Consider the following 115,000-nt stretch of genomic DNA (forward strand, 5'->3'; position numbering starts at 1 on the left):
TGTATGGAACTGCAATATTAAGATTCATTGGAATAAGTAATTGAATGGCTTTCATTTATTTTACTGGTGAACTCAACAATCGAGGAAATATCGAAATCAATACAATATATAGTAGTAGTTTATATAAGGAGGAATGAAGTGTTGTAAGGTCTGTAGTTATGATAACTTTTGATAAAGTAGCTTTGATAATCTGTACAGCCCCAGTGATAGACAGTACTGTATCTGTTGACATGCATGTGATGCTCTGCTCCAGCAACGATACTGTATTGTCAGCTTTTCTGATCTTTACATTTATCCCTTATAAGTGTCGTACTTGTTTCAAACGTGTTTGTTGTGCACCATTATGTAGGGCACAAAACCAAATAGGTGCTCAAACAAACCATCAGCAGCAGGCTGTTCAGGACATGATCAGAAAGGGTCACTTCCAGGAGTGTATGCATTTGTGTTAATATTAATAATTCTTACTCACCCTTCATTGTAACTCCATCAGCTTCTCTTGATACAAGTCTGGGAAATATGAATATGCAGGCAGCCTTTAAATACCCTTGATGAATAGTACTTCCATGCATGTTTTGTGTATACAAGCTTGTCACGTCATTTCATACAAAAAAAACAAACATTAAAAAAATTGCCTGTATCTGGGTGTAACTATTCTTTAATTTACTAGGGGCAGTACAGATTAATGTTTATGAGTAGCTATTTGGTCATTCATAATCTCTGTTCCTAAATTCTGATAAATTGTGAATGAACTAGTTCCATTGGTAAGGTTTCAAGTGCATATTTTAGCTATCAATAAAACCTAGTCAACAATTTGATTCTGTTATGAAGCCTCGTTACTTTACATGTTGAGTGTCTGTGTGTGTTAATCTCTTACATTTTGTTCAGCTTTGATATCCAGCACCTTTCTCTCATAAATGCAGGAGATTAGAAGCTAAAGAGAAGACTTGTAATGGGATGGATGGAGGACATGAAGATACCATTAGGTTTATGAATGGATCCCTTAATCTCATGTCACCAAGTTGAAGAAAAGGAGAAAGATGTCAAAGATGAACTTATCTCCAGCACTGACTTGTCTGTGTATTATGACCAGATTAGCAGAGCAATAAAGTATGTACTCCTTACTACATCCCTTACATATTTGGCATTGTCCAAAGGAGTAATGGGATTGCTTCAAAGGAGAAAATTAAAAATTAAGCAAGTGACCATATTATAATTATATCAATATTTTTTTTTGATAGCACTCTCTTATTGAATGTGTGTGTGTGTGTGTGTGTTTACCTAGTTGTATTGTACAGGGTTTGAGAGGGGCTCATAGTGTCCTGTCTTCATATCTCCATTTATCCAGTTTTCTTTAAAGTTACGCACACTATGTGCTGTAACAATTCCATTATCCAATGTATTCCATTTTACCACCGTTCTGTGTGGAAAACTGTATTTTCCAATATCCTTCACATACTGCCTCATCCTGATCTTCCTTTCATGTCCTTTTGTCCTTCCATCTTCTTTGATCAACAGCACCAGGTCTTCTTTGTCTATCATTTCAATATCATTTATTATCTTATAGTACATTGTTATTAGGTCCCCACATTCTCTTCTATCTTGTAAGGTTGGCAGTCCCATTTCCTTCAGTCGTTCTTCATATGTGAGGTCCTTTAATTCTGGCACCATCTTTGTAGCAATATTCTGTATCCTTTCCAATTTTTTTACATCCTTTTTAGAGCTCGGAGACCATATCACTGCTGCATATTCCAGCCTTGGGGGTATCATGCTTGTGATGATTTTTTTCATCATATCTTTATCCATGTAATGAAATGCCACTCTTATTGTTACCGCCCATCAGGTGGTTGCAGGACAGTGAGACCCTCATGTTGATGCGATAATATACAGAACACCATGATAAAAACAATACAATAAGTGCGTTTCCCTTTGGCAAGGATGCAGGTGAAATAATTAGGACCCCTCGATGGGTCAAATCCTTATAATTACACCCACATTCCCACTAAATGAGAACAGCTGTGATATAGGTACATATATGCTACATTATGCGAGACTAAATACATTATGAGACACTAAATACGACAAATAGCATGCAAGATAAAAACGTATACGTCTAAAGGATGATGAACTTACGTGTTCGGTCTATAGCACGTTACAAGGAGATGACGATGTTAATGTGTACTCTGTGATAGCTTGCTATGGACTGCGCTTTGGTGTGGCACGGTGTGGCACGGCATGAGGGAATGACATCACCTGCTGACCTCACCGCTGACCCAGGAGTTCCCTATTTATGGGACAGGACTCGGCACTTTCTACCTTGTAAACAATTTACAATCTCTCTCTCTCTCTCTCTCCACCAGGCAGGCGATAACACTCCCCCTGTCGAGGCACTTGGACCTCAAAACCATGTTCATGGGGTGTCACTAGTAGATTGGTTTGGTGGCATGATAGCCCGTAGCAGTGTCTGTCTTAACCTCTTATTAAGGGATGGTGAGGTGTCTCCAAGAGTTCTTTTTAGTCCTTGAGGAGCATTTGAGAGCCTCATTGATCTGATTTAGATATGTCTATTTAATGTATTTCCTGTGAAATGTAATAGGTGGGAATGAAATTCTAGGCAGCCATCAATACCACACAGCTCCTTTCGGGGACATGTTGTGATCCAGTGATTCTGATCAAAGCATGACAAACACCGTCACTCTTGTCGCATTAGTGAGAGGCGATCATTTGTGTTCATCTCAATGAAGCACCTACAAGTCTCCATGGGATGGTGTTCCTGACACAACAAGCACTGCGTATGACTTTTGTTCGTCACCTTTGACGTTGCAGTCATCAATACCATAGTCTTCTTACTTGGTAGGGGCTTGTATGGGGGGTTAGCATGTTGTCCACTTGTATCTTCTATCTGTTCTCCATCCTTCTCTGCCTTTCTGAGCATGTTTTTTTTGTGAATGATAACAACCACTCGGCATCACATGAGGTGCCACTGTTCAGTTCCTCTTGTCTATATGATTCATCCACATAGTCATTTCTCAGTTTTCCTTTAAACCTCCCTATTATGATGCGCATGGATTCATATGTTTCAATTTGTTTTAGTTCTCCCATAATCTTCAAGCTCCTCACGCAGGTGCTCAAGGCATCCGCGAAAAGGTGCAGGCCTTTGATATCATTCATTCTCATGCTTGGTCCCCCACAGACTCCTTAGATCAAGTGCTGAATGTATGTACGTTTGTTACCATGTCTGACTTCCTTATATCCTTCCTTGGGATCCTCTAGTTCCTGACAGCCACACGACTCTTGCTTTGCTGGGCCAGAATAGGCTGCGATCAGATATCCCAACTTCTGATGTTCCAATATCCCATCCTCTCGAACGTGACTTTAGAATGCACGTTTGAATGCCCAATAATCTGCACACGGGCCCTCATTGAATGTGGGCAGGGGCTTCTGAGAGAGTTTGAAGGTGGTTAGTAACTCCTTCACCCATTCCTCATTCTTGGATGTGACAGTTAGTTCCTGATTTCCAGATGGTTTTGACAACCTGGTCAAGTTATTATTGCCCCCAGCCTGTCTGCTTGCTGAGAGTGTAGTCAGGTTTCTCCTTTCCTTAATGATTCTTGTAAGACTCCTTATTGTGTCATCTATCATGTCTCTATATTCTTGGTTAGTCCATGAGTTTGTTTTTGGTGGCACATATGTTACAATGATTGTTAACTCCTTTTTGTTAATATGCATCTTAACATACAGTATTTCTGATTTTCCTTCCCCAAACTCCACTTGATTTACCACTATCTCCTTCATTAACATCATCATGACTCCTCCTCCTTTACCCACTCTGTCTCTCCTCCATATATTATACCTTTTATCTATGTCTATTTTTATTGCCTCATTTAACTTTGTTTCCACCAGGCATACAATATCTGGTTCTTCTTTCTTTATGTAATCTCTTAATTCTAATTTACTAGATAAAATCCCATCTATGTTTGTATACATCATTTTTAATCTCTTGTTCTTATCATTTTAGTTAAACTTGCTCCATTTTTTTTCTTCTTTCTCTTTTATATACCATTTCCTTATCCTGTCTCCTATAATTCTCCAAAAAATGCCTTCTTCTCCTCCTCTGACCTTTCATTATTTTTTCTCTTGCTTCTGCCACCAGTTCATTGTGTCTCTTCCTTTCCTCCTCGTTTCTATTTTTCTTTATATATATATATATATATATATATATATATATATATATATATATATATATATATATATATATATATCTTTGCAACCTTCTGTTTCTCTGAGTTTTGTTTTTCTATATAGTACTTCTTCTGCTGCTGCTTGTGATTTTAGTAATATCTTAATTGGTCTCACTGTTCCTTCTTGATATGGTCCCATTCTATGGATTTCTTCTACTTCCTCTTCTAAGTTCTGTCTATCCTCGTCATTCAGATGTTTTAGTAGGTCTTTTACTGATTTCATTTCGTCTTTTTCCCTTCTTGGTCTATATTTAACATTTTTTCTTTCAGTCCAAAAATAATTACTCTTCTTTTTTCCGCAATTTCTCTTACTAAATTTTCTTTTTCTTGAGGACTCCTATCATTTTGCTTGTCATATTTTCATCTCTTTCTTTTAACTGTTCTTGAAATACTTCTTGAAATGATTCCTTGTCTTTCTTATCTTGGATTCTCCATGCTTGTACTTCTTTTTAATCACGTCTTGTACTCTTTCTTCTTCTTTGTTAACTAGATCTTTTAGCTTTCTTTTTCTTTCTCGGCTTTACTGAGTCCTTCTTCCATCAATTTCTTGTAGTTCGCTATTTGGACTTTTAATTCTTCATTTTCGGTTCTTAGCCTAGTTTCGTTTTCTTCCACTCTTTTATCCTTTCTTTCAATTTCTGGAGCTCTTTATCCTGTTCTTCATTCTCTTTCATTCCCATACTCTCCTTTATCAATTTATCTAATTTACGTTCGATAGTCAAGACTCTATCAAATAGTGAAGTTTGCGCCGTATCAAAGCCTTCAAATTCTCTTTCTCCCTCACCAACATTGTCATCATCAGCTTTCATTCTTTTCCTTGTCACATACCTGCATTTAGATGGAATATCTTTCTCACTCATTATTATTTAACACTGTATTCATGAAAAAAAAAAAAATGAGTCCACACTTTTCGCCCAGGCCACTGTAAACCCAAACAAAGGTAGTGAAGATCAGCTGATTCTCGGGAGCGACGGTATTGCGTGCTTCCTCTACCGCGTCTCGTGTGTGTGTGTGTGTGTGTGTGTGTGTGTGTGTGTGTGTGTATTTACCTAGTTGTATTGTACAAGGTTCGAGTGGGGCTCATAGTGTCCTGTTTCCATATCTCCATTTATCTAATTTTTCTTTAAAGCAATGTACATTATGTGCTGTGACAACTTCATCACACAATACATTCCATTTTTCCACCGTTCTGTGTGGAATACTGTATTTTCCAATATCCTTCACACACTGCTTCATCCTGATCTTCTTTGCATGTCCTCTTGTCCTTCCAGCTTCATCTGTCACCAGCACCAGGTCTTGCTTGTCTATCTTTTCAATGCCCTTAGCTATTTTATACATTGTAATAAGGTCCCCTCCTTCTCTTCTATCTTGTAAGGTTGGCAGTCCCATTTCTTTCTTCCTGCACCATCTTTGTAGCTATCCTCTGGATCCATTCTAATTTTCTTATATCCTTTTTCAAGCTAGGTGACCACACCACTGCTCTATATTCCAACTGTGGACATATCATACTCGTAATAATTTTTTTCATCATATCCTTGTCCAGGTAGCAAAATGCCACCCTAATATTACTTAACATTTTATATGTTGTTCCAAATATTTTACTTACATGTTTTCAGGGCTCAGCATTTTCTTGTATAACCACTCCCAGATCTTTTTCTTCTTCAGTCTTCATTATTCATTCCTCTCCCATCAAATAGTTCCATACTGGTCTTCTCTTACTCTCTCCTAATTCCATGACATGGCATTTCTTAGCATTGAATTCTAACTTCCACTTCTTATTCCACTCAAAGATTTTGTATGTATCTTCCTGCAGTAGCAAATAGTCTTCTCAGGTCTGAATTATTTTTAACAATTTTGCATCATCAGCAAATAAATTGATATAGCTGGTCGTTTACATATACCTGGAACATACCTGACCCCTGTGGCACTCCATTTAATACTTTGCTCTAGGATGAGTATGTATCCCTGGTCAAAGTTCTCATCTCTGTCTGTCAAGTAATCCCTTATCCAATCTAATATTATTCCTCTCAGTCCTCCTATGTTCTCCAATTTCCAAAGTAGTCTGTTATGAGGGATCCTATCAAAAGCCTTTTTTATGTCCAGGTACACAGTGTCCCCCCTTCCATCTCTGCTCTCCAGTCCTTCTACTCGTGTTACCCTTGAGTAGAAACTTAATAAATTCGACACACATGACCTTTCTGTCCTGAACCCAAATTGTCTGTTCAATATAACTTGTTTTTTCTTCCAGATATTTAAGCCATCTTTCTTTAAAAACAATTTCACATATTTTGCCCGCAACACTTGTAAGTGACACTGGTCTGTAATTTGATGGCTCAGTTGACTTTCCTCCTTTGAATATTGGGATTATGTTAGCTCTCTTACATTCCAGTGGTACTCTCCGTTCTTTTAATGAGCTTATAACCATTTTCCAAACTGGTTCTAATGACTGATCTTTACATTCCTTTATTGCCCAGCCCGACACACCATCCAGTCTCATTGTTTTTCTGACATCCAAGTTTCCTAAAAGTCTTCCAATTTCTTTTTTGTGCACTATGATTTCTTGCAAGCCTTGACAGTGCAATGCCCTATTTGGTTCTGTAAAATCTTCTTCAGTGAACACAATTTTGAAGCTCTTATTTATTATTTCACTCATTTCTTCTGCTGTTTGGTATGTCTTTCCTCCTTTAACTACTTTTTCTATTGCTTCCTTATTTTTCATCTTACCATTTATATACTTGTAAAAAACCTTGGATTCATTATTGCTTTTTCTCACTACATCTTTCTTAAAGTTATTTTCTTCCTCTCTTCTTACTCTAATATCTTCATTTCTAGCATCATTATACGTACTGCTGTCTGTTGTTTTCATTTCTCTGCTTTTTGAGTTTCTTCCAACTTTATCTTTTCCCTTTTAGCTGCTACACATCTGCCATTGTACAAAGCTTGTATACTTTTCTTGACTCTATAGATAGGTATGTATTTCATCACTCCTTCATTATATTTCTCTAGGAATACTTCATATTTCCCCTGTACTGTCCTTCTGTTCATAATGTTCCTCCAATCTATTTCACCAAAAAAAATTTCTTAACCTTTCAAAACTCACTTTTGCATAATTTAATCTCTCTTTTTTGTATTCCTCTCTATATCTTATCACATCTTCCTGCATTTCTAATCCTAGTACGTATTACATAGTCACTTCTCATTGGACTAAGGTACTGTATGCTTCTTTGAGAATACTAGATCAAGGTTCTTCCTCTCTGAAATGTGTTGATTCTTCCACCCACTGATCCAGTGTATTCACCATAGTTAACTGTAACAACTTGCTCCACAATCCAGCATTACCTATTACTTCCATCTCTCTCTCCGGTTTACTCTTTTACAGTTAAAGTCTCTTACTAACAGTATTTTTCCATCTCCTCTTATCATATTATCCAAGCACTAATCACCTCTCCTTGCATTTTCTTATGTTCTGCTCTCCATGTATTTGTCTTCGGTGGCACATACGTGACAATGATTCTCTGTTTTTTCCGTTCTTCTGTCTTGATTGTTACTCCCATAATTTCCACTATTCCATCCCTATAGTGCACTTCTCCACATAGTATATCATCTTGAACCATTATTACCACTCCTCCTCCCCCTTTTTCCTTTCTGTCTCTTCTCCAACTTTTATATCCCTCTTCCTTCAAGTTAACATGGACTTCTTCCTTTAATTTTGTTTCTACTGTGCACATCTCATCTGGTCTTTTTACCTTCAAGTAGTCTCTAACATCTAATACACTGGACAGCAACCCATCTATATTTGTATAAGTCACTCTTAAACTCATGCCTCTTCCAATATCTCTTCTTCCCAAACATACCACTTCTTCAGTCTCATATCTAGAACTCTCCAGTAGAATGTCTTCTTAAACCCCGTCCTTTTCTTTTTTTTTTTCCTTAGCTTAATTTCTTAGCACACTCTCCTTTTCTCTCTCTTCCAGGTTCATATCTCTCTTTATCCATATATCTTTAAATTCAGTATCTTCAACTAATTTCCCTGTTCTTGCCATTATCTCCTCTGCTGCCACTTGAGATCTCATTTGCACTTTCACTGGTCTCTTTTCCCCTTCACTAAACTTTCCCAATCTGGTCACTTCCTCTACCTCTTGTCTTAACCCCTGTGTGCTGCCTTGAAAAAAATTTATAACACTCTTAGCCAGCTCTCTCTCTTCTCTCTTATGAACTTGTTTGGGATTTTTGTTTCTTTCAGGTCAAAAGCTGTGTCCCTCACCAAATCTTCTTTCTCTTTAATCACTTGTATTACTGCATCTTTTGTCTTTTCTTGAATCTGTCTCTTGACTACCTCTGAAAAATATGACTTTCTTTTTCCTGATCTTTCCTCTGGGCATTCCTTAATTCCTCCAATTTTATCTCACCTATTCCACTTTCTACTTTGCCTGGCCCATCCTGAATTTTCTCTTGTAGGTTTTTTAAATGATTCCTCTTATTTGCTGCATGAAGCTATTAATAAACCACTTTGTTTCTTTAACTCCTCTATCTCTTCTTTCATCACTTGGTTTACCTCCTGTACTTTCTCACATTCTTCAATTCTCTCCTTTAGCTCAGTGTTTTCTTTTATTAATCTGCCCTGTTTTTCTAGGATACTTGATTGTACTTCTTTCATATATCTTATCTCCCTCTTCACACTCACCAACCTTCTCATGTTATCCTTTTCTTTCCTAAAACCTGAAAACTCCTTGTCAGTACATTCCTCACCCTACTTCCTCAGGCTTACTGGAGTTTCAATAACTCTTGGGGCCTCCAGGCATGAAGAATGTTTTGAAATCACATGTCTGGCAGCACCATCTATATCCACCTCTCTCTCCATTTTTTACCCCTAACTTTATATATATATATATATATATATATATATATATATATATATATATATATATATATATATATATATATATATATATAGAAAAGAGGGTCAGCTACAGGAAAGAAAAAAAAGAAAAAAAAAGAAAAAAAAAAAAGGTTCACTTGAGTGCTGGTTCTCTACAAAGAAGAAAAGCGTCAGCCAAAATTAGGGAGCAAATACTTCGATACCTCCCTCTTAAAAGAAGACAAGTCGTAGGAAGATGGAAATACAGAAGCAGGCAGGGAGTTCCAGAGTTTATAAGTGAAAGGTATGAATGATTGAGAGCACTGGTTAACTCTTGCGTTAGATACTTGAACAGAGTAGGGATGAGAGGAAAAAGAAAGCCTTGTACAGTGAGGCTGCAAGACAAAGGGATTCGTGCAGTTAGCAAGATCAGTAGAACAGTTAGTATGAAAATAGAGATAAAAATAGAAAGAGATGCAACATTTCGGCAGTGAGAAAGAGGCTGAAGACAGTCAGTCAGAGGAGGGGAGTTGATGAGATGAAAAGCTTTTGATTCCACCCTATCTTATATTAAAACTGTGTGAGTAGATCCCTCCAAAACATATGATTGGGTAATAGATTGTGAAGTGCCAGATGTTTGAAAATCTTCCTATTCAGGAGAGATTAAAAACTTTAGACAAGTAAGAGATTTAAGCTATAGGACAGTAGTTTGAGGGATTAGAACGGTCACCCTCTTTTAGGAACAGGCTGAATGTAGGCAAACTTCTAGCAAGAAGGAAAGGTAGAAATCTACAAAGTTGAAAGAGGTGCAAGGTGCAAGCACAGAAGCACAGTTTTTGAGAACAACAGGAGGGACCCCATCAGGACTATAAGCCTTCCGAGGGTTTAGGCCAGCGAGGCCATGGAAAACATCATTACAAAGAATTTCAATTGTAGACATGAAATAGTCAGAGGGAGGAGGAGAAGGAGGGACAAGCCTAGAATCATCCAAGGTGGAATTGTGAGCAAAGGTTTGAGAGAAGACTTAAGCTTTAGAGACAGAAGAGATGGCAGTGATGCCATCAGGATGAAATAAAGGAGGGAAAGATGATGAAGTGAAGTTACTGGAGATGTTTTTGGCTAGATGCCAGAAGTCTCGAGGGGAGTTTGAATTTGAAAGATCTTGACATTTTCTATTTATGAAGGAGTGTTTGGCAAGTTGAAGAACAGACTTGGCATGATTCTGGGCAGAGATATAAAGTGCATGAGATTCAGGAGATGGAAGGCTCAAGTACCTTTTGTGGGCAATCTCTCTATTATGTATGGCACGAGAACAGGCTGTGTTAAACCAAGGTTTACAAGATTTAGGTTGAGAAAAAGAATGAGGAATGTTCACCTCCATGCTGGACACTAACATCTCTGTTATGCATTCAGCACATAGAGATAGATTTTTAACACAGAAATAATCATTCCAGGGAAAATCAGCATAATACCTGCTGAGGTACCCCCAACTAGCAGAGAGAAAATTCCAGAGGCACCTCTGCTTTGAGGAATCCTGAGGAGGGATTGGAGAAATAGGACAAGATACAGAAATGATATTGTGATTGGAAAAGCTCAATGGAGAAGATAGGTAACAGCAGAAGCAGAAGAATTAGAAGTAAGGAAAAGATCAAGAATGTTGGGCGTATCTCCTAGACGGTCAGGAATACGAGTAGGGTGTTGCACCAGTTGCTCTAGGTCATGGAGGATAGCAAAGTTGAAGGCTAGTTCACCAGGATAGTCAGTGAAGGGAGAGGAAAGCCAAAGCTGGTGGCGAACATTGGAATCTCCAAGAATGGAAATCTCCACAAAAGGATAGAGGGACAGAATGTGCTCCACTTTAGAAGTTAGTCAAAGAATTTGCTATAATCAGAAGAGTTAGAGGAGAGATAGATAGCACAGATGAATTTAGTAAGAGAGTGACTGTTGAGTTGAAGCCAGATGGTGGAAAACTCGGAGATTCAAGAGCGTGGGCATGAGAGCAAGTTAAGTCGTGTACATAGATGCAACATCCAGCTCTGGAACAAAAATGAGAATAGAGAAAGTAGGAGTGAACAGAGAGGGGGCTACTGTCAATTGCCTTAGACAGCTGTGCTTCGGTGAGGAAAAGAAGATGAGGTTTATTGGAGGTGGTGGTGTTCCACAGATTGAAAATTAGATCTAAAACTGCAAATGTTGCAGTAGTTAATATAGAAAAAGTTGAGGGAGGTGTCAAGGCATTTAGGTTTATTATTGAGAGAGGAGTCTGACCTGGGTACATTTTTGGTCCCCTCCCCAGAAGGGGACTCCGAGGCATGATTTGGAGTCGCCATTTTTCTTTTAAATTTGATTTTCAAGTGAAGGGTTTGTGTGTGGTAAGTGCATGTAGTTTTGTGTGAAGAAGGAGAGTTGTCTTTACAGGGCAAGCTGTGACTGCCCCCTTGAGTTGTGAGACACAAAAGGGAAATGTTCAGCGAGATCACAACTAGCTTTAATGGAAGGTTCACAGCACCCCTTCAGGTAATGCCATTAGACCTTACTGGGAGTAAACTATTGTTTCGGTAGGTGTCTACTACCTCCTCATCTTAACTGCACACAAATCTTGCTATTTTGGAGACAAGAAAGCTCTATGACCCCATGCCACCCCCTGGGAGGTGGTGGCGTAGCAGATAAGGTGGTGAGCATGGGATCAGGCAGACGTCTACTTATAGGTTCAAATTCCACCACATATTGCTTAGAACTATGCCATTTGTCGAGTGATTTAAAGTTACCTACATGTCACCATGATACCGACGTTCTAGGTGGTTACACCAAAGATGCGCTTGGGTGGTAATATGGACCCTAATATGGGTACCGCTATAAATAAAATTGCCTGTGCCACTAATGGGCAGAAACTGAAGTGCTTCCCATATATACTCTACAAGTATGCCTATAGGTGCTGTAGGCCATAAAGAAAAAAAAAAAAAAAAAAAAAAAAAAAAAATTAGTTTAGATCAGTAGGTTTGCTCCACATGCCTGTTGTTGAGAGTACTTTGAAACCAACTGCTCTCAACAATCCCCTAGTCACTAGTGTGTGTGTGTATGTGTGTGTGTGTATATATGTAAGGAATTTATTATCACTTGTGTATCTATATGCAAAGGCTCCACATTGTGTTAGCTAGCTGATAACAGTTGCATAAAGTATCAGGTTCACAGCAAAGTCTGAACTTCCAGTCAACCTTTTATTGTTATCATAGTCTGACCCTTACAGAGCCACAGTGATCTTCATAACTTCCACATCATACACAGTAAGGCCTCTCAGACATTTCTTAACAATGTGATAACCAATTCAATAAAGAATACAACTTTCAGAACTGGAAGAAAATTTGTAAATGCAAGAAAATTAAATATATTTTATCATCATGGAGGTCTCAGCTCAATACTTTTCTTTAACAAGAGAGTGTTGGGAGGTGGTGTGGCTCTGTGAGGGTCGGCTGTGAGGGCCGGGGTTGTTGTGGTGGTGGTGGTAGCTGGTGCTAATGGTGGTGAGCTTGGCACCAGGACACCACACAAGCAACACCACCAACTTTCATGATGCATTTCATTGCAGGTGGGATGGTGATGTTTCCATTTCTTTTGATAATACTACGATTCCTTAAAATGGAATAATATTCTCTTAAATAAACTACAAAGATATTGCAGTAGGTGCATAAATGTTGCCAGCTATAAGGAACATTCCTTTGATAATATTTTCATCAGGCCCAAAGAATAATACATTCCATTCATGCAGCCACATAAAATTCACAACCTTTGCTTAACATCAGTTAATATATATAAGAACACATACATATGTGAACAAAATATGCTCTGAGGACACAATATACATATATCAGATCATTAACACAACAACTATGCAGATTTTTGGGTTTCTCATAGAAGAGAGCAACAAGGTAAATTGTGCAAACTGAACATTCAGCAGTATGCATCTTACTATACTCAGGCTCATGGATTCCAACATGGTAATCTTGCCACCTAACAACTTGCAAAAGCAGTACCACTAATATCTTCCAAAAATCTTTATTTTATTCATAAGACATTGGATTGTTTGCATTTGTATGATCTGGTATCTTACAAAATTAATGTTTTTTTTTTGGTTAGAATACTGCTGTGACAGCTGATCCAAAAGAGGCAAAATGACTTTGTCAGAATCTGTGTGGCTGAGTACAGTGGCCTTCACTGACCTTCCACAGTGGAATTCATTCCAAGGCATGACACATAAAATATAAACCCTGCCCACTGACACGATGCAAGTCACGATACTTAATAGCAATCAGATCTCTAATATTAACTGATCTTGAATTAACTGGCATCTATCTGGCTTTTTAAACAGAATGTTAAGGAGAGCCGGAGCTAATCACAGTGAGTGCCAGGCAACTCAAACTTTGCACAGCCTGTGTTCCAGTGCTGGCTCCAAGCATTGTAAAGTGCTGGCCTTCCTGGTGCTAACAGACCCATACATTATGACTACTGCACCTTAGCAGCTTGCAGTCTTCAGTCACTGATGTGCACCTCCTTAGTGCATCAAGTGTTCATTAAATGAACATTCAATTTATAGTGAGCATTTATCTCCCCTTCACATACAAGATTATGCATTAAGTTTACAATTTCCAATTGTAATATTAGTTTTATAATTACATTTTCATTAAAGTAATTCCACAAAATGGAAGACACATCCCACCCCACACTGCCTGTTACCACCACCACACCCACAGGGCCTGACATCATCTAGATGAATAGACATGAAGACAACAGCAAAGTCAAAAATACTCAAGCATCTAAACAGGCTAATTCTAATCTACAAGCAGAGACAGTGCTGTGCCAATGGAACAATGATGCACAGATCACAAAAGGAAAGCAAAATATGTTAATGCACGATCACTAAATAGTAATATCTAACTGTAATAAAGAAGAAAATTACATTTCTTAAAGAATGACCCATCAACCAGTGATCAAAAATAGGAAAATGACACCTATCCATTTTTGCTCACAGCTTGTGGTGCAGCTACAGCGTCTCCCTCCAGTGTGACAAGTGGAGGCACAGCCCTTGTAGCTGCACCACAAACACCTTTAACTTGCAGCTTACCATTCTCTTCTGCCTGAATTCAGTAAGATTCACTTTCCAAAGTAAAAAAAAAATGGGATAGAGAACCTTACGGGGCACCTTGGCAGCATTAAACACAAAAGGGTCATCAATTGATGTATCTTTGCTTGGCAAGCCACTGTCCTGATAATATGATGGAGTCAAGCAGAAACAGCTTCCCCCACTGCTTATATAGTAGTTCATTACCAAATCATTCAATTTTCCTTGCTACTGAATCCGACAGTTTGCTTCTTTCGCCTTAGAGGCACATGGTGATGCACTGCGAAACTGTTGGTTCTGGCATTTCTCTCCTGAGATCAAAACCAAAGGCAGAGTTAACAATATCAGAGGGGGAAGCTGGTGCTTTTCACTATATCACACCATCAGCTAGTTACTGTACTTGAACCATGCTGGGCCCTGTCTTCCGTTGTCTTCACATGTGTTCATAATGTTTGCGTCACAGATGTGAAATCGCAAGAGCATGACAGTGTTATTCACCAAGCATTTTTAACCTTTTGTCACCACAGACAAAAATTCACACCCAGAGTGTAGACTCCTATTCTTGCATGAGACAAATGGCTGCACAGGTTTTGCCCTTAGGAGTGCATTACAAGAATCAGTGAAGTAACACTATCATGCCTTAAGTCTTTTAAAATATCTGGTTCATCTGGTTCTGTTGGAGACAGACCTTAGAGTGGTACTGCTCAGGCAATAGATTTTTTAAGCACCACTTGCTGGTATATGGAGTTCCATTGAGCTCTGAACAAAGTTGGCTGGTCTACCAACATATACTATTTTACTCAAACTGTTTTAAGTGATAGTTCAAAAATCTAGCCAAGAATAGCTTCATACATTGAAGGGCAGCACTTATAATAACCCCACTTAGATTATTAAAAGCTAAAGTTTCATCTTTTGAGATGCATTACAAAAAAAAAAAAATAATTAATGTCTCTAGGGGACTTTGTTTCTTTGGATTTTTAGTTCCACCAAATGTAATATTCCATTACAATACAATCTCATTTATATCTTTATAGTAATACTCTTAGAACAAATGTAATGGAGAAACACGGCCAGGTTTGCACGAAATTCGGACAAACTTTGTCTGTTACAAAAGTGAAGGAGAAAGGAATGCTAACATATTTGCTAAAGTTGCCGCAGGCTGAGCCTTTCTACAAGCCGCACTCCTGCCGCCGCTGCCTCCTTTACTGGTGGGGCTGCTTGCTGCTGCACTAGTGGTGTTCCTGCCACTGTTACAAACTTTTATATTTATTTTCAATCACTTTATGAATTAGTCCTGCCTTAATGCCTTGCCGATTCTCAAAAGTATCAGTTGGAAAAGAAAAATATCAAAGTATTAACTTCAGCAAACTGCATAAACAAACACACATTACGTACATAAAGCTGTCAGGACAACTGTCAACACGGGTCCCTGAAAACGTGGCTTGTGTTGACAGTCACAAGGATGAGTTTACATATATAATATCAATTTACTTTCACAATTTTTCAACAGGATTAATACTGATTTTATTTTTCCTACTGATGTTTTTGAGAATGAATTGAAGGCAAGGCTAATTAATAAGATGATAGTAAATCACTCACATATAAAAATGGTGGTAAGTGACTAGAACATTGTGAGTACCCCAATGAGCTGCCCCACCAAGACAGGGAAGCAGGAAGCAAGGGGTGTGGCTCCTGGAGCAGCTTAGCCTGTGGCAACTATAGTTCCCCTGCCTTTAGTCACCTGCCTCAGCCAACACTTGCAACACTGTACAACTTGTGTGTGGTCAACTGTGCTCCATTAAGTTCCATGCTCAGCCACACCTTGCTATAACTATTCATAAGAAAATCCATCCATTTCTATCTTATCTTTCCCAGTTTCACTGGAACTGAAATATGGAGACAAACAAAACTATATAGTTTATCAAAGTAAAGTATAGGTATACAATAAATAAAACAGAGATACAAAAGAAGGGTGTGAGATGGCCACAAGTACTAGTGATGGAGCACAGGACCCACTCAGCTGCTGTACAGTATGGGAGAGCCACAGTTCCAGCCCAGTGGCCAAGGGTATACATGCCCCACACATGGGTCAATCAAAGGGCATCCAGCTCCAGCCCTTGTGTAGACCATAAGACAGAACCCTTGGGGACCAGCAGGAGTGGCTACAAGCTGCCCACTGTGACCTCCACTGACCCATATATTTAGCCACCCATCACTAGTGTGAGATAAAACATACAGATGCTCCAGAGGGATTTGTGATCTTAATGGTAAACACATACTCAAATTTAGCACCACATGTCAATAGTTCTTACCAGTTTAATCCATGAAGCAGATTCCCGGTGACTTGGCACCAGTGGAATTATGTAAACCTTTTAACTCACTAAATAACCTAGTTGTGACACAGAATAAGTTGTACTGATATACTGAAAACACTACAGATTATAAAGGTCTTAGACTTAGGACTAAATAAATATCAATTATTGCATAAATAATATAATAATCTATCCCTCTACTTGTTTCAGGGCATTATTTAGCACCTAGGAGCATCAGCATCTATTGTGTGCAACTCAGTGTGTGACTAAATATTGGGCAAGTGTGGAAGGCGGGTCTTGTACACTACCAAGCTAAGACTACGGGAGTGTGTGAGGGAGGGGTGGGCCAGGTAGTCTCCTCCCTCCCTCCCTCCAGCACTCCTCTCCAACATGAGACCAGATAGCCAGCACCAGCACACTAAAGCCTGTAGGAGAACCACCACACATCTTGTGTTGGATCCCTTGGCTTATTGGGGGAAAATGAGCTTTAGTTCATGAACATCTAAAGCTCAATATCACTCTACATCCTGTTTGCCATACCGTTTCACTCAAATTATAAAATACGTTGCTCTTATATTTCGTCCACAAGAAGAGTCGATTCTCACGAGACACGAGAGGAAGTAATAGAAAACAAGAAGAGATCTATTGAGAAGGTAAAATAGGAAGACAGGAAGAATATACGGCAAGATCGGCAGGTGTGGTTACTTTTCAGGGAAGGAAGAAGGCTCAGAATACTGATCAAGCCGCATAAACACATCGGGATGTGTTACTATGCACCCACCATGCCATACCTGCAAGTGTATTGTGAAGGACTAGGAAAACCACACCAATACAAAGGTCTTGAAGGTTGAGTTTACAGAGCAAAGCTGAACTCAACCTTGATATAAACTAATAGAATAACATGAGTGAAAATTAATAAAAAAAACTGCAAAGCAAATGAAGAGGGTCTTAAGAACTCTTGATATTTTGACAATAACTTGTGTATATCCTTTGTGCAGCTTCAAGAATAATCATTACAGTCTTCATTTGTGCAAATTTATGATACTTGAATTTTTTAATGAGTTGGAGGGTTGTGCTGAGTAATAATTATAATAATTATAAAGCAGTACAGGTTGGTGTGGTTCTCCTGTCAAAATAGTCACCACCACCTCATTCCTGCTTAGTTGCTGTTACAGTATCCAGGCCCATCTGTGCCAGGGCTCGTAGGGCAGTGAGGCAGGCCTGAAACACACACCAACAGTAAAGGTGGACTGTTACATGTGTAGTGTAGACATTCAGATCATCATCTTCACAGTCTTATGATTAAAAGTTGAGTCAAATAAGATATTGATATTTGTACAAGACAAAAAGACATATTCACCTGATCATGGGAGTCATCAATGGTGGGCCCAGCACCGTGAGAGACATGGGGAGGGTTGGTGGAGAGAGACACCAGGCTCAGGTACTCACTCTTATTTCCCTGATAACAAAAACCAATACAACATTACTTTGGGAATCTAACTCTGAAGACTCCTGATCTTGGGTCTCTGTTTTACAGACACATCACTCTGGTAAAAATCTTAAGACAACCTGTGTTCTGTATTAGTTAGGAATTTGAAAGCTTAGATGCTTTATATGTATAAACCAATAAGAACAGCTGAAGCCTGAAAATGTAGACTCTTGTTACTAGTATATATATTTACATCACATAATTTTCATGAACTTCATCACCTTGGGAAAATCAGTAAACTGAACTTGCAGCCCCAGGATCTGGGCCAGGTACATCAGCTGGTCCTTGGGTCGCACTGCCTGTGTGGTGGATACAGGATTCTGAAAATATCATAGTATCACTTAAATAACACACACTTAAGCATCAGCCCATGACATCAGTGGGCAGCAGCTGGCCAACTGGTACAGGCATGGATCAGGATAGCAGCAAATGGTTCTGCTCATTCATAGTCTTTTTGTGCAGGCAAATGGATGCTTCTAACAAGTGGGAGTCAATAGCAATGGGTCAGGGGTTCCTGTGATGTGTCCTAAAAGTCAACTATCACTCTCAACAGGGTAAAGGAATAGCACAACATGAATCACTATTGGTAAACGGCATTTTGTATTCCTCAACGTTTTAGTTTTACCCTGAAAGAGTGGATGGTTAGAGGTAGGTGTCTGTCAGACGAGTTTTCCTCTGACTGAACATGACCAAGACATGAGATTTATTGGTTACACAGGAAGGACATCTCTGTGCCAGTGTATAACTCACCTGATTAACCATAGCTTGATGCTGCTGTTGCTGCTGTTGTTGCTGCTGTTGCTGGGTTGGTACATGAGGCTGCTGCTGTTGTGGTGGCTGTTGCTGTTGCTGTTGCTGTTGCTGCTGCTGCTGTGGCTGTGGCTGCTGTTGCTGTTGGGGTATTTGTGGCTGAGGTGGTGGTTGCTGTGGCTGCTGAATTTGTGGTGGGGGTGGCTGGGGCTGCTGTGGGGGCTGCTGAGTGGGAGGCTGAGGTTGCTGCTGCTGCTGTTGCTGTTGTTGCTGTGGTGGGCCAGTCATGGAGGGTGGTTGCTGGGGTGGAGGTGGAAGGGCCTGCTGGTTGGATGGTGGAGGGCCCTGGTGGCATGTTAAGTGCATCACACACAATGAACCTTTACAATACAGGCAACCCCCGCTTAACGAAGGGGTTACGTTCCTAAAAAACACTTCGTTAAGCGAACCGATTATAACAAGTTTAACCCCTGACTTGAACTTCCATTGAGAGTAAACAAAGCGAGAGTGCATCATAGTACAGTGAAAGGTTTAATGAAAGTCCATTCACAACACAAACACCTCTCAAGTTATGCATCTTTTTGGCTTCAATTTAAAACTCCATTTTGTCATGGCAATATGTAAGAAGAGGATTTCAATTCCTAAAGACAATCTCATTCAAACATTTACTAATTGAAGCAAATACTGAGTCTCTTGCAAAATACTACTGTAAGAGTATTGATACAAATCTCTCAAGCCATAGGCACTCATTGTTAGAAAAACAAGGATTATGTGCAGGTCACAGACTGTGGGAGACTTACCTGGAGGGAGCCCTGAGGTGCAGGTGGAAGACTCTGTTTCACCATTGCCTCTGCTGTAGGGGAGTTTCCAGACTTCAGTAACTCCTTGGCTATAGTTGCAGTAGCCTGCATATTGACCATTGGACCAACACTCACCACCCCCATGCCTGCACCAACCCAAACAACCAACACATTAACACATACTCATTCCCAATCTTTGATACATTATTTTGTTAAATACTGGGAAACATATTTGCTTCTGAGTGACAAGTAAGAAGATAATCCAATTAAGATATCTTTCATTAAAAGAATTTGTGATGCCAGCAATATCTACATATAACAAAAGGGAAAAGTATGACCTGTAGTTCAACTCTCATCACCCACACAAGACACATTATGGTATGTGGGGTCAGATGCTCACCTTGAGGTTGAACCTGCTGGAAGCCATGGAGAGCTGAGCCATCTGGCATCATGATGAGTCCTGGCACTAACTGCCTACCTCCTCCAACAGCAGGGCCTCCTATCTGACCCAAGGTGTTCACACTGCCCACCACAGCTGCCTCCGACCCTCGCTGGTCTCCTCCATCCTCCAAGAAAGTCACCTGCAATTCACAATGTCTCTCCTAATAATGACAAGAGCAAAGTAAATTGTAAATACTAATGATGAACTTCATAAATTGAAACAAGAGTACTGGTGAAGGTGAAAAGAATTGGAATGGTTGAAAAAGCAAGGTATGTCTATACTGATATCATTGGTTTGTAAATATTCCAATAGATCAATTAACTAATCACTTCACTGTGATGCATCATGTCCAACGATACCTACAGGCTGCAGTCTCCAAGCTGAAGCATTATCAGAAGATACTACTTGGACAAAGTGAATTTCCAGATGCAAACCATACATAACTTTCATACAAATCTAATTTGAAACCTTTCATAAGCTCAGACAGATATCACAACCGTGATGTATTTGATCATGTCAAGCAGAGACCAAAACAAACATTTGACTAGGGTCTTACCTTTCTGGTTTTGTCAGGATCTGAGTTAGCACCATCAGTCTTGATTGCAGACTTCCCTGGCTGAGGCTGGGGACGAGAGTAACCCAATAGCTGCAACATGTTCTCAGCAGCTGCTCTCTTAGCAAGTTTTTTGTTTGGTCCACTTCCTTGGGCATTCTGGGTTCCCACAGTGACCTGAAACATGAAAAAAAAAAAAAAAAAATCTAGATGTTGTATGCATGACAGGGAAAACTCTCCATCATACCACTTTCTATCCTAAGGTAATGATGCAATGCTGATAAATCAACAGCTGTGAGAGCCAACCAAAGCAGTAAATATCAGTGTTTTTCTGAAAAGGTGCAGGGGATTACAGTTGATGGTTGTCCCAACCTGCATGATGAACTCCCTGCGGCGTGGCACCCCTCGCTCTGCCAGGAGAGTGTACACAGGCTCCTTCTCCTTCTTGGCCTGCTGGATCTGGATGAGGCGTGAAATGGGGTTGATGCCCTGGCCGTACTCTGGGGCTGCCTTCTGTTCCTGCTCGACATTCAAAAAGAATATTTTAGTCTTAAATATAGGGTTAAGAATTTCTCTAATGTAGAAATTCATACAGTATAAGCATGTGTACATAGATCTTGCAAACCAACAAAATCAGTACAATCTATCATGCAGTCAGAGCCAAACAACCTGTATGAAGCACAATGGTCTCTATCTTGTGTGCTTCTTAATTCCTTGCTAGTGTAGAATCCAAGCTCACTGGCTCTTGTGGTTCAGTATTCTCAAGCAAGTGATAAGAACAGAAGTGGTGGAAAATCAAGACAACTACTCAGCAAAGTGTTTCAACTTAATGATGGTCAGCATGCCATAGCTAGTAGTTACCACACATGCAAGCAAGCTGAGAATCCATTGTTAGCACTAATTGCCATTGCATTTCATGTAAACTGGAACTAAAGTCAAGGAAAGTTGTGACTTCTTAGCAATGCTTCTAGTTAGTCACATATGTTTCCAGTCACGAGGAAATATGTAAATGCATGACATGAACTTTAAAGTGGAGAACAAAGGTAATAAAGGTACCAAACAAGACAAAAGGGCGCGGTGGTATACTTGCCTCTTGACCCACCTTGATGAGGTTTCGGCTCTTCTTCTTCGTTGTGGGTTTGCGCTTGATGCGAACCATTGTGGTCGGTGGCAGAGCGGGAAGCTTGCGTAATTCCTCCAGCATCAACTCTGCTGCCCTCTTCTTGCTCACCTGAGCAGCGGCAAAATGTCACGAGAGCAAAAGAACAATAAAATGTTTACAAACTATACTGCAATACCTTCTGAATTAATTTGAGGCTAAATAATGTTTCTTACAAATGAATGTCCTCTACACTGAAAAAGGAATGCAGCCAAACCTTCTTGCCAGTGCCTTCTCCCTCGGTGCGGTATTCCCCAACCATGCACACTGTGACAAAAGTGCGGACGTGTGGCGGCCCAGACTCTCTCACCACTTCAAATGTGACCATCAAGTTCCGCTTCAGTGCAATCTCATGAACCAGAGAGATGGGGGACTTCAGGTCTGCATTGGGATCCAGGTCAGAGAGATCTGCAATGATGACAGTGAAGTGTTATATGGTAGAGGATCAAAACACATTCCTTTCCACACATGCATCACTGAACTAAGATCCTTTACCTAAAAGCTAAGTATAACATTATGTGGTATTGGTATAAGCAAAGTACAAGCCATTTGAAAATACTGGAGTACTGGTAGTATCATGTGTTGGAACAATAGGATAATAAAACACACAGTACATGAATCAATAGTGACAAGTCAAGAAAGTGTATAAGAAGAAAGAATTGAGTTTGTAAGTAAAAACAGAATGAACCATTTCTGACAAAAGGAATGAATTGGAGTACTTGAATTTTAAAATAACAATTCCACATTGTATAATAATGATGACAAGAAATTACAAATATCAACTGATGAGCATAATATAGTACTACTTTTTTATTTCTTACCTTAATTACTAATATTTCTCTTCCACAATATGTCAAACTAAATATTGCATGGTGAGGACAAAGAGGCCTGACTCAAAACAATATAAAGTGGTATAGCATCAGTGAGCTCACATGGTATTAAAAATTCAGTGAGATTGGCAGTGGGTTGGCCCTCACCTCCCTGGGTGCAGGTGGCAGCATTCTCTGGCATGGGCAGCGTCTTCATCAGCTTGAGGGCCTTGGAGGCAGCGTTGTGCTTGGCTTGCTGCGCTGTTGTTCCCTCTCCTATGAACTCTCGTGATCCCACCCGCAGTGTCACAAAGAAGATGGGGTAGAGTGGAGGTCGACCGTAATATTTCTGTTATAAATGAATAAACAAAAAGATTGATTATAAAAGAAAAAAAAAAAAAAAAAAAGTATGGTTGTGAAGTGTTGTAGTCTGAAAAATCAAAATATAAAATATGTTAACCATCAAAGCACACAAAGTAAAATGTCCCCCCCACAGGGCACAGAATTGATAAATGACTTGAACTTATGAGTGAAATCTCAAACTTTTAAAAGAACAACCATGAGAATCAGATTAGATCAATATGAACAAGGAGCACCTTACCAGTCAACACCCCAGAAAGGTACACTTGTTGCCAGTTCCTTTCTATGCAATCTACTTTGCCTCACACAATAGCACAACATCCAACAAAATATCTAGATTCCACCTCACTAGTTATGAAGCTGTTACTAAGTATACCTACACTCCACCTCTCTCATGTGTCATCCATCACATTAGGGAGGTAGCCACTTATATATATATATATATATATATATATATATATATATATATATATATATATATATATATATATATATATATATATATATATATAAAAGGAGACTCACCTGGTTGTACATGGCCCTGATGTTTGGAGGCATGTTAAAGTATGGGTTGGGAGGTCGTGGTGTCTCCATGAAGGTGTAGATGGCAGCCTCCCCTCGCTTCATGGCCAAGGCATTCAGCTCCACAGTGGGCGTCAATTTGGCTGTACGGTAACAAAATGATGCTGATAACTGACACACACACACACACACACACACACACACACACACACACACACACACACACACACACACACATATATATATATATATATATATATATATATATATATATATATATATATATATATATATATATATATATATATATATTTATCGTTACTGAATGAATCTCTGACCGTTGAGCCAATTTCCTCACTTTCTCCAATTGTTCAGTACAGTGGACTGTTCTGTGTGGCATGTGACACTTACTTTGTTTATTTTGCCTCTGTGTTTTGGGTGGAGGGTGTTTGAACTGTGTCTTCTCCAGGGCAATGGCTGCAGCTGAGTGCTGGGCCTTCTTGATGCTGGGGCCGGACGCGGTGTAGTCTTCACTCTCACCAAGACGCAGTGTTACAGTGAAGGTCTTCTTGTGAGCAGGACCCTTCTCATCCGTTAGACAATACTGGTGTTGGATCTGCCAAACATCATCAATTAGTACTTGCTTCAGCAATGGCAATAACAAAACAGATAAACATAACACTGCAGTTTTAGCAGATCTTTTAGGAGCATGACAAAGTACCTAAAAATTAGCTAACACAAAAATACTTTTCTTTCCAGTCAAATAATAACAAAATAAGAGAGCAAGAACTTCCCATAACAAAAATTAACACTAGTATCACAACATGTAATACTCTGGATACCTCTACACACCTTATTGTACCTGGCCAATTCATTAATGAGACACATGGGAGTCTTTTCTTTGCTGGAGGCTGAAGGGTCTGTGCCCATCGGTCCCACACCGGTAAGCGGGGAATTGGCAGAGGAGGCACTGCTGACACTGACCCCATTGGCTGACGGACTGAGACCCACCACACTGTTGCCACCGACCATGTCCTGCTGGGGCTGTGCCGGCTGCTGCTGCTGCTGTGGTGGCTGTGGTGGTTGTAGAGGAGGCTGTGTTTGTTGCTGGGGATGCTGCATTGTTTGTGTCATTGGTTGCTGATGGACCTAGAACATGAAAAAAAAATATATATATCTAAAAACAGTCTGCTAAAACCATTGGCAAAACAATAGATCTGTTTCTGTGAGAAGACCTAAATTTCTAGATGCTTCTGGAATTGTTCCCTTTTCATTTCCCTCTGTCTTCTTTTCTCTTGAGACTTGAGAAAGATAGAGAAAAAGATCATTTGTTTCTACAGAATGAAAGATGCTATAAAGTTCTGTCTGTTCTATAAGTGGTCTCTTTGAATTTCCTTCATTGTCAGGTTATCTCTCTTTTGATCCCCCACATACAGACCTCCTCCATCCACCTACATAGATCTCCTCACCTGTGCATGGTGTGGAGGAGGTTGTTGCTGCTGCTGCTGTTGTGTTGGCTGCTGATGCTGATGCTGATGCTGATGCTGATGCTGTTGCTGATGCTGAGGTTGCTGTGGTTGTTGCTGTTGCTGGTGACTATTGCTAGGTGAAGTGCCCATCCCTCCTGGCCCACTGCTGCCCATCCCACCAATCTGTGTGCAACAAATACAGCAATATAAACAATCGCCTCAATGGCATTCTTAACTCTTTCACAGAGATAGAACAACTATCATTCATCAGCACACTAGACACATGCCAAGGCTGCAGTTATCTGTTATTATGCATTTGCATTTGTTGCAGCAATGGCTAGCAAGTGTATAGTATTGAATTGCTTAGTGAGTGACTGGGCAAAGCAGACTCACCTGGTGTGGGGCTGAGTGATGCATGACAGAGTGTGGGGGGTGGGTCATGTGGGGTGGCCCAGTCACGCCAGCTGTGGCCTGAAGATGGGCCGGCCCTCCGTGGTGACCCCCATGCGGCCCACCGTGGGGACCACCGTGTGGCCCACTACTGCTGCTACCACTGTGGAGTCCCATGTGTGGCCCCGAGTGAGGGCCGCCATGGCTGTGAGGGCCACCATGAGGGCCTCCATGGGGTCCAGCAGGTGGCCCCCCATGTGGCCCTGAGTGTGGGCCAGAGTGGGGGCCAGAGTGAGGGCCGGAGTGTGGGCCAGTGTGAGGACCAGAGTGAGGGCCCGAGTGTGGCCCCGAGTGAGGGCCAGAGTGAGGGCCGGAATGGGGGCCAGTGTGGGGTGCACTGTGGGGGGCAGTGTGGGGGTTGGAGTGAGGAGCGGAGTGGTGGGGCCCGTGGTGTGGGCCATGGGATGGGTGTGGGCCATGGTGGGGTGTTTGTGCTGGGTGGTGAGCTGGGTGGTATTGGGAGTGCGGGGGACCTGTGTGTGGAGGAGGCCCTGTTGGGGGCGGCTGAGGGGGACCACTGGGATGATGTGGTGGAGGACCAGGGTGGTGGGGACCTGGTGGGCCATGGTGGTGGTGTGGGTGGTGATGGTGGTATTGCGTGCTGAGGGTGTGGTGGTCAGGACCAACACCTGACTCGGGGTGACTCATGGCCTGAGTCATGACAGCCATCCCACCAGTGGGAGCCATCATGGGCGCCATGCTCACCAGACCTGCAACACATAATGCTTACCACTCCGCTACAACACACACACACACACACACACACACACACACACACACACACACACACACACATACACACACACACACAGACAGACCAGTGTCACTTACAAGTGTTGTGGGGAAGTTATGTGAAATAGATATCAAAGAAAAATGGGTTAAACATTTGGAAGAAGAACAAGTTATATCGAAAAGACAATTTGGGTTCAGGACAGGATGGTCATGTGTGTCAAACTTATTAAGTTTCTATTCAAGAGTAATAGAAGGACTGGAAAGCAGAGATGGATGGGTGGACACAGTATACCAGGACATAAAAAAGGCTTTTGATAAAGTTCCTCACGGCAGACTACTTTGGAAACTAGAGAGCATAGAAGGACTGCGAGGAACTTTGTTAGACTGGATAAGGAATTGTTTGAAGAACAGGGAAATGAGAACTGTGATCAGAAATACATACTCATCTTAGGGTAAAGTAACAGGTGAAGTTCCACAAGAGTCAGTGTTAGCCCCCATTATGTTCCAGACATATGTAAATGAAATCACAATGGGAAAAAGTTATATTAATTTGTTTGCTGATGATGTAAAATTGCTAAGAGTAATCAAAACCTGAGAGGACTGTTTGCTGTTGTAGGAAAATGTAAACAAAATCTACGAATGGACAAGTGGAAACTGGAGTTTAACACCATGATATGTCACATAATGGAACTAGGAAAGAATAAGAGAAGAGTGGTATGGAGCTATCTGATGGGAGAGGAACAAATAATGAAAATTAAAGAGGAAAAAGATTTGGGAGTGATTGTACAGGAAAATTTGAACCATGCAAAACACATGAGATACATACTTGGATTAGCATATAAAATGTTGACTAATATAAGAGTGGCATTTCAATTCATGGACAAAGATATGATGAAAAAAATTATAAGCATGATACGTCCTAAGCTGTAAAATGCAGCAGCGGTGTGGTTATCGAGCTCTAAAAATAGATATAAAAAGATTAGAACAGATTCAGAAGATAGCTACAGAGATGGAGCCGGAACTAAAGGAACTAACATATGAAGAAAGGCTGAAGGAAATGGGACTGCCAACCTTACAAGATAGAAGAGAACAAGGAGACCTAATAACAGTGTATAAAACAGTAAATGGTGTTAAAAACAGACAAGGAAGACCTGGTGCTGGTGAGAGAAGAAGCTAGAAGGACAAGAGGACATGTAGAGAAGATTAGGATGAAGCAGTGTGTGAAGGAAATTGGAAAATACAGTTTTCCTCATAGAACAGTAGAAAAGTGGAATGTATTGAGTGATGAAGTTGTTACAGCACATAATGTGCATAACTTTAAAGAAAAATTGGATAAATGGAGACATGGAGACAGGATAAATACACACACAGATGATCGCTCAGACTTGACACAGAGAAGATATAAAGGTATTTAGAAGGAAAAACATCACTTGCTGAAATGATGCTACAAATCAATTAAGGAACCAAACTGAACAGCAAATATCAATAACTCCTCATATGGAGATTTGTCACAGAATACACAGCAAACAAAAATACAAACGTCACCACACACAGTGGGCCGGTACACATGTCCTACCCTGCATGGATACAGGTGGTGGCTGTGTCATGGAGACCATCATGGGGGGTCGCTGCTGATGGGGCGGCACCAGGCTAGGCTGAGCCATGCGCATTGGGACCTGCGCCATCCTGAAAAACGAATCCACTTAACAATCCAGAAAGTTGCATGTGGGAAGTATACTGCAGCACATACACTGTAAAAAAAAAGATCAAACTGTATTGCCTAATAACACATTGATGCATGTTAAACATTTCAGCAGGGAACATTCTAGAAAAATATTAAAATAGATAAAAACCCAACCATCTCTACACTCGGTTTCAGAAACTCATTATTCATTTTATCCCACCCAAAAAAACAAATGCAATATCAGCAGGGCCCCTGACGAGGTGTAAGCACCAGCACTACATGGAAATGCACCACGTGAGAGTCTGGGTCAGTACCAGGGGCCCTGGAGGATCCCTTATCCATCTCACACAGGATTTATTTATAAATTTTGGTGTGCTGAGCAGAGCCATGGAGGACATGCAGCACACCCTGCCCAAGAACCAGTGTGTACATGCAGTGGACACTGCACAAGACAGCACCTGCATATAGCACCAGCAGCAACCTCTAGCTCAGTGGTTCCCAAACTATCTTACCTGACGCCCCCTTCTTGCTTCCAGTAGACCCGCACGCCCCCCCCTCCCACTTCCTCTTTTGCTCATGTGAACTTATTTTCTTTTATTGCATTTATTTCTTAGCATTGTTCAGGAAAACAGATCTCTGTTTGTATTAAATTTTAATAATGAAAGCCACTCAAACAAATAATAGTACATTCCAGAGAGACATTTTGATTTTATTATTCTTATAATCTATTAAAACATTTTTTAGCAGATGACTTCAAGCCCCCCTTGAATTCTCTTTACGCCTCCCTAGGGGGGCGCGCCCCCCAGTTTGGGAACCACTGCTCTAGCTGGAGGCCTTGCTCTGGAATGTATACTGTGAATACATTTATTCTTTTCAGATAATTTCCAGATATATATTTTTCTTTGTGGACTGAAGGTACTAAATAAATCAAATGGATAAGTGGATAAGGTGCTGAGCATGGAATTGGGCAGACATCCATGAATAGGTTCAAATCCCACCACATACAACCTTAAAAACTTTGCCATTTGTCGAGTGGTTAAAAGTTACCTACATATCACATTAATACCCAGGTTCTAGGTGGTTACACCAAAGATGTACTTGGATGGTGATATGGGCCCTAATATGGATACCATTATGAATAAAATTCCCTGCACCATTAATGGGTGGAAGCTGAACAGCACTTCCTATACATACTCTTCAAGTACACCAACAGGTGCTATAGGCCATAACATAAAAGAAAAGTGTTGAGATTAAGGCAAAGGGAGACTGTTATTCAAAACTGAGGGCAGTGATGAGTCAGCTAAGGTCATTGACAAAGGCCACTCATTGTTTTGTTGTAGGAGTGTGCACGTGTGCCAGGTTGACACCTTCAGATAAGGAGAGGGATGGTTTTTGAAGGGAATCTCCTGTCTTGTCTTCAGTCAGGTTAGGCAGACTGTTGTTCAGCAAAATTCAAGTTGATTACCATTCAACTAAGGTTACTTCTAGAACAACAATTTTCCTACATGGATTGAGAGTACATATTGGTTGTGCTGACCTCCTTAGATAAGGAATGGCATGGTTTTAGGCATCAATATCAGACAATACTGTTCAGCCTTGATTTTTAAAGACATAATAACTATTTCTTTACTAAGCTATACCAGACAATCTCTCATATAACACTCCCCTTGGCAACAGTTATACACCAAAGCTTTAATGTAATATGGCCAGGCGATACGAGACTCAAACCTACATTGATGTCATGGGTTAGGCAGTGTGAGGCCAGCACCATCACATCACCAGGTAAGCAGCATCACCACGAACCAGCCTCCCCCAGCAGCACCGGACACGCACCACACACATGCCTAGGATGAGGAGTGGGAAGGACAGAGCATCCTGAAGGAAAGATATGGCAAGGGAAGGCCACAGCGGCGAGTGCAGACGACACACACATATACACACATACACACACACACACACACAACCGCTTCTTGTCCCCCTCTCCCACACACTCACCTTACACTTGTAGCCTCTCACTTCACGTCAACCCACAGGAATATAGGAGTACTTAAGGTTGAAGTGAAATCAGAGGCGTGAGGGAATAATAATTAGTGGAGAAACGTATAGCAAACAGAGACGGGAATCCTACAAGCTAGTGTGCGGCCATGCTGCCTGGGTGCGGGGCTGCCCCGCCCCACCACCCTCCCTTGATTCATGGTTCTGGCCGTGGATTACTGCACAATACTAAGCCCCGTGCATCCATGTACCTTGCATGACACCTTAGAATCTAAATGTAGTCTAAGGGTGAAGCCACGTAGATTCTTAGGCTAAGTAAAGTAAAACTCGTACCGTAACATCCATGTAGAAAAAAAAAAAAAATCTGATCAGATTGATTTCATATCAAACTACAGTAAATTCAGTATTTACAAAGAGAAAATGGTATATTAAGAATAATCACTACTGAGAAATGTATAAACACAACGTTGACCGGGTAGTGACAGAAAACTAGTGGCTTGTCAACTTTGATGGCAAACTTGTGGCTTCTGAATGGGATGGGACGGGAGAGATTCTGCCGATTTTGAAACACTTACCCTTTGGCCCCGCACCTCCACTATATTCATAGTTGAAGTTACATTCGTATTCAGATGATTACTTATGGGTCTAGTGACAGATCAATAAGATTTTCACATTATCCATAGAAAAAAATACTCTTGAGAATCTGCAGGAGTCATATCTTTGTGGTATTTGTAAATAGTCGTAATGAAAGAGAAAAGCGTTTTTGAATACCTATCATACCAATAAGACTTGACAGTAATGTATGTAGATTTAACCTCTAGTCTACACGCATTCTATTGCCAGGTTTATTGTTCTGTCTTATCTGGTTTTAAATATCCATGTGAGAATAGCGTTTTCTGGTGAAGAGTTCCATTAGTTAATTGCTTAAATTGTGTGTGTGGGGGGTATGTTGTGGTCATGTTTTGTTGCTCTATGCCTTTGATGTGTCTGTTTGGAGTGGCTTCTCATTGTTGTGTTTGTTATTTGGAAGACTGCGATATTCACTAATGTTTTTTTTTTTTTTTTTTTCTTGCTAGTTATGACTTTGTAAACTTGTGTCATACATTCTTTGCCTCTTTCGACTTCACAATCGGGTAGGTCATGTCGCTCTTCAGTCTTCACTGGGGATAGCTTTCATTGGTGCTAAAACTCTCTCAGCTCTGTTCCGGACCCTTATTTCTAGTTTGCTGATGTTAATTCTTCCTTGTTCTACAATTGTATTAAACAAAAAACATAAGATAAGGATAACTACAAGAAGTGCCAGACTATACTGATTTAATTCCATTCTTATCTTACCACTAAATTTCAGAATTAATTCTTTCATATCTCTTTTTAAATCTAACTTTCCTTGTTTTTAGATTCATCCTCCTTGTTCAGATGTTAATGATAATAAAATATGATATCAAACAATTTATTGTCACATAAAAACACATTTGTTGTTATCCTCAACTCTCATAAAACAGTAGTAACATATAAATAGATCCGTATCTCATATTCATGCAATTTAATACGATTACAGACAAACATCAAAAGCTAAAATGTTGTACAAGTATTAAGGAACATCTCAGGTGTGTGTTGCTTATTCAAGATTGTAACGCTACCAGCTGCACAAAATCTCAAATACCTACAAGTTATTCTTTCAATGCTTGTATCTGTGTGTCTTTCTATATACCATGCCGGCGATCATAGAGAAAATAAATAAACAAATAAAGAATAAAAATTCCTCACATGGCCTACACACACACACACACACACACACACACACACACACACACACACACACACTTAATTCTTTCATACTGCTAACCTTTCTACTACTGGAAACACTAAATTTCATGATGTTAGCTAGCCAAGCATATATTTTTCTTTAAATTCATAGCATTACGCTTCCCTTGATATGTTATTAAGTCTGGGGAAAATAATTTCTCCCTCTTTCTCCACTTTTCCAGCTCTCTTACTGTTTTAATCACCATACACATGTGGGTCATTTTCTCTTTATTTTCTCCTTTGTGGAAATGTTGTCGCTCTAATCTCTCCTCATAATTATTGCAATTATTTTTACACCTGACTGCATTTTACTTTTCCCTCTGTTGCTACGAAATTTTATTATTATTATTATTACTATCATTATTATATATTTCGTCATTCTTTTTTTTTCATTTGCGTATGTATATATATATATATATATATATATATATATATATATATATATATATATATATATATATATATATATATATATATATATATATATATATATATATATATACACTTTTTTTTTTTTATCTCACACAGGGGCAAGGGCAACGCATCGTGTTTCATTTAAGGAAATGGCGCCCTGAAAAATTATGCATAAGATAATAACTGGCAGTGTTTGGAGACAGTAGCGGTAAGACTCCGGAAACCCAATATAGTGGTGCACTCCCTCTAATACCCAGGCAGGGGGCATTGTGTTTTCTTAAACCGTTAATTACAAAAACAAGAACGTATGGCTATCACTGCCGCCTTCCACTGAACGGCCGCCGCGTGAAGGCTGGAGGCCCCCTGCTGACACAATGACCAGGCCGTGTGTCAAGGGAAGGGCGGCAGGCGGCGGTCAGTGACACATATCACACCTTACACATTCGTCAAAGATTCGGGAAAGTGAACAGAATAACGTTAGGTGGCGTACATAGGCGTAAAACAACAACAAAACAAATCGTGCCGTTGTAGACGCACCCTCGTGATGGCACGTTACAAGGCCACCCTCAAGAGGCAGTGTGTGTGAGAGAGCTGCCTCCACTATAACCGGCACAAGCTACACCTGCCGAGCTGCCGCCGGGCCGCTGCAGCTGCCACGCCACACTCCGCCGTGCACCTCCCTGCCGCTGACACACGCGCTCCAATTTCATCCTCCCTCACACGCCCTAATGTAAGTTGCCTCTCCTTTCCTCAACGTTAATGTTACTGGTCTTGGTCTGTTCTGTTGTGCTGTGGTCATCTGATTAATGTATATATGCTCGTTGATTCAGGTGAAGTTACTGACACCACTGTAGAAACTTGGCCATGTCTATTCCAGAAACTAAATGCGTCGTGTTAGCTAGCTCGAAGTACCCACCTACCTATTTACCTACCAATCATCATAACACACACACACACACACACACACACACACGCTGTAAGATGACCTGGTGTTAATTTGTGTCTTCTTTCATCAACCTGTTTTAAATCTCCGGATATCATTTGCCTGCACTCTTTCGCTTCTCACATCGTTCAGCTGCCAATTAATACTTCTCTGGGATGCTGTATTTCTCTCTCTCTCTCTCTCTCTCTCTCTCTCTCTCTCTCTGGCAACAAACATTAGCTATAGAGTTATCCCACAAAAAAAAAAAAAAAAAAATCTAACAGTTTACTAAGGGCAAGAGTGCTGCCGTTCCACAAACACAAGCATTAGTACTGCCCCATAACCCACACACTCCATCCACCCTATGCTGAGGTAACGAACCATTGCCCCATAAACAAGTAAAGTCGTATTCCTAGCTGTTTGTGTCTATTTTTCTTTTTTCTATTCATTACCATATGCTCTTATCTCTTCTCTTATTTGTTATCGCAGGTTTCTTTATTCTATTACTTTACTATTTTTAATTCCTTTGATTTTACGTACACGCATCATACATCAACAGTCCCCATTGCCTCGATTCTGAGAGACTAGTGGGTCGTGGACAGGACAGTACCATAACCTAATAGGGGGGTTCCTCCTCCTTCTCCTCTTTCTCCCCTTCCTTCTATAGTTGAGCTTCCAGTCCTGACACACTTAACGCAGTACCTTGGTCCCCAAAGACAGGGTTCGGCCAGTCAGTCCTGCCGCCGCCACTTCCTGATCCGTGAGGCAAGTGGAACGCGGTCGCCTGTTGCCAAACGCGGAGCAAATATTTGTCAGCCCTTGCTCTGAGCTATGCAACAATTCACGCCACTAAATGATACGCGTAGAATCTTTGCACAAACTTGCAAGAAAAGGAAAGGAATATAAATGATAAGTTTTCGAATGTATAGCTAGTAAAATGTTCACAGGTTACTATAGAACGAAAGAACGAAAGAACAAAGTATAAGATATCCCGTTTCTTTCATTCAACTTGTTAGATACTCTGATTTGCATGCATAAGTATTCAGTGGGGACTTGTCGATTTTTTATCTGTGGTTTACGTAAAGCAGTCTGTGCCTTAATATTCCATGAATTTCTACCTTTATCATACGATAAAACAAAAAGAGTCGTGATTTATTAGAATCCGCTTGATTAGTGTGCTACTTTTCCTTTCCAGCTTTTACGAGTGTCAGCAAGAACAAGCGAATTAGAACAAGTAGCGCACTTTAGCCCAATACGTGCCGTGAAAGTGCAGAGTGGCAACATTTACGTGAACGAAATGCAATACAAGGAAATCAGGACATCGGTGTTTTCCAGACTGTCCGGTGACCCACAAACCCCTCAAGCCTCTTGACTCTGGCTGTTACCGCTGCCCGCCCGTTCCAGCAGGCCCTAAACTCACTCCCTCCCTCACACGTGCGGAGAAACTGTGCACATGATTGAGGCGATTCTGGTGTAGAGCTGAGTGGATGTATTTACGCTTTCATATTGAGAACATTTCATAGTAAGGGGTTAGTGAGGCAAGGCTGCTAGACAGAGATGCGTTTTCATATAAGAATACTTTATATCAAGGCGAGATAAGGCTGTCAGGAGTCGGTGGAAGTACTAATGGCAGAGTACTTCATAGCGTTACATGTCACCACGGCTCACTGCCCACATGCCCGCTGAATTTGTCATATCTCCTGATTTGGTGCCGCGCGTGCTTAGCATTCCCTCCAGGCAGTGAAAACAACCGCGACTACTGCCTTCAAAGTGCGGGGCTACTTTCTCATTCATTGCTATAAAGGATATGTGTTCGCTCACTTGAAACTATAGAAGACTTCAACCACCGAGATTATTATAGACAAAGATAACGGTGTATGTGAGCTCTATTCCATAAACCGTAAGACGCAGTACATTGTCCATGAGACAACAGTACCACCCACGCCTCTCTGTTCTGTGGGCGTGGCGGTGCATGGTAGCGGTATACACACACACACACGCGCGCACACACACACACACACACACACACACACACAGTGTGTTGTGGTCTCAGTCCTACCCGAAGATCGGTATATGAGCTCTGAGCTCGCTCAGTAATGGGGAAGACTGGCTGGGTGACCAGCAGACGACCGAGGTGAATTACACACACACGGACATCCTTTACCTACTTGGCGCTCACCCAGCAAGCTAGCTCGCCATTTGCCCCGCCCTTCATCCACCTTCACCCTCCTGCCCCGCTGTTCATCCTTCTCCCCATCCCTTCATTTTTCTTCATCCTCCTTTACCGTCCTTCATCCTCCTCCCTCACCTCTTATCTTTGAATTGAACTTCCCTACTCACACAGATTATGTCACATTAGTAACTATTAACCTCAAAATGCAACAACTAAACCAAATAAACCATAATGAGTATAGAGTCAGGTTACCGTCCGTGTAAATTTATGAGTCACACACACACACACACACACACACACACACACACACACACACACACACACACACACACACACACACACACACACACACACACACACACACACACGTAGTAGGTACACCTCAGCAGGCTTCACATGTCCAAGTTTTCTTTGTTTACTTCCTGAAAGGCGTGGAGAGAAAGCTGAATACAATAGCGGCGTGACCGAACACGTTTGACAGGTGTTATGGCTCGGCCTGGACCACCACCACCACCACCACCATCATCATTAGTTGTGTAGTCATCTGGGTAAGACGTAAGGTGTCAGTAACGGACGGTGAGGGCAGCGTTTTGATGGTGGTGGTGGTGGTGGTTGTGGTATGGAATGGTAAAGGAGGAGGATGTTAAGATCTACGCATTAAAAGAAAAAATAACAACTTTATGACGGGGAGGAAGTAAAACTCTCTCTCTCTCTCTCTCTCTCTCTCTCTCTCTCTCTCTCTCTCTCCACGCCGTTACTTCGTCCTAAACCAACACCGTACACCTGATTGTTGTTCAACATGTGTGTGTGTGTGTGTGTGTGTGTGTGTGTGTGTGTGTGTGTGTGTGTGTGTGTGTGTGTGTGTGTGTGTGTGTGTGTGTGTGTGTGTGTGTGTGTGTGTGTGCATGTGTATGTGTGAACAGACCGATGCACTCCCTAATTACAAATGAGGCACAAAAGCACTAGCAGAGCAGCTGTTGTGACTCGAGTGTTGGTAATCAGGTCCGATAAAGCACCGCCGACCACCACCATCACCATCCAGGCTGGCTGGCGCAGGGTAACAGCTACGCTAAGTGAACATTACTGGCCGTGAATGAGAACTGGGCTACTGCTGTTACTTTCAAGCAGAGTGAATAATGCGGAGAAACTCGCCTCTTCTCGATAAATAGTAGGTCATTCACCGCAGATGCGTCAGCTGTTAGATCCTGTGGCTGTGTTGTTAGTAATGCCTTTTAGTCTCTGCTTTCTCCTCACCGCGAGGAGAAAGAAACGTTTCAATTATCAACGCCGTGACGGACACCCTGGCTTGGTGGAGGCTTTCTCTCATTACCTGTGTCCACGTGCCTCAGTATGCGTCACGGGCGTGTCTCCATACCGCCCCCGCCCAGACCAATCCACCTGTCCACGTCTTATAAAGGCTTGACTCCCAACACGAGCACACACAGCCTCCAGTGCCGCGCATCCCGCCTGTTGATTTTTTATCAGAGGTTTGAGTCGACGCCAATTGAGTCCTACTGCAGCTTCAGACATTCCTGACGCGAGCACATAACAGCACTCAGCCTCCACGCATTCCATCCTTCCCGCACACTCCCAAGGTGATGCTCCGTGTTCACACCGCCACTCAGAGTGATAAGCATAACACTGCACTGAGCTGAGGGCTGAAGGCTGAGGGTCTCCATCTTCTTATGAATGGACAGTGTTGATGAAGTGCGATGTAACTTAGCGTGACACTCAAGGAGTCTAGAGGCTCATTTTCTCAAACACTTATGTGCTTCACCTCCACTATTTCAAAACGTTTTATTTGAATTAAAACGATTTTTTTCTAAGATGTTACTATGGTACCAGAGACAGATTAACATGATTTCCACATTATTAAATGCATGGAGAAACACTTGAAAAACCTGCTAATCATATCTGTGGCCATTTAAATAGTCATAATGAGAAAGTAAAGCGTTTCTGAATATGGACCTCTCTCTCTCTCTCTCTCTCTCTCTCTCTCTCTCTCTCTCTCTCTCTCTCTCTACAGTGACCATGGCTCGTGTGGGTCTCCTGCTATTCCTGGTGTGTGCCCTGGTCTCCTGTGTGGCGGCCCAAAACGCTCCCTCTACCGCGGTACAGGTGAGTGTCCCTCAGTGTCCACACCACACCGTCACATTACTAGTTGCCCTCTCAACTTCGCAATGTCTCGTCAGAACAGATACAAAGTCAAAAGATATTAACGCTGTTGATCTTTAGAAATATTCTGCACTTACCAAGTCAATGAAACAATTTTCTTCATAATGATTTTGGATTGAATTATTGTTTTCATAGTGTGTGTGTGTGTGTGTGTGTGTGTGTGTGTGTGTGTGTGTGTGTGTGTGTGTGTGTGTGTATGCGTGTGTGTGTGTGTCTCCATAGTATTACATGTCCGCCTCGCCTCACAGACACCGGGCGTGTTGGACAGAATAATGCAGGACTACGTGAATCCTTTGAGAGAGTACGACTGGGTTGGCGCCTTCAGGAGACTGCTGGACTCTGTCAGGAGCTACGTAATACCTGAGGGCAAGGAACCCAAGTCTGGACAAGTGGTAAGTCCTGCCCTCACACTCCACCGTAGGGCGATGGGGTGGACGTGAGGTTATGACGGGACATGAATCATCGCCTGTATTCTGAAACACTTCATCGCCGCACAGCGACTTCTTTCCAAAGACTTTAACTCAAGTTAAACGTATTTTAATGGTGCTTTTTTTTTTACGGATTAAGGAGAGATTTGCAAGATTCCTACATTGTTAACAAGAAAATACACTTGAGAAGCCGCGGTTGATCATCTGTGGCCTTGGTAAATAGTCGCTTGGTGAGGGAGCAAAGCATTTCTGAATACTGGTCATGACTGGACTTGTATATACAGCAAACACAGTACGTACATTCTTCATTGATTACTCAAGATACACTGACTGTCACGGACCATTTGGGAAAACACGGTGGGGTGGATGGAGTAGTGGAGGACGGGGTGATGGGGTGGCGGGGTGGCGGGTACTTTCAGTGTGTAGCATGAAACTAATAACGTGTAATTGGTCCTGGAGTGTGAGTGTGTGGCCTGTACTGGGGGTAGATGTAGTCGCTGTGGATGATTGATTAGCAAGTCCTGATGTTGTGAGACTAACTGGTGATGATGTGAGAGACTTACTTAGCTATAGTGATGTGGCTTGCGATAATACTTGATTATATATATTCATCATACAAATTCAGCCGACATTCAGAAGGGCCGAACTCAGTCTATGTGTGCTTAACCCAAGGCAGGAAACCACAAGCTAACCCTGTCTTGTGGTGTGGCGGTGTGGGTATAACCATTGGTGTGTGATGACTAGAGGGGTGTATATAGTGGCACATTAGCTGCTGCCGGTGACGGTGTCTGGCTGGTGGGCATGGCGGGCCTGCAGCAGCATGAGTTGGGACAGGCCACGAGGGAAGCACCACGCGGTGGCGTCCCGTGACAGTAATAACTAAAGTAACCATGCATCACCGGCCTGCTGGCCTCGGTCTGCCTTCCAAACTAAGCAGCAGTAGCAGCCTCAATCCCTACTTTCTCCCGACAGGCCCAGGACCGAGCAGCCCTCGTGGTGCGCAGGATGCTTGCCCGAGCTGCCCACTACGTTGACTCCCTCTTGGCCTAGAACCGACCCCCCCTCAGCGCCCTGCGCCCAGCGTCCCCTCCCTCCCTCTCCCTCGCCTTGCTGTCTGTAGATCCTTTTGCACTACCAAGCACCGCCTTACCCCGCGCCTCTGCTTCCCTGCCTCCTGGGTGCTGGCCTCACTACGTCTCACTCAGCCCTGCACTGCGTGACTCCCGCTGCCTTTCTTTCTTCCTTACTTTCTGTCGCTCACTGCAACAATAACCTTAAACAACACAACTAAATGTAGTAATTTATTTGTAAATAATGAGAATCACTGCTTCCACTGACATCCTGTGACGTGACAGCACGACCTCGTCCACTAACAAGATTACCCGACCAAGGCTAGCATGCAGCATTGCGGCACGGCACGCTCCCAGATGGTCCTCGCGCCCCGCCTCGCACCGTGCCTCACTAACCCACGCCCGCGCATGTAAACATCGCGCACAGAGGGCGACACGTCTTCGGCATTGAACAAGGCGTGGTCACCTTCTGAGATGTCGCACACATTTCTCGGTGCTGTGTGAAGGGGCAATCCATAGTTATAGTGGTGGTGGTGGTGGTGGTTGTGGTGGTGGAAGTGGCGACGCTCGTATTAACGCAAGCATGACCTGGCAGCTGCTGGACGTGCTCTCTCTCGCCGCGACTCACCTCGACTCCCAGCTGGCCCAGCGCCCTTCCCGCGGCATGCAGGAGGAAGGCCGCTTCTTCAATTTCAACGACAACGTGAGTCCCAGCCTGGCGTTCTACTCCTGGAACTATCTGGGCCTACTGTGGCTCTACGCTGGCCTCACCATCGTCGGCGCCATCGCCCCGCTCTACAAGTACATCCCTGAGGAGGAGCTGCTCTACCCAGACTACGAGTTCGAAGAGGAAGCGACGGCGGAGGCAGGGATGCAGGAAATGCCAGCCACGAGCGATGGCCAGAACTACTATGACTATGACTATGGCTATGACTATGACTACAACAATTCCCAAAGAAACAACATGTCCTCCAACCAGCGACCCGCGGCGACCAACCAGAACAAAAGAGCCTACAATGACCAAGCTCACAGCTCCACAAGTAACCCGGGACACACGATGGATTACCCGCCTCCCAACTATTACGGGATCCAGTACTACCCGCCACCACGCCAATAACTGCACGGCGCTTGTCTCCCTCAGGCACCCTCGCCCACCAGCTGGTTCCTGCAGGTGGGAGCTGTCACTTCCTCCCATCGCATATGCAAGCTGAGAATTGCTTGTCTGTATTTCACTCACGGCGGGCACACTGAGGGGCCTGGCTGAGCCGCGGGAGGTGTAAAATTCTATCTCACCGAGTCTTGAGGCCACGGTGCTGGTCACGCGTGGCTCAGACATCGGATAGTTGTTTGTTATGTAGTTTGTGTATTTATTTAATTGTTTTCACTGTCTTCTTGTTGATCTTGTAGACGTGTTCTCTCAGGACGTTGTGGCCTTTGTGCCCTTATTGATGATGATGGTGATGATGATGTTGTTGTTGTTGTTCTTTGTTATCATGATTGTTTGTAATAAATATTTGAACAGACACTGAGACGATGAATGAAAAACTCCAGGAACACACACACACACACACACACACACACACACACACACACACACACACACACACACACACACACACACACACACACACACACACACACCTGCCCAGGGAATACCTACCACACACACACACACACGCACACACACACACACGTGGCGCTTCACCTCAACACACAACTTTACTGTAGACTTTATTCTGAAACACTTCTGCGCCGCACCTCCACTCCTCTCAAAATGCTCTAATTGATTGATCTAATTGAAATTGAGGGTGTTTTTACTGTTCTAGTCACAGATAAAACAAGGGGATAAACACTTGAAAACCTGGATGATAAACTCTGACGTTTGGAAATAAGTCGCGGTGAGAGAGCAAAGCGTTTCTAACCAGACAGATTAAGACGCTGGACAAATGACGAGACAACAACACACGGTTTCTCTTCGTCTCGCTTTGCCTTGCCTTGCCTTGCCTCTCCAGTCTCCTCGCCTCGTGTTTTCCTTCCAGCCTCATGCACTCCTCAACACACGCTTAACGGGAGGAGACAAGTGTTCCTTCCTGCCTGTCTGTGTCTTTCCTCGCTTTACACACACACACACACACACACACACACACACACACACACACACACACACACACACACACACACACACACACACACACACTACTGCCAGAGAAAGTGGTGTGTCTGCATATTCATAAATTCAGTGAAAAAAAAAATACATACATACGCAAACCATGAAGAGGAGAGTAAGGAAAATGAGAAGAAAGGATCTCTCTCTCTCTCTCTCTCTCTCTCTCTCTCTCTCTCTCTCTCTCTCTTTCTGTGTTCATTACGGCAGGCGGCCAGACCGGACAGCACAACATTGCAATCTCATCTATGATTATTGCAATATAAAAAACAGATGCAGCGCGTCCCATTCTGGCAGCCTCTCTCAAATTACACGCAACAACAACACCAATTGAAAAACAAAAGACATACTGTTGCGATGACACGCGCATCATAACCTGCTAATGGAAATAACATCAGTGTGTAATTCTCTCTCTCTCTCTCTCTCTCTCTCTCTCTCTCTCTCTCTCTTTCTGGCACACCCTCCTCCGTCTCGTCCTTCTCGTCCTCCTCGTCCTCTTTCTATTACTACTCAACTACTGCTAATCCTTTTCTTTCTTGCTTTCCTTCCTCTCCTCCTCCTTATAGCACAGCAGATAAATGTCTCCATAAGTGAGGTGTTTACTTTCATCCCCATCGCCTCAGTCTTTCCTCCGCAGCTCTCTCCATTCCCCATTCCCTACCGAGTCCCTTCTACTCCCTTCGCCTCCCAGCCCTTGCCTCTCCGTCCCAGCCCTCGCTCTCCCTCTCGTCGTTCAAAGCCTTAAAGGGACTCTGGCCACAAAGTTTTAATTACTCTTTATTTTGAAAACTTTGTCTCAGTTCGTGATTCTGCGCAGCGTCTCAGACAAAAGGGAGAGTGAACGAAAGGATTGTGAATTGAAGTTAGTGTGATAGTGTGCAGGACGCGATGTTTGGGGGGGTGGGTCTTGTCACGTGCTCACACACACACACACACACACACACACACACACACACACACACACATGAACTATATTATACTAAATTAGATTAGATTTTATTGACCACAAAAAATGCAAATTAAATAGGTCATAATGAGTACGATTATTTAGATTATGGTCCATATATGTAAAGTTATGATACACACACACACACACACACACACACACACACACACACACACACACACACACACACACACATACACACAGACAGGAGCCCACTACAGAGGCAGGATGTTGCAAGGACTTTCAGAACGCCTTACAACTAAGTTCCGTCTTTGATATCGAGTTGCGGCGGTCCCCTGAGTGGGAGAGAGGCGGTAGTGGCCTATAACACGAGGATGTGGACGAGGGTTGCCGCCACTTCGCCCACCCACTCCATACTCTGCTCTTGTTACTGCTGACTGCTGGTCTTGGAGGCTGGCGGGGAGTGAAGCCCAGCAGGCGGGCGGTCGATGCCTCCATGCCTCCCTCTGTGGGATTTGATCGTGAGCAGGAGAGGGAGACAGTCCCCGGCACGGCAGCAGTATCCCGTGGTGCAGCGAGGCGTGTGTCAGGGTTTGAAGGCCAGACGCTGCGTCTCCAATCTCCAAGTCTGTCCCTTCAAGGCCGCTGGAGGCATTTCCTCAGGGCAAGATTACTTTTAACTTATTTTTACTATTTGGAAAGGAACAGAGGCTATTAAGGGTAGAGCTAGAGCGGAATACTCCCTACAAATAGCGGCCAGCAGAAATTAAGACTCCCGACGTGCTGCTCGCAAGCTCCATGTCGCTAGGGGCGCTTTCCTGCACGCCTTCCCCGCCACCAGCGACGCTACGAGGCTGTCAAGATCGTGAGTCAAGTTTCTGTTTTTCTCACTGAGCTTATCTGCTAAATGCTTGGAGCGAGGAAGACTACACGGGGGAGAGGTAGGAAGGAGAGGGAGGGGAGAAAAGGAGGGAGGGAGAGGAGAGAGGACGAGAGCGGATGTAAGAGAGGAATAGGAAGATGAAAGGAGGAAGAATATTGGACTCGGTTTGAATTTTTTTTTTTTTCATTCAAGAGTTGAGTTGTAGCGAGAAGGCTTATCAGAGGCGGAGCGTGGTGGGCTGGTGGGCGGTGGGCTGCGGGCGATGGGCGGCGGGCGGTTGGCTGGCGGGCGGGCGGGCGGGTGATGAATGGCACTCATCACCTGCCGCCCCATCCACCGCCACCACTGAACGGTATCGGGATAAATGAAGCCACGGAAAGAAAAGGAAAGAGTCTTGGTGGTCCTCTCGCCTCGTGGTCCCAGCGGTAATGACTCCCTCAGGCCGCCACAAGACGTCCAAATACTTCCCCGTCCCGCCCCGCCCCGCCCCGCTCCGTCCCTACCTACCCTATCCTCCCCGAGACTGATGAACCAACCTTTCCTTCCTTTAAGCACACCTTTCCTCCCAACGGCACCCCGAGAGAGAGAGAGAGAGAGAGAGAGAATTTTACACGACTTTTTTCCCCTTCTCAACTGCAGAAGGAAAAGTAGAGAAAGAGAGCCAGACGAAGAATTTCTCGTGTCTTTTCTTGCAGCGTCGGAATGTAAGGGTCAAAATTCTATGAGGTCCGTGCGGCGCTCAAGGGATGAGAGAGAGAGAGAAGGAGGGGGAGGGAGAGAGCGAGAGAAAGACCCACTTTGCATTTGAAACTCCTGCAGCAGGACGGAGGAAAGACTAGTAAAAGAAGATTAGATAAATTTACGGATGAGGATGATAGGTGGAAATAGGAGAGTGGATAGGAGTGTCTTATACAGGAAGCGTCACGTGAAGACCTGATGGCTTCTTGTTACTTCCCTTTATTTTTTTATATTTTTATGTCTTCTTTTATCCATTCATCTTACCTGACAATGCTTTCTGTCTTACCTTGCACTGGCTTTCCCTGCCTTGCCTTACTTTATGCTACCCTACCTTTCTTTAACCTAGTAAAAGATTCCTTACACGTGCGTACCTTATACCTTACCTTATATTATCTTACTTTACTTTACCTTATCTCACCTTACTTTACTTTATCCTACCTTCCTTAATTTGATTTGATATCTTACCTTATCTTATAACATCCTTCTTTTCTTTCTTTTGCCTTACTTTACCTTATGTCATCCTATCTAATCTTACCTTGCCTTACAATTACCTCACCGTACCTTACCTTACCTTCTTATCCTTCCTTTCTTTTCCTTACCTTATTTGAAAGACTTGGGGTTTCTCTCATAAGGAGGATACTCAAAGGACAAAAGAGATCGATCGTTGAATTATTTTTGCATGTTTTCCTCATTCATGACGTAAAATTTCGTTAAACTAACTATCATTAGAATCACAAATAAGGTTACAATAATTTTCACTAAAGCTTGTTGAATATAGTTAGGTCTCTCTCTCTCTCTCTCTCTCTCTCTCTCTCTCTCTCTCTCTCTCTCTCTCTCTCTCGTTCAATCATCATTTCTCAACACCAGGTCCCTTACCACCCCTCCCCCTTAGGTTTAATGGTGATGAAGAGGTCTGTCATCACCCCCCCCTCCCGCACCACTACTACTACTACCACTACTACTACTACTACTGCTACTACCTTCGTCATCGCTTACGAAATAGTCATCGTAATACTGAAAATTGTTAGAAAATACCATAAGACACACACACACACACACACACACACACACACACACACACACACACACAGAGAGAGAGAGAGAGAGAGAGAGAGAGAGAGAGAGAGAGAGAGAGAGATTGTAAATAGTAATTCCTTTCCCTCTTGTTCCTGTTGCAATCTCATCTATCCCTTGCCTCCTCCTTCCATCCTTCCTTCTTGCCTTCTTTCCTTCTTTTATATCTCCCATCCTTCTTTCTTCCTTCCTTCTTTCATTCATTCATTCCTTTCTTCATTTCTCCCTTTCTTCTTTCCTTCTTCTTTCTTCCCTTTTTTCCTTATTCCTTTCTTTCTCTTTCCCTTCCTCTCTCATTCCTTCCTTTCCTTTATCGTCTTTTATCTTCCTTCTTCCCTTCCCTCTCTTTTCCGAATTAGTTCTCCCTATTGTGTGTGTGTGTGTGTGTGTGTGTTCATGGTGTTTTCATTAGTATTCCACGACCCATGAGAAGTCAAGAAGTACTTATCAAGAATAGGAAATGAATTAAGGAACTGTCCCCCCACCCTCTCTCTCTCTCTCTCTCTCTCTCTCTCTCTCTCTCTCTCTCTCTCTCCTCTCTCTCTGGTGGTGGTAATGTGAAGGCAAAAGTGAGAAATGATTGAAGTATTCTGGTAAGCAATAATTTAAATCTCCTTTGGTAATGAGCTCCTGTCTTCTGCTTCCTTCCTTCCCTCCTTCCTGACGTCTGCACTCGAAGCTTCAACTCCCGCTCACTCATCAGCCAGTGAGGTGTAACTGGTCGTGTATTGGCTGAGCACACGAAGACGCCACTACCACCACCACCACCACCACCTCCTCTGTCACACAACACATCCTCGAGCGAGTCATCAATCAAGTGATAAAACTGATAACTTTTCCTCCCATTGACGTAATGTAGCGAAAAGATAAGATGCCCAAAAACAGCGAGAGGAGAAATTAAAGAAAGGGATAAACAGAGAGAGAGAGAGAGAGAGAGAGAGAGAGAGAGAGAGAGAGAGAGAGAGAGAGAGAGCTTACAATTTCCCCTCTTGGCTTTCTCTCAGACCACAATTCAGAAACTCCTTGCTCTTGATTAAATTGATTTTAAATTGCGTTTCTCCTATTAATAATGCAAAAAATCTTGTTAATTTGTCACTAGCATTATGGAAACACCGTTAGCAATCAATCTTTCCAGCTTTAACAAGAGCCTCTCGAAAGTAGCGGACAGACGGCGCAGAAATGATGGGGATACGATGTTAACAAGGCTCCTATTCCTAAACACTTCTGTGCTTCACCTCCATTATTCCAAAAGGCTTTGTTTAAGTTTATATTATTTTCTTTAAAGTGGTTTTACGATTCTTGAGGCAGATTGACGAGGTTTTTATATCATGAATTGGAGAAACACTCTTGAAAACTCCACTAATCATATCTGTGGTCTTGGAAAATAGTCGTGCGGTGAGAGAGCAAAGCGTTTCTGAATACGGCACTAAGAGACAAGGACACAGTAACTATCAGTAGTAAACAAATCCATTCACCCGAGTCATCCCTTCTTAGCGGTTCCAGTCGCATTTTGCACCTCCTCCCATTCCTTAAAAGCTTACTGCATCCACACCAAGAACCCCGTCAGTCCGTATAGCAGCACCCAGCACCACCTCTCAAGCCTTTGCAACGAGCACTCTCTCCATCACTCACCAAAGCACTTTCCATCACCCCCACGCAGCCTCTTGCACACTCTCCAGTCTTCCCTCGCCTCATGCACCAACAAAACCAGCTTAATCCAGCCATCAAGTCCCTCTGTAGCACCTAATCTGCCTGTCTTTATCCCTCGATGCCTCCCACTGCCACCTCCACGTCCACTTGAAGAGAAACGGTGGTCTCAGCGTGTGTGAAGTGCAGCTGCCTTACACTCTCTCTGCTGTTCGTATTCTCTGCCCATCTCTTTCTGACCTATATCTGCACTCTTTATTCTACTTTGGTGTACGTTTAATCTCTTTAATACCAGGACGAGTTTTCATATTCATTCTGGTTACTAATTTGGTGATTCTATACAACTTCAGAAACATATGTTGCGATTAGAATAATAAAGACTCTGGCCTTTAATCTTTTGACCTCCATAATGCTAATAAAATCGTCTAATCATACCCAAAAGTCAAGGTGAAAATGCGTCTTAGTAATGAAGGGGTTAAACTTCAATAAAGAAAGATGCGCTGAAGGTCTGAAGGGATGAACGTTTGCTGTTACAGAGAGCCCTCGTCACAGCTGTTTCAAAGAAGGATGTCCTTAGTGCAACGCTGCCTCTTTACCTCCTCCCCAACACCACACTAGAACCACAGTGGTGTCCTGATGTCTCCAGAGAGGGCGTCAGGTGTGGGTGTGTAGTGAGGAGAGAAAACACGGCACGACAAACTCAAGACAAGAGTGAGTAATGCAACAAACAGCAGAGTCGTATTAATTTCCACCAGACACTAGTTAAGGAGGGAGACGAGGAGTGCGTGTTGTGTTCAGAGGGACAGGTGGATAGGCGGGATACAGGCTGGCACGTGATAGAGACCGCGATGTGAGAGATGAGAGGGCAAGACATGCAGGCAGCGAGGGGAGAGGGATAGATGAGGCTTGGATATCACGGAATTACCTCGCTGCTGTGAAGAGAATCAGTGTGGAAAGGATGAAGGGAGCGCTGCGAATATTGGTGACACTGTTTACTGACTGACACGAAACTGAAAACCAGAGATAACGAATATGCTTCTCTCTCTCTCTCTCTCTCTCTCTCTCTCTCTCTCTCTCTCTCTCTCTCTCTCTCTCTCTCTCTCTCGCCTACGGGGTGTAAATTATAACTTTATAATGAACTGGTTTCATATAGACCAACTGCTACCTCCTGCTCTCCCTCTCTCTCTCTCTCTCTCTCTCTCTCTCTCTCTCTCTCTCTCTCTCTCTCTCTCTCTCTCTCTCTCTCTCGTGTGCGTATATTAGTCTAGAAAGTAACAGCCTAGATATGTACACACACACACACACACACACACACACACACACACACACACACACACTTCCAAGATGAATAGTGTGTGTGTGTGTGTGTGTGCAGTCTGAAGCCAACAATCACCTCCCTCTCTCCTCCCTTTCTCCTCCCTTCCTCCACCCCCTCCTCCTCTTGCTCCTCCTCCTCCTTCTCCTCCTCTTGCTCCTTCTCCTCCATTCTCCCCCCTCTTGGTTCCTCCAGTCGTGTCTTAAAGGTGATAGTTAGGAGCATTAGAATAGTAGAGAGGGAGGAATAGTCTGCACATTCTGGTCTGGGCTGACTATAACACCTGCTTCTCGTCCAGCGGCAGATACACACCGGAATTCAGAAACACCTTCCCTTTTTACTACAATTTTTCAAGGCAGCAGAAACAACTAACCGAGTTTTCAAGACAATTTTTCTTTTCATAAAACTAGAAATCTTGTCAATCTATCACCAGAACCATAAAAATATTCTTAAAAACACGCGTATCTTCAACTGGAGCCTTTGGAAAGCAGTGATGGTGAGAGAGCAAAGCTTTTCAGAATATGGGTAACATTGTGGTTTATATTCGTTATCTCACCATGACTATTTTGAAAAAGCTACTGAGATGATTAGCCTATTTCTGAAGTGTAGCTTTCCTGTTAATAATGTAGAAATCTTGTTAATCTACGGCTAGAATCGTGAAAACCTCCTTAACCCCCTTCAATACTGGGACACATTTTTACCACGAGTTTTGGGTGTTGATTAGATGATTTTCTTTACATTAGGAAGAATCTATGGAGGTCAAAAGATTAATGGTCAGAGTCTTCACTATTTCAACCCTCGCATGAGTTTCTGAAGCTGTATAAAATCACCAAATAGTAACCAAAATTAATATAAAAACTCATCATGGCACTGAATGGGTTTAATCAATGTGTAACTTTAACTGGAGCCTTTTGTATGCAGAGTACTGGTCTGTTTTATGAAATGTTCCTCTCCGCACCTCGACTGCTTTCAAAAGACTCTAGCTGAAGTGACACGGGTTATTAATGATGTTTTCTTTTATGGTTATATTGAGAGACTGATAAGAGTTCTACATTATCAACAGGAGAAACACTGGTGAAATACCGGTAATCATCTCTGTGGGTTGTGAAAATAGTCGTGGTGATCGAGAAGGTAAAGCGTTCCATGAATTAGATAAATAAGAGTGACTGAAGACGAAGGAGAAAAAAATAAGGAATCAAATGAAAAGTGCGTCTCCCATATCAATTCATTATGCCAATTCATTTACGTGTTCAGTGTGTGTAGTTGACATGTTGCTGCTACAAAGCCCGTAACCACTAAGTCCTCGAGTGAATGAGATTAACAAGATGAAGTGAAAAAGAAGGGAAAAAAAATAAGGAATCAGGCGAAAATACACCTTTCTTATTCATTGACCTAATCTATGAATGCGTAGAGGTGTAAGATGAATGAGATGAAGATTGTGAGAGATAACGAAGGAAAAAAACAAGTCAGATGAAAATACACCCTTTTTTATTCATTTCTGTAATCTATCTACGTCGAAGAGTACAGGTGACGGAAATTTTAACCTTTTTAATACTGAGAGACATTTTTACCTTGATATTTGTGTACGATTAGAACATTTTAATGATATTAGGAAGGGTTTATGGAGATCAGAAGATTAATGGCTAGAGTCTTCACTATTGTAATCCCCCAACATAAGTTTCTGAAGTTATATAAGACCACTATATAGTAAACAGAATGAATATGGAAACGCGCCATGGGACTCAAGTAATTAAAACACTAAAGATAATAGACATATAAATACAGTTTAATTTCCAGAGATTGTGAGAGTTTTCCCCGTAATTCTATAGTGATATTTGGAAGAGCAATTTGCAGCATCAGTGGACGAAAACAACCATGAAATTAATAAGATAAAAAGGAAAAGGAAAATTAGAAATAGAAAAGAAAGAAAGACAGAAAGAGAAAAAAGAGGGAAAAACAGGAAATATGGTGGTGGTGGTGGTGGTGGTGGTGATTATGAAAAAGAATGAGATGATGAAGAGGAGTATGAAGGAAAAGGAAAAGAATAAAGAGGATGAAGTAGAATGAATAAAGACAAATGAAGGACAATAAGAGAGCAGAGAAAGATAAATAAATAAGAAAAACAGATAAATAAAAAAAAAAGAAACAACGATGACATTTCTACATATTTCTCCTCCTTCTCCTCCTCCTCCTCCTCTTCCTCCTCCTCCTCCTGAAAATAGCTCAGTGGGAGTAGCATTGTTTTGACTCCGTCTTCCTAGATCGCGATAAAGGAGGAGAGACAGAAGGAGGAGAAAGGGAGGTAGAGAGAGTGTGGGAAGGAGAGGAAGGGAGAGGGAGAGTAAGTACAGAGGGGGACAGAGGAAGGAGGGACATTGAGGAAATGAGAGAGAGAGAGAGAGAGAGAGAGAGAGAGAGAGAGAGAGAGAGAGAGAGAGAGAGAGAGAGAGAGAGAGAGAGAGGAAGGAAGGGAGGATAGGGAGGAGGAGAGGAGGAGGAGGAGGAGGAGGAGGAGGAGAAATAGAAGGAGGTACGAGGGAGAGAGGAAGAGGTAATGGCACCTGCTGATGGAAGATAAGTTAAAGGAGAGAGAGAGAGAGAGAGAGAGAGAGAGAGAGAGAGAGAGAGAGAGAGAGAGAGAGAGAGAGAGTAGTGTTTGTGAGTGAGACTTCTCTCTCTCTCTCTCTCTCTCTCTCTCTCTCTCTCTCTCTCTCTAACTGATCTCCATAAAGCCACAACTTGAGCATCACCTTCATATATCACACCCCTCTCTAGTACTCTCTCTCTCTCTCTCTCTCTCTCTCTCTCTCTCTCTCTCTCTCTCTCTCTCTCTCTCTCTCTCTCTCTTTCTTGGCTCCAGTCCTAGCGTCAATCCTTACTTTCTTACCCCCTGCTCCCCTCTCTCTCTCTCTCTCTCTCTCTCTCTCTCTCTCTCTCTCTCTCTCTCTCTCTAATGTATCGTATTAGGCTCAAAGACCAGCTATTCTTCCCCTTCCCCTCTTCCTCTTTCTCCGCGTCTCTACGGAAGGGAGAAGGAGGGGAAATAGGGGAACTGGCCATCTCTCTCCCCTCTCCCCTCTCCCTTATAGCTTCTCTCCCAGGGGACGAAGGAGGAGGAGGAGGAGGAGGAGGAGGAGGAGGAGGTGGTGGTGGAAAAGAAACGGGAAAGAAAAATAGGAGAAGGAGGAGAGAGAAGAGAGGAGAGATGGAAGAGGAGGAAGAGGAGGAGGGGTTGGGAGAGGAGGGAGAGGAGGAGAGATGGCTTCCCGCAGAACATACTCCCTCCCTTTATTTCCCTCACAAAACCCGAGAGAGGAGGTTATAAGGAGGAGGAGGAGGAGGGTACATGAGCCACCCCCACCTTGCTAGAACAATAGAGAATTCCCACTTTCCCTAGAGAGAGAGAGAGAGAGAGAGAGAGAGAGAGAGAGAGAGAGAGATGTGTGTGTGTGTGTGTGTGTGTGTGTGTGTGTGTGTGTGTGTGTGTGTGTGTGCGTTGGAAGCAGAAGTCTAGCCACATAACATACACATCTCACACAAGGACATTATTTCTCATCTCGTAGGAATCCGTGGGTTTTAAGGATCAATAGAGACCAGATCCACATGACGCCTTCGAAGGACTTCCACACGCGCCTCTCAGACCGTAACTCCAGTCGAAGCACGTGTGAATCCCGCCCTTACACCTCCGAGATCGCCGTGTCCTTGTAACTCCGCCGTGCTGGAATTACCTTGAGGGGCTGCCGCAGGTGTTGGCTTGGGCTTGGGTGGCTAGGCAGGGTGGCAGGTGGTGTGGTGATGTGGCGGTGTGGCGGTGTGGTGGTGTGGTGTGGTGTGGCGGTGTGGCTTTTGTCTGAGCCTTCTCGACGAGATTTGGATGTATGATAAATAATGGTGAGAAGAAATCGACTGTTATGTGTAGGTCTTTTATCTTTCGTTCCTCGTCTCTCTCTCTCTCTCTCTCTCTCTCTCTCTCTCTCTCTCTCTCTCTCTGTCTCTGTATCTCTTTTCGTTCTCCATTCTCCCATCCGTCATGTTTTTTTTATGGATATCTATCACTCTTACTCCCAATATACCTTTCTCTTTTTCCAAGTTCACAAGATCCTTCATTCATGTCGCTTATTCCTCTTTCGAATATTACCTTTTCCTTCCCCTATCCTACCTAGCTTATCCTCAGCAGCTCTTCACCTTTCACAGCCTCACTCTTGCCTCCTCGACCCTGCCTTGCCTCCCCAGCCCCTCGCCTCCAGCCACCAGCCACCAGCCCTCCCTACCCCTCGCCAGCCCCTCTCAGACCATTTGTTTCATCCTGCCTCAAGTCCTCCTGAATATTTTGTCCTAAATTCACTTGATTTGCGTAAAGAAACTCCGTGGATTTTTTCTTTCTTTTACCAGCACGCGAGCAGGACTGGGAGCATTAATACAGCCGTCAAACACTCTCTCTCTCTCTCTCTCTCTCTCTCTCTCTCTCTCTCTCTCTCTCTCTCTCTCTCTCTCTCTCTCTCTCTCTCTCTCTCTCTAAGTCTTCCTCCAGCCTCCGGTTCAGACGCAGATTCAGATATATTTAAACCAATTTATGAGTCGCCGCGGCTTCACATGCGGCTGACACGGAATTACGCCACCAATGGAACTCTTGAAGGCACTGCTGGGCGAGGGAGGCTCCTGACGGCGGTGCAGGACAAGGGCGACGAGGGGAAGAGGTCGACGAGAAGGAGGAGGAGGAGGAGGAGGAGGATAAGGACGAATGGGAGAAAATGAAAGTTGGTAGAAACGAAGGAAAATGAAGATGGAAAAGAAGGAAGAGAGGATAAAAAAAACTGTTTTCATTTGACGGGGGAAGGACAACATTGCCGAGAAGAAAGAGGTCCAGGACAAGGAGGAAAAGGAGGAAGAGGAAGAGGAGGAAAAGGAGGAGGAGGAAGAGGAGGAGGAGGAAGAGGAGGAGGAGGAGGAGGATATGGAAATAGGGAGAAATTAATGAAAAATAGAAAATGAGGTGGAAGAAGAAAAGAATGAATAGGAAGGTATGGAATTAAAGTGGAATGAAGAAAAGTAGAAATGGAAAGGAGGAAGGTTGGTTGGAAAGAAGATAAAAAAAGAGCTTCCATTCATTATCTGTGTGTATTTTACCTGTGTCATTACCATCATCACCACCACCACCACCACCAAAGATGAGAGAAAAAAACGAAGGACGGACGGAAAGGAGAACAAGAAGAAAAAAGCAATGTTTATTCATTATCTATGTATTTCGTATCTCATTGTCATCACCACCATCATCATCATAATCACGGCCCGCCACTACCACCACCGCCACCACCATCGTATAGTAAGGAGGGACGAGCAGCAGGCTGATGATGGTGGTGGTACTGGTGGAAGGATCGAAGGCGGGAGTCTAGACCACCAGCAGCGGGAGGATGTTGTCAGTAGCGAATCAGCGTCGTGGCGGGAGGAGGTTTGCGCAGTCCTCCCCTGGTCCTGGCACTCCGCCGCCCCTCACCAGCTGCGTGTGCCACTGGCCTGCCATCAACGCCCACTGGTCAGCGTCACTGCAGGTACAGCCACACTCCCACAGGCACACGTCCCTGAGCGCTGGCAGGAAAGAAAGGAGAGAGAGAGAGAGAGAGAGAGAGAGAGAGAGAGAGAGAGAGAGAGAGGGTTGAGCGCGGGGTGGCTAGCAAGACACAAGTTACTCGTAATACACGTACACAATAAGAGAAGTGTAACCCTCCCCTTTCCTTCCATCCCTCCCTGCATCCCTCCCTCCCTCCCTCCCTCCCTCTTTCTGGTTGCACGCTGCTACACGCTGACGCAGAGGAACAAGACGGTGGTGGTGTGAGCAGACTGGACGCGTGAGGCTGCACTGCACGTTCACCATGAGGAACTAAACGTCGATATCCTGGAACGTGATTTAGGAGAGGAAAAGAAACGTTGGCAAGATTGTTTCAGTGCCAGACAAGGACGTGAGGTGTTAAAGACTCCCCGCAAAAGGTTCACTGAAACCGATACCGGGAAATGTACTAGGAAAAGAAGAAATTAATTAGAGCAAAGCAGTGTTTAGCAAGTGCCGGCCTCAAACTGTGCTTCCTGAATCATAACACGAATGTAAGCCTGAGAATGAATATAAAGGTTTGAAGCGGTGATAGTGGTGGTGGTGCCTGGGTAGTCAAAATAGCGGTAACATCAGTGGTGTTTGCTGCAGTATCCCATAATCTTTTCTGTCGTTGCGGTGGTGTTGGTGGTGGCGGCAGTGGAATAGTTATATACTATAGTGCTGATAAAAAGTAGTGTTTGTTGTAATATACCCAGACTTTTCCTGTTGATGTTATTGTGCTGGTGCTTGTGACGTCAGAGGCGGCAGCAGGAGTGATTGTCATGATGGTGGTGGTGGTGTTGGCTGTGGTGGTGATGGAGGTGGCAATCACAGCGAGAGTAATGAATGGCCTGGGTGCTGCGGAGGAGACAAGAGGGCGGGGAAAGACGTAGAGAGCAAGGATGGGGAAGGTTTAGACACATGAGAAGAGGAGGAGACGAAAATGAGGGGAAAGGAAGGGAATGAAGAGAGGAAGGAGAAGGACGGTTTAGAGAGAATTAAGATAGAGGAGGAGAGGAAGGAAGGGGGAGGTTTAGACACGAGAGAAGGGGAGGGGACGAAATGAAGGGAATGGAATGGAAGAGGAGGGTGCTAAGTGGTCTTACTTCACTGCTCCACTGCTGGGACACGCAAGCCTGCTCACTGCCACTCCTGTTGGGGCTATTGACGGCACCAGCCCCGCCAGGCCCCGGTATGTTCATCTAGGCACTACTAGGCCCCGCAAGCCCCCGCCTCCAGGATGTGCCAGTTCTCGCTAGCTGGTTTTCCGTCACAAGGCCTCTCGCATGCTGTGTGTGTGTGTGTGTGTGTGTGTGAGGCAGACGCCACCGATATTGCTAACTTCAAGGGTACACATTCTGATCCTCTTAGATACTGACACCCTGACTCTCTCTCTCTCTCTCTCTCTCTCTCTCTCTCTCTCTCTCTCTCTCTCTCTCTCTCTCCGCTGTTAACACGGCGTGAAGCTGAAACACTTGCTTCCTTCACCGAAAAACTTCGTTTGCCTTGCTCGGGACAGGCGACAGGGGACGAAGGCGGCAGGGATTGTGCTATACAAGTCAAAAGGAGCCACACACCACCTCACTCCGCAAAGCATATGTAACTCTGCTCTTATTAATATTAACACACTCTTCGTCTTTCTTTATGTCCATGGGGGTAATAGTAAACCAGATTCATGGGTGAGGTTTTTCAGTTGCCATTTTCTGACATTCCCGATCCATCACCGTTTCAGTTTTCTTTCCCTCATATTGTGTTGTGTTGTGCACCGAACATTTTTGTCGTTGAAGTCTACGGACCATGACTAGCTACTTCACACACTGCTGGTTTCTCGTGGCGTGCTGGAAGCGTGGGAGAAGAGCGTGTTACTTTTGTTGTCGTTTGGATAAAGGATTAATACAGATTGCTCGCGTGGTGAGACAGAAGAGTAACCTATGTGTGGTTATGCGAATCCGTATAATTTCCCAAAGATTATGCTTAATGATTGTGTTAATAATGATAATGATAATACAAACTATAATTCCAACCCCCCCTTCTCTCTCTCTCTCTCTCTCTCTCTCTCTCTCTCTCTCTCTCTCTCTCTCTCTCTCTCTCTCTCTCTCCAAGTGATAAACGTGAGTATATATATATATATATATATATATATATATATATATATATATATATATATATATATATAGAGAGAGAGAGAGAGAGAGAGAGAGAGAGAGAGAGAGAGAGAGAGAGAGAGAGAGAGAGAGAGAAGATCAACACATTTTCATTTAGTACTTGCAGGTGAACCTTAATTTTGTTCTGTTCACGCCTCAGTCTGTTCTCTTAGTGTTCTCCCAGCTTTCTTCTGAGACGTTTCTATTTTCTCCGTACATGTCTTTTCCTATCCTATCCTCATCCCCCTCCCTTCCCTACCTTTCCCCGTCTTCTCTTTCCTCCCTCCCCTCTCCACCCTCTCGGACGTGTAAGCCGTCAAGTGTCAGACAGTTGACGAGAGGCGCTCCCCTAGTTCCCTCTTAAAGCTGACACCCCACACACACCTCCCTCTCTCCCTCTCTCCCTCCTCCATAGCTGGTTATTCTTCCCTTTCGCCATTCATCTTCATTTGTTCTTCTTTTATTCATATTTTCTCCATACATTTCAGTTTATTTTGATCTCCCTTTTCTCAAGACACTCTGCTTCACTCTGCTGGCTGACAGCGGTGGCTGGAGAGAGGACGAGTCAAGCAGAGCTTACGAGGAGCAGACTTCTTACATCTCATTTTAAGCCTCGCCTATGTTCTCTCGGTAAAACAAGCAGTCTGGCTTCAAAGGAAAATGTCAGCTTGCCATCACGCTCGTGTTTCCCTCAGGCATCAGCGACACCAGGGAAGACAGCGCTGCACTGCCGGCAGCTCAGCGTCTCGCCGATTCGCCGCCTCGCCGCCCCAGGCCATGGGGGAGGGTTCGGACTGCTGAGTGAGGGGGCGGCCACATCATCAGCAGCGAGTGGCAGTTCGCACTGCAACTCGCTTCGCTGCAGTGCTCCCAAGGGGTCCGAAGGAGGCCGGGATGTGGAGCCATGGTTGGCGGCCGTGAGCCTCTGCGGTGGTGAGGGCGGCCATGCAGGGAGAGAAGGTGGGTGGGAGGGTGGCGACATGGGTAGCAGGGGTGGTTGGAGTGTGGGCGGGCATCGCAGCCCTCGGAGCCCTGGTGGCCGCCCTGCTGTCTCCGCAGTGGGCGTTAGTGAGAGAGCCCATGATGTTGGGAGAAGAGCCGCCCGTCCAGGAGGTGCAGGAAGCCTGGCAGGGGCGGGACGTGTCAGGCGATGGACGGGACCTACAGCAACAGCAGCAGCGTGGCGAGCACCGTCCCGTCCTGACCATCGTCACCTTCAGGCTGGGCCTCTGGACTGCCTGCCCGCACATCAACGCCTCGCGTCTCCACATCAGTCAGTACCTTGGTGGTTTCCGTCTTTCATACATGCATGTTGAGTGGTGCATAAGACAAGGCAGTTGCTGCATGCCTACTGGTACTAGTAAGTAGATTGATGGATGTTCAAGTGGATACCAATTGGCTTTGTTGTTTTCCAGACATGGCGTCACCTGAATGCAGCAGCGTGAGCTACGGATGGCAGCCAGTCACCCACAAAGACCTTAAACTGCCTGCCCCTGCTCCTCTCATGCAGACCGTTCTGGTCAGGATGAGGTAAGATCTGCTGATTCCTACACGTGACGCCATTAGATATACTTTCCAACACACTGTAATTCCCTGCACACACACACGCCTTACTTGCTTTTTGCTCGCTGCCCTGGCAGTGCTCGCCGATCATCTATTGTTAAAAGCTCGTAAGCGGATGATGCCCATCTCTTCCCCCCCTCCTCTTCCCTACCCTAGATGCACTCTCGACTTGTGTAAGTACATTTTTTCAAGGTAGATAAAATCTTCCTTCCTCAGACTTTCGACATTGTTTCTGGTGGGAGCGTGTGGGCTGCTGGGGGCGGGCTGCCTCCTAGCGGTGGTGGGCCGCTGCTGCTATCCGCACGTCGCCTTCCTGGCTGCTCTCCTCTACTCCTTAGCAGGTGGGCAAACATGTCACCATTTTTTGTACATCCTGTCTTTAACAGAAGATAATGTTGAGTTTTACTTTGTTCCCAACACAATGTCCTTGCCGCCAGGCTTGAGTGTGGGCGTGGGCGTGGTATGGTTTGTGTCTGTGGTGTCTGAGGAGTACGGCGTGGCTTCGGGTCGACGCACAAGCTGGTCCGCCATGTACGCCTACACGTACGGCTGGTCGTTGATGGCAGCAGGCGGGGCGGGCGTGTCAGCAATGCTAGCCGCCCTCTTGACGGGGCACGCCCATCTTGGGCGACACGCGCCTCTGTTGAGGACGAGAACGAGCAGCACAGAGGAGAGCCTAGCGCGGCCGCTGCTCAGGTGTCGCAGTGAAGGGTGCCTGGGGCAGCGCTCCTTCACGTCAGACACCATCAGAACCTACCTCACTTGTGATTCCCGCCGCCACGCACCGCGCCCCGCACACGCGTCCGCCACCCCTTCCCTCCATCAGTGTTCTTCTATTGTGGATCTGACGCGGCCTCAGGACGATCCTCCGCCGCCACCGCCCGCCCACCCAGCCTCGCGACGTTCCTCGCGTGCCACTGTTCTCAGCGACGACACCCAGCAGCTGCAGCACTCCCAGAAGGAGCACCAGCAGGCGCCGCTCCCACAGCCGCAGCACCGACAGCAGCAAGAAGACCAACAAGAACAGCACCAACAGCATCAACAACAGCAGCAACAGCATCAACAACAGCAGCAGCAGCAACAGCAGCAACAGCAGCAACAGCAGCAACAGCAGCACCACCAGCAGCAGCAACAGCAACAGATGCAAGGCGGGCGTAGTTGGTTGGGGGAGCCGTCCCGTGTCATCATTGAGGCACCACGCACACCCCTGCCACCGGTGGTTCCTCCTCCCCCTCTCAGTTCCTCTTCTTCTTCTCCGTCTCCTCTTGAGCCGCCCCTGCCGCCTGTGGTCACTAACGTCACCGCCACCACCACCACCACCACTAGCGGCAGGTCGGGGGGCGCGGGGCGACTCAGTAAGGTGGAGCCCCCGCGCCTACCAGAGTACACCTCCTTCAAGGGGGACTACACCCGCTCCCTGCCGCGCGAGGCCCGCCAGATGGCAGTGTTCGAGCGTCGTGGTGGCCAGCGCTCCACCACTCTTACCCGACCCCCCACCAAGGTGTCCTCAGAGGTATGAGGTCAGGACCCTCCCAGGAAGTGCCCCGCCCACCCCAGAGAGGAGGAAGAGACATGGGTGTGAGGTGAGTCTGCCTCTCCACACCAAGCGCTCCTCATCCCTGCTACAGAGCTTCCAATGTAGTTTTGAGTCTTGAATCAGACCAGACACAGTCTGCCACACACTAGGAAGCTGTCCAAGGTTCCGCGAGACCTTCTTGGGCAATGGTGGTGGCGGAGGCAGCCCGCGGGGAGGCTGACGCGGCTGAAAACCCTAAAACACCCGGGACACGTCCTAGACAATGGTTCGGTAGGCCGGCGGGTAGTGCTCTAGTCATGCGAGTATCATGCCGTGGGTGTCCCGTGGGTCCCGTGGTGCTGCTGCCCACATGTACAGCGTGGCGCTCCGCTGCTGGGAGGGAACGAAGGCTGCCGCCACATGCAAGGAACTCCACCACTCAGGCCGCTGCTATTTTCTTATCTAGTCCAAGCAACCCGATGATTTTTAAGTAATATGTAAGGTATTCTTTGTAAGCAACACTGTTCGTACTGTAAAACACATCTTCGTCATGCGGAACACATCCGTGGCCTCCCTTTGGAAGACAGATGCCTGTGTGGGGTGCGAGGCGCTGCGCCGCTTAGCAGGCAGCCGCCACCACCTGGCTAGTCACCGGTAGCTAATGTACGTATCCCCGCGGCACCGTGCACCGTGCACGTGTTGGGATGACTGGTGGTGTCACTGGTCACTGGTAGCACGTTGTGGTGAGCAAGTTGTGTTTAAGATGACTAGGAAAACAATGACGGCACCATCACTTATGTATGTACTTCTAACAACATTGATGATGATAATATTGATAATAATGATGATAATAATGACAATAATGATAACAATAATAATAGCAACAATAATAATAATAATAAACAATGATAATAACAATAGTGATAATAATAATAATAATAATAATAATAATAATAATAATAATAATAATAATAATGATAATAATATAATATTATTATTATTATTATTATTATTATTATTATTATTATTATTATTATTATTATTATCATCATCACTATTATAGTCATCATTATTATTACTATTGTTGTTATCATTATCATTATTATTCATATTATTATTATTATTAACGCTTAAACGTTTGCAAAGACCGTGAAAATAAACTTCAGCGGTGGTATGAAACAACACCTCTCATTCACACGCATAAAGATCACACACACACACACACACACACACACACACACACACACACACACACACACACGTGAACTTAAGAAAGCCGTCAAAGTAGCTGATAAGGTAGGTATGTATGTATGTATGTATGTATGTAATTACGTATAGCAAGCGACCATAATATTACTACACAAGTGTGTTTTATACCTAAGACATTTCACATATCAATTTGTCATGCAGATAGAAGAATGACGAAAGGTATCAATAACAATGACAATAAGAAAGGAAGAGTTGTTTTCGTTCACCCAACATCATTAGAGTTGAGTCGAGCAATGAGGGGCGATCTTTGCTTTCCATTAAGGCTGTGAAATTATTAGGCGTTCTTGTCTAGACAAAGAGTATTTGACGAGCTGCCTGGTAATTACGGGGAAAAGAGGAAGGATAAACAGAGGCCACTGGGAAGTTTGAAGGTTTAAAAAGGTGGAGAGGAAGACTGGGATGGACGGAGAAAGGAGATGACGGGAAAGGAGAAAAAGGGAAATGGATGGGAAGGGAGGCTAGGGAGAGTTGAAGCAAGAGGAGGACAGGAAGGTAACAAAAAAGTAGAAAATCAATGATGATGTATTAAGTATAACAATACACATACTTTGGTTCACCGTTCATCAGTGTGTGTGTGTGTGTGTGTGTGTGTGTGTACTTGCCGCTGGGAAAGTTCACGTTAAACATATGATGCTCTACTAAAAAAAATAGTAGTCTAAAGACTACACTGTTTCGTATGTCAGCTTCGAACACGTTCGAGCAATGTTTGCGGCTAGTGTGTCAGAGATTCTCTATGTCCCTTGTTTCTCGCCATGGTTCTAGGTATGCAGCACGATACGTTACCTGGAAGGCACTGCTCTTGGCGGGGAATGCTACATGTCATATTGACGCACAGGAAATGGATTACGTATTAAGGATTATCCTGAAAAGAAATATGAGAGAAAAGTGGACATGCTTCGCCTGTGTTTTATTTATTTATTTAAGCGATTATACTCTACAATCTTAGGAAACCTCGAAGATAAGTTTCTCCACACTTCTGCAGACCTCTCCACCAGCCACCAGGACTGTGCTGAGCGTGGAATTTCGACTAGTAGGAATAGGTATGTGGCTCAAGAGTATTGCCAATACACGAATAGTAATTTATCACAATTACTATTTTAATTATCATTATTACTATTTCTATTACTATTATTATCATTATTATTATTATTATTATTATTATTATTATTATTATTATCATTATCATTATTATTATTGTTATTATTAACATTATTATTATTATTATTACCATTATTATTATTATTATTATTATTATTATTATTATTATTATTATAATTATTATTATTATTGTGATTATGATTATGTGGTAATTTAAGAAAGTTCACTCCCCAAATTGTCACCGAGTTATCGTTAAACTGATTACTATGCCAGTGATCATTATTTCAACTTTCATTCCCTCTTCCGTTACTTGTGTATCACGCAGTAAATGCCACCCACCGTTAATGCAAAAAGGATGTCTTTGTCTGTGCGTTTTTTTTTTTTTTTTTTTATGTATGGCCTATAGTGCCTGTAGGCATACTTGAAGAGTATATGCGTGTTCACTATTTACCCATTAATGGCGCAGGGAATTCTATTCATAATGGTACTTATATTAGGGCTCATATCAGCACCCATGATGTAACCACCTAGAGCCTGCATGGGTATCATGGTGACATGTAGGTAACTTTAAACCACTCGACAAATGGCTAAGCTTCAAGACGGTACCTGGGGGACGTCTATCCGATCGTATACGCTCACCACCTTATCCACTACGCCACCACCTCATGGTTAGGGAATACACACTATTAGTGATGAATTCACCGATTTTCCACCATTGACACGCCTGATAAGTGTCACGGTGCAGGACAGAAATGGTTTTGTTTTTTATGGGTGAGGGGTAGGTAACTAATGATAAAACTTGTATTTGTACATATAGTACTCTCAAGTCCACCAAGGATCTCACATTCTGTTACGGAAGTCATGGAATTACGAGCTTACGACCAGTATAACGCCAAGAAGCCGATGCATGGTATATCTATACAGCGTGACCAGCAATTAGTGCTCGAGCTTGGCTGTGACCTATATAGTACGTAGCTATGGGTCTACGAGGCACTTTTCCGGCAGTGACCGTACTCAAAGTTCCGTTACCACATAACTTATACTGTGCTCGCATTGTGGTCATGAACAGTTAGGCAGACTTGCAACTGTGACTAGGGAAAAATATGTAGGTGAGCTTGTCTGGAGGAAGTCGCCACTGCTCTCCATCAGTCACAGTGAGTCTTACCGTGGAGCGGCGCGCATCATGCAGCTGGCAGTGTGTGGCGTAGTTGTAATGGTGGGGGCACTGCGCCTGACACTGTTCCTGGCACTTCCTAGCCGCGGTGCATGTAGGCCTTACCTTCACGCCCCTCGTGCTTGGTCTGATGCCCCTAATACTCAGGACGTATTTGACGCGGGTTTCTCTTCACACACTACACACAATGCTCCAACATTCCCTATAAATATGAAATTCCGGTAATATCAAAGAGAAAATTAAAAGCGGACATGAATTATCCTTGCGGTGTTAACCTCTCCAGCTTACAGCCACGTCGTGACCTGTACCAGTGGAATGATGTGACAGTGACACCCGTGCCTCTACTCCCTGGACAGCAGAGGTGTGTCCAGGCTCTCGTTTAATTTTTGCATTGTTTTGTTTCCCAATAACGTTTCTTGGCATAACTAATCCAGTGTAATACGTGATCAATCATTCTTTGCTACAACAGTGGTGAGTTATGCATGTGTTTGGAGTTTGGTGTGGTGATGGTGGGAAACTGGGAGCGATAAAGTGGCGAGGTATGACCGACAGGCTGATGGTGCGGGAGCAGGAGTGGCCTCGCCCTCTCACCGACGCGAGGATCAAGTTCCTGGAGGTGCTGGCAGTCGTCGCCGTCAAAATAATCATGTCCACAGCGCTGGCTTCGTGGTTCCTGGTGGCTGGGCAGATACTCTTCGCCATAGCGGACATTACGGGCAGCAGCGAAGTTCTGGGTAACAGATCTCCCCTAACCTTCATCTTTCAGGCGCTGCCCTTAGTTGAAGTACTCTTGAAAGGCAGCGCTGCTTTCGACTAGTATGAGCATTTTGTAAGTTTCTAAATACAGACATATAAACATTCTCAATTCATGATCGTGAAACATGTGGGATTAGTCTGTTGTTCTACGGGGCAAGTAGTCTCGCATACTTTGATGCCAATCGCTGCCCATTTCTGTCACCTTCCAGCATATTCTGTGATGTAATCTTTTCTCGTCCCGGCCTTTTGAATTGGTCCCATCACCTTCAACAACTAACAGGTTGTGTCAAGTTTATAATTTTTGTATGGAATATTTCGCACATAATTGATTCCTCGTGTATCAACACTTTCCAAGTTTTTTTTTCTCTCTCTCTCTCTCTCTCTCTCTCTCTCTCTCTCTTGTTTGTAAGCCTCGGGAAGTAGACTCATGTGGTGCCTTATCATCCTAACATTACAGTTCATAAGTGGAAACTAAATATTTGTGACATCTCCATTTTCATTCCTAATAAATCTCACATTAATGAAAAGACACTTCAGCATCTTACAACACTCATGTATATACGTTTGTCAATGTACCTAGTGATGGTTGTCTCCCCTTTAGCACTGCTACATGTAAAGCAATCATGCATTTGGTGGTTGTAAATCTTACACTTTCTAATCAGGAAGCACCAGCACTGTCACTTTCTTTCAAAGGTGTCCCTATGTACTACTGTGTCTACAAATATGAGCTGTGCTATCCATTTATTAGTTTATTTATGCTTGAAATGGACATGTCAACTTGTACTGGACAGTGGACAAGGCCTCCCCCTCCCACCAAGACACAGCAGCAGTGGCCGGTGGGTGGGGTGGAGCTACCGAGCGCACAACAACACGTACTGAGGGATGATGCAATATTTATTTAACAATTAACAATATTGTAATTTACCTAAGTATTATATTATAAACAAATTTGCAGTTATATGAAAAATTAACCCGTAAGTCGGTGGAGTTGGAGACTTCAATGTTTCCTTAAAGAAAAAAAAAATAAAATAAAAAATCATTCAATAATGAGAACACCATGCACTGGACACATTAATCACAAATTTGCTTCAGCCATGAGGAAACCAACAGGAGGAGGAGCATACACTGGTTGTTCAGCCTTCTCCATTGAGTATTTGTTAGCTGTGTGGGCAGCGTGGCTGGCAGCACTGGGTTCTCTGCTGTGCATTAATAATACTGGTACCATTGAGAGGAATGATTTAAGTGAGCTGAATGTGGCATGCAGCACAGGCAGCAAAATTATTGTGGTGGGGTACTTCCAGTCCAGGCATCTCCACCACCTGACAGTTGCCGCCAGCCAAGCTTCCCCCTAGCGCACTATGACACTACAGAACACGGACTCCTGGCGACACGGTAGTGGGGGCGTGAGGTAGACTTATATAAAAATGGTAAAGTGTTCAACCGCGTGTCTTAAGCAGTCGGTGAGTGAGTGATTTGTGAGGCAGGAAGGGAGAGGTGAGCCCGGGCCTCTGCCTCCACCCCTGCGAGGCCACTCAGCCATAGCACAGCGGCACTCCTGCTGCCACAGCTTCAGGACTCAGCTGTTGGCAGTGGCGCCTGTGAGCTGCTTGCAACGTGCTGTTTCAGCTTCACTCAACCAACACTTAGGAACTTGGTCTGACAATAGCCTTAAGCTAAACTCATAATTCAATGTTGACACTCAAGTGCTGGGTAACAACTTTCCCATGTCAGTGTAGCTTAATGCTTGGAAGTATTTATGATGCAGGAAATTTCCCCTTCAAAGCAGCACACTGGTACTGGATCACTAACAGTACAATAAAAAGGTAAATTAGCACCAAGCCTCTGAAAGGCACAAGAAAGTTATTGTTTTCAGGGAATCTTTACAGTGTCAGCCATCACTTGAGCAAAGTCTGCAGGGCTACAATGTAAACAACAGTCCAACAGGTCTTCTTGCTGTACAGGTGGCCAGCAGTCCAGCCAGTGTTGGTATGTACACATTTTGTTCACAACAAAAGTTGTTCTTGAACACTCGAGTATCCATATGTATACTGTGAAAAAAAGCGTAGTATATATGTAGATATATTGACCATTGCACTTAATTACAATAATAAATGTCCCACGTGTATGGCACAAATGTTACAAATAAATTACAATTTAATATTATGTACAATACCACTTAAGTCATTCACACTGTGTGGAGCGGAGGTGTGCCCCGCCACCCCACCCGCCCAACAGGAAAGCCTCCAACCCTTGAGCCGGCGTGACTCACACCTTGCAGCCAAGAACCACAACCTACAGATTCATGAAGATATCTCAGGTTACTGTCTTCTTTGCTTGTTTATTTTCTTCCTTTAATAACAGTCCATCAGTTATTAGCTGTGGAACCTGAGGATGGTGAGGAAGCAGCAGCAGACACTGTCATAACATTAAGTATCAACACTGGCATACAGCATCATGACTGCCAACACTGTGCCGCTGCAGTAGATATCCATGACTGCATTATTGTGTCATGCTCTACTAGGCATTCCATCAAATCCCTGACCGAGAGAACACAAGGATGCCACCTCAAACGTCTAGACCGTGATGAATTTCCGAGGCCTTTGCACTCCTGGTCACTAGAAGGATTAAATAACAAATCCAAAACAAGAAACCAATAGGATTATGGTTTTTCTGTGAATTTTTGACTGAACAAAATCAAGCTATTGTAGCACAGTCTGTGATCCTGTGAAGAGGTGAGCACAGCGCTGCCTCTTTGAGCTCAAGGCAGAGGGCGGGTTGGGGGGAGGGCCAGTGAGGGCATCCCTGAGTGACTTGAAGTAATGAAAACATAGTAAGTTGGGGTAATGTTGGTGGGTTATACATGAACAAGGAATGTGGAGGGGATTGTACATAGATAAGGATTACAGGTGGGGATAGTGTAGGAGGGCTATAGGCTATATAGATAGGGAAATACAAGAGGTTGGAGTAATATTGGGGATTAAACATGAACACAGAATACAAGTGTGAGATAAGGGGATTTTTACATGCATGGGAAACATAATTTGTGGTAATGTAATACATGGACAAGAATGCAGGAGATGGATGGAGATACATACTTGGAGAGCATTTGCAGCAGTGGTAATGTGTGAGGATTATAGAGCGACATAAACATACTTCGGGGTCAATGTTGAGGACATGATGGGTGGTAGGTGGGTGATTATAGGAAGAAGGGAGACATGGGGTTGGTAGGTAAAGAGATGGAAACAGTATGGAGAAGAGTTTATGACAGGGAGGCACTGCAAACTGTACCACTGATTTCACAATGAAGGGAAAAAATTGTATGACGTGTGGGAGGTGATGCATGGAGGGGAGGAGCGAGCATGGATGTGTGGGGCAGTGTATGGCTGGGGAACACTGTTGGAGTCTGGTGTGGGAGGTGATATGGGCTATGGAGGGAAGGAGCAATGAGCATGTGTGTGTGGAGCAGAACATGGGTGATGAGATGGAAGGTGGAGGAACTCGCGTCTCATCCTGACAAGGTGGCTGGCAGCACCATGTCAGGAGAGTGGCGCGGGGCAACACCAATTGAGCAAATGTTGCAGGTAGTGAGTGGCAGCAACACTACTATGGTGGACTGGTGTGGAGAGACTCGGATGTGCTTGCTGGGGTAAGAAGGTTGCCACCCACTGGTGTCCATGTCCAGCACAACACTGCAAATCACTCTGATCCTCTCCTGTTTGGCACAATCTGAAGGACACTGCAAACACATATTTGGCACATGCAGTACTGATGTACACTGGGGTGCCACAATTCTGTCACTAAAACAACTGTATTACACACTTGGAAACCTGACTCCACTACTTTCAGACCATCATATACAATAAAAAAACTAATTTAACTTTCTATGTAAGAAAGGGTGTCAGTATGTGGCAGTATATGTCCAAATCAGTCACTGTCATTCTCATCTGGACACATGAGAAAACACAGTATAGCATCTTAGCATCTCATGATCACTCCACTTCCCCACTAGTGGGCACAATCTGTGGTGATGGTTTCAACAGTAATCAGCATTGTTATATATATACATAGTATGGCCACTCTGGATATGAGTGCCAATTCACTGCAATCCTTGGGAACACATACAGGTATAGTGATTCTGTCAGCAGATCTCAGTCTCATCCTCCGAAGAGGAATGCCTTGGGATAACCTTGGTGGTGAGGCGATCCGGCAACAAAATGTCAGATTCTTCATCAGACAGTTCATACCATGGTTTTTCTTCTTTCTTAGAGCAACCCGAGTCTCCCTGGAAAACACAAGACCAATCAGTGGGGCACCATAGGCCCCTTCCTTCCATGAAATGTGAAAACTAACAACTCAAACTAATTTCTTAAACTGAGAAAGAGAGAGAGAGAGAGAGAGAGAGAGAGAGAGAGAGAGAGAGAGAGAGAGAGAGAGAGAGAGAGAGAGAGAGAGAGAGAGAGAGAGAGATGTTTGGGATTGTTAGAGAGAATAATGTATCTACATTAGTACCATACAGAGGTGGTGGCCCCTAAACAACCCGGAAGCATTGCCTTTAGTATGGGAGGGCTGAAACAAAGTGGATTGCCCATGATTCAGAATAACACTGGCTCTACTTACACATAATCAAGTGTGTGCATGTCTTACCCTGGCAGAGGACATGAGGATGGGACTTGCATCAGCTTTCTTAGTCTTCTGCTCACATGAGATGTCAATTATGGCTGCTGTTTTCACATTGATCTGCTTCTTGAGTGGCAGCAGCGTCAAGGAGTAGTCTGAGGAGGAGGATGCAGAGCCCTCCTTGCTGCTCACACTGTTGCTGCCCCCAACACTGCCCTTCCCCAAGCTCAGCTGTCGGGTCGACTCACTCTTGCTCACGTCTGATGCGTGAGAGGGAGGGGATAGTGCTGACTCTGTCTTGCTGACTTCACTGGGTGCTGGAGACATCCTGCCGGCTGTGCTAGAGTCTGGGGTGGGAAGCAGATCTTGAGTCAATGAAAATCCTTTTTGTAGGGGAAACTCACTCTTGAAAGGCTGGAAGGAAGAAGAGGAGGATTCAGGCCGTGACACTGAATCAGATTTTGAGGCACTTGATGCTGGTCTTGCTACAATGCCAGAGTCTTCAGAAGCAGCCAGACTGCGTGCCTCCCCTCCAGGCTTGAGTGTGGTCTCCTCTGGGACTGGCGCCAGACTCTCCTCCAGACACTCGAGCTCTGACTCTGGCGGTGCTGGAGGTGGTGATGCTGGAGCCGGTGGAGGTGGTGCTTCCTCTGGCAGCAACTTCCGGCGGGTGGGCACAAGTGGTGGGCTGGATGACCCCCCAGTGCCTCCTGTGCTCACATTACTGCTTGCACTGGTAGGGACGACGGTCTCTGGATGCTTGTCGGTGGCTGAGGCACCGCTCCGTGTCCTGTGGCGTGCTGCCTCCGCCTCAGGAAGGTCTGAGGCTCGGGCAGTGATGGTGGATGAGGAGGTGGTCGTGGTAGAAGTGGTGGGCTTGCCAATAGATGACTCCTCAGATGAATTGCTGTACTCTTGACTAGAGGAAGTGTTGGATTCTGTAGTGGTGTGGGCGTCTGTGTCGCCAAGGGAGAGGGACGACTCCCGCACACTGCCGTAAGTCTCCTGAAAGTCCCTGGCACTGAGTTCGGGCACTTTCCGCACTGTCTTCACTTTGCGCTTGGATGGCCACCGTGGCTTGATGGAGAACTTATGGAGAAATCCTTTCCGCTTGTAAACAGAAGTGACAGCTCCAGGAGAGTCTTTGGTGGTCACCTCCAAGCCTTCCCCATCACCCATGTGCCGCTGTCCACAAAGATCTGAGACATCCGCCGCAGCGGCACCCGGGGATGTCTCACTCACTAAAAAGTGCTTGATTTCTGAGGATGAAGTGTGGTGGGGTGTGTGTGGTGGGTGGTCAGCACCACTCTCACTGGATGTTGTGGCAACCTCCCCTCCACTGCGGCTGCCATTCTCATTCTCTTCATGGCGAGGGCGTGGGCATCGCTTCAGCCGTCGGTCAGAAGATGGGCGCACACCCTGGATCTCGCCGCTGCTGCTTTCCTCACTGGCCCTGGGTGGGACTGCCCCCAAGGACCCTGCCTGCAGGTCAGAGCGCCCATGTTCTTCTTCAGGCTGAGCATCGCTCTCGTCTGTGGATGGCTCAATCACCTCCAAGACAGAGCAGGAGCCACTTTCTGAAGTGAGAGCCAGTTCTCGTAAGCGAGCACTCACCTCCTCCCGCCCAAGCCGCTCTCTGCCGGGTGACCCACCACCAAGCTGCTCCGTTATCAGTCCCAGGCCAGGACCAAGACTAGTGTCAGACCAGTAAGGGCGAGCAGGACTTTCTTTACACTTGGAGGAAGTGTTCCTTGTGGAGACTGTGCTTGGCTGATTGTACTCCCCAGCAGCAATCTGGTCATCTGCCAGGGCAGCTTCACTGTGTGTGAGGTAGTCGTTGTCATGAAGAGCATCTGAGCGGCTGACACGTGGTGAGAGAGCATCAAGGCGTGGCGGCAGTGTCTCTGCCCGCACGTGAAGGTTGCCACCAACGCTGCCTGAAGTGCCAGCATGGCGGACAGGAGTTGAAGTAAGAGTTGCAGCTCGAGCAGGTGAGCCATGACAGCCATAGTCCTCAACACCTTCATACACATCCTCCTCCTCACTGAAAGGAAACAGGGAAACAAGGGACTCCTCTGAAGAGCAGAGGGAAGGCAGGTCCCCCAGGCGACAGTCTCCACCCTGGGCTCTCACCGAACACAGCTTTGCCCTGGAAACAATATTGGCACAATAATTCAAAATAAAGTTTTAAGCTCCACATCAAAATGAAATAACACAAGTGTCATGATTTTTGTGTCTGTGGCTTAAATTATTTAATTTCCATCACTGCAGTATAACTTCTGTTTGGTAACTCAGGTTACACTCAACAAAAACTGAGTGGCCATACTGCCTCACCTGAACACGTCAAGGGGGTGGTGAGTGGTGGCAACAGTGCGGTGACTGCGGTGGCGGAGTTTCTTCCATGCTTCCTCCACAAGCAGCAGGCGGTGTTCCATGTCCACCAGGGAAGACCCAAACCAGGTCTTCTGGGCCACCTGCCACCGCTCATGCAGGCCATTCACATACTCAATGACTGACTCCACCTGCTCCCTGTACCATCACCACCACAACAGTTAAATATCTGTACATCTCTCCATGGTATATTGATATGAATAAGCAACAAACTTCAATGTATCGGGGGTGTGATGCAGAAGTATTTCAGAATATGATCCACAGACTGTGGCTGACATGCATGGCTCACCTTGCATGAGTGGATTGCCTGACACCATTGACACGGTCCCTCAGCGCATTGTTCTCCTCGGCCAAGACTCGCAGCGCCAGGATGGTGTCGTGAGCTTCCACCATGTGGTCGTGCAGGCGAGACAGCTCCCGCACCACCTCCTCTCTCTCCTTGACCAGTCGCCGTGCCACACCCAGCACCTCCCTGCCAGGCCAATCAAGTCAGCACAGTGGAAACACACACACACACACACACACACACACACACACACACACACACACACACACACACACACACACACACACACACACACACACACACACACACACCGCATAGTGCAGTAGTTAACACGCTCAGCTCACAACCAAGAGGGTCTGGGTTTGAGTCCCAGGAAGTGGCGAGACAAATGGGCAAGCCTCTTAATGTGTATCCCCTGTTCACCTAGAAGCAAATAGGTACAGGATGTATCTTGAGGGGTTGTGGCCTTGCTTTCCCAGTGTGTGGAGTGTGTTGTGGTCTCAATCCTACCTGAAGATTGGTCTATGAGTTCTGACTTTGCTCTGTAATGGGGAAGTCTGACTGGGTGACCAGCAGGCAACCGTAGTGATTATACACACACACACACACACACACACACACACACACACACACACACACACACACACATGGGGTGTCCAGTTATGTGAGCCTATTTGCAGGCGATGCAAAATTGTTACGAAAAGTGAGATGTGACAAAGATTGCGAACTACTCCAGGAAGACTTGGACAGAATATGGAAATGGAGCTGTACATGGCAAATGGAGTTCAACACGACAAAATGCAAGAAAATAGAGTTTGGCAAGAGTGAAAGAAGAATCAGGAGTATGTACAAGATAGGAAATGAAGACATAAAACCAGTCATGAAGAAAAAGACCTTGGGGTGACAATTACCAATGACCTATCGCCAGAGAGACATATAAACAAAATAATTGGAGAAGTATTGAACTTATTGAGGAACATAAGAGTGGCGTTCGTATATCTAGATGAAGAAATGATGAAGAAAATAATTACTGCAATGATAAGACCGAGGCTTGAATATGCAACAATACAGTGGGCTCCGAACTTAAAGAAACACATAAGGAAACTAGAGAAAGTACAGAGGGCTGCAACGAAAATGGTGCCTGACTTAAGAGATTTGACTTATGAAGACAGACTGAAAAGAATGCAACTTCCAACCCTGGAAAACAGAAGAAAGGGAGACCTGATAGCAATATACAGAGTGATGATTGGCATGGAAAAAATGGATAGGGAAGATCTGTGTATGTGGAATGGAAGAATGTCGAGAGGGCATGGGAAAAAACTAAAAATGGCCACTTATAGGAGAGATGTGAAAAAATATAGCTTCCCTCATAGAAGGGTGGAAGCATGGAATAGTTTAGACGTGTAAGTGGTCAACGCAAGGAATATTCATGATTTTAAGAAAAAGCTGGACATTAATAGATATGGAGACGGGACAACACGAGCATAGCTCTTTTCCCGTATGTTACAATTAGGTAAATACACACACACACACACACACACACACACACACACACACACACACACACATAGAGTGAGAGACGACCAGTGGGAATCTATAAGGTTGGAGATGGAGCAGAACTGGAGAAAGTAAAAAAAGGAAAAGGATTTGGGAGTGACGCTGGAAGAAAATAATCAACCGGTAAGCCATATTGATAGAATTTTCAGAGAGACATATAATTTGCTAAGGAATATTGGAATAGCATTTCACTACATGGACAAAGAAATGATGAAGAAACTGATAAGTACTATAATAAGACCCAGATTGGAATATGCAGGAGTAGTGTGGACCCCTCACAAAAAGAAACATAAGGAAGCTGGAGAGACTACAAAAAATGGCTACAAGAATGGTCCCAGAACTTGAAGGGATGACATATGAGGAGAGACTAAAGGCTATGGATCTTCAAACATTGGAACAGAGAAGGGAGAGAGGGGATCTCATACAAGTTTATAAATTGATAAACGGAATGGACCAAGTGGACAATGAGTATCTGATCCTGAGAGAAGAATATGCCAGTCAAAGCACAAGATCGCATAGTAAGAAGCTGAGGAAGGGAAGATGTGTAAGAGATATTAAAAAGTATAGTTTCCTGCAAAGATGTGTTGAGACGTGGAACAGTTCGAATGAAGAAGTAGTGTCTGCAACGAGTGTGCATAGTTTTAAAGTAAGATTGGATAAATGTAGATATGGAGACAGGGCCACACGAGCATAAAGCCCAGGCCCTGTAAAACTACAACTACAACTAGGTAAATACACACACACACACACACACACACACACACACACACACACACACACACACACACACACACACACACACACACACACACACACACACACACACACACACACACACACACAGATAGATAGATAGATAGATAGATCTTTACTGACCACAGCTTTTAGAAATTATAGTCAAATTAAATACCTTAACCCCTTCTCAGCAGAGGATCCATATTTAGATGTTTCAAAATTGGGACTTTTTGTCAGATTTTATATATATATATATATATATATATATATATATATATATATATATATATATATATATATATATATATATATATATATATATGTTTGTTATATTTTTACTGCACTAAGTTGTAGCATGGTCTATATATAGATGATTCCTTACAAGTAAAAATATTCATTAAGTAAATAATTATTTGGCATCTCAAATATCCAAACACTTGCTAACATTGCCTCTCCAAAGCCAGTCACCGCTTGTGCTTGGTTGATGATGGATGTGCTACACACATAAGCTAATATTGGAAATTTTTGCATTTTCTACTTTCTTTTATTGTTAGTCTATCATGTCAAGGAGAAAGAACTGATGAAGTTTATGCAAGGGTTCTAAAGGAATGCAAGGACGTTGTAAGCGAGCCTTTAGCTGCACTTTTTAGGATGTCACTGGAGTCAGGTGAGGTACCGATAATGTGGAGAGAAGCTAATGTGGTTCCCATATTCAAGAAGGGAGATAAAACCCTAATGTCTAATTACAGGCCTGTCAGCTTAACTTCAGTTGTGGGTAAACTAATGGAATCAATAATAGCGAAAAACATTAGGGAACACCTAGACAAACACGGCTTGATAAATCACACACAACATGGATTTACGAAGGGGAAGTCGTGTCTTGCCAACTTATGAGGCGGCAGATAAAGGTGATAGTTATGACATTCTATACTTAGATTTCAGTAAAGCCTTTGACAAAGTACCTCACCAGAGGCTCTTAAAAAAGGTTAAAGCACACGGTATAGAGGGTAGAATATTAGGCTGGATTAAAGTGTGGTTAGACGACAGGCGACAAAGGGTAGTAATTAATGGTTCAAATTCCGAGTGGGGAGAAGTAGTTAGTGGGGTGCCACAGGGCTCAGTTTTAGGGCCATTATTATTTCTAATATATATCAACGACTTGGATAGTGGAATTAATAGTGATATCAGTAAATTTGCGGACGACACAAAGATAGGTAGATTAATTAGGTCCGATTCGGATGCCAAGGCTTTGCAGGCTGACTTGGATAGGATGAAAGAATGGACAGATAGATGGCTAATGCAGTTCAATATTAACAAGTGCAGGGTGCTGAGCGTGGGTAGAGATAATCCAAGCAATAGGTACACAATAGATAACGTGGCACTAGGAAGTTCCAAGTATGAGAAAGATTTAGGAGTCATAGTTAGCTCTGATCTCGGTACAAGGAAGCAATGTATTGAGGCCAGAAATAAGGCGAATAGAGTATTGGTTTCATCTTTAGAAGTATTAAAAGCAGGAGTCCCGAAGTAATACTAAAATTATACTTGGCGTTGGTCAGGCCACATCTTGACTATGCGGTACAATTCTGGTCCCCACATTACAGGAAGGACATAGCTCAATTGGAGTCAGTGCAAAGGAGGATGACTAAAAGGATACAGGGAATGAGGGATATACCCTATGAAGAGAGAGTGAAAAAACTTAGTCTGTATTCCTTAGAGAGACGTAGGTTAAGAGGAGACTTGATTGAAGTATTTAAGTGGTATAAGGGCTTTAACAAAGGGGACATGAATGTACTTCTTAGGATCAGTAGCGGGGACAGAACCAGAAATGATGGGTTTAACCCCTATGTTCCGGTGATTAAACTATTTTCCAATATCCCATGACGGGTAAAAATAGTAAACCTTTTAATTGTCAGAAGACTGTTTGAATACTAATAATTATTTTCTCTTTGTTATTCTGAATACAATGATGTACTTTCTAGCTCGATGTGACCTCTGAAAGTTTAGTTATTGCCTTATCAAGGATTCCTTCTCCTCCCACTGTGTGATCCATCAGGCAGAAACAGCTCGGTGAGCGATGACACCGCACAAACACACACACACTCTCTCTCTCTCTCTCTCTCTCTCTCTCTCTCTCTGGAAGAGAAATTCTACTCTTCATCTTGGAAGAGAAATTGTACACTTCAATGAGAGAGAGAGAGAGAGAGAGAGAGAGAGAGAGAGAGAGAGAGAGAGAGAGAGAAAGTATTCTTTCACTCCTTTTCATATCAAGTTTCAAGCAAATAACATGTAGGTATCATCTCTCTCTCTCTCTCTCACACACACACACACGCCCCTTGATCGTCCTCCCAGAACACGAGAGGCACGCCTGCATCTCCGTGAGCCACTCTGTGTTCTCAATACCATGTTTGGAGTCTGTTCTCCATCACCACTATCTCTGTCTTCTCTCTGTTCTGAGAAAACAGGTGGATCCTCTGAATAATTTTCCGAGTCTTCACTACTGCTGTCTTCGCTTTCTTCAGTTTCTTCCTTATAATCACTGTTATTGTAGTCAGGCTCAGAAGCACTGCTAAATAAAAATTATCTGTCTTGTTCCATAGTGAGTTATGAACTGAGACGTCCCTTCGCTCTTATCAGGGTGCTTTCGACACGGCGGGTCACTGGGGTTGCCAATTGTCGCCCTCAGAATGGGAGAATAGCTTCGTTACCCCTAAATATACAGAGCTAGTGGCAACACTACGGGTGGAAAAAGAAGCCAGGTACTTCCACTCGCCATCTGACTCGAGAAACCGCGCGTGGAGCTCAAACATGAGGCGCGAAAATTCTTGATTACGGGAACGATCACCATCGCTACAGATGCACTGATGCAATTGTTCATATACGATCGCCGGAACATAAGGGTTAAACTTGAAAAATTCAGGTTTAGGAAGGAAATGGGAAGGAACTGGTTTTCAAACAGAGTGGTTGATGAGTGGAACAGTCTCAGTGGGCATGTAGTCAGGGCTGAGTCAATAGGGAGCTTTAAAAGAAGGTTAGATAAATTCATGGATGGGGAAGATAGATGGCATTAGGTAGATTAAGCAAATTGGGACTACCTCGTATAGGCCTGGCGGCCTCTTGCAGCTTCCCTCCTTTCTTATGTTCTTATGTTCTTATTAGCATTGCCTAAAATTGATAAGTATAAAACAAGTATGTATGTGAAAAACAAAAAAAAATGGAAGTAAATTATATCCTAGTCACAAGTCCTGGATGCGAGTTACTGCAAACATTATCATCAATCAAACACAAATAACACCTATATATAGATTCAATTGTTTGTTCTGTTTTGCAGCAGAGTCTACATATAGATATCACTTGTTTGGTACTGTGGTAGAGTCTATATATAGATTTAATTGTTTGTTCAATTTTGTGGTAGATTCTATATATAGATGTTAATTTGGAATGCCCATTTGCTGGGAAACTATATATAGACGTATGGATGAAAGTTGGTAATGTCTATATATAGATGGTTTTTTATTTGATAGTACACTCATCTGCCCTGCTGCCGGGAAGAGGTTAATACGATATCATAAAAACACAACTAAATAACATACCATTGAACCTTAAAATTTTAATGATTAGAACACAAACCATTATATTAAGTGTAAAAACATAATTTTGAATCTGAAAAAAAAATCAACAACTCAGGCTATGGTGCAATTATAAGCCATTTCACAGTGTTATTTAGAATCAGCAATGACATACTTGAAGTTAATTCTAAGGTCATGGTTGTCAGCCATGGCAGCCTCTAGTTCAGCCTCCCGCTGCGTGAGATCAGTGGCCAAAGCAAGCCCAGACTCATGGACACAGAGGTATTCAGCGCAGGCGAGGTGGCCCCGTATCACACTCACCTCCCACGCCTTCTGCCCCATGTCATTCTGAAAGGCAACAGTACTGTAAACTATCATAATGCTTTCTTCTAACTTGCTTTCATTCACTTTTATTGACTTCCATTTACTGCCTTGCACATGAGAACACAGAAGAAGAACATCAGGAGAGGTGAACATAACAGGTGAAAATGAGTAGGTGTGTTTGGTACAAGGCCTGCTATGTGTAGGTTTGGTGGATTCTTGTTGCTTCTCTTGTTTTCTTGTGTTCTTATGAGAGGCAGATGTTCTTAGCTATAAAGGACAAACCAAGTAGCAAACATTAGGCGAATACAGTGAGTATACAATGACTAATGCTAAAGAGTTAAAGGTGGACATAAAGACTGGCTGAAGTGATGTTAACTCCATTGGTGGAGGCATTGAAGTCACAGTACAGTACCTTGAGGGTGACATCAGCGCCATGCTGCAAGAGGATGGAACAGACAGCAGAGTTGCCTGTCCTGGCCGCAAGGTGCAGAGCTGTGTTGCCATTGTGGTCTTTGTTGTCAAGAGGAACCTGGTGTGCCATCATGTACTCCACCACCCAGCCAACCACCTGCCAGAATCACAGTTGTGGAGATGTGGATCATTGGAGTGACAGGGATGAAGGGAAACAGAGCACAGGGAGTGACAGAGATGTGTGAATTGTTTCTGATGAGTGAAGAAGGGAGAGGGCATGAAAGAAGACACAGCACAGTGAATGAAGGATAACTTTTGTGATGTTTTGTATAAGTAGTTCCTAATTTTTATTGCCACCTGTGGTAAGGGAGACAATTTTGTTAGTTACTCAGCAGTTACCAAATTGTCTGTAAATCTTGCAAGGTGACTCACTCCTCTTCTGTCTTATTTTTCCTACAATAAGCCTGGGCTATCTCCCATAGTCCACTCCTTTCTCAGAGCTGATCTGCTAAGTTGACAATGCATTAAACTGCAGTCACATATAATACAGAAGTCACAGATTTTTAGCAGCAGATGGTAACTGACCTCTTCTTGTGCATACTTGGCAGCGATGTGGAGGAGGGAGCGTTCCCCATCTTTGCATTTCACCTTGTCTCTCACACCGGTGTTCTCCACGAGCCACTGCACCAGCCTCAGCCGCCCATACTGCTCATGGGAGACAGAATAATGTCACACTAATACCAATCATTCATGAGCCACTGCATGCTCCCTCACACCATTTACTTACCTACTCTAGAACACTAAATATATAGTATTGTGCACAGTGTCATGATATGAAGCAATCTGTCTGTTGAGTTATCACAAGTAAAGATATAGCATCAGAATCATTAAGCAATTTGACCATTTCACAAACCTTTATGGCACAGACTAATGGGGTGAGACCAAACTTGTTTTCATCATGAAGTGCATCAACCAGAACCTGCTGGGACGTTAGCAGCCAGGCCAGTGGTGCCAGATGGCCAAATACTGCCATCACATGCAGCAGGTTGTTGCCGCTGTGGTCACTAAGGTTGCGGATGAGTGTGCCCTCCATGTCGGCCACACTCCGCTTCTGCATATAAAGTCAATTACTGACTTGCTTGAAACTTCATCTCATTGTACAAGCAACAGAGTCTAACTGAATCCACTAGCAAAAGATACAGCAACTCACCAGTGATGGCAGGTCTCCCTTCTTTGCAATGTCAAAGATTCTCTTGATCCAGTCTGGGGTTCGACCTCGTTCCCTCCCACGGTGTTCTTGCCGCACTCTCCTGCTGGCCTCCTCATCCTCTCTCCTTTGCTCATGGCTGACTCCAGAGGTTCCCTGAGAATCATCAAGACAGGCTTCACCACGTGGCTGGGGACGCTCTCTCCTGCGATGCCCAAGGCCATGGAAACGTCCTCGACTCGCCTGGCCTCCTCTTAGACCTGGGTCAGGTCCAGGGGATGTCACTGCATCATAGATCTTTTCACTGTATTGCTGGAAATCTGCTGAAAGGACAGGTGGTCCAGGAGGGCGGACCGAAGTATCCTCGCCAGGATCAGCAGTGCTGCCCCCGCCTGCAGAGGTAGCACCTGTTGGCTGGCGAGATGATGGTGTTCGGGAACTAGAGTGGGGGCATGATGGACGCTGTGGCTGTGGCTCCTGGGCAAGACGGCGAACCTCAGGCCCATGTGCCAACTCACTCAGAGTGTCTATGATTGATACGGTCTTTAGGAAGCCTGGCTGATGCACACCGCGCCTGCCAGTGCGTCCTGTTGAGTTGCTGTTGGCAGCCGAGGAGGAGCCGCCCACTGTCATGGATCGGCCACCACTACCTACTCCAGGGTTGGGAAGACCTAGACCACTGCCACCACCACTGCCACTTACACTTCGACCAACATGCCCTCCATTTCCTGGGGTGGCGCCCACAGGCCGGCCCCCGAGGGTGGGTGGGCCTGTGCCACGCCCCCCTGCACCACTCACGCTGCCCACCAATACGCTGCCCAAGTCACCCATGCCCAATAGTCGTCGCTCCTGTGACCTGCTGCGGCTCTTGCTCCCCTGTGGCACACAAATTGTGTTAGTCTTGCCTTATAATGGAAAAAAAGCTTATTTTTTCTATCCCTCTCATATTGAAGCATTTTACTAATTATTTGTCAGTGTTTGCTAGTCTCTTACACTTCAGGCTTCCTTCACTGACTGGCTTATCACTAAAACAGACTCAAACTTTATTTGATTCAGTGACCTTTCTACTGAACGGGAAGCTGAAGATACATCAGTGTTCTTATAAATACTCACTCATCTTAATGCTCTCATGCATTTCCTTTCCCTGTACCAAAGAATTGTTAACAGCAGGCTAATCATGAAAAATGTTTGATAATACCGGTGTATAAAGTACAAAATAATACATAACAGTAATACAAAAAATCTGAACATTTGCACTTGTGATATTAAAATTGGCACGTCTTGTACAACTTGAGTCATTCAAAGGAGCATGTAGTGATGTGGTGCCTTCTCGTGACGCCGCGTCCATACCGTGGTGGAGTGGAGGACACAGGTGCAGGAGCCGCCCTGGCGGTCATGATGCTGAGTCGCTGCCGCCGGTGCGTCGGGTGGTCGGGTAGGCTGGTCGGGGCGTCTAGCTCTGCGGACGGCGGGAGGTGAGCGGTACACGGGGCGCCGGTACACTTCAGCACCACTACTGCTTGAGGAAGGTACTGCCGCCGCTGCTGCTGCTGCTGCTGCAGGAGTAGCATCCACTGGCAGGGAGTAGGTGTCTGTATGGGGAAAGAGATGTACAGATTAGGATGACTGGAAATATGAAGGTATGTAAGCTGCCACTCGTACGCCTGACGGCTTACTCATATCAAATTTCATTTGCTCGTACTGTTTGCTGACTCAACAATTTTTTTTTCAACTATCGCTAAAGCGCGTTCATGAAGTCTAGCCACAGGTCTGGCACATAAGCCAACTTCAGTGAACCAAACTCTTCGCTTCGCCTGCACCATGAGGCACGGACGCGATGATTCGGCGCTACATCCTGGCGCTGACAAGTCTGCCGCAGATCCACCACACCTTGTTTTCTTTTGTGCAATTGTTTTAGCTTATTTTGGTGCTCTCTCTCTCTCTCTCTCTCTCTCTCTCTCTCTCTCTCTCTCTCTCTCTCTCTCTGTGTGTGTGTGTGTGTGTGTGTAAAATTCACCCAGCCAGCCTTCCCATTACGGAGTGAGCTCAGAGCTCATAGACCGATCTTCGGGTAGGACTGAGATCACAACACACTCCACACACCGGGGAAGCGAGGCCACAACCCCTCGAGTTACATCCCGTACCTATTTACTGCTAGGTGAACAGGGGCTACACATTAAAAGAGGCTTGTCCATTTGCCTCGCCGCTTCCCGGGACTCGAACCCGGGTCCTCTCAATTGTGAGTCGAGCGAGCTAACCACTACACTACGCGGTGTGTGTATTTACCTAGTTGTAGTTTTACAGGGCCTGGGCTTTATGCTCGTGTGGCCTCGTCTCCATACCTACGTTTATCCAATTTTTCTTTAAAACTATGTACACTCTTTGCTGACACCACTTCCTCACTCAAACTGTTCCAAGTCTCAACACATCTTTGCGGGCAACAAAATTTTTTAACATCTCTCAGACATCTTCCCTTCCTCAGTTTCTTACTATGCGATCTTGTGCTTCTAATGTCATATTCTTCTCTCAGGATAAGTTTCTCATTATCCACTTGATCCATTCCGTTAATCAATTTATAAACGTGTGTGTGTGTGTGTGTGTGTGTGTGTGTGTGTGTGTGTGTGTGTGTGTGTGTGTGTGAGTTTTATCAGGAAATGATATTTTCTTTTGGACAAAATGAAGGAATGTAATCTTTTGTTTTCATATGATATTGTATGAAAATTTATTTTGTCAATAAACTATAGCTAAACTAAAACTGTGTGTAATTCACTGTTTGATCTGCTGCAGTCTCTGACGTGACAGCCAGACGTTACCCTACGGAACGAGCTCAGAGCTCATTGTTTCCGATCTTCGGATAGGCCTGAGACCAGGCACGCACCACACACCGGGACAACAAGGTCACAACTCGATTTATATCCCGTACCTACTCACTGCTAGGTGAACAGGGGCTACATGTGAAAGGAGACACACCCAAATATCTCCACCCGGCCGGGGAATCGAACCCCGGTCATCTGGCTTGTGAAGCCAGCGCTCTAACCACTGATCTACCGTGTGTGTGTGTGTGTGTGTGTGTGTATAATTCACCTCGGTCGCCTGTTGGTCACCCAGCCAATCTTCCCCATTACGGAGTGAGCTCAGAGCTCATAGACCGATCTTCGGGTATGACTGAGACCACAACACACTCCACACACCGGGAAAGCGAGGCCACAACCCCTCGAGTTACATCCCGTGCCTATTTACTGCTTGGTGAACAGGGGCTACACATTAAGAGTATTAAGAGGCTTGCCCATTTGCCTCGCCGCGCCGGGACTCGAACCCGGGCCTCTCGCTTGTGAGGCGAGCGTGCTAACCACTACACTACGCGGTGTGTAATTCACTGTTTGTTTAATCTGCTGCAGTCTCTGACGAGACAGCCAGACGTTACCCTACGGAACGAGCTCAGAGCTCATTGTTTTCGATCTTCGGATAGGCCTGAGACCAGGCACACGCTACACACCGGGACAACAACTCCTCGATTTACATCCCGTACCTACTCACTGCTAGGTGAACAGGGGCTACACGTGAAAGGAAACACACCCAAATATCTCCACCCGGCCGGGGAATCGAACCCCGGTCCTCTTGGCTTGTGAAGCCAGCGCTCTAACCACTGAGCTACCGTGTGTGTGTGTGTATTTGAACTTCCAAGACTCAAGTAAGTACAAATTAATGTTTTTATTTTCTTCTCTTCACAATAAATACTAATATGACAATCGATACATTCTATTGTTAGGTTTAGGCCAATATAACGTATTATTCCTTTACAAGGCTGACATATTGATATACGTATAATATATGCATACCATACCATTACTATCGTTGTTACTTCTGCATATATACAAATATCAATAACTCAGTGATGTGATATGATCTAGTATACGTGTGAACAGTAACTGAAATGCAATGCCGAGTCAACTTCTGCGCCCTCCTTCATTCCTGAGGCCACCATAAGTCCGCTTTGATGCTGCCTCGCTATTACGGCAGAGCAAAAGATAACTTCACCCGCTGGGGTAAAGACCTATTCCTTGTGATATGACAAACGCTCGTCTCTTCTCTTTCCCTGACTACTGACATGTCACTCACAGTATCAAATGGTGCCAAAAGATACACTCAGCTAGGGAGTAACGCGTAGCACTGTTAATGAATCGGATTCAACTCGATCGATCCAGCCGCCTTCCTGGATTCTTTTAGGCGCTCAAGCCACAGACACAGACCTTAGATGAGACTTGAGCACTGAGCAGCCGTGGGCCCGTGGCCGTTCATAACCCCTTCCCTCCATCATGTCAATCTCTCTCTCTCTCTCTCTCTCTCTCCAATAACACCAGCAGATACTCTAATAAGTCACATGGCATCTTACATTAGCATAACGACCCCGATGTGTGCGAACTCTTGCTCTATCATAACCTATCTGTCTGTACATTGACTTGGCTTTACTGTGGCAGGGTATACAGGTGTGAGTGTATGTGAATGTATGCAGAGGGTGTATAGGGGAGGTGTAGGGGCTGCGCCACTGCCCGGGGTACCACTAGCCTTGGCCTTGCATTCCTAGCATAGCACAGAGCAGGCTGGCTCCCTCTCCACTAACACACTCCTGCAGCAGTCCTTACTTACACCAGCCTCCCCCTCACTACACCTCGCTTGTACTCACTCGCCACTCCCACTATTGAAAACTTAGAAAGATAATTCATATCCTCAAGAAAATGTTGTTAAATAATTAAGTTGGTTCTCCCGGAAGAGTTGCCAGTTAGTCTCCAGCGTGTGATGATCTAACCGTATACTTCTTGACCGACCGACCTGAGACCTCCTGAGTCCTGTTTTGACTTCTTTTGACCTCCTCTGCTTCTGCTTTCAGGTTGATGAGCAGTGTAGGTAGCCTTGGTATTAAAACTGTCCCTTGTGTATCTCCTCACAGCTAGACTTGTTATTTGGTTTGTTCTCTTCACGCGTCTATTATTATTATTATTATTATTATTATTATTATTATTATTATTATTATTATCATTATTATCATTATTGTTTGTTTCTTCGTTACTTTTTCCAGTTTCAAAAGAGAGATCATTGATGTCTTATAATATCATCCTTGAGCTTTCTTTGTTATTTCATGTGTTTTTCTCCTTCGTGATCTTAATATTCTTCCCATGTTTCTTATTTATCAAATATTCCCACCCACTTCTCTCCATCTGTTATTTAATGCACGTATTTTCTTGCATATTATCCTACTCTCAAATTTCTTTGTAGTAACTTTGTGTTGTTTTTTGTTCCTTCCGTTTTCGGTTATTCTCTTTCATTTCTGCCTCTCTTGTACGTGTGGCCTCTTCATCACAGCTTCCCCACTCTTCTTGCTTCTGCCTTGTCTCTATGTGGCTGTAAAAGTTTTCATTCTCTCATTTTCTACTTTTTTTTTAATTCCATTCCCCTTCACCAATTACCCCCACCACAGTTGCTCTCTCTCTCTCTCTCTCTCTCTCTCTCTCTCTCTCTCTGTGTGTGTGTGTGTGTGTGTGTGTGTGTGTGTGTGTGTGTGTGTGTGTGTGTGTGTGTGTGTTATTACATTCTCTATGCATTTGTCTCCTGTTCTAAGTAATTTCTGTCCATCCTGTCTTCTTGTGTTTCTTTCAATGATAGCTATGAACTATTTGATATTTTCTATGCCAACATTTCTTTTTATATATTTTTCCCCTTCTTGTTTGTCATTAGATACCTTGAATCCAGTTATGTTCTAGTCAGCTTCTGCTCTTTTTTTTTTCTTTCATTATTCAGTTTCCTTTCCGTATGGTGATGTTTGCTTCCTCTAATATTTGCTTCCGTCATTTTGTCTCATCGTCATACTTTCCCGCTACTCTTCGCTGGTCTCTCATTTCAATTAACAATGTATTTAACATAATCGTCACGAGATATATAGTACTGGAATTTGTAGTGGGTGTTTCAGTTTCCCAGTGTTAATATATGAAAAATTAAGTAAATTAATGAGGACTTACACTCAAATCTATCTTCGCAACTTTTCTCATAGGCCACACAGAGAATCAATTAGGTTGTAGCTATTTTTCCCCATCAGTAATGTACTCGTTACTCTGTCACTAGGATCATGAAAAGTCTTGAAAACTTTCATAACCTCCATTACAGCCTCCTGAAATTAGTGGAGGTAAGATGCCAAAGTGTTTCAGAATAGCCTACTACCCGTACTCCGAAGTGCTCTGCTCTCTCACCACCACAATTTTCAGAAATCATTAGTTGTGTTCTCTAAAGTGTTTCTCATGTTAATGATGTAAAAATTTTCTTTATATGTCACTAGAACCATAAAAACTTCCTCATAAAACTTTAGTGACATCAAGTAAAGGTTTTGAATGCAATGAAGGAGCGGCGCAGAAGTGTTTCAGAATACAGTCATAAAGACGCAAGCGACAGGCGGGACAGCTCATGAGTCAGTGAGCCGCGGACCAGTGGGGCAGCGGCGGCAGGCAGGTGACATGGGCGGGGGGACGGAGACGAGAGACAAGCCAGTGCCTGCCCGCCATCCTATCCTTCCTTACCCTGTTCTCTGTTACCTTGACCCTGAACACCTCCCTTTCTATCAAGGCTTTGTCACCTCATACAACTGTATTGGAAGCGCTTTCACACGAGAAAGAAAGAAAAAAAAAAGTATTGAAATTGGTAAATGATACATCGCTGAATATCTAATAAATTGATGAGATAAATGTGGAATAAATACTGATAAATAAATAATGAGTAACTTCGTCTCTCTTAGGGCGGCACATTTACAAGGGCGTGATGGCGGAGAGGAGAAGGAGGAGGTAGAAGCAGAAGGTTAGTGAACTGCCGCGACCACCAAACACTTGCTCACTAGCCCACTAATATATATCCCAGCCGCTCCCTCACTCCTCGCTGCATCATAACTGTGATTTCAAACAGAGTGACTAGTGATTCACTTCCGCTGCCAGTCTGTGGGGGCGTGTTGGAGAAGAGGAAAAAAAAAAAAAGTACTTGAGCGTCTAGTGCTATGCGGCAACTGTACTCCGAGGTATTCCAAGCACTCCATTAAAAACGAACTTTTGCTTTTGTGAGTGAGTTGAGGGAGAAGTGGCTGAGGGGAGGGGGCGGTGGAGGAAGAGGAGAAGGAGGAGGAGGATTAAATAGCGTACCGGGAGGAGGCTCAAAATAATGATACAATGCAGCAGGGGAAGGGAAAAAAAAAAAAAAAAAAAAAAATCTGCAGAAACGTGTGTGTGTGTGTGTGTGTGTGTGTGTGTGTGTGTGTGTGTGTGTGTGTGTGTTAAAAGTTTCAAGATTAGAGATTCATCATTTAAGGCAATGGAAATTATATGTAACATTCTGTCGGAGCATGAGTAAGCAGCAAAAGCGTCCTAGCTAAACAGCCGCTGCATCCCATTCGATAACCAACAAACAACTCTGCCCTTCTAGTCACGTCTGAATGAAACACGTGGGGACTGTAAGCCTACGGGTTTTTTGGAGTCATAGGCCGGTGTTTTCAAATGGCCCTTCACACACACACACACACACACACACACACACACACACACACACACACACACATGAACATTCTATAATCAAGGGTACACAAACTTCAATAACACGTCACACTCACCTAAAACATCTTCAAAGTCATATTCCTCTGGATCACATCTTTCCTGCAGGGAGAAAAAGCTCAGGATTAGTGCACAGGCATTGCTTTTATTTGAAACACTATAGTACAAATTTAATCCCTTCAATACCATGATGCGTTACCATATACCTTCTGGTTACTATTTGGGGATTTTACATAGCTTCACAAACTCATAAGGGAGATTAAAATAGTGAAGACTGTGACCATTAATCTTCTGACCTCCATACACCTTTTTAATGTCAATAAAATGGTCTAATGGTACACAAAACTCAAGGTACTGTACTGAAGGGATTAATAACTAATCTGTGAGAGAGAGAGAGAGAGAGAGAGAGAGAGAGAGAGAGAGAGAGAGAGAGAGAGAGTACACACGTCTCATTCAGCAGCACGTAACAGTCTAACAGGTCCAGGAAGCGGAAGTAGTGAGCTGCCCTTCCTCTCCGGTGCTGCATGTTCAATTCCGTTCTGTACAAGATGGACAAACCTTTGCTATGTGGGGATTCCTACCGTAATCTTTCTTATCATGGTTACAGACTCGTTGAAATTACTTGTTTCTTGTCCATATATGTTTTCTTTTCTTATTTTTTATTTTCTCCTATCAGTTTATGAATGATGATTTGTTGTTATGTCGTGAGTGATCTGAATGTTGCCTGTCTCCCTGTCTCTGTTCACGCCAACCACACACCGCAGCCATACATGACCACACGTTTTCTTCTAGTTGTTTTTTCACTTGTATTTTCTTCCATGACTCCCGTTATTTGCAGGTTTACCTCAGTTATTTCCACGTTATCTTGGTATAAAGAAAAAAAAAATTGTAATTTCAATACTAGAAAAGTCTTCGTTGATAATATTTGGACGCTTTGGTTTCATATAAACTTTCTTTCATTCATATAGATTTTTTTCGTGTTATGGTCGCATGATTTACTGATTCTTTGTGATTATAAGGGCACGTTCTCTTGTGTAGGTTAAGGATCGTATATCTACAGCTTTCAACTGTAGTGGAAGCCATCGAGACTTGCAATGGTATTTTCATGACTTAAGTGAGAATACAACAAGCATTCTACACCACCAAGAGGAAAAAACGTTGTTGCGAATCTTATTCATCACTTCTGTGGGCTTTGAAAATAGTCATGGAATAGGTGATTTCAGTATACGGGTAGTATATCATGAAATATGACGCTGAGGAGGTAGCAACGATGCAGGATGTGAGGAGTCAATCTAGCTGTTAATTATGACATCCCTTATCCTAAGAACATGAGATAAATTAAATTTCTTACGAGTGGTTGCGCTTTTTTTTTTTTTTTCAATCTCAACTGACTTTGTGAACTGTCTTCCTCGGCACAGCAGATGACACAGTGAGAGAAGCACACCATACGCTATGTGAAATGTGCGATATCCATGAGGGAGGGATAATGCAGCGGTAGACCTCACGCTATAGTGCTAATGGGAGGTAGATCTCACGCTATAGTGTGGTAGACTTCACGCTAAAAGTAGCACCGAAAACTCTTCTCACGGGAATCTGGCGTACCTTTGTTGTAGGCCGTATTTTCTCGATTACAAGTTATTTATTTAATATTTTCATGTTAGAGGCTCTGACCAAGGTGTATAAAAAGGTGGAAGAGAGAAATTCCACTAAGATGTCAGTCCAGTGTGAGACTATGGCCCGTGCTCTGAAACGCTTTCCTCTCTCACCATCATTACTTTCCAAAGGCTGTTGTTGAAGATAATCATGTTTTCATGGATATTTTTATGATTCTAGTGATAGATTGGCAAGATTTCTAATTTATCATAAGGAGAAATTGTCTTGAAAACCCGGCTATAAAAAAAATAGTCGTCTCTGTGGCCTTGGAAAATTGATGTGATGAAAGAACAGGGCGTTTCTGAATTCTTTTGAACCTTCATTGAACCTTCCCATCTTTCAACAGTCTGGCTTGTTTCACGATCACCTCACGTCGCTCACCACACTCGCCAATCTGACGCGACCCCCTTAAGGCGATTTGGTTTTCAAGATCATTAGGGGTTAACGGAGGGAGACTATTAGTGTTTGTGTTGCGCATGAACAGAGTGGCTCGTGTGAGTCATTCCACCTTCATCACTGCCGCGCCGTGTTGTGTTGTTTTGTGTCATCAATGAAAGCACATGTCAAAAGAAGAGGAAAATATTGCATGAAATGGCTGTCTTTTCTTGCTGTTGCTGCTGCTGTTGTTATTAATCAAATGGAAGACTGAATACTTTATAAAAAAAATCAATTATCTTTCTCCTTTATCATTATTGCTGTCATCCTTTTTAATTTTCATCGTCGTCACCACCACCATTATCATCATCATCATGGAAAAGACAAGTTACAGTGACTGAATGATCGTATGCAGCGTGATGACAAGAGAAGGTCAGTGTGATTTGGATACCACATAAGTTAAAAATTAATGAATCTAACAGGAAACCTATATATTCGGAATCCATTTTTTGATATAAAAGAAAAGCACAACAAAAAGTACGAAAAAAAGGCCTACTGAAAGCGCCAGTCCATAAAGAATGTGACCAAAGTGAGTGAAAGTGACTGCAGGTGATCCGTGATGCAACGTGCGTGACCTGGAGTGACGTGACATGATTTAGAAACTGACCTGGTGAGACGTGCTGTAGCCAGAGCGTGGCGAGCGTGTTCCCATTATCCGTCTGTTGCATCCTTCGTCTGCGAGGGAAGAGAGAGAAAAAGAGAGAGAAAGAGTGAGAAGTCAAATACACACACACACACACACACACACACACACACACACACACACACACACACACACACACACACACACACACACACACACACACACACACACACACACACACACACACACTTATTTCTATAACCTCAAACTACATCAAACCTACAAATAAAACTAATTTGTGGAAATTGAAAATGAAGTATTTCATGTAGCTGAAAGGGCCGCCACGTGTAGGCCTTTTGGTTCCTTTATGCTCTTCAGTCCATAACAGAGTGCATGACATGAGTGAAGATGGAGAGTGAACACCTCTCGTTATGAGAAAATGTTCACCACATAGACAGGGACACGTGAAGTCTTGTGATGAGTGAACAGAAAGGTGTTACTCCCCAGCCCTCCTTTCTGAACGGGTGTTAGTCATGTTGATTGTCACTCCCGCCTCCCACTGCCAATGTTTTCATGACTGCTGTCTCTTTGTTATTGACTATACTGAACATTAATGAAAACAAGATACTTCCTTTAAAACAAGCACGTAGTGAGTGGTAACGAGAGTGGTAATGCTGATAGTGACATGACTGGCTTCATAATTCTGTAGCGTTATTTGTGGTGACCGTGACAGTAAGGGAGAAGTGAGTGGTATAGTGAGGAGACTGGGAAGTAACATCACGAGGCGTTTCCGCAGCACCGCCCACAGTGTGGCCTGGATGCGCCTAACTCAAGAGTAGGAGTGTCGATGTGGCTTGCGGGCTGAAGGCGGGCCAGGAGCAGCTAAACAGTATGGGAATGCACTACTTTAAATAATAATTAAAGTTGTCAATGACATTAAAACAAGAGCAAATAATCTTTGAAATTACACAACTGACAAGCTCATATTTAGAACTAGGTTAGCTATAACTATCAGAGTGTGCAGTCCTTGGGCGGGAGGTGGAGGCGGAGGTGGAGGCGAGAGGCAGAGATAGTATATTATAGTAGTGGCTCGTCTTGGCTCCTAAAACAAATACCTTGCTTGACAACTAATGCTACAAACCAGGACATGAAACCTACGCTGCCATGATGTGGACTGACACCTTTGCGAGTGATGAAGCATTGAAAAAGACTACGAACAGACTATGAAGAACGGTATGCAGGTAGGCTAGGACAGAGGGCAGGCCGGGCGGGGCAGCTGGCCACACCTGCCTCTGGGCGCTCCACATACCGGGACATTATGTGAGAAGACGGGCGAGCCTACCCCAGCCCTCATCTGTCCCAGCCCTCGCATGCCACTCTCCGCTGCTCCACAAGACGTGTGTGGAGGCGCCACGCCACCGCTCCGTGTCACAAAGGCATTGTAAGAATGAAGTGGGCGGATGCTGCGGCGCCCCGATACACCACAGGCAGAGACTTCAACGTTTGTTGAGACTGATCCATGGTTACAGCCTCGCCTCCCACCTTCCCGCAGCCTTGCCCCGCTCCCTTCCCAGCCTGCTCGCCTGCCAGCCTGGCCGCCACACTCCTATGTGACACATCACCAAAATCAAGCTACGTGAAGGGACAGGCTGGTGGTGGTAGTTGTGCGGGAGCAGCAGCAATAGCAGCAACAGCAGACGCAGCATCCCGGGCCTAACTAGATATCTGGCTGCAGGGGTTGGCGCTGCTGCTGCTGTTGCTCCTGCTGCCGCCTGCCGACACCCCCACGGCGGCGGCGTGAGTGCGGGCCAGCTGTGGTTGTGGTGGCCACTCACCTGGCTGGCGACGCTCTGACGATCACTCCAGCGCTTCTCGAACCGCCGCTTCACCTCAGGTATACACATGTTACCCCGACGGGGCACAGCTCGCGCGATGCTGCCTCACTCACCAGCTACACTGCACCAGCTCTCTGCGCTCCGCCGCCATTACCGAGGTACTGGTGGAGGGGCACGGGTCGGGGGGGTAGGGGGAACGTAGGATGGGAGGAGGAGAGGATCCTACCAGAGGTGGGAGAAGGGGATGGGGGACCCGCCGCAGGGCACAGCTTTGGACCCCGTCGCTTCCAACCAGCGGACCCGCATCTCTCTCTCTCTCTCTCTCTCTCTCTCTCTCTGTGTGTGTTTGTGTGTGCGTGCTATTATGGTTGCTTCGGTGTTACTGATGCATCATCCGCTTCGCTGTCAATTGTACCATCCAAAATATATATAAAAAGAAAAATGTTATTTAGAGAGAGAGAGAGAGAGAGAGAGAGAGAATAAATATGCTTTTACTTTAATGCGTGATAAGTAAAGGATAAAGCCGTGCCCCGTGCAGCCTTCTATGGGAGTGGTGAGTGGTGAGGTGCCTGGGGTGAGGGCCGGGCGAGGGGCGACGGTACGGTAGGCCTCACACGGCAGCGGGCCATACAGTATCTGTGCCATGGGGACATAACTTGCATATATTTACATGACTTGATTAGACTGAGACTCGAGATTGACCTGGCTACATGAAGCTTCCGTGATCTCATTAACACCACTTGATATTTTGTAGCATAAGAGATAGAAATTATTACACTACAGGGGGCCTTTGACACTTGCATCACTCCCTCAGTCTGTCTGTGCCTTTCATGAAGTTCATTAGTAAAAAAAAGAAAAAAAAGTTGATACACATAAACTATTTGATAAAGGAATTTTATATTATGTAGTAAAAGAGATATGTTACTCTGCTACTGTGGGCCATTGAGATGAAGCTGTCTCTCTCTTTGATAGAAAATAATAGTAAAGAATAATATTAATACACAAAGATTACTTTTAAAAGAATATACCTACAGTATTGCAAGTAGATAAAAAGGAGACTTGGTGAAGCACAGAAGAATATGTTATAATTTCACAGGATGAAATGCAACTTGTATGTTCTCTGTACCATTACTTTGTGCAAGTGAAAGGTGTTTTCTTACTGTTTCTTCATGGTGGCTGGATGAATGGAGGATTTTATGCCATGTTGACTTGACTCAGCTTTAAGCTTTATTGTATTTTTCAGAAGTTGAGATGCAGAGCAGCCTTCCTTTGAGCCACTTCAAAACAGTGCTCCTTCCATGAAGGCACCTTTGAGTGACACCCTGACTCACATCTCCCCTTGTGTCACTGTGATGGCAGCCTTGGGACAAAATGTACTATTTTCTTCACCAATAGACTCCCAAGAGGTTCATATGTCAGTGGTGCAGGACAGTAAACTAAGTCTTGCCTCTTATGTTGGGGAATATTAGCTGTACATACTCACATCCATGGTGCACAGACTGGAACATGAAAAATAATAGTTTGTTATATTCCTGTCATTCATAACTCTCTTTTGTCTTCCTCTGAACTGTCTTTCTTTGATGCATAGGTGGGAATATAAGAATCACCTTGCTTGTACCAACATCTTAGTATCTTTCACTTATTCATAACCTTGCCTATCTCTTGTCTTTTAGTGCTTTCTCTCTCATCTCCCCTTTCAATCATCACCTTGCTCCCACCATCATTGATCTTTCCCTTATCTTCCTTTTCAAACATTACCTGACTCTTACCAACATCTTAATATGTCTCACTTATTCATAACCTTGTCTATTGCTTGTCTTTCAGTGCTTTCTATCTCATCTCCCCTTTCAAACATCACCTTGCTTCCACTAACATTAACTCCTTTATCATACTCCCTCAGGTCATGTTTCTTGCACCACAGGTCTTCACAGATGCACTGGAGGACATCTGTGATGTTTGTAGCTTGTGATTTGCTATTTCACCCCAGTGCATGGAATCAAAGGACACAGTTAGTATCACCAACCATCCTTGCACACTTACCTTGGTTTTATTTTCTTTATTTGATTAGCTGGAGAGATGTTTGCTTAGTAAGTAGAGTGGTGTCAGATGTTTTCTACCACATTATCTGCTCTTCTTTACTTGTCTATCCTTAGTTTTTTCACTCACAGCTATGATATTGTATCCCTTGCTATCTTCTTCTTTTGTTTCCATGGCTAATGCTCTTCTGATTTTGCAAACTGAATGCCTCTCCATACTTCAAGAAACAGAGAGAAAGGTAAACAAGAAAAACTGTTGCAAATATTTTGATGAGAAGTAAGAAATCTTAAGAAAAAGTGGGTTTATTCAGATTTCCCATGGTTGTTACTGCTATTCTGAAGCTGCCAGCTGAATGCCTCACCTTTTTCCAGGAACAAAGAGAAAGGTGAACAGGGAGAAGTGTAGATGGTATTGCAATGAGGTGCACAAGTCTCAAGGAAGAGTAATTGTATTTTATTGATATAAGAATTTTGATAAGTTGCATAATCTGCATAGATACATTCTGTATACAGGTGTCCCTTGCTGAACACAAAAGCTGCATTCTGGCACTAGTCATATAAAAGTTAAGGATATCATAAAGCTTTGGCAAGAGAATTGTAAAGCTTGCAATGTAATAAAGCTTTGTCAATATAAGAATAAAAATTTGCAATATCATAGAGCTTTCCCACCAGTAATGTAAAGGTTTTGGGTATTATATGGGTTTTTGCAGGCAATGTAAAAAGTCTGTGATGACTTCAGGGAGGGATGAAGGGTTGGTGGTTACTACCAGCAAAGACTCTGCATTGCCTCAAAGAAAGACTGTGTTAAGTGTAAACATGGAGATGACACCTCTTGAGTGTTTCTCAGGCTTGGTGATATAGAACTCAGTAAATAAATACACTAACAGATTTCCATAAACTCAGCTGCTTCTCTATTCTTTGACTTTTCTTTTTCCTCTTTCTCTGCTTTTTCAATTTGTTTATTTTCAGATTAAGATTACTGTGTGTGCATGTCTGTGTTTAAGGCTGTACTCTTGCAGCCTTAGTCCATTGAGTGCCATCCATCACTGCCAGTCACAGGATTGCAGATTTGTAATACACCAAGCAAAATATGAGATACTTAACATGAAGGTGCCATCACAACTTCCATGCATAGCAGACTCATATTGGCAGCATTCTTAGTGATGAAAACACTAAAGATAACTATGAAATAGCGACTGTGAAACAGAAAAGGGAACACAGTACTTTACATCTCCAAATGTGGCATCTTTCCGTCACATCTCCTTTCATTGTGGCTGTGATGGGATTCCACATGGCTACCTAGGTAGAGGACTACTACTTGAATACAAATTATGATGATTGTGACTCCAGCAAGCAAGAATTTGTGGAATGATGAGTAAAAACAAGCACTGCAGGTCACAGAACAAGATGACAACCTTCACACACTGGTCTCCACCAGTGTGTGAATTAATACAGTGACAACACGTATCTCAATATTCAATTTAGGAGAGGATGGAAGCTGGTGTGCATACCTTTCCTATTCCTCCTGGTGTACACTGTGAGCCTGATGCTGGTGAACCTGAGTCCTGGGTGAGCTGTGTGCCTTTGATCAGGATCAGACCCACCACATTCAGTCTCTTCTGCTGTCAGGTGGTCTGTAGAAAAGGTTGTGCTTAATGTATCACCTGAGTTTATCTTGCCTAAACATGCATACTAGCTATATACTATACACACACACACACACACACACACACACACACACACACACACACACACACACAGGCTTTTTTACAGACATGTGAACAACAACATCAAAAATAGAGAAAGTATTGAAAGTTTAGAAGTAAATGGAGTATACAGTGAAGATCCCAGGGAAATGGCAGAGGCTATGAATGGATGCTTTCGGAAGGTATTCACAAAGGAGACTGCTTTTGACAAACCACTGGTAATGGAACAGAAAGGGATTATGAAGGAGTTTCAAGTAACGGTGGAGGAGATCAAGAACATGATGGGGAGTTTAGAAGTGAGAAAAGCTGTGGGACCTGATGGGGTATCAGGATGGATTTTAAGAGAATGCAGGGAGCAATTGGCAGAAAAAGTTTGTGAAGTAATTGATGCCTCATTAAGGGAAGGCGTAGTGCCCCAAGACTGGAAAAGAGCTAACATTGTCCCAATCTATAAATCAGGTAACAAGAGACCCATTGAACTATAGACCAGTGTCACTTACAAGTGTGGTAGCTAAGATGTGTGAGAGGGTGGTGAAGACTAGATGGACAGACTTCTTGGAGAAAAATGACATACTTTGTGAGTGTCAATTTGGTTTTAGGAAAGGGCGTTCATGCACGACAAACCTGATATGTTACTATTCGAGGGTGATAGATGTAATACAGGAAAGAGATGGTTGGGCTGATGGAATATATCTGGATTTAAAAAAGGCCTTTGATAAGGTACCACACCAGAGACTGATCTGGAAACTTGAAATGGTAGGAGGAGTGCATGGCAGTTTACTAAAATGGATGGAAGACTTTTGGTAGGAAGAGAAATGAGAACAATAATTAAGGACAGACCATCAGAATGGGGATTGGTGGAGAGTGGAGTTCCACAGGGATCAGTGTTGGCACCAGTAATGTTCGCAGTCTACATAAATGACATGGTGGATGGGGTGTCCAGTTATGTGAGCCTATTTGCAGGCGATGCAAAATTGTTACGAAAAGTGAGATGTGACAAAGATTGCGAACTACTCCAGGAAGACTTGGACAGAATATGGAAATGGAGCTGTACATGGCAAATGGAGTTCAACACGACAAAATGCAAGAAAATAGAGTTTGGCAAGAGTGAAAGAAGAATCAGGAGTATGTACAAGATAGGAAATGAAGACATAAAACCAGTCATGAAGAAAAAGACCTTGGGGTGACAATTACCAATGACCTATCGCCAGAGAGACATATAAACAAAATAATTGGAGAAGTATTGAACTTATTGAGGAACATAAGAGTGGCGTTCGTATATCTAGATGAAGAAATGATGAAGAAAATAATTACTGCAATGATAAGACCGAGGCTTGAATATGCAACAATACAGTGGGCTCGAACTTAAAGAAACACATAAGGAAACTAGAGAAAGTACAGAGGGCTGCAACGAAAATGGTGCCTGACTTAAGAGATTTGACTTATGAAGACAGACTGAAAAGAATGCAACTTCCAACCCTGGAAAACAGAGAGAAAGGGAGACCTGATAGCAATATACAGAGTGATGATTGGCATGGAAAAATGGATAGGGAAGATCTGTGTATGTGGAATGGAAGAATGTCGAGAGGGCATGGGAAAAAACTAAAATGGCCACTTATAGGAGAGATGTGAAAAATATAGCTTCCCTCATAGAAGGGTGGAAGCATGGAATAGTTTAGACGTGGAAGTGGTCAACGCAAGGAATATTCATGATTTTAAGAAAAAGCTGGACATTAATAGATATGGAGACGGGACAACACGAGCATAGCTCTTTTCCCGTATGTTACAATTAGGTAAATACAATTAGGTAAATACACACACACACACACACACACACACACACAGTGAATTGCGAAAAATGTGGAGAATCTCTAGGAAAAGTGATGGAGAAGCAGGCTGAATGGAAAAAAAGTCAGGAAGTGGAAAGAAAGGAGGTAAATTACAAAGTTGCAAGTCTGGAAAAGGAAATCAAAGAGTCTGGGGAGAAAACTTTGGGCCTTGCTGAAATTATAGATCAACAGATCATAGAAGAGAAGATTGCTGAGAAAGTGGTGAAGGTTATTAAATCAAATGAGACATTGGTGAGAAACTGTAGACAAAAAGAGATGTGTGGTGATATTTGGTGTGGAGGAGGATAAGACACCGAGTAAAATGGAGAGAGAAAAACATAAAAAAGGTGATAAATAATATCATTAATGTGGTGCAGGAGGAGGGAAAAGACCTAGTACAAGAAATAGAGGACTTCCATAGAATTGGAAAGTTCACAAGAGAAGGTATGAGGCCAATAAGAATCAAACTTAAGTCACAAAAGGATGTAGATGAATTGGTGGAGAAGTCATGGAGGCTAGCCCAGCAGGAAACAACAAGGAAGATTTGGTTGAGAAGAGATCTCGGTGAAAAGGAAAGAGAAATGTTAAATGAGTTGAGAAAGGAGGCTTTGAAAAAAATGAAGAGAGGACAGAAGAGGAGAAGAAAGAGTTTTCTGGAGAATCTTGGATATGAGACTGAGGAAGTGGTTCATAACCCAGAAAAGTACAGCAAGAAAGGACTAAAGAAACTTACGTATGAGCGGAATGTAATGTATTCCAACATAAATGGAGTGATATCGGGATTTTAGAACTCAACGATTACTTGAGGACAAGAACCCAGATATTGTGGGTCTTACTGAAACAAAACTGAGAGAGGAGAAGACCTGATGATGGTTGGAGAAGGAAATATAATGTTTGGAAAAGAAATAGAGTAGGTAAGATGGGAGGAGGAGTGATGTTGCTGGTTAAAAAAGATATAAAGGTGGATCAAGTGAAAGAAGGTATGGGAAAGGCAGAAGTGCTAAAGATCAGAGCAGAAACTAATGAAGGAAAAAAGAGGCACTACATAGTGGTGTACGTACCACCTAAGACAAATGCATGGTCAGTACAGGAATATGAAGAAATGATAAGTGATACAGGAACATGTCTGGAAGAAATGTTGGGTGGCTGTGAACGAACTATAATGATGGGAGATTTTAATTGTAAAGAGGTGTGTTGGGAGGACTGGTCAATGGAAGGATCAGAGACAACATGGGAAATACACTATTGACACTGGCAATGGAAAATGTGTTAACTCAGTGGGTCAAAGAAGATACTAGGTTTGGAGGAGAGGAGCATCGTCAAGACTGGACTTGGTCTTTAGTACAGAGCCAATGGTCATTGAGGAGATGAGGGTGGAGTGCCCTTTAGCAAAGAGTGATCATGCAGTTTTGGAGTTCAAGGTGATAGATGAAGAGAAATCTAGAAGAAATGAAGAATATAAAGTGGGAAGATGGAATTATGCCAAGACAGATTTTGGAAACCTAAAGAAATTCTTTCAAGAGACAAATTGGATGAAATTCAAGAGTGCTAAGGAGCAAATGAAAAGTGGAAGGAATTTATAAAAATATACAAAGAAGGTGAGAAAAATTTGTACCAATAAGACAACATAGAAGTTGGAAAGCAGGACTGGTTTAACGATAGATGTGAAAAGGCTAGAACAAGAAAAGAGGATGCATGGAAGAGGTGGAGAAGGAAAAGACGGATTAAGCAGTGGGAAAGTTACAAAAGAGCAAGAAATGAATATGTGTTGATTAGAGAGAAGAAAGAAAGAAACAAGAAAAGGATATAATTGATAAATGTAAAGACCAACCAAGGCTTTTTACAGACATGTGAACAACAACATCAAAAATAGAGAAAGTATTGAAAGTTTAGAAGTAAATGGAGTATGCAGTGAAGATCCCAGGAAATGGCAGAGGCTATGAATGGATGCTTTCGGAAGGTATTCACAAAGGAGACTGCTTTTGACAAACCACTGGTAATGGAACAGAAAGGGATTATGAAGGAGTTTCAAGTAACTGTGGAGGAGATCAAGAACATGATGGGGAGTTTAGAAGTGAGAAAAGCTGTGGGACCTGATGGGGTATCAGGATGGATTTTAAGAGAATGCAGGAGCAACTGGCAGAAAAAGTTTGTGAAGTAATTGATGCCTCATTAAGGGAAGGTGTAGTGCCCCAAGACTGGAAAAGAGCTAACATTGTCCCAATCTATAAATCAGGTAACAAGAGAGACCCATTGAACTATAGACCAGTGTCACTTACAAGTGTGGTAGCTAAGATGTGTGAGAGGGTGGTGAAGAATAGATGGACAGACTTCTTGGAGAAAAATGACATACTTTGTGAGTGTCAATTTGGTTTTAGAAAAGGCGTTCATGCACGACAAACCTGATATGTTACTATTCGAGGGTGATAGATGTAATACAGGAAAGAGATGGTTGGGCTGATGGAATATATCTGGATTTAAAAAAGGCCTTTGATAAGGTACCACACCGGAGACTGATCTGGAAACTTGAAATGGTAGGAGGAGTGCATGGCAGTTTACTAAAATGGATGGAAGACTTTTTGGTAGGAAGAGAAATGAGAACAATAATTAAGGACAGACCATCAGAATGGGGATTGGTGGAGAGTGGAGTTCCACAGGGATCAGTGTTGGCACCAGTAATGTTCGCGGTCTACATAAATGACATGGTGGATGGGGTGTCCAGTTATGTGAGCCTATTTGCAGGCGATGCAAAATTGTTAAGAAAAGTGAGATGTGACAAAGATTGCGAACTACTCCAGGAAGACTTGGACAGAATATGGAAATGGAGCTGTACATGGCAAATGGAGTTCAACACGACAAAATGCAAGAAAATAGAGTTTGGCAAGAGTGAAAGAAGAATCAGGAGTATGTACAAGATAGGAAATGAAGACATAAAACCAGTCATGAAGAAAAAGACCTTGGGGTGACAATTACCAATGACCTATCGCCAGAGAGACATATAAACAAAATAATTGGAGAAGTATTGAACTTATTGAGGAACATAAGAGTGGCGTTCGTATATTTAGATGAAGAAATGATGAAGAAAATAATTACTGCAATGATAAGACCGAGGCTTGAATATGCAACAATACAGTGGGCTCGAACTTAAAGAAACACATAAGGAAACTAGAGAAAGTACAGAGGGCTGCAACAAAATGGTGCCTGACTTAAGAGATTTGACTTATGAAGACAGACTGAAAAGAATGCAACTTCCGACCCTGGAAAACAGAAGAAAGGGAGACCTGATAGCAATATACAGAGTGATGATTGGCATGGAAAAAATGGATAGGGAAGATCTGTGTATGTGGAATGAAAGAATGTCGAGAGGGCATGGGAAAAAACTAAAATGGCCACTTATAGGAGAGATGTGAAAAATATAGCTTCCCTCATAGAAGGGTGGAAGCATGGAATAGTTTAGACGTGGAAGTGGTCAACGCAAGGAATATTCATGATTTTAAGAAAAAGCTGGACATTAATAGATATGGAGACGGGACAACACGAGCATAGCTCTTTTCCCGTATGTTACAATTAGGTAAATACAATTAGGTAAATACACACACACACACACAGAGAAGAATATGACATTCAAAGCACAAGATCACATAGTAAGAAGCTGAGGAAGGGAAAATGTCTAAGAGATATTAAAAAGTATAGTTTCCCGCAAAGATGTGTTGAGACGTGGAACAGTCTGAACGAAGTAGTGTCTGCAACGAGTGAACATAGTTTTAAAGAAAGATTGGATAAGTGTAGATATGGACATGGGGCCACACTAGCATAAAGGCCAGGCCCTGTAAAACTACAACTAGGTAAATACACACACACACACATGTATAATTTGCTAAGGAATATTGGATTAGCATTTCACTACATGGACAAAGAAATGATGAAGAAATTGATAAGTATTATAATAAGACCCAGATTGGAATATGCAGGAGTAGTGTGGACCCCTCATAAAAAGAAACACATAAGGAAGTTGGAGAGACTACAAAAAATGGCTACAAGAATGGTTCCAGAATTTGAAGGAATGACATATGAGGAGAGACTAAAGGCTATGGATCTACCAACCCTGGAACAGAGAAGGGAGAGAGGGTATCTGATACAAGTTTATAAATTAATCAACAAAATGGACCAAGTGGATAATGAGAAACTGATCCTGAGAGAAGAATATGACATTCGAAGCACAAGATCACATAATAAAAAGCTGAGAAAGGGAAGATGTCTGAGAGATGTTAAAAAATATAGTTTCGCACAAAGATGTGTTGAGACATGGAACAGTTTGAGTGAAGAAGTGGTGTCAGCAATTAGTGTGCATAGTTTTAAAGAAAAATTGGATGAGTAGATATGGAGACGGGGCCACACAAGCATAAAGCCCATGCCCTGTAAAACTAGAACTAGGTAAATACACACACACACTCAGTCCTACACGAAGATCAGTCTATGAGCTCTGAGCTCGCTCCATAATGGGGAAGACTGGCTGGGTGACCAGCAGACGACTGAGGTGAATTACACACACACACACACACACTTATCCCAAGATCGGAAATAATGAGCTCTGAAGACGTCTGGCTGTCTCATCAGAAGACTGCAGCAGATCAAACAGTGAATTACACACACACACACACACACACACACACACACACATATTTAAAGGGATGACATATGAGGAGAGACTAAAGGCTATGGATCTACCAACCTTGGAGCAGAGAAGAGAGAGGATCTGATACAAGTTTATAAATTGATTAACGGAATGGATGAAGTGGATAATGAGAAACTGATCCTGAGAGAAGAATATGACTTTAAAAGCACAAGATCGCATAGTAAGAAACTAAGGAAGGGACGATATCTGAGAGATGTTAAAAAAATTTAGTTTCCTGCAAAGATGTGTTGAGACTTGGAACAGTTTGAGTGAGGAAGTGGTGTCAGCAAAGAGTGTACATAGTTTTAAAGAAAAATTGGATAAGTGTAGATATGGAGACGGGACCACACGAGCATAAAGCCCAGGCCCCGTAAAACTACAACTAGGTAAATACACACACACAGCCCGGTAGCTCAGTGGTTAGAGCGCTGGCTTCACAAGCCAGAGGACTGGGGTTCGATTCCCTGGCTGGGTGGAGATATTTGGGTGTGTCTCCTTTCACGTGTAGCCCCTGTTCACCTAGCAGTGAGTAGGTACGGAATGTAAATCGAGGAGTTGTGACCTTGTTGTCCCGGTGTGTGGTGTGTGCCTGGTCTCAGGCCTATCCGAAGATCGAAAATAATGAGCTCTGAGCTCGTTCCGTAGGGTAACGTCTGGCTGTCTCGTCAGAGACTGCAGCAGATCAAACAGTGAATTACACACACACACTGGATGATGTATCAGGCTGGGCACTAAAGGGATGTAAAGAGCAGCTGTTAGATCCAATTTGGGAAATGGTTACCAGTTCATTAAAAGAAGGGAGAGTACCACTGGAGTGGAAGAGAGCCAGCATAATCCCAATATTCAAAGGAGGAAGGTCAACTGAGCCATTAAATTACAGACCGGTGTCACTTACAAGTGCTGTGCGAAAGATATGTGAAATTGTTATCAAGGAAAAATGGGTTAAATATCTGGAAGAACAGGTTATATCGAACGGATAATTTGGGTTCAGGACAGGAAGGTCATACATGTCGAACTTATTAAACTTCTACTCAAGAGTAATAGAAGGACTGGAGAGCAGAGATGGATGGGTGGACACAGTATACATAGAAAAAAAAAAGGCTTCTGATAAAGTCCCTCATGGTAGTAAACTACTTCAGAAGTCAGAGAGCATAGGAGGACTGAGAGAAACTTTTTTAAACTGGATAAGGGATTACTTGAAGGATAGAGAGATGAGAACTGTGATCAGAGATACATACTCATCTTGGAGTAAAGTAACAATTAAGTGGAGTGCCATAAGGGTTAGTGTTAGATCCCATTATGTTCCAGGTGTATGTAAATGACATACAAAATGGGATAACCAGTTGTATTAATTTGTTTGCTTATGATGTAATATTACTAAAAGTAACCAAAACCTGAGAGGACTGTTTGCTGCTGCAGGAAGATATAAACAAAATATATGAGTGGAGTAAGATGTGGAAGTTAGAGCTCAATGCCAAGAAATGTCATGTAATGGAATTAGGAAAGAGTATAAAAGAAGACCAGTATGGAATTATCTGATGGAAGAGGAACAAATAGTGAAGACTAAAGAGGAAAAAGATCTGGGAGTGGTTATACAAGAAAATCTGAACCCTAAAAACGCATTAGTAAGATATTTGGATTAACGTATAAAATGTTGACTCCTAATTTAGTGGCATTTCAGTACTTGGACAAAGATATGAAAAAAAATTATTCTGAGCATGATATGTCCAAAGTTGGAATATGTAGCAGTGGTGTGGTCACTGAGCTCTATATAAGATATAAGAAGATTAGAACGGATTCAGAAGAGAGCTACAAATATGGTGCTGGAACTAAAGGACCTAACATATGAAGAAAGGCTGAAGAAAATGGGACTGCCAACTTTGCAAGATAGAAGAGAGTGAGGAGATCTAATAACAATGTATAAAATAGTAAATGGCATTGAAAAGATAGACAAGGAAGACCTGATGCTGGTGACAGAAGAAGCTGGAAGGACAAGAGGACATGTAAAGAAGATTAGGATGAGGCAGTGTGTGAAGGATATTGGAAAATACAGTTTTCCTCATAGAACAATGGAAAAGTGGAATGCATTGAGTGATGAAGTTGTTACAGCACATAATGTGCATAACTTTAAAGAAAAAAATGGATAAATAGAGTCATGGAGACAGGATGCTATGAGCCCTGCTTGAATCCTGTACAATACAACTAGGTAAATACACATACATTATTATACTTTAATGCTAAACTTGATGACTATAGGTATGGAGACAGGACAGTATGAGCATAGCTCTTTTCCTGTAAAACACAACTAGGTAAATATAAGTAGGGAAATACACACACACACACACACACACACACACACACACACACACACACACACACACACACACACACACACACACACACACACAAAACACAAGGTAGCTCAGTGGTTAGGTGGTGGTTAAGCCAGATGAAGAGTTGATGAGGGTGGAGATATTTGGGTGTGTCTACTTGTAGTGTTCACCTGGCAGTGAGTAGGATGTAAATGAGGAGTTGTGACCTTGTTGTCCCGGTGTGTGGTGTGTGCCTGGTCTTAGACCTATCCCAAGATCGGAAATAATGAGCTCTGAGCTCATTCCGTAGGGCTGGCTGTCTTGTCAGAGACTGCAGCAGATCAAACAGTGAATTACACACACACACAAGTGGTAAACGGTGGAGAGTGGGCAGAGGAATTGTTAAACGTAGCAACAAATAACTTGATGACACAGTGGGTGAGATCACCAACAAGGTGCAGGTGACAAGATGTTGCAGCAAGGTTGGATTTGGTATTTACCAGGGGCATCTCCCTAAAAGAAGAAATTGAGCATGAATGTCCCTTGGGGAAAAACAACCATGATGTCCTAAACTTTGAGCTGGATACGGAATTAAGCACAGATAAGATTGTGGAACACAGGAGGAAAAATTAAATTATACTAGGGCAAATTATAACCATATAAGGGAGTTCTTTAATGAAATTGACTGGACTGTGGTATACCAGGAAGGGATATGCAATTGAAATACGATAAATTTATGGATTTATATAACTCTGCTGTGAAGAGGTTTGTGCCATATCACAGAAAGAGGACTTTAAATAATAAACAGTGGTTTAATAGAAACTGTGAAGAAGCAAAAAAGAACAAAGAAAAGGCATGGAAGAAACTTAAGAAAAACAGTGATGTATTATCAAGAGAAGTTTACAAAACAGCAAGGAATAGATATGTTGAAGTAAGGAGAACAGCACAGAGAGTGGTGGAAAACTGTGATAGTGACCCTAAAATGTTTTACAAATTCATAAATGGAAAACTAAATAAAAGGGAGGCAATAGAAAAGGTAAAAAATGGGGAAGAAGTATATGAGGATGCTAGAGATATAGCTGAAATTTTGAATGACAACTTTTGCAAAGTGTTTACAAAGGAGGAGCATTTTATGGGAGGAAGGCCAACGGAAATAAAGCAAATGCAGGACATCATGGTTACTAAGGAAGATGTAAGGAAAATTATAAGCAATCTGGATATTAATAAATCAATGGGGCCTGATGGCATATCTGGAAGGTTGCATGTAAGGATCAATTGTTGAACCCTGTATTTGATATTGTGGAAACCTCCATACGAACAGGATTAGTCCCGAAAGAGTGGAAAAGAGCTGACATTGTGCCTATATATAAGAATGGTAGTAGAATGGAACCGCTAAATTATAGACCAGTATCGTTGACTAGTATATTGTGCAAGGTATGTGAAGAAGTAATTAAAGCTAAGTGGAGTGAGTATCTAGAAAGTGAAAACATTCTGAGTGAAAGGCAGTTTGGTTTCAGAAAAGGAAGATCGTGCGTATCCAATTTATTATGTTTTTATTCAAGAGTGACTGACATACTACAACATAGAGAGGGATGGGTGGATGCTATCTACCTGGACTTGAGAAAGGCCTTTGATAAAGTACCACACAATAGACTGATGTGGAAACTAAAGAAGATTGGAGGAGTAAATGATAAACTAGCAAAATGGATGGAAAATTACTTAGTGGGAAGAGAAATGAGAACAGTGGTGAGAGGAAGGAAGTCCGAGTGGAAGAAGGTAACCAGTGGAGTTCCACAAGGGTCAGTGCTTGGTCCCATCATGTTTTTGATTTATGTTAATGATATGCCAGTAGGAATTGACAGTTACATGAACATGTTTGCGACGATACTAAAATTATGAGGAGAGTAAAGAATGTGGAAGATTGTAACAAGTTACAGGAAGATCTTGATAAAATATATGAGTGGAGTAAAGAGTGGCAGATGGAATTTAATATAGACAAGACCCATGTTATGAAAATGGGAAGAAGTAGATACAGACCAAACAGGGATTACAGGCTGGGTGATGAGAAAATTAAAGAGACCAATGAGGAGAAAGACTTAGGAGTAACCGTGCAAAACACTTTGTCACCGGAGAAACACATTAACAAGATTTTTGGAAAACATATAACATGCTTCAAAATATTGGCCTTGCATTCCACTACCTAGATGAAGGAATGATGAAGAAGATATTATGCACCTTAATAAGACCCCAGTTAGAATATGCAGCTTGTGTCTGGTCACCGCATATGAAGAAAAATGTGAAGAAGGTGGAAAGGGTACAGAGGCTGGCAACAAGGATGGTACCAGGACTCAGGGAGTTAGACTATGAGGAAAGACTGAGGAAGCTGGGGCTGACCACATTAGAAGAGAGAAGAACAAGAGGAGACATGATAACTATGTATAAATTGGTGAACAAGATTGACATACTGGACAGAGAGTTGATAAAGGTGACCACAAGTAATCATCTCCGAGGACATGGAAAAAACTAATAAAGGACATCTGTCTAAATGACGTGAGAAAGTACAGTTTCCCGCATCGTAGTATTAATAAGTGGAATAAACTGAGCAGTGATGTTGTTGACGCGGTGTGTGTCAATCAGATGAAAGAGAGATATGACAGGAGTGGACAAGGAGACAGGACACAGAGAGCTTAGCTCGGGCCCTGTAATACACAAATAGGTAAATACACACACACACACAACACGCCCGGTAGCTCAGTGGTTAGAGCGCTGGCTTCACAAGCCAGAGGACCGGGGTTCGATTCTCCGGCCAGGTGGAGATATTTGGGTGCGTCTCCTTTCACGTGTAGCCCCTGTTCACCTAGCAGTGAGTAGGTACGAGATGTAAATCGAGGAGTTGTGACCTTGTTGTCCCAGTGTGTGGTGTGTGCCTGGTCTCAGGCCTATCTGAAGATCGGAAATAATGAGCTCTGAGCTCGTTCCATAGGGTAACGTCTGGCTGTCTCGTCAGAGACTGCAGCAGATCAAACAGTGAAACACACACACACACACACACACACACACACTCTAAGTAATGCTGCACTTGTAATTTTTATTCATCTATTTATTCATTTATCTATTTTGAAGACCTCTCATGATTTTTCATTTATACAGTGTTAGGAATTTAAGTTTTGAATAATCTTCAATAAAGGGTCTCAACATTTACTGTATCAATAATTAGCAAATAGTTATACTCATTAAATAAGAATTATAATGATCAAAACTTGAAAGAAGAGGCATGAAGCAGAATAAGAATTTAAGAGTGTTCAGTGAGGAGCAGCATAGGAACACTTGTCAGTGAGGACTATAGTGTTATTTCTCAAGTACATTAGGACAGCATGTCATTCTAATACAAGACTGAGAATTAGCAATAAGGATGACTGAGTTGTGTACCATATGAATGTGTTGTTGTCAGCATGTGATGAATTAATAGTTATGAGAGCAGTGCACATGAATACTATTGTAATAGATTCATATATTTCATAGTAGGTGGTTATGTGACTTCTCCTCCTGTAGGGTGGACTGGGCACAACCTCCACAGTGCCATTCACAACACCTGCATCTTTGGAGAGAAAGTTTGGGGATGGGAGGTGAGATCTGCTTGTTTATGTCACCTCAGCAGCTTGATTTAAGTTTGTTTAATTAATGAATTGGCTTTCATTAAGGAGATTTTGAGTCTTGCTAGGAGTAAGAAGCAGACCATTTAGTTTTCCATACATGGTGCCATGCAGTGATGTGGCTCTGGCCTGTGCTGGCCAGATGGCTTCTTGCTGCTTCCCTTATTTTCTTGTTCTGCATGTCTGTGTTAATATTATATGGTGTGGCTGTACTGTGCTGCATATCTGTGTGTCAATGTTCTGTGGCAGTGTGGCTCACCAAAGATTCTGAGGCCTGTGGCCCAGGGGCTGAGTCACAGACCATCCACTGCCATGCCTAGTGACTGTAAAGCAAGTGTGTGTGTGGTGAGAGGATTAGTGGAGGAGAGGCAAATTGGCAAATGGGCGAATTTGTTGATTGATTGATTTGTGGATTGAAGGTGAAATATTGTGTGGGGGACAGGTGGACAGATGAGGGAGTATAGGGAAGCTGTGGTGTAGTGGATAAGGTGGTGAGTGTGGGATAGGGCAGGCATCAATGCATAGGTTTGAATCCCATCATGTGCCACCTTGAAACTTTGTCATTTGTCGAGTGGTTTAAAGTTACCTACATTTCACCATGATACCCAGGTTCTAGTTGGAGGTGTAATTGCCTTACATCAAAGATGTACTTGGGTGGTGATATGGATCCTAATATGGGTACCATTATGAATAGAATTGCCTGCACCACTAATGGGTGGAAGTAGGACAGTGCTTCCCATACTCTTCAAGTAGACCCACAGGTGCTATAGGTCATAACATAAAAAAAAAAAAAGGATAAGTCAACAGGTTTGTGGATGAATGGATGGGTTGATACATGAATGGAATGGTGAGTAAGTGGATAATTGGATAGATGTATGAGTGGATGAATGGGTTGTAGGTAGGCATTTGGGTAGATGGTTGGATGCGAAGGTCAATGGATGAGAGGATGAGTGTTTGTGTGGATAAGATGATGGATGGATAGGTGGAAAGTAGGAGAGTGGATGGATCAATGGGAGTCATTGGTTGCATGTACTACATTGGGTAAGTGGATATTGGACTGGTTGAAGGGTTGAATGGATGGGTGAATGAGATTGAGGAAGTAGGTGGATGGCTAGGGATTCAACAGCGGATGGATTAGTGGGTGGGTAGGTAAGAGGATGGTTTGGTGAGTGTGGGTGGATGGGTGAGTGGGAGATCATTGGATTGAGTGTAGAGTAGTGTCTCGTATTTTCAAACACTTTTATGCTTCGCTTCCATTCTTTCAAAAGGTTTATTTAAGTTTACACAATTTTTTTTAAGGTGTTTTTATGGTTCTAGAGGCAGATGACAAGATTTATACATCAACTTGAAAAACACTCTTGAAAACCAAGATTACCATCTTGGTGGCCTTGGAAAATAGTTGTAGTGAGAGAACAAAGTGTTTCTGAACACAGATGGATCTGTATGTCCTGTGACCCAAGATCTGTTTGCACTAAGGCTTATCTGTCTTAAGGATAATCTGACCTGTGTAACATCCGCCCCAGTGATTAACTGATGGATATGCGTGTGTGATGCTGTGAATGTTAGGTGTGTGTGGCAATGTGTGGGAGGGTGTATACAGGCTGTGTAGTATCCTGTGACACTAGTGGTGGTGCTTGTAATAAGTCTGCAATACTAGTGGGGAGGTCAAGGCACGAGAAGCTCAGCTACAGATGCCTTTTTACCACGAGTTTTGAGTATGATTAAGCGATTTTATTTACATTAGGAAGGGTCTATGGAGGTTAGAACATCAATAGCCAGAGTCTTCACTATTTCAACCCCAACATAAGTTTCTGAATCTGTATAAAATCACCAAATAAAAACCAGAATAAATATTAAAATGTGTAATGATACTGAAGAGGCCGAAAGTGAACAAACTCTCCTCTCTCTCCCGTCATTTTAATTTTATTACTGGTTTTATATAAATACTATCTGGTTAAGTCCTTCATCTTGTTATCTTTGATTGGAGTAACTACAGCAGTATTAGTATCTTCAGTAGCGTTGCCATATATTAACGATCAAAATTCCAGACATCTTCACTAACACCTGATATAATATTGGAAAACATATAAATGAATAAAAAAACAAAACAAAACATCAATTTATTTAGCTTCGGTGTAGTAACAATGATTGATTGATACATTTATTGTTGAATTAATAAATAATTACAACAAAGGAGGAGGATGGGCCTTGCCACCCACCCCCTGGGCAAAAACTTAAGGTTAAAGTATCACAAAAATAACTCTGGACAGTATACACAACAAGAATACAAGTATTTCAATAAATAAATACACATATTGCACACCTTATTGCCTAAGACATCCTACAGTCTAGGAGCAAACTGAGGATATTCCCTGAGTTTATCCCTGAGGGTGGCAGAGTCTAGGAGATGGTCAATGAGGCTGTACAAGTCATGCTGACCTTATGGCATAAATTTAGCAATGAGAGGACATTCCATGATATAGTGACGCAGAGTGTGTCCCCTTGGTGTAGCACACAGCACACAGCACACACCAGGAGAAGCACTGACTTCCCAAAAGTATTTGTAGCCTAATCTGAGCCTCATTGCCACCCTGTCATGTGATGCAGTATGTCTCCCGTAGGTGTAAGCACAGCTCTGGGAGACACGTGCATAGTGAAGACTAGTGCTACTGCCCCTATGGCAACAAAGCTCCAACTGATCACTAATGCTACTTTGTACAAAGTCCTTAATGCTACTCTTAACATAACCCAGAGTGTACTCAGTGCCAGGGTCCACTGTGTCATCTTGTAGGGCACACTGAGCAAGGTGGTCTGCTTTTTCATTTAACGGGATACCCACATGAGAGGGTATCCAGATGAAATGGACCGTGGCACCAGCACCTTCTAGGGCGTGGATGAGATCAAGACACTTATTAACTAGATCACAGTCCATGGGGAGGTGGATTGAAGGGCGTACAATGCAGCCTGACTGTCAATAAAGAAATATACATTCTTATGGAGAGGCGCCACAATGTGGAGCGCCTCCAGTACAGCATACAGTTCTGCTCTAGTGGAAGACATGGGTGCAGGGAGCCGCCTGGAAACCTCAGTGTCAGTGTAGAGACTGGCAGAGATGTAGTCACGGATGAACAGCCCACATCCAGACCTGCTGCCATTGACTGACCCATCACAATAAACATGAATAGCCTGAACGTGTGGGTACTTGGACAATTTAGTCATGAACATGTCTTGCAGCACATGAGGGAGCCAGTCCCTCTTGGGCTGATGCAGTGAGTGAATATCAACACTGACACGGTGAGGGTTCCAGGCAGGTTGCAGCGGTGACATAACAACGTTAATACAAGCCTCGGGTACACCTACACTTGTCATTACTCCCAAGATCTTCCTGAGGTGTGGTGTTGTAACAAGTCACAAGCAGAAACAAGCAAGCACTAATACAAACTGACGCCTTTATCATCGCAACGAAAAAACCAACGGGCAACGTGAAGCAAGTCATGCCAAGAAGGGAAGGCTGAAAGCATCAACTTCATAATTATAAGGCCATATAAGAGGACTAACAATTAAGTGGGCCTTTTACTTTTTTTCTTTTTTATTTCACTCTTTATGTTGCCCTTGGCCAGCTTTCCCTTCTCACATAAAAAAGAAAAAGATCAGAATAAAGGTGTAACATAAATATCACCCACAGTTTAAAGGTTAACACAAGATGTGAATGGTAAGTGAGCCATATAGTGAGACAGTCTGTCCGGGGCCTGATGAACTATCATTGAACAGCGAATACCAGCACCGGTCTGACAGTGGCAGCCGCTGGTTGCCAGAGTGGTACCCACTCACTCTATTTAGGTTATTTCAAGGCACAATACAGTTCTAATGAGACATCAGTGTAGAGTGATGATAGCCTCTTCCTTGGACACACACACACACACACACACACACACACACACACACACACACACACACACACACACACACACACACACAATTATAATAATGCTGCTGCTGCTGGCACTACTACTACACTTCCTCACAGGGTGCAGGACAACTCAATGGCGCCAACTCAACGCCGCCGACTCAACGCTGCAACTCAACGCCAAGACAACTCAACACCAGGACAACTCAACACCGGGACATCTCTACGCCAATACACTCAAATGCTATGACAACTCACCACCAGGGACAACTTAACGGCATGCAAATACAAAACTTTTCATCGACTTTTTAAAAACAAATTAAAGTGATTTATCAATGATAATTCTAAAACCAAACTTTTTAAAATTAACAAGAATTTATTAAGGATCAATTTTAAATAATGGCAAATTTTAATTTAGAGATGAGTTGTCCTGGTGTTGAGTTGTGGCTGCCGAGGCGTTGAGTCGGCGGTGTTGAGTTGGCGGCGTCGAGTTGTCCCTTTCCCCCCTCACACACTTCCATTTCTCATTTTTTCCTCCTATCATTACACTTTATGCATTTCAGGTGGGAAACAACAGGAAATGCCCACGAAACACTGAGAATTCTAGGAAATGTTGACAAGTTAACATGGGAGAGGTATGGTGGTTGATGGCGGGTGTTTCGGTCTGGGTCATGGTGGGCGCCGGGCGGTCTGAACAGGAATATACATAATCATTGCCTTATTTAACACAGAAATTAGCTATTTATCTATTTTAGTGGTTGATTCTGGCTTTATTTCACTCTCTGGGTCTGGAATCACAAGGGAGTGCAGGCAAACATTTGTGGACTGACCTGGGGGGTTTGACATGTGTTAGACATGTCAAACAAAAGCCTTTGATAGAGTCTGGCACAAAGCTTTGATGTCAAAACTGCCCTCCTACGGTTTGTATCCTCTCTGCAACTTTATACCAAACTTCCTTTTCGACCGTTCTATTGCAGATGTGGTAGATGGCAACTGTTCTTCTCATAAATCTATTAACAGTGATGTTCCTCAGAGTTCTGTCCTGTCAATTATAATTCATTAATGATCTTAACCAAACTTCTTGCTCTATTCACTACTACGCTGATGATATCACCCTGCATTTTTCCACGTCTTTTCAGAGACGACCAACCCTTCAGGAAATCCAGATCATGCAGGGACACCACAGAACGCCTGACTTCTGATCTTTCTAAGATTTCTGATTGGGGTAGAGGAAACTTGGTGGTGTTCAATGCCTCCAAAACTCAATTCCTCCATCTATCAACTCGATACAACCTTCCAGACAATTATCCTCTCTTCTTCAATGACACACAGCTGTCCCCATCTTTGCTGCATAATCTCGGTCTTTTCTACACTCATAATCTAAACTTGATACTTCATATCTTATCTCTTAATAAAACAGTTTCTATGAAGTTTGGCATTTTGAGGCATCTACACAAGTTTTTCTTTCCCCTCCAACTACTAACTCTGTACAGCGGGCCTTATCCTCCCTTATATGTTGCATGTTTGGGGGGTGGGGTTTCCACTCACACAGTTTTATTAGATTGGGTGAAATCAAAAGCTTTTCGTCTCATCAACTCCTATCCTCTGACTGATTGTTTTCAGCCTTTCTTACCCCCAGAATGTTGCATCCCTTGCTATCTTTTATCTCTGTTTGCATGCTAACTGCTCTTCTGATCTTGCTAACTGCATGCTTCCCCTTCTCCTGTGGCCTCCCTGCACAAGGCTATCTTCTTCCTCTCATCCCTATTCTGTCCAACTCTCTACGTAAGGCAAGAGTTAACCAATGCTCTGAATTATTCATACCTTTCTCTGGTAAACTCTGGAATTTCCTGCCTGCTTCTGCATTTCCATTTTCCTACGACTCAACTTCTTTTAAGAGGGAGGTTTCAAGGAATTTGTCCCAGACTTTTGGCTAAGTCTATTATTCTTTAAGGGAACTGACAATCAAGTGGGCCTTTTTTTTTACTCTTTATTGCTCTTGGCTGGCTTCCCTTCTTGCATAAAAAAAACAGCCTAACACTTACGTACTACATCATTCATTTTAAAAATTGCTAGAAGAAAAAAAAAAAAAGGCATCCAGACTGGAATTCACTGCATTATTAGGCGCAACAAATATTTTAACTATTAACCAAAATATAATATCGTTATCTAATCTTTTGTTTACAAAGCGATGTCCAACGAACCAAGATGTATTAGACTAAGTGCATTCACCTCTTAGTCTAATACATCTTGCAACGAACTGTATTTCAAAATAACGGCGCTATAAGCACATCATAATGTCGAGAAGGAAAGCACAGCCACACTACATTATATTACATTTTCTGAATGCGATTTTTTTTCACTTTTTTAATTTTTTTTGCTTTCTAGCCAAATAAAAGAAATACAGGTTACTCATCTTATAAAGACTTTTGTTTTCTATTTTGGAACCGTTAAATTTCTTAGATTTAAAAATACGAATAGTTAGACTAAATTTTATGGGATATTATTACTTGGATCATGTTTTTCCTTGTTTTTAAGGTTTATATGAAGCATCAGAACAATCTCAGACATGCTAATTAAAGAAAAGCTAAAATCAAAGAATACTGAAAGTGTCATTTCAAGGAGACAAAAAAAAAAAAAAAAAAACAGCTAGACACGATCTTATTACGGATTATAGCTTGATTTACATTCCCATCAATAGATAAAAGACACAAACAATGCAAACTCCATTAAGAAACGAGAAAAGAATCATGATGTACAGCCGAAGTAGTTTTTTTTTTTTTTTTTTAACATTTTCTCACCACATCCATCTCCTCTCCTTTCCCTCCCACATCCTCCCCATCCCTCCATCTTCTCCACTTACTCCGACACAATGAGTTCTTAAACACCTGCAAACATCTGCAAAACACTCGAAAAAGACCTAAATCACTTAGCCGAAGGTGAAATAGCAGGGCTGGCGGTGGTTAGTAGATCGGAGCTCCATGGATGCCTTAGTCACTTGGTGTGTTGGTTGTGGTGGTGTGTGTGTGTGTGTGTGTGTGTGTGTGTGAGGGGGTATGTGTGTGCATAGGTGTGGGTGTGCGTATGGTGTGTGTGTGTGTGTGTGTGTGTGTGATGGCGATGGTGGCGTGGCTTATACTGTTAAGTGAATGGTATTGTAACTTCAAGAGAGAGAGAGAGAGAGAGAGAGAGAGAGAGAGAGAGAGACTTGTTGCTAAAGTAAGAATATAACCCTGTTATGTCTTTGAATTATGTGTGTGTGTGTGTGTGTGTGTGTGTGTGTGTGTGATTGAGTGTGGTGCAGGCCTGTGGCGAGAGAGAGAGAGAGAGAGAGAGAGAGAGAGAGAGAGAGAGAGAGAGAGAGAGAATGCTTAAAAAAGCCCTCAAAACTGCTTAGTTTTCAAGAACCCCCGAACCCCTCAGTTGATAAGGCTCACCACTAATCTCAAGGGGTAGACCTACAGGAGTGTTAGTCCCCCAAAATCAGCTGCCACCGTGTAAACCATATTCCATCATTTCATCCTATAAGAAATATGACATTTTTTTTTTAAATAGTTATTGATGGAAGCTGAAATTCCCGACTTTTAAAAAATGTTCAAAAAGTCTCCCGGGCGCAGATTTCAACACGTGAATTCCGGACATGTCCAGGAAAATCCGGACGTATAGCAACCCTAAGGTTCAGGAAGCCCTAAAAAGATGACCTCTTGGTTCTGTTCGTCCATGTTGCCGCTCTGATGGACTCTCACTCAATCAGGTGTTGGTGGTGGTAGTGGTTGCGATACTGCTGCTGCCACCGACGCCGCCCCATCGCCTGGCACTGGCAGCAGCCGTGTGAGGTGGGAGGGTGTCGGCCTGAGTCGCCCCGACATTCAGTCAGCCTCCAGTCAGTGAGAGGGATACATGTGCTCGTCTGGCGCGCGGCCGCCACTCGCTCGCCGTGGCCACTCACGTGATTGCTTGGCCCCGCGCGACTCTTAACCTTCTCTACCAAAATATATTCCTTCTTGCTTGGACCCGCCAGCTGGCATACACTGAGCCTTGCCACTTAATAGCTAAAACAGGAAACAGTGACGCGAAGTGACTCTAATCCTCTGAATCCCGACACAGTGACACGAGTGTTGGCGGGCGGCTCTGGCCAAGTGCAGGCGCGAGGGTGTAACTCAGCGCTGTCCTTGCTGGGGTGGACTGGAGCGTGTGTTAGCATAGCAGTGGTGACAGAACCGAGGACAAAGGACATTAGACAGTGACTGAGAGTTGTCATCACACTTATTCCGTAGTTATCCCTCTCACCCTCCCTCGTTTCCTTCTCACGCTATTGAAGCGTTCAGTGAGACTCAGTGAAGCACTCAAATACACACTGCTACGTGTGCCCGCCCTTCCCCCCACACACATACTCACACACACACACACACACATCCTGAAAACAGAGGAACAGAAAGCAACCCAACTTTTGAGTAGCTGTTTTCCGCAAAGCTAACACGATTGGATAGTCGTGAGTGAGTGAGCGAGAAATGAACGCTGTACTAGGCGTGGACTATGATAACTGAGGGAAGCAGAGGAAGTGGTAACCGGAGAAAGAAGAGGAGGAGGAACTAAGAGAAGACTCAGTGAGGAAAGAGAAAGAGAGATAGATAGATAGATAGATAGATAGAGAAAGAGAGAGAAAGGGAGAGAAAGGAGAAAAGTTGGAGCGTATTTCAACATGTGTGTGTCAAGCGAGGCAACATTACTGGTGGCGGTGATGGTGATGACTGCCCTGCCTCATGGCCTTTATGGTAAGTGTGTCTGTGTCGTGTGTGTGTGTGTGTGTGTGTGTGTGTGTGTGTCGTGTGTGTGTGTGTGTGTGTGTGTGTGTGTGTGTGTGTGAATGAATTTCCAGAATGATATCAAGGTCTCAGTATGTCAAACAACACCACAATTGCAGTTTTTATTAATTTTTACTAACTCTTAATTAAACAGCCACGAACAATCTATACAGTAACATGTAACAACCTATTTAGTAACAAGCGGTACTAGTGCAAATGCAACCCTATTTCCTTAACTACCTCACATAACGTAGCAATTAATTTCCACATGCAGCGCACTTTCTCATCCTTAAATAGATAGCTAAAGAAGAAATGTGAATAATGAACTTAAAAAAA

General features: G+C 43.4%; 6 protein-coding genes and 1 long non-coding RNA gene across 15 annotated transcripts in view; 4 read left to right on the forward strand and 3 right to left on the reverse strand.

Moving 5' to 3' along the window:
- Positions 1 to 12,300: 12,300 nt before the first annotated feature.
- On the reverse strand, positions 12,301 to 29,923 carry LOC123513098 (maternal effect protein staufen-like). 5 transcript variants are annotated; one of them, XM_045269968.1, is made up of 19 exons: positions 29,739 to 29,923; positions 29,476 to 29,587; positions 27,636 to 27,745; positions 25,271 to 26,037; positions 24,878 to 25,060; positions 24,261 to 24,557; positions 23,820 to 24,024; positions 23,412 to 23,551; positions 22,695 to 22,875; positions 21,935 to 22,125; positions 21,661 to 21,789; positions 20,931 to 21,077; positions 20,562 to 20,735; positions 19,964 to 20,144; positions 19,564 to 19,709; positions 18,764 to 19,108; positions 18,235 to 18,333; positions 17,885 to 17,983; positions 12,301 to 17,745 (listed from the first exon to the last, which is right to left on the reverse strand). In XM_045269968.1, exons 2-19 carry the CDS (start codon positions 29,484 to 29,486, stop codon positions 17,674 to 17,676), a joined length of 3,477 nt encoding a protein of 1,158 aa, XP_045125903.1. In that variant the 5' UTR covers positions 29,487 to 29,587; positions 29,739 to 29,923; the 3' UTR covers positions 12,301 to 17,673. The 5 variants fall into 5 exon arrangements, with proteins under 5 accessions (XP_045125903.1, XP_045125899.1, XP_045125898.1 ...); XM_045269964.1 differs by having other exon boundaries at positions 22,650 to 22,875; XM_045269963.1 differs by having other exon boundaries at positions 21,649 to 21,789; positions 22,650 to 22,875.
- Positions 29,924 to 32,531: 2,608 nt separating this feature from the next.
- On the forward strand, positions 32,532 to 40,251 carry LOC123513099. 2 transcript variants are annotated; one of them, XM_045269969.1, is made up of 4 exons: positions 32,532 to 32,688; positions 37,080 to 37,171; positions 37,477 to 37,620; positions 39,322 to 40,251. In XM_045269969.1, exons 2-4 carry the CDS (start codon positions 37,085 to 37,087, stop codon positions 39,841 to 39,843), a joined length of 753 nt encoding a protein of 250 aa, XP_045125904.1. In that variant the 5' UTR covers positions 32,532 to 32,688; positions 37,080 to 37,084; the 3' UTR covers positions 39,844 to 40,251. The 2 variants fall into 2 exon arrangements, with proteins under 2 accessions (XP_045125904.1, XP_045125905.1); XM_045269970.1 differs by lacking the exon at positions 32,532 to 32,688 and adding an exon at positions 36,498 to 36,648.
- Positions 40,252 to 52,666: 12,415 nt separating this feature from the next.
- Positions 52,667 to 55,075, reverse strand: LOC123513101. Its single transcript, XR_006677258.1, has 2 exons — positions 54,148 to 55,075; positions 52,667 to 53,040 (listed from the first exon to the last, which is right to left on the reverse strand). It is a non-coding gene; the product is annotated as an uncharacterized LOC123513101 (long non-coding RNA).
- LOC123513100 lies at positions 52,686 to 59,184 on the forward strand. Of its 2 annotated transcripts, none has more exons than XM_045269971.1 (5): positions 52,686 to 53,003; positions 55,881 to 56,458; positions 56,601 to 56,715; positions 56,965 to 57,089; positions 57,186 to 59,184. In XM_045269971.1, the coding sequence occupies exons 2-5, from the start codon at positions 56,131 to 56,133 to the stop codon at positions 58,265 to 58,267; spliced, it is 1,650 nt and encodes a 549-aa protein (XP_045125906.1). In that variant the 5' UTR covers positions 52,686 to 53,003; positions 55,881 to 56,130; the 3' UTR covers positions 58,268 to 59,184. The 2 variants fall into 2 exon arrangements, with proteins under 2 accessions (XP_045125906.1, XP_045125907.1); XM_045269972.1 differs by lacking the exon at positions 52,686 to 53,003 and adding an exon at positions 53,180 to 53,553.
- Positions 59,185 to 61,100: 1,916 nt separating this feature from the next.
- Positions 61,101 to 63,468, forward strand: LOC123513104. The gene is made up of 2 exons (XM_045269975.1): positions 61,101 to 62,166; positions 62,358 to 63,468. Exons 1-2 carry the CDS (start codon positions 62,057 to 62,059, stop codon positions 62,620 to 62,622), a joined length of 375 nt encoding a protein of 124 aa, XP_045125910.1. The 5' UTR covers positions 61,101 to 62,056; the 3' UTR covers positions 62,623 to 63,468.
- On the reverse strand, positions 63,438 to 89,895 carry LOC123513102. Of its 2 annotated transcripts, none has more exons than XM_045269974.1 (13): positions 89,855 to 89,895; positions 87,931 to 87,998; positions 85,295 to 85,337; positions 79,006 to 79,247; positions 77,659 to 78,531; positions 77,362 to 77,559; positions 77,034 to 77,153; positions 76,450 to 76,605; positions 75,889 to 76,061; positions 69,859 to 70,041; positions 69,513 to 69,707; positions 67,206 to 69,327; positions 63,438 to 66,843 (listed from the first exon to the last, which is right to left on the reverse strand). In XM_045269974.1, exons 2-13 carry the CDS (start codon positions 87,973 to 87,975, stop codon positions 66,700 to 66,702), a joined length of 4,494 nt encoding a protein of 1,497 aa, XP_045125909.1. In that variant the 5' UTR covers positions 87,976 to 87,998; positions 89,855 to 89,895; the 3' UTR covers positions 63,438 to 66,699. The 2 variants fall into 2 exon arrangements, with proteins under 2 accessions (XP_045125909.1, XP_045125908.1); XM_045269973.1 differs by having other exon boundaries at positions 89,742 to 89,881.
- A 23,745-nt stretch (positions 89,896 to 113,640) lies between these two features.
- The window catches only part of LOC123513105 (hemicentin-2-like), a 77,138-nt gene continuing 75,778 nt past the window's right edge, over positions 113,641 to 115,000 (forward strand). Inside the window, exon 1 of one of the 2 annotated variants that reach the window (XM_045269976.1) lies at positions 113,641 to 114,634. In XM_045269976.1, the coding sequence (XP_045125911.1) occupies positions 114,562 to 114,634 (73 nt within the window). In that variant the 5' untranslated portion in view covers positions 113,641 to 114,561. The remainder of the gene's footprint in view (positions 114,635 to 115,000) is intronic. The other variant, XM_045269978.1, reaches the window with a different exon arrangement.

Source organism: Portunus trituberculatus, chromosome 35, assembly GCF_017591435.1.
Source record: "Portunus trituberculatus isolate SZX2019 chromosome 35, ASM1759143v1, whole genome shotgun sequence".
In the NCBI taxonomy this organism is placed as follows: domain Eukaryota; kingdom Metazoa; phylum Arthropoda; class Malacostraca; order Decapoda; family Portunidae; genus Portunus; species Portunus trituberculatus.

Bases quoted from the DNA above. Each gene is read 5' to 3' on its own strand.
- LOC123513098 (XM_045269963.1), bottom strand. The intron at 22,126-22,649 runs GTGAGCTCACTG...TCATCATTGCAG, and splicing joins CACTGAATTTTTAATACCAT to ATCTCTCTGACCTGGATCCC. The intron at 20,736-20,930 runs GTTGGGACAACC...TTCATGTTTCAG, and splicing joins GCAGGGAGTTCATCATGCAG to GTCACTGTGGGAACCCAGAA.
- LOC123513099 (XM_045269969.1), top strand. From the start codon at position 37,085: ATGGCTCGTGTGGGTCTCCTGCTATTCCTGGTGTGTGCCCTGGTCTCC. The intron at 37,172-37,476 runs GTGAGTGTCCCT...CTCGCCTCACAG, and splicing joins CTCCCTCTACCGCGGTACAG to ACACCGGGCGTGTTGGACAG. The intron at 37,621-39,321 runs GTAAGTCCTGCC...ATGACCTGGCAG, and splicing joins AACCCAAGTCTGGACAAGTG to CTGCTGGACGTGCTCTCTCT.
- LOC123513100 (XM_045269971.1), top strand. From the start codon at position 56,131: ATGCAGGGAGAGAAGGTGGGTGGGAGGGTGGCGACATGGGTAGCAGGG. The intron at 56,459-56,600 runs GTCAGTACCTTG...GTTGTTTTCCAG, and splicing joins CGCCTCGCGTCTCCACATCA to ACATGGCGTCACCTGAATGC. The intron at 57,090-57,185 runs GTGGGCAAACAT...CCTTGCCGCCAG, and splicing joins TCTCCTCTACTCCTTAGCAG to GCTTGAGTGTGGGCGTGGGC.
- LOC123513104 (XM_045269975.1), top strand. From the start codon at position 62,057: ATGAATTATCCTTGCGGTGTTAACCTCTCCAGCTTACAGCCACGTCGT. The intron at 62,167-62,357 runs GTGTGTCCAGGC...TATGACCGACAG, and splicing joins CTACTCCCTGGACAGCAGAG to GCTGATGGTGCGGGAGCAGG.
- LOC123513102 (XM_045269974.1), bottom strand. From the start codon at position 87,975: ATGGGAACACGCTCGCCACGCTCTGGCTACAGCACGTCTCACCAG. The intron at 69,708-69,858 runs GTGAGCCATGCA...GTGATGGTACAG, and splicing joins AGGCAATCCACTCATGCAAG to GGAGCAGGTGGAGTCAGTCA. The intron at 69,328-69,512 runs GTGAGGCAGTAT...TATTGTTTCCAG, and splicing joins CACCCCCTTGACGTGTTCAG to GGCAAAGCTGTGTTCGGTGA.